Source organism: Telopea speciosissima, chromosome 5, assembly GCF_018873765.1.
Source record: "Telopea speciosissima isolate NSW1024214 ecotype Mountain lineage chromosome 5, Tspe_v1, whole genome shotgun sequence".
NCBI lineage: Eukaryota > Viridiplantae > Streptophyta > Magnoliopsida > Proteales > Proteaceae > Telopea > Telopea speciosissima.
The window spans coordinates 67,098,473-67,217,693 of NC_057920.1; the positions used below are offsets into that span (position 1 = coordinate 67,098,473).

General features: G+C 39.0%; 8 protein-coding genes and 2 non-coding genes across 22 annotated transcripts; 4 read left to right on the top strand and 6 right to left on the bottom strand.

The window, feature by feature from the left end:
- Positions 1–137: 137 nt before the first annotated feature.
- On the bottom strand, positions 138–1,457 carry LOC122663347 (aspartic proteinase CDR1-like). The gene has a single exon (XM_043859025.1). It carries the CDS (start codon positions 1,455–1,457, stop codon positions 138–140), a length of 1,320 nt encoding a protein of 439 aa, XP_043714960.1.
- Positions 1,458–4,837: 3,380 nt separating this feature from the next.
- Positions 4,838–5,325, top strand: LOC122662242 (membrane steroid-binding protein 1-like). Its single transcript, XM_043857826.1, has one exon. The coding sequence runs from the start codon at positions 4,869–4,871 to the stop codon at positions 5,313–5,315; it is 447 nt and encodes a 148-aa protein (XP_043713761.1). The 5' UTR covers positions 4,838–4,868; the 3' UTR covers positions 5,316–5,325.
- Positions 5,326–17,329: 12,004 nt separating this feature from the next.
- On the top strand, positions 17,330–18,209 carry LOC122661026 (gibberellin-regulated protein 9-like). Of its 3 annotated transcripts, none has more exons than XM_043856326.1 (4): positions 17,330–17,471; positions 17,566–17,625; positions 17,736–17,793; positions 17,979–18,209. In XM_043856326.1, the coding sequence occupies exons 1-4, from the start codon at positions 17,412–17,414 to the stop codon at positions 18,158–18,160; spliced, it is 360 nt and encodes a 119-aa protein (XP_043712261.1). In that variant the 5' UTR covers positions 17,330–17,411; the 3' UTR covers positions 18,161–18,209. The 3 variants fall into 3 exon arrangements, with proteins under 3 accessions (XP_043712261.1, XP_043712262.1, XP_043712263.1); XM_043856327.1 differs by having other exon boundaries at positions 17,364–17,477; positions 17,572–17,625; XM_043856328.1 differs by having other exon boundaries at positions 17,364–17,477; positions 17,572–17,621; positions 17,735–17,793.
- Positions 18,210–20,712: 2,503 nt separating this feature from the next.
- On the bottom strand, positions 20,713–20,784 carry TRNAD-GUC. The gene has a single exon. It is a non-coding gene; the product is annotated as a tRNA-Asp (tRNA).
- Positions 20,785–20,922: 138 nt separating this feature from the next.
- On the bottom strand, positions 20,923–20,994 carry TRNAD-GUC. Its single transcript has one exon. It is a non-coding gene; the product is annotated as a tRNA-Asp (tRNA).
- A 488-nt stretch (positions 20,995–21,482) lies between these two features.
- On the top strand, positions 21,483–22,094 carry LOC122661025 (F-box protein FBW2-like). The gene is made up of 2 exons (XM_043856325.1): positions 21,483–21,838; positions 21,943–22,094. Exons 1-2 carry the CDS (start codon positions 21,498–21,500, stop codon positions 22,001–22,003), a joined length of 402 nt encoding a protein of 133 aa, XP_043712260.1. The 5' UTR covers positions 21,483–21,497; the 3' UTR covers positions 22,004–22,094.
- Positions 22,095–28,612: 6,518 nt separating this feature from the next.
- Positions 28,613–85,517, top strand: LOC122661367 (protein furry homolog-like). 4 transcript variants are annotated; one of them, XM_043856740.1, is made up of 19 exons: positions 28,613–28,836; positions 29,119–29,193; positions 30,009–30,143; positions 31,889–32,007; positions 35,120–35,165; positions 38,425–38,497; positions 38,582–38,639; positions 58,143–58,238; positions 58,441–58,558; positions 58,628–58,894; positions 72,837–72,938; positions 73,126–73,483; positions 73,568–73,681; positions 75,854–76,488; positions 76,641–76,831; positions 77,814–78,036; positions 80,513–80,632; positions 81,272–82,045; positions 82,389–85,517. In XM_043856740.1, exons 3-19 carry the CDS (start codon positions 30,048–30,050, stop codon positions 85,443–85,445), a joined length of 6,447 nt encoding a protein of 2,148 aa, XP_043712675.1. In that variant the 5' UTR covers positions 28,613–28,836; positions 29,119–29,193; positions 30,009–30,047; the 3' UTR covers positions 85,446–85,517. The 4 variants fall into 4 exon arrangements, with proteins under 4 accessions (XP_043712675.1, XP_043712676.1, XP_043712673.1 ...); XM_043856741.1 differs by having other exon boundaries at positions 28,613–28,826; positions 29,116–29,193; XM_043856738.1 differs by having other exon boundaries at positions 28,613–28,826.
- A 4,172-nt stretch (positions 85,518–89,689) lies between these two features.
- LOC122661579 (histidinol-phosphate aminotransferase, chloroplastic-like) lies at positions 89,690–96,968 on the bottom strand. Of its 2 annotated transcripts, none has more exons than XM_043857016.1 (10): positions 96,862–96,968; positions 96,286–96,539; positions 96,031–96,114; positions 95,627–95,781; positions 95,383–95,480; positions 94,696–94,804; positions 94,024–94,181; positions 92,751–92,893; positions 92,481–92,621; positions 89,690–89,839 (listed from the first exon to the last, which is right to left on the bottom strand). In XM_043857016.1, the coding sequence occupies exons 2-10, from the start codon at positions 96,532–96,534 to the stop codon at positions 89,708–89,710; spliced, it is 1,269 nt and encodes a 422-aa protein (XP_043712951.1). In that variant the 5' UTR covers positions 96,535–96,539; positions 96,862–96,968; the 3' UTR covers positions 89,690–89,707. The 2 variants fall into 2 exon arrangements, with proteins under 2 accessions (XP_043712951.1, XP_043712952.1); XM_043857017.1 differs by having other exon boundaries at positions 96,286–96,511; positions 96,862–96,952.
- An 8,335-nt stretch (positions 96,969–105,303) lies between these two features.
- LOC122661582 lies at positions 105,304–105,909 on the bottom strand. The gene has a single exon (XM_043857027.1). The coding sequence runs from the start codon at positions 105,844–105,846 to the stop codon at positions 105,361–105,363; it is 486 nt and encodes a 161-aa protein (XP_043712962.1). The 5' UTR covers positions 105,847–105,909; the 3' UTR covers positions 105,304–105,360.
- A 2,755-nt stretch (positions 105,910–108,664) lies between these two features.
- On the bottom strand, positions 108,665–115,006 carry LOC122661581 (mediator of RNA polymerase II transcription subunit 28). 7 transcript variants are annotated; one of them, XM_043857025.1, is made up of 3 exons: positions 115,001–115,006; positions 109,414–109,428; positions 108,665–109,316 (listed from the first exon to the last, which is right to left on the bottom strand). In XM_043857025.1, the coding sequence occupies exon 3, from the start codon at positions 109,282–109,284 to the stop codon at positions 108,862–108,864; it is 423 nt and encodes a 140-aa protein (XP_043712960.1). In that variant the 5' UTR covers positions 109,285–109,316; positions 109,414–109,428; positions 115,001–115,006; the 3' UTR covers positions 108,665–108,861. The 7 variants fall into 7 exon arrangements, with proteins under 7 accessions (XP_043712960.1, XP_043712961.1, XP_043712958.1 ...); XM_043857026.1 differs by lacking the exons at positions 109,414–109,428; positions 115,001–115,006 and adding exons at positions 110,969–111,035; positions 111,972–112,003 and having other exon boundaries at positions 108,665–109,295; XM_043857023.1 differs by lacking the exons at positions 109,414–109,428; positions 115,001–115,006 and adding exons at positions 110,969–111,036; positions 111,426–111,598 and having other exon boundaries at positions 108,665–109,277.
- Positions 115,007–119,221: the final 4,215 nt, after the last annotated feature.

The window sequence follows — 119,221 nt, forward strand, 5'->3', positions numbered from 1 at the left end:
AAAAAAAAAAAAAAAGATATATCAAAAACATAAAAGAATCATGGAAGAGATCGAAAAACCAAAGGCAAATATTTCTTTATGTAATTGGATTGGGTTAATTAGTTGAGCTTGATCAAGCCCAGCTAGCCCAATATTTGTTAGTAAATACAAACAGAACGGATAATAGACAATTCTTTTGCAACAAGATCAAACCCAAAATTGTAAAACTGTTGAGCATTGCTACCAATAACACATGGCTTATTGGGACCACTAGTATGAGCAAAAGCTAAGCAAAATGTTGAATTTCCTTCTTGAATGAAAATACTCCATCTCTCCAAAACCAGCTTTGCATGTCCTTTAAAACTTATTGTCATAGTTGGAAATCCATTTAAATCTCTCCCAATTCTTCCTCTGTAGCAAATCCACCCTAAAATTTTAGGTGGAATTGGTCTGACATTGAATCTTTTGAGTTCCTGAGATATAACATCTGCTAGCTTATCATGTACTTTTGGTGGTAGAAATGTGTAAACTGCACCACTATCTAAGATCACATTCCCAGGTGGGCCCAGTGCCCCTGGAGGAAGATTAAGACTTTGTGACCCCACTTTAATGTCTTCAACATAAACTTGGTATAAGCTATAGAATGTGAAAGGAGTTGTGAAGCCACTTATATGTGCATCTTCACCAATAATCAAATTACCTTTAGAAGATGGATCACTTGCATTGCCCAAGCAATAAGAGAATTTTGGTTTTGTAATGGAACGTAGCTGAGAAACCAGTGACAATTCATCTGCAACAAGGCCTAGTACTCCACCCACTTGACCCTTAGCTGAAAGATTGTTGTTAACACCACAACCAAAGGCTACATTCCTGAGAGTGGTTTTGATACCATTGTTAGAATTTGCGAATGATATGAACTCGGTAGCAAGAAAGCCATTGCTATAACTCCCATCAACATATTTGAGTTGGTAACTACACACATTATTATGGCTATCGCAACACCCAGAGCTGTATGTTAAGTTTTTATAGGTTGTTGATTTGGTACGATCATAGATTGGTACAGTCTGTGGTTGGCAATGTTCGCAGGGGTCGCATTGGATCCATAAGACTTCGCTACCGGTATCAACAAGTGCGAAGACATCAACCGGTGGTGCGCCAATATTGAGTTTTGCAAGGTATGTAAATCCACTAGGGATAACATCAGTTCGGTATTGATCACTACTTCTTTTGGAAGTTAAATAGGCATAGCGTGCAATTGAGGTTTCATATAACTTCTCAGCTTTGTCCCAAAAAGTGGTTTCGGGATTATAGAGTGGAGAAAGGGGAGAGTCACGGTGGATGAGATCTACGGCAAATCCAAATTTGGCGTGTTTGGGATTTGTAATAGTGGTGTCGATGGTTAAGCAGGGTAAGGAGATGAAAATGGTGAAAGACATGAAGATGAAGAGTTCATAGACTAAGAAAAAAGCAGTGGCCATTGTCAAAGGAAATGTAAACAAGAAAGCTGAATGAAAGTGGAAGATGACTGCAAAGAGTAATAAATAGAGGGCTTATGTTCTATGTGCCGTGCAGTGCAGGCTACGATCAGACACATGGGCCTGCCATTCAGGGGGCAGGGTGATCATTGCACCCACCCCATGTGTCTGGGTGCAGCTTACGCCTTGGCACAGAGAATATTCTCCCTAAATTTATAACAATAAACTACTACAAAGTGGCACTAGGAACAGCTAGCAATATCCTGTAAATTCATTTCTCATTAATATTGTCCTTATCTTGAAATATTCCATAAATAAGAAGCATTAATTATCTGTCACAATGGTAAAGAAGCATTAAATAGAAGTATCAATTATTATTTCTCATCCCTCTTTTCACATCTCTTCATTCCAGACCTCAGCTTTTCTCAATTTGGATCCTCTGCTGCTGGCTGCTCCTGCGCCAGTCTCACACAGCCAAGGTGTGGACCCCATCAAGCAGGATGCTTCGGCAATGGGTAGGGCGGTTATTTTGTTCATGCCAATGTGAAGCTGCATGTCAACCGCACGAGTAGGCACAGCAGAGGATCCGATCCCAGTTTTCCTTTCTCTATTTGGCTTAGATTTATGTAACCGATCCTATAAAGTTGTGATAAGGTTAAGTTTATTGTTGTTATTGTTGGGATACTTCCTACCATGTTTTTTAATAAGGTGGAAGTTTTATATGGAATTGAAGGACAATTGTTCTAATATGCTAAGGCAGTTATGAAAGTCTGAGGTTGTGTCAGTTGGTCAAGACACTCCAATGAACTAATACCGAAAGAGTGGAAAAATTCTTATTTATGGGAAAGGTTTTTAGTGAGAGAACCGTACGATGATCAGTGGCCATAAATGTCCAACCCCTACTTATGAAAGGTCAAAATTACCCTCACTTGTGCACCCTACCCTAGCAACACCTTTCTTGGCAGATGAGATCTGACACTCATTGAAATATTGCAATTTGAAGGGTATGGATGTTGATTTTGAAATTAGGCAAAGTAGGGACCCATCTATCGTTCCACATATGAATTTGATTATAAGTCGATCCAGGGCTTGTCCTAGTGGTTTGCTATTCCCTTGGGACATTTGCGTCAAGAGTTTGATTGGTGGTTCAAGTCTCCTTAGCGACACCTAGTTCACATTTATTTGCTTTTCAAGAAGTGGATCCTATGGGTACCTATTTGACCCCTTGTGGGTCCTCTCCTTGTCTCCTTGTCTCCTTGTGGGGCTCTGATGGAGTTCAATGTTGATGATCGATCGGCCCTTGAATTGCACCAAAAACAAAAACAAAAAATTGGTTATCAAAACCAATCTCCCAAATAAGGCCAATTAGTAGACGAGTGGAAATCAAATTGAGCATCACCCCCATTCACATTCATACTCTAAATGTTAAGCATATTGATATGCAGTCAATCTTGTTGGTAAGCATTACCTATTGGCACACTACAAACACATAATGCGTAAATGTAACAATAAGTGTCTCTTAGATAATTAAGGGGAAAAACAACTACAAGAGATTCCTATTACCAAACACAACTGAACGGTAAACTATTCAAGAATCTCTACAAATCAATGTCCAACAAATATAAGTGCCTACATTTAAATTCCCATGTCAATTCCTATGGAGAAATATACACTGTGATAACCCTAAAACAAACTGTCCATGTCTCTCCATAATTGTAAATTAGTAAACGGTACATGTGGGCAGTTGTACATAATTTAAGATGATCATAAACTGTAAGTAATTAATTTAATCAAATTAAATTGAGTTTGATAGACATACATGAAATATCAAAATTTTCAATAATTAACAACTAATCTCCTACATTATGGAATAATCCTTTACCTAATATAGAGTTTCTATTTCACCAGATCAATCGCACTTGATCATTCTATCACAATCTAGGCCTACAATTAATGAAATGAGATGTTCATGTAATTAAACAGCTATAAACTAATGGGCTATATATGTCTCAATATGTATCTACCAGGTAGAGCATCAAGGCCTACTATATATATCAAGAGTGTTCCACCTAAAAGGTTGATGAACTATTTATCATTTCATTATTTTGGAGCTTTCTTGTAAACTTTTTCACCATCCAAAAGAATATATTAATTTACTTGCAAAAAAAATTCTTTTGATGATGCTGGTTATTGGTAAAGTAAATGTATTACGTGGGATCCCTTTAATAGTGAGTTATGATGCTCTAGAAAACAAGATCCATAGGAAATTGCATCAAAATTGTGACAGCTATTGATTATTTAAAATAAAATAAAAAAAGAATTGGAGCTATTTCTATTTTCAAGGGATGTTGAGCTTTTTAATTGTAATATCAGCCATGAAATTATGTACCATTATAGAAATTTCCTTACTTTGAACTTTGAAGTCCACAGCAGCGTTGGGCTCCTCTGTAGCGCGATATGGTGTGTAGCGCACATCTAACGGCCCACAGTGCCTAGGCATGCAGCTCAACACCCCGCTTGTATGTTGGGCTGAATGCCCGAGCACTGCGGGTCATCTGATATGCGCTACACACCATGTCACGCTACAGGGGACCCAAATTCTCCATAGCACCTCTCCCCCCAAAAAACATTAAAAAGGAAAGAGAAAAATAACATCCATGGTTAGGTATGGGTGGTTGAGCATTACCACGTAAGCTACCTTTGGTTGCAAGGGAAATCAAAGGGAAGAGAAGTGAAAGGTTTTCAAACCTAGAAAGAAACTTTTGTAATCATCACCTCATGTAATGATATAAACTCCTTAAATTTAATACTATATTTAGTAATGATGTATTTTTCATGTAATTTTTATTTTATTTTTTAAACCAATCAAGGGGATTTGGATACAAAATAAAATAAAATTTAATAACCAAATATGGAATGATTTTGAATTAGTGATATATAGGGTTTCTGCTAAGAAGAATCCTACAATTTGTTTGGGTAAGAGATCGTTGTCTGGTCATGTAGCCATGCACTAGCGTTGGGGCCAATGAAATTACTCACAAGGGCATCAACATGGATGGGGTATTAGATTTCATTGGGGGTGGAGCAGTAATTTTGCATATTCTTGTATCTAGGGCAGAAACCACACGACTAGTTAGCGTTCTTTTTTCCCATATTTTATTCCTTAGTGCGTAATTATAATATTCAATCAGGGTAGTCTGGTTTCCTCAGCAAAATTGGAAACTGACCTGAAACCTCTCTATATGCCATCCCTGATTGATGCCTCCCCCATATCTTTTATCCTTTTCCTATTCTCTTCTTTTTTATTGTCTCTCATTTCATAAATTATTTAGTCCTTAAGTAGCTTTCTATACATATTGAAGCTTCTATACAGTCAGAGAGAGTTCTTTGGCCTTAAGTGAAACCCAAGAACAGATGGAGCCATTATCACCTTCTACTGAGCTTGGAGAGATTACAGTAGAGGAGCTGAAGGCCTACGATGGATCGAACCCGAACAAGCCATTATCGATTGCAATCAAAGGACAGATCTATGATGTATCACAAAGCAAGATGTTTTATGGACCAGGTGGGCCTTATGCTTTGTTTGGTGGTAAAGAAGCCAGTCGAGCCTTGGCAACACTGTCTTTTGAGGAGAAAAATTTCAGTGGTGATATCTCTGGTCTTAGCTCATTAGAACTTGAGAACTTACAGTACTGGGAAAACAAGTTTATGAACAAATATGTCAAGGTTGGAATAATTAAGAAAACTGAAACAGTAACAGATCATGTGTTTGTTTCTAGTCCTGTAAAGATTGTTCCATCTATAGTTCAACAGGAGGAGGAGGAGCACCAAATCAAAGGATGTCTCTGTTGCTGGAGATGATGAGAGAGAGAAAAAGGTCAGGATATTTGTATCTCTTGGTCTCATGGATCTTTTTTTTTTTTTTTTTTTTTGAGGATTAAGAGCTTGTATAATAGGGGGGGGTTTAGGGGATGGAGATAGGTCCCAAGGTGGTTTGAACTTATGACCTCTTATTTGAGGAGTTGATCTTTTGCCAACTTAGCTGACTCGCTCGGGTAGTCTCATGGATCTTATCATGTATGGAAGAAGGTATTGTTGTCTTGTGAGAGCAGATATTGCTATATATCACTTCTCTAGACTTATTAGTGATTCTGTGATGTTTCTGATTCTATGGATTTTATATTTTTCCATTTTTCTGAGCAATTTTTCAAAGCCAAAGGTTCTTGCATCTCAATCCAAAGAATTTCTATTTCTTTCTCTCATTTTTTTCTTTAATGGGAATATTTAGATAAATTTTCATTTATTTTAAGAAAGGCAAATGTTGTCTAGCAAATAGGGGCATGGACTAAGGTATCAGTATCGGATCTTTCAGATTGTATCGATATCGGTTGAGATCGATGTCGATACCTGGCCGATCATGGATTGGGTATTGGTATTCATATCAAATCAAGGGCAAAATTGTCAAAAAAAAACTCAAATAAAATTGACTGATGCAGGCCAATACCTGTCGAACCAGATCGCTATCGATATTAAATCAGTATCAGCTATACCAATATCTCTATCCTCTAATAGGGGTGACAATTTTAAACAGGATCCACAACCTAACACGAACACAACATGGAAATACAGAGTTTGGATTGAGGGAAATTCGTTTAACAATTTTTTTTTAATATTAGTATATGTTTTGTATGTATAATTGTTAACATTGATGAAATATATAGCTTGAATGTTTAATTTATGTAGGTTTATGAGTCAAGCTCGAAATTTCAAATTTTATTTTGTCCTTTTTTTTATGATAATAAAGATAAAACAACTCATATGGCATAGATTCAATCAGAACCAACATGAATTATTTGATACATTAACACGAACACAACATGGAAATACAGAGTTTGGATTGAGGGAAATTCGTTTAACAAAATTTTTTTTAATATTAATATATGTTTTGTATGTATAATTGTTAACATTGATGAAATATATAGCTTGGTTGTTTAATTTATGTAGGTTTATGCATCAGGCTCGAAATTTCAGGTTTTATTTTGTCCTTTTTTTTATGATAATATAGATAAAACAACTCATATGGCATAGATTCAATCTGAACCAACATGATTTATTTGATATATTAACTAACGCAAGAGGGTTTCCTACAAGGGTAGTGTAAGAAAGAATCAACACATACTACAACCAACAAGAGGTTGGAAATTGATACCATCCATATGAGGCTTACATGGGGTCCACATAGTCAGAATAGAAGAGAGAAATGTTAAGGTGGGTCTCATTTAGGGATGTAAATAGATCGGATTCGGATCGGATACAGATCGGATGTGATCGGAGCCGGATATTCTCTGGCCGAATACGGATACCTCTAAACGGATTCGGATGCAGAACGGATTCGGATTTTCGACCATCCGTTTACATCTCTGCCTTGTGTAACCCGGGCCTTCCTCCCCCTAGCGGATACAATTCACTCTCAATCCATATCTCTTAGATCATGATTCTCTTTTCATCATATTCTAGAACTTGTTTAATCTTAAAAAACCCTCAAAATCATTATTTACTTAATTTTTTATTATTAAGTATTCGGATTTTTTTTCGGACAGATTTTAATCAGAATATTCGGATTATTTTCTGGATATCTCTAAACGAATACGGATGTCCCTAAACGAATACGGCTGCGGATTCGGATTCGGATTTCGGTTATCCATTTACATCCCTAGTGTCATTGCTTATTATGTGAGTTATGAAGATGCAAAGGAATCTGTACTAGACTACAAAGAGTAGTGTAGCAATCTTTTACCCTTGACTATAATACTTACATGATATGTTAGGGATCAATCGGGTAACACGAACATGCCCTATCAATAAGGGAAAAAGACCGCTAATCGGTTGCATGATTCCTGTGCCCAGACATAAGACCGTACAAAATTACCACTCGGTCACCATTAAATTAAAATATCCCATTTGGTCAAATGCTTTCGCAGGCACTCTTATTGGCCATTGTGCTGGTGTAGGTGCTACACGATCAGATAGCCATCTCTTGCCTAATAATAAATAAGTTAGGTTAGGGTTTCAATACTCTAATACAATTAAGAAATGGATCATCAACTTAGGATTGGACACGAAACATCACCTAACACAACCTATTAAGTAGTAGGTAGTTGGACCACCAACCAAAGCTTATTTTGGTGGTCTTAGCATATTTGCCATTTCATGTCAGCCAGGATATTGGAAAGGTAGGTTTTAAGGTCCCCCTCTAGGGTGAGCAAGCCTCCTCCTCCGAGATGGGACCCTGGAGCTCCTGAAATTAAATCTTTAGTGATCTCTGCTTCTTCAATTGTCGATGATAGGGATGTTGTCAATCCGACTCAAAAGTCTTTTTTTGACAATGAAGGCATCACAGGTTCTGAGGGTGTTGTTTTGGGCTTTCACTCTTCTGTGGGTGACCTACAGTTTGGCCTAGTCAACAATACTCAGGAAGATATTAAAGCGGATGACAGTGTTTTTGGCATTATTGATGAAGCGAATCTTTCCATCGCTCCAATCAATCATAGTGAAAGATGGGTGGTTCCTCCTATTCCACCCTATAATCCTAATGGAAAGAAGGTCACCTCTTAATCTCATGTTTGATTGTTTGGGGTTGTTTGGTCCATTAGCTTCTCTTTGGGTGTTTCCCCTTGAGGTTGTTTTGGCTATGGGCTTGTCTGTTAGCTCTTTTGTGGATTTCTCTCCTTTTTTTTGGGAAAGAGAGATAGTTTCTTAGTGTTTTCTTTAATATAATTTTTTATTCATCCAAAAAAAAGTTTTAGCAATTGGCATCGGTATTCGTCTCTCGATACCAATCTGGATTGGTCTATATCTATTTGGATCGATAAGGTTTTGATATAGTAAATGCGTTCATTTTAAGGAATGGAAGAGGAGTTTAGTCACATATCGGTCGATTAGTATACAACGGTTTAACTTATGACCTTAGAAGGGCCTCTCCATCATGTAGCTACCGCTTTTGGATTGGATGTCATTAGTTTTATTCTTGTTTTCTTTAAAATTTTGGTTTACTATGTCATGGTAAACATGTTTTTATCCTTCTGTATATATTTTCTTTGACTGAGAAGTTAAAAAGTGTAATCTGAGGTTTTTCTATTACAGGTTCACATTGCCAAATTCATCAATACATATAGCTCTATAATTTGTATTGATAATGGACATGTGAGGTTAGCAATTTTGTTGCCCAGGTTTGTACTTTCTCTGTCAGTTCCAAGCCTAATACGATGAAGTCTGAAATTATGATATTAGCACATTCTATTGTCAAGAAGATTTTCTAACTGACATGCCTTGGAGGTCCTTTGTCAACAACCAGAGACACTTTATGGAGATGGCAATCGCACATGAAGTTTCTAACATTCTGATCTGGTAATCCTCAAATTTATCTTATTAAATATTTATTTTATGAATGCTATTTTCTCTTTTTTTTTTTTTCTTCCTCTTATGGACGGAGATGTGCATCAACCAGTTGCCCTTTTTTTATACAAAATAGCAGGCTAAGGTTTCTCGTTGTAGGTTGATGGACTAGAAGGCGAACACGTTGGACCATTCAGTATGGGTAATATAGATGAATTCCTCTTGTTAGAGGTTGTTGAGGTAGGTAGTTTTTTTATTTGATAGAATTGTACATATTAGTTAACTATAACTTTCATTTGCGTTAAATAAAATTTTAACTCTCGATGGAGGCTGCCAATGAGATAATGGACCATTGTGCAAATTATCCAAATGAAAAGAGAGCAGTTATCTTTGAAGATAAGGAGGTGCTGTCCCCACTGAGACAGGATATTTTTCTAATGGTTACTGATTTTCAACATCGTATAGTGAAGGAACCTGGAGGTGAGAAGTCGATATAACTGACAGATACAAGCTCCGAGCAGCTTCTGCCCTTGAAGAAACTAAATGAAACGATAAATAGTATCCTGAAAAAATCGAGATGAAATTAAATATACTTGAAGAACGTACAAATGTAGGAAGGTACAGTCTTCGTCATCTTGAAAATTACTTATATGTCTTTGTACTGGTGAACCTTGTTGTATACGTGGTTTGATTTTATACCTACATTAGGAACCACTGTTCCCAGAGACAGGGTTTGCCAGTTGTGAAAAACTCCTGTCCGGATGTCCAATTTCTTAATGTCAACCTCAATTGGAACATATGATATGTTGGCCCTAAAAGGACAACGTCTCGTCTCCTCGTGACTCTGAGACTAACCGTCCACCCTGCATAAGAAAATAAAGTTGCACTTTCACTACCACCAATTGGTTTTAGTGTAGTGATAGGCGTTTGATCCTAAAGACCAAAAATTGGTATCAGAGTCAAGGTCGCAGGTTCGAGTCATTTGACAAACGTTGAGGTGAAAATTGTTGGCCCTAAAAGGGCAACGTCTCCTCATGACTCTGGGACTAACCGCCCACCCAGCATAAGAAAATAAAGTTGCATCCCCACTAACACCAATTGAATTTAGTGTAGTGGTAAGTGTTTGATCCTAAAGACCAACAGGATAAGAGAGAGACAGAGATACTGAAATTTTTCTACTATTACACCATGTGATAAGTAAAAGATAGAGACTGAAATTTCTCAACAATTATTCCTCTTCCATGTGAATTGTGGGTGAATCATGTTTCAGCCGATTTAGAGTCGGCTAAGTGACAAAACACAGCATTGAAATTTTTTACTATGTCAACAAAATGCATGTGACTATGCATTGGGTGCAACAAACACATGGTATTGTCTATATCGTCCACAATCATGCCAACCTCTTCAATACTACCGAGACTTCCCATACCATTGGCATATCCGTCCTCATCTCTCCTTATCCCATACCATTGACATCTCCGCCCCCTCTCTCTCTCTCTGTGTGTGTGTGTGTGTGTGTGTGTGTGTGCATGCATTGTGTCATTTTTTTCTACTTGTTTGATGGTTATATGTTTGACCTTTCAGAAATAGGATAGGAAGGTGAGGTCTAGTTTATTCCAAAATTTTCTTTCAGATCATACATGAGAAATTGTAGAGTAGAAGGCTAGCTTAGCAATATCCCTAATGTTGTCTTTACTAAACTTCTTTATCATCCATTTAGTCTGCCAAGTGACATTGAGCAAAACGGTTCTAATTTAGACAGCAGGATTCCAAAATGTCTCCGGAAACCTGTTTAGTGTAAAAAACATTGAAAGAAAAGATGATTATTGTTCTTTATACTTGCCCAACAAAGGCTACAGAGGCACCACAATTGCCCTCTTGTGAATTGAAAAATTATCTGCTCCATTTTAAGCATGGTCCATTTCACCAAATCCCTCTAATAAGTGGTGGACCCCACCCGAGCAGTGTGTTTGGGTAGGGGGTAGGATGGTCATTTTCCCATAATCCCCCCTATTAGAGGAATTTGGGGAAATGGACCAACAGGGAAATGGAGCAAATAATGATCCCTTGTGAAGTTGATCATTTATAGGGATAGTATCAAAAAAGGTAGCGCCAAGCAGTGAAAGAGTGTTAAGGAATGTTATATCTAAACTAGACAACATAGGTCCAACCAAAACTTCACATCTTAAAGGGATATAGCACTCCAAGTTGACTTGAAAGATAAGGATTCATAAGGGCTTGCAGTCCAAACAATTTTATCTGTCTCATTAGAATCCAATCTCCGAATGGAAAGGAGTTTCCCCAATACCTCCCTTAGATTCATAGAAACTATTGGACCTAGGTCCAAGTTACCATCTATAAGAATATACTAGACTAGGACTTGCCTATCTGATCCTGCATCATAGCGTATGTGATCTCTATACCTAGAGATGAGAATTCCATCGATGTGCAAATAGTCTAACCATAGTATTGATGAATTTGGCAATGATAACCTACCTTCCTGGGCAGATGACAGCACTGCACCTTTTTATTATACAGGGGTGGGTTTGCTACTTAAATTCTACTTCCAAGTCCACATACCCTCTTTTTCATGGTTTACTATGTCATGATGAACATGTTTTTATCCTTTTGTACATATTTTCTTTGAATGATAAGTTAAAAAGTGTAATCTGAGGTTTTCTATTGCAAGTTTGCGTTGCCAAATTCATCAATATATATAGCTCTATAATTTGTATTGATAATGGACGTGTGGTCAGCAATTTTGTTGCCCAGGCTTGTTCTTTTTCTGACAGTTCCAAACCTAATACGATGAAGTCTGAAATTATGATATTAACACATTCTAGTGTCAAGAAGATTTTCTAACTGTCATGCCTTGTAGGTCCTTTGTCAACAACCAGAGACACTTTATGGAGATGGCAATCGCACACGAAGTTTCCAACATTCTGATCTGGTAATCCTCAAATTTATCTTATTAAATATTTATTTTATGCATGCTATTTTCTCTTTTTTTTTTCCTTCCTTTTATGGACGGGCCTATGCATCAACCAGTTGCCATTTTTTTGTACAAAATAGTAGGCTAAGGTTTCTCGTTGTAGGTTGATGGACTAGAAGGCGAACATGTTGGACCATTCAGTATGGGTAATATAGATGAATTCCCCTTGTCAGAGGTTGTTGAGGTAGGTAGTTTTTTTATTTGGTAGAATTGTGCATATTGGTTAACTACAACTTTCATTTGTGTAGACACTGAATTTTGCTGGCGATGATGACAATAGGACACGGACAGACATCGGTATCTCTCTCAAGAAGGACTCTTATCCCTACATCTAAACTAAATCACCCTAACATCCCTAAAATTACTAATAAGACCCTTTTACCAAGCGCTGAAGAAGGCACTGCTCACCTTCCCCAACCACACTGTCCACGGCGCCGTGAACAGTGTCGCACGGTACCATGGAGGTCCCCCACGGCAAGGTGTATGGAGCCATGGCATCGCGGGGGTTTTCGACGTCAGCCTGCTGACGTCACCCACAACACCGTGGAGGACTTCTCTGGCCCAAGCTGTGGGGCACTCTGCCCTATAAATAGGAGGGTCCCCCTCCCCTCATTTAACAGTTTTTCGGGCAGAGAGACCCTCCCAGCTCATTTTTTACCCCTTTTTCCCCCAATTCTCTCCCTCTTGAGAGTCTGTTGGAGCGAGACTCCAAAGGTATGGGTAGATCCTTCGATTACCCACTCAAGTAAAGAGCGGTTCTTATCCCATAATTTTGTTACCCCGTCAGTGTACGGATAGCAAAAAATCCCCTTCACAGCCATTATTCTGTCTGCATACAGATAACGAGAATCCCTTATACAGCCGTTACTCTGCCCAAAGTCTGAGTAACAAAACCCATCTCGTATAGTCCTTACTCTGTCCGACAAGAGAGAGGCAAGCTGATCGTCCGTCTCCACCTGAGCCGTGGGACATCACATATTTCGTATTTGGTGCATTTTCATTATTTTCTTGTATTTCTTTACAGGTATCTGTCTCTTTCCTTCTTATTATATTTGGCATAATATAGACAATTAAAGTAATTCGTTTTCGTGCACATAGTAAATGATTTTTCTTTCTTTATCATGATTAGTACATCATAACTTTGCCTTGCATGTTAGTATAGGATATATTATTAAGGGAGAATATTCGAAAACATGCATCTAGTAGAAAGATCAATTTGTCCGAGCGAGATGGGTGTCTAACACCTTCCCACTCTTGTGACCTGACTACTTACCTTGAATCTCTCACCAGACCATATGGAATCAAGTAGCCCTTTTTGCTAATCCCGGATGGGGCTACACCCATTGGGTCCTAGGCCCTAATCCTAGGTGGCGACTCTATTTCTTTATGAAGTATGATCACAATCCCTATGATGATATATCGGAACAATACGCCGTTATTCATCGAAGCTAATCCTTATCGCCAAGAGGCTGAGGAACCCTCGTCCCGAGGACCACAGTACTTACAATTTGTGTTAAATAAAATTTGAACTATCGTTGCAGGCTAACAAGGAGACAATGGACCATTGTGCAAATTATCCAAATGAAAAGAGATCAGTTATCTCTGAAGATAAGGAGTTGTTGTCCCCACTGAGACAGAATATTTTTCTAATGGTTACTGATTTTCAGCATCGTATATTGAAGGAAGCTGGAGATGAGAAGTCGATGTAGCTAACAGATACAAGCTCCGAGCAGCTTCTGTCTTTGAAGAAACTAAATGAAACGATAAATAGTATCCAGAAAAAAATCGAGATGGAATTAAATATACTTGAAGAACGTACAAATGTATGTAGGTATAGTCTTCGTCCTCTTGAAAATTACTTGTATGTCTTCGTACTGGTGAACCTTGTTACATACATGGTTTGGTTTTATACCTGCATAAGGAACCACTGTTCCCAGAGACGGGGTTTGCCAGTTGTGACAAACCCCTGTCCGGAGGTCCAATTTCCTAATGTCAACCTCAATTGAAACATGTGATATGTTGGCTCTAAAAGGGCAACGTCTCCTCGTGACTCTAGGACTAATCGCCCACCCTATATAAGGAAATAAAGTTGCACCCTCACTACCACCAATTGGTTTTAGTGTAATGGTTAGCGTTTGATCCTAAAGACCAACAATTGGTATCAGAGTTAAAGTCATAGGTTCAAGTCACTTGGTAAACGTTGAGATGGAGATTGTTGGCTCTAAAAGGGCAACATCTCCTTGTGACTCTAGGACTAACCACACACTCTGCATAAGAAAATAAAGTTGCACCCTCACTACTACCAATTGGTTTTAGTGTAGTGGTAAGCGTTTGATCCTAAAGACCAACATGATAAGAGAGAGACAGAAATACTGAAATTTTTCTACAATTACACCATGTGATAAGTGAAAGATAGAGACTGAAATTTCTCAACAATTATTCCTCTTCCATGTGAATTGTGGGTGAATCACGTTTCAGCTGATTTAGAGTCGGCCAAGTGACAAAACACAGCAATGAAATTTTTTACTGTGTCAACAAAATGCATGTGACTATGCATTGGGTATAAGAAACACATGGTATTGGCTATATCATCCACAACTATGCCAACCTCTTCAATACTACCGAGGCCTCCCATACCATTGGCATATCCGTCCTCATTTCTCCCTCTCCCATGCCATTGGCATCTCTGCCCTCTCTCTCTCTGTGCATGCATTATGTTATTTTTCCCTGCTTGTTTAATGTTTATTTGTTTGACCTTTTAGAAATAGGATAGGAGGGTGAGGCCTAGTTCAATCCGAAAAAAAATTTTAGACCATACGTGAGAAATTGTAGAGTAGAAGGCTAACTTAGCAATATCCACAATGTTGTCTTTACTAAACTTCTTTGTCATCCATTTAGCCTCTAAAGTGACATTCAGCAAAACAGTTTCTATTTAGACAACAGGATTCCAAAATGTCTCCCGAAACCTGTCTAGTATAAAAAACATTGAAAGAAAATATGATCGTTGTTCTCTGTACCTACCCAACAAAAGCAGCAGAGGCACCACATTTGCCCTCTTGTGAATTGGAAAATTATCGGCTCCATTTTCTGCACGGTCCATTTCACCAAGTCCCTCTAATCAGGGGTGGAACCCACCCGGGCAGTGTGTTCGGGCAGGGAGTAAGGTCATTTCTGCCCCCCTCTTTAGAGGAACTTGGGAAAATGGACCAGACAGAAAAATTGAGCAGATAATGATCCCTTGTGAAGTTGATCATCTATACGGATAATATAAAAAAAACATATCGTCAAGCCGTGAAAGAGTGCTAAGGAATGTTATATCTAAATCAGATAACATTGGTCCAACCAAATTTCACATCTTGATGGCGTATAGCACTCCAAACCGACTTGAAAGAGAAGGATTCATAAGGGCTTGTAGTCCAAACAATTTTATCCATCTCATTGGAATCCAATATCCGAATGGAAAGGAGTTTCGCCAATACCTCCCTTAGATTCATAGAAACTATTGGGCTTGGGTCCCAGTTACCATTTACAAGAGTATACTAGACTAGGGCATGCCTATCTGATCCTGCATCATAGTGTATGTGATATCTATATCTAGAGATGAGAATTCCATCGGTGTGCAAATATTCTAGCCATTTACTAGTAGAGAACCCATTCATTCCCAATGCGGTGATGAATAAATGGTTTAGCTTTGACTGTATTTAAGAATTTTGTGCTACACCACAAGTAATTTTGAGTACCTTCAACGAAAATAAATAAAAGAAAGAGCACAACACGTCAACACCCGCTAAACTAGCGAGATCGAATCATGTCTTTGTACAAGTACCATCCAAGACCCTCCAGGACCACCCACATGCAATGCATTAGAGACCAGATCATGTCCTTGTACAAGTACCGTCCAAGGCCACTCACATAGAATCCACTTCACGATTCCAAACTTCAAGTCTCTAAGAGTAACCCATTTGACCCAAAGACTATCTTTCTCGGATACTATCCACCAATTTTGTTTCAGAATACCAACAATATTGTTCATGTCCTTGATTCTTTTAATTCCTAGGCCTCCTTCTCCCTTAGGATACCAGCAATTCTTTCACACTCAAATTTTAATTTGTGGATCTGTTCTCCATTATGTATGAAAATTTCAGCCTAATCAAATATGTCCATGTGATAAAGCTTCGAAAATTGGTCCAAAATGATCAAAAGGTAGTGAATAATCTTTGAACAAATCTGAACCATTGATGCTGAAACAAGTGGTAAACTTTCATAATTAATGGGTATATGGTTCAAATGGCTCAACGTGTCATCAATTTAAAGGGCAGCTACTAATCTATTAAATGTTAACTTCCAAATTAAATCATCCTTCCTTGTGTCGTATTATTGGTGGCTCCCTTTTCCTTGAAAATTATACTTTTCTTTTTACAAACCCATCTAAAAAAAATTTAGTAATCCATGCTTACCCGATCAACCAAAATAAATATAAGAAAGAGCACAACAACCGCTAAACCAGCGAGACCAGATCATGTCCTTATACAAGTACTGTTCAAAACCATCCAGAGCCACTCACATGGAATCCACTTGAGACCAGATCATGTCCTTGTACAAGTACCCTCCAAGGCCACTCATATGGAATCCACTCCTCATGTAAATCCCACAGTGGATTCCATGTGACTAGTCCTGAAGGGCGTTGGACAGTACTTGTACAAAGTACATGATCCGACTTAAAACCAGCTAGCCAGTGCAAGTTTTCTATATCTGTTAAGAAGATTTCTTAAGGAGGTATAGTCGTGAATGTGAGGGACACACCAACAATGGTGACTTAGTTCCTGTCCAGCACTCAGTCCGGGCTGCACATGCAGCGCCGGACAGAGTGAGGCATGAAAAGACCGCCTCACCCCTGCCCGAGCACCTTGCCCGAACAGGGGTGAGACAGTCTTTTCACGCCTCACTTTGTCCGCCGGTGCACATGCAGCCCAGGCAGGGTCCTGGACAGGATCTTTTTGGCAACAAATGGATACTTTTCTATACTTGTGAATGTGAGGGCACGGGACGCTTGCTAGTACTTCTAACCACCCCCCCCCCCCTCCCCAACTCCCCCACACACACGCTGAGAGAGGGCAGAGAAAGAGTCCAAAACTAATAAATCAATGCCAACTCCGCAAGAGCTAAGGACATATGCTTTATAGCCTTGGAACCATCTTTCCTCACGGTTTCTTACCATCACAAATTAGGCAGAAACCCATATCTCTCTCTCTCTCTCTCTCCATGTCCAAACAACCATATACCCTACCCAAGAATCAACAGCTGTGAAACCATCAGAAAGAGTAAAGGCAATAAAAATAAAGCTAAGAAACATCCAAAAAGCCTACTAGTCTTCTGCTCAAGTCATGTTCGTTGCACTCAACTCAAAATCTGTAAAGTTACCACACCACATGTGACTCTCCAACAATAAATAGGAGGAGAAATCAAAGCCTGTGGAATATAGTGTCTGTGCTCTTCACAGTTACTCCAATTTGTGTCTCAAATTCCTCCATTAATCCCTCCCAACCAACCTCATACCCTATTTGTTGGTCATGGTGAGCCCAACAATGAGTCTTCTCTTCTTGTCTTTGGTTGTTGTCTTCCTCCTATTCCTCCAGGTATGTTTCACCTCAAACTTCACTAAATCTTCAAGAAACTAATAGTTCTTCTTTAACAGTCTTTGCTTTGTACTTGCAATGTACTTTGTTACAGGCTTTTGCTGAAGCTTCAGTCAATAATGGAGTCATGAATTCTCTCACTAGTAATGTACTCTCTCTCTCTCTCTCTCTCTCTCTCTCTCTCTCTCTCTCTCTCTCTTTCTCTCTCATGGGTTTTCATTAAAAGGGTCTATCTCTCATGTTACTATTGAATCTCAGATGAATGAGGGAGGAGATGGAACTGCTCTCTACAAAAAATATCACCATCACAAGATCAGTAAGTTTAGGACAGCATTTGGTATGCATTCTAAGTCGATTTCATATTCTCAGATGATAAAAAATAGTTATTTTTATCGTTCGAAAATGCAAAATCGACGTAGAATGCATTTTACAGTTTTTTCCTGTCTTTTTTGGGCTTGGGCTTTGATGATATGTGGTTTGGTCATGTTGGTGAAATTGCAGATTGCCATTTTGCATGTTCAAGGAGATGCAGGAAAGCATCGAGGAAGAATGTGTGTACACGAGCATGCGGCACGTGTTGCATGAGATGCAAATGTGTCCCACCGGGTACCTATGGAAACACAAGTGTTTGCCCATGTTATGCCAGCCTCACAACCCATGGACATAAGCTCAAATGCCCTTAATTGAAATATTTTCTCATTAATTAGCTTAATTATCCTAGTTAAGTACTAAGGTTTTTTTTATAAGAACTTAAGTACTAAGTGAATTGCGGGTCCCTTTTATGTATGGGTGGCTTTCCAATACTATTTTGGGCTAGAGTTATTAAGGTCTTCCCGCCCCATATAATAAGGAACATTTGTGATGTCCAAATCATGTAATCCTATGCCAATGCATTAGTTAGTATGAATATTAATTAATTAAGCTCCGGTAAGAATTACATTTCCCCTCCATCCCCCTTCTATTTCTTAGCTTATTAAATTTCTGTAGCCTTGAAAATTGCATAATTGGCTGATTTCTCCTATTTAGGTTTTGGGAAAGAGAATGCCACCCGGCCTTGCAGCGTACACTACCCTTGCACTCTGACATAAGGGCGTGCAAAATGACTGTTGTACCCCCTGGAAATGATCAGAGGTTTGCACATTCCTGTGTCAGGTCGTAGGGGTGGCATGTCTAGCTCGACCGGGTGGCATTCTTTCTCCCTTAGGTCATAATTTAAAAATCAGGTTCTCTGACTCTACTCGTTTTTCAATTGCCTGATGACTCAACCTGGTCAAACCTAGTCAAGGTGAGCCACTTTTTTTTTTAAATAAATTCAATGAAAATATGCAGGTGGACCACAAGAAGCTGAGGAATGAACTAAAAAAAATGAATCGGATTTCAAACATGTAGCAAGCATGTAGTGATATCAGTAAATTCAACAAAGTGAGTTCAAAGGCTGGTCTTGGAAACCTCTGGCACTCTTTTGGATATTTTGCCGCACCACTCATATTCTAGGGCTTCCTATAATAGAGACAAGTCTATGGTAGTTGTTGCTCATAATTTAGCTTAAATTGCATGCAAAAAAGGTAAATCAGGCTCATGCATGTGATGCCCATACAATACAACGACCATTTATGAACCCTCATACTTTGTTACATATTAGGCTCCGTTTCAGTATAAAGTTTTCGGCAGTAAATTTTACATGATGAAAAGTTTTCCAATGGTTGTCTTTCATAAAAAATCAAGCATTGGAAAATTTTTTGAAGTGAATTTTCAAGTAAATGTTTTCAGGTAAAATTATACACTGAAACAAACAGAATAGAGTAAATAGTGTTCTTGGCAACCAACGAAAATTGAAAAAAGGTTCAGAGATATCAATCCAAGAAGGAAAAATGTAAACCCTCAGTACATTGTTACATAAAATACAATGAGCATTTATGAACCCTCAGTACTTTGTTACATAGTAGGCTCCATTTGTTTCAGTATAAAATTTTACTTGGAAAATTTTCCGCGGTAAATTTTACATATTGAAAAGTTTTCCAATGTTTGTTTCCATAAAAAAAAGTCAAGCATTGGAAAATTTTTATACATGTAAGATTTTTTAATTCAAATTTTTTTAAGTGAATTTTCAAATAAAATTTTACACTGAAACAAACAGAATAGAGTAAATATTGTTCTTGGCAACCAAAGAAAATTGAAAAAGGTTCAAAGATATCAATAATTCAATACAAGAAGGGAAAATGTAAACCTCAAGAATTGGCTCCATAAATTCGTAAGAGTGAGAGCCACTTGGAAATTAAATTAAAGTGCTATCTATTGCCAAGGTGAATCGAGGATGACAACTACTGAAGGGTGATGGTATGTTTTTTAGGGCTGTAAACGGATCGGATTTGGCTCGGATAGTGCTATATCCGCATCCGCATCCGATTAGCTATCGGACGGATTCAGATAGTGCTAAACGGATACGGACACGGATATGGATCGGATATTTTATCCATTTACATGTAAATATAGCTTTTCGGATAGCTATAGCCTATCCGTATCCGCATCTATTTAGCTTTCGGACGGATTCGGATAGTGCTAAACGGATACGGATATGGATACAGAAATGGATTTTGGCTATTCATTTACACCCCTAATGTTTTTATCATCAGAGAATGCGAAATCAACCTAGAATGCATTCCAATAATGCATACTAAACATAATACGTATCTGTGCCTAATGGGGCTTAACATGGCATATGATCACTAGATTGGATTAGCCTAGTATGAAATAGAAGACTTGTCTTTCCACATTCCATTATCTCTGAGGTTTAGATGCATTAGTCAAATACCTCACATTTCGAGCAATTAAATTCCCTCTAAACCACTAGGACCACTTTGGCCAAGGTCCACCCTCATATCAAGAGTGTTTCAAGTACCTCAAGGATCCATGAAAGACTCCATAGTTGTGCATTCTTTAACTCATTTACTAACTACTTATATATTTAAGAATTTTTAATAACCAATATTAGTCAATATTAAATAGTTTAGTTTTTTGTTTACTAATATGAAAGAAAATAAACAATTAACATAAATTTATTCCTATAAGTTATATAATAACAATTGGGAGAAGTTTCCTATTCTAGTGGGCCTATAGGGCATCTCTAAATGAGCAAAAATATGCCAACATGGCAGATTAGATAAAGCTAAAATTTTATGATCATGAGGGAGATTATCATGACCCTTAAGCTTATGTTTCGCTTCAAAAAATGAAGCGCCGTTGCCGGGGATCGAACCCGGGTCACCCGCGTGACAGGCGGGAATACTTACCACTATACTACAACGACATATTGATGGCAGGATAATCAAAAGAAATATGGTAACATAGAAAATTAGATAAAGCTAAAATTGTATGATCATACAGGGGATTATCTTATCATGACCCTTAAGAAAGATAGCTTTTGTTTCCCTTCAAAAACATGAAACGCCGTTGCCGGGGATCGAACCCGGGTCACCCGCGTGACAGGCGGGAATACTTACCACTATACTACAACGACTGATTGATGATAAGTTAATAAAAAGAAATTAATTTCATTGTATACTACATTTTCATATCCAGTCCCTTCTAGTTCATCGAATCCATACGAATCAAGACAGAAATCTTATAACCCAAAAAAAATAAAAAAAAATTTAACTCAGGATTCTCCAAGGAAGTTTTCTCACAAAATAAATTGATTGCTTCTTACTCAAAATGCGCTTCTTTAGGTTGTTGGTAATAACGTCTTGAAGCTTACACTGACCAAAATTTTCTTAGCTTGCAATGACTCGGACTTTATATCCTTTTTTCCCCTTTTTCTAATGAAAAAAAGTAGTTGAGTCCCAAAAAATCTTATTAAAAAACAATACTTTTCTTTTTTTAATAATAATACCAAACATAACCAAGACAAAGAAGACTCCTACCGGCTAAATTTGTTTTAACTGATTAACACATTAAGAATCTAAATCCAAGTTATTATATCTACCCACATGAACACACACCCAGAGAGACAGAGAGAGAGAGATGGTGGAATCCAACCCAAGATGGGAAGATCTAAACACAGATTGCTTAGTAATGGTGTTTCAGAAAATTGGGTTGGAATCACTGATCTTGGGTGTTCCCTTTGTATGCAACTCATGGTACAATGCTTCTCTTAATCCTCAATGTTGGAGATATCTCTGTTTCCCAACTCCCTTTGATCTCTTCATGGCCAGATTCATGAATGAATATCGTATAGACAAGCATAAATTATCTGTTTTTGGTTTCGTTAAGCTCTTTGTCCATCGAAGCCAAGGATCTATTGCCTGGATTGAAATTCCATACTGGTGCTCTGAGTTACAGTCATTGGAGTCTCTCTCAGATGAGTAAGTAGTTCTTATTTAGATTTTGTTTTTTTTTTTTCATGGAAATCCTCACAAAGAGTGGTTGTCTTTCAAACCCAAGAACTTAAATTTTAACTGTACATCAGGTTACATCGGCAACAAAAAGATCAAGACCTGAGTTCCGCTGAATTAAAATATGGGCTATGAAGAGTTCATCTTTTTCTGTGATTGATGAGAGCTTATTGAAGATGAATTTAGAGCTTCAAATAAATATTGGATCAATGTAATTTAGTTGAATTAGAACTGGAGTTTGTTATTAATGTTAAGTGGGAATTTTGTAAGTTTATGAAAATATCAAATGTTAAGAAAAGGCTAGCTGGGCATGTGGCATGCCACCCGCATGCCGCACGTTAGCCCCCATTGTGTCTATCTCTCTCTTTTTTTCTTATGAAATGACCCGTTGTCCTTTCTGACTCTTTTTTTTTTTTCTATCTTTTCTTTTTAGGTAAATAGAACTCTAATTATAGGGAGTAGGGTTGTATAATAATTACATATTTCTAGAAGTCATGGAGTGGAAATTGGCTAAACAGTCTTACACATCGGGGATGCGCCCTCTCGGCAAGGGAGTCAACCAAACTGTTTTCCTCCCTTGGAATGAAAATAAAAATATATGATTCTAAATTTGAGGCCAAATGAGTAATATCCTAGATAATAGGAATCATTGAGATCAGTACTTTGTTGTCAGATTCAATAATTAGATGGTCCCAACTATCTTCAATATATATCTTAGAGAATGCCTAAATGAATCGCTATTGCTTTGCATATCAAAGTAGTTGAGAACATAATGTAGCGGTCTAGCATTACAATCACAAAAAATAAAACCAAATCCTCCATTAGTATTATCAAATACTAGGGATGCATCATACTTACGCTTTAAATATCCTCTCGTCGGAGGCACGTGAGCAACAAGTATGTGAATTGGTTGGGTGGGCCATGGGCTTCTTGAAATTCATTGTAAGCCCATTGAGCTTGTTGAATGATATCAACCTGAGACCATGTATGCCTTTTGAATACAAATTCATTAATGTTCATGAACTTTGACGCTCTCATGCTCTTTAGATTTTCAGTATGTGAATTGGTGTTTTTGGTATAATGGGAGAATATTCTTTGTGCTGCAATGCAGGCTGCGCCCAGACACATGGGTCTGCCACTCAGGGGGGCAGGGTGGTCATTACACCCACCCCCTATGCCTGGGCGCAGCTTGCGTTGCGGCACAGAGAAAAGTGCCCCATCTTGGTCATTTAAGAACCAAAAATGCAATTTGGGCCAAAACCTTTTTCTCTTTGGACTATTTTGAAGGTTATTATTGTGGTTGGATTTGTTTGTGTGTTTGGTAATAAACCTAGCACCAAACACAAATTGATATATGAAAATTTTGTTGTACTCCCCAACTTGAAATAGCCACCAAAATGGAATTTGCACTTTAATAGTAACACCCTTAACAAAACAATAGGTGCAAGCTAAAATGATCGCTCTGCCCTTACAAAATGAAAAATCCCCTAATCAATGGATCAGGCTCCTCTCCAGCGCACCCTGGAGTTGGACGATGTTTGGCGCACCCCAAAGGTCAACACATAGCCGAGGTGTCATTCGAACAACGAGGATGAATTCACACATCCAAGCGTGAAATTTTTCTCTCCATCGCATGTGCACCACGCTTAGATGTTTGCATCCATCTTCGCCATTCGAACGGCACCTCGGCCACGTGTTAACCTCTATGGGTGCGTCAGACATCCTCTTACTCGGAGGATGCGCTGGAGAGGAGCCGGATCCCTAGTCGATGCCCCTGTGCATGCTTCCATTGCTCCGCATTGGTGCAAGGCCCACACGACTAGCAACGTTTTCTTCCCATGGCTTATTAAAAAAAACTGAATTGTCACATCATTCGTCCACATGGCACAATCGATATGCAAACAAGTTGCATACCTACTTTGAGGTAGGTATGCTAAATGGAAAAATAACCTGTTGGTGAATGTTTTTTCTTTGAGGTAGACACTTGGGTGGGTTACTCGAGCTTGTCCAAGCCCAACCCCGAATACCAACGAATGGGCTGGATCCTTTGGATCTCAATCTGGGCTTGGGCTAAACAACAAAGCCCAAGATTAAGTTGAGTTGGGCTCAAGTGGATGCCTTGGTAACCCTCAACTTGCCTAAGCCTGAGAAAATTGAAAGAAAAAACAAAAATCCATAGGTTAATGGAAAGTTTGTCTAAATGCATGCAACCATAATACCATATGGAAGAAAAAGCCTTGAGAAAAGGTTAAAGCAAAAGGATTAAAGGTTCCAACTCAAACTAGTTGATTAACTTTTGTCAATTCTGATTTCTAAAACTATGGTTGGATTATTGAAGAAATGAGGTCTTGTTTGTATCGATACAAACATTTTACTTTCGTTACATTATTTTACAGATTTTGTATAAAATATGGGAGAAAGAATGCTAAACGGTGCTGCAGTGTGGCGTGTACCTGCACCCATGCACAGCTGCGCATGAAATGATCGGTGCACCCCTTAAAAAGACGAAAATGACCAAGGGCATGTTGATCATTTTGCGTGTGGCTGTGCTTGGTTGCAGGTACATGCTGCACTGCAGCCCAGTTAACGATCCTTTTCCCATAAAAAATAATCATTTTAATGGTAAAAGGAACACTTCATGTTTCTTCTTTGCGGAAAGCTAGACTTACTACTAACCAAACCCTTCTATTAAACTTACAAAACAACATCAATATGCTAGCGATCTTCTTCTTTTCTCCAATGAGACAAACTCATTAATTAGATGTTTTATGGGAAAAGGTTCTCTGAGCAAGCGGCATAGAAGAGCACACCAATGAGGTGCAATAGAACGATTTCTTACATAGGAGGGCAGCGAGGCCATTTCATGTGAAGAGAGAGAGAGCATACCCGCTCCTAGCAGCTCCAAAAACTTTTCTCATGTTTTATGTACTCTTTATTTTCTACCCATTTAACATCAAAATAAATGGAGCTTAAGGGAAATTCAATACGTTGTGGCCATTTTTTTAAGGCGATGATGATATATGGAAAAAGAAAGCATGCGAAAGTAGAATCATTATCCTCTCCTGTAATTACCAGCATCGCGATCGTGGCGGCCATGTTATACCCGACCGGATCATAATTAATTTTATTTTTCCCGTGACATGTGGTTATCACGCCCGTATCTGTGAGTGTTCTCACTAGTGGTCAAACCCACTACAAATTATTGACGTGGACTACCCCCCCCCCCCCCCCCCCCCCCCCCCCCCCCCCCCCCCCCCCCCCCCCCCCCCCCCACAACGGGGTCATGGGGACTATGGTCATGACAAACATGACAAGGAAATAGTAAGTTCTAGCCCGTAAGTTTATTTATTTACCCTTTTCTCGATGCCCTCAAGTGCGGGTCAAGATTTAGACCGCCTGGCTATTTTAGTTGAGTTGGGAATATTCTATTTGTGGGTCCCCCTTATTTAAGGGAGCGTGTGATGGGCTTATAATCCCATGGTGGATGGACCCATCCCCAAGTGGGTTCTTTTCTATTTGAAACCTATGGACAGGCCCATTTAGTTAAGAGGCCCATTCAACTTGAGGGCCCATTTGACTCTATTTGACCCAAAGATGGGTTAACCCATTCCTGTATCCTAAATAAGACCATGGGTCAACCCATTAAGCCCTCTTGACCCATTTAACTTAAACTACCCATTTGGCCTAATAACCCATTTATCTTGGATCCACCCATTTAACTACTTGACCCATTTAACTTAAAGGACCCAAGCCCATTTTCTATAAATAAGACAAAGGGGGAGGAGAAGCATTCATTTTCATTTCTTCTCCCATCTAACCTAAATCGTGGAGGAGAGAAAGAGGAGAGAAAGGAGAAAGAAGAAAGAAGAAAGAAGGAAAGAAGAAAGAAGGAAGGAGAAAAGGAGAAGGAGGAATGGAAAAGCTTGGTTGAAGGCTTGGAATCTCACCTTGTGGAGCCTCTACGTGGAGCTTTTCTACATTGGGGAAGGTAAGCCATTGAAACCCACATCCCTTCATCTATTTTGCCTTTAAACGCATCTGAACCCCTGGTTTCTAGGATTTACACTCGGTTTCAGTTTTACGAAACCACATCTCCAACCGACCTTGATCGAAACTGCTCACGAGCCCCTGGTTTCCTAGGATTTACATGTGGTTGGGAGAATTTGGGCATGAAACCACTCCAACCACTCTACTTAAACCTTATACTTAAATGATTTATGGGAGACCTTTTGGGGATCCGTCCCTTTACTTAATTAACCCTATTTTCACTCTTTATTTAGGTTTAAAGTTTTCATCTTGTGACGTGTTACTTGATTTCGCGACAACTCATAACATCGGGGCATAACACATATTGTGAGTGGGTTTGGTTGTTTGGGCTTGATATTATTATTGCATTGTATATTATGTCATCATTATAAATTATTAAGCATGCTTGCGCATATTGCATACTTTTATATATGAATGTTATGATGTTAATTGGAGATGCTTTACTTTGATGGGTCTCGGTGCGGTGCGAAACCCCGGATAATATATATATTTATGAAGAAATTATGTTGAATGTCATGTTGAATCTGTATGCGCCCGTGCCGTCTTGTGTAGCGGCACTAAACCAGATGAAAAGTTGATGCGCCCGGATTACCTCTCGGGACGATAGGACTTGCAGTAGTGCATGACCCCCCCCCCCCCCCCCCCCCCCCCCCCCCCCCCCCCCCCCCCCCCCCCCCCCCCCCCCCCCCCCCCCCCCCCCCCCCCCCCCCCCCCCCCCCCCCCCCCCCCCCCCCCCCCCCCCCCCCCCCTAGGATTTTACACCCTTATGCTACGACCCTTACCAACGGGGTTTAGGTGTTGGGTAATCGCACACGGATTCTGTGGAGGTGGGAGAGGCCGATCATGGTAGTATTGGTTATCGAGGGTCCGCCACCGAGTGGTCTTGGAGGCTTCGATCGGCGTAGGTCCGAGGTGACAATTGAGGTTTCATTGTGGCGATAAGTTAAGTGACCCACACAGTGTCTCCCGAGTTGTCACGATGAGCATATGCCATTGACTTAGTTGTGATGTTAGGTGGAAAATTTACTTAACATATGCATGCATCATTGGACTATGTGAATTGTGTGTTTGTGCATCCCCATCCCTCATGGCTCGGTGGAGAGCTAACCCCTCGTGTACACAATTTTTGATTATGATGCAGTGCGGAGGAGCGGAAGCTGTGTTAGAGGAACATGGCACGGGTGTCCTTGTGACAATTGTGCCTACTCACAGTCGTGAGAATTCTAGGGACTTGTTCCCCTTTTGTTTATTTTAGGGCGTAGGCCCATGTATAAACATTTCTTATTATACCCTTGTTGATCATTATTAGATGGTAATGAAAAATGGATTAACTACAATGTATTTATCATCTAGGCTTTGATCATCTTGTAACTATTAATTTTATACGCTTCCGCAAAACTAGTGATCATTTGGAATGTAATATTTCCCTTCCGCATCGATATTATATTGTTTTAATATTAGTTATGGATCTATGCGTTGGGACCTTCGTGTCGGTGATCTGGACACCCCCCCCCCCCCCCCCCCCCCCCCCCCCCCCCCCCCCCCCCCCCCCTTAGTAGGATGACAAGCGTCGTCCTAGTCACCCCTTACAATGTATTTTATCCCTTGTTGGGATGGGGGCGTGACAGGCCATGTGGCACAGTGGGCCCCACATGGTGCACATGGCCTCTGCAGCCATCGCACGATGCAGTACTGCACCGTACAGTAACTGCATAGGATAAAAATTCTACAAAAGTATTGTCCTGTCCCTATGAAAACAAAAAATGGCATATGTGTTCAATTGTTCATGCCTCTACAGTGCTCTCATTGGCCGATGTGCTGGTGCAGGTGCTAGAGGCCCAAACATCCATCTCTCTCGCTCTCTCCAACAAAATAACTTCATGGGACATGCCTGGGGATGTAAACGGCTTGAATTCGGCTTGGATTTACTATCTAAATCCGAATCCATTTGACATATCCGTAACCGATCTGATATCCGATAGAATTTCAAAAACTAATGTCATATTCGGATTCGGGTATTAATCGGATATTCAGATATTATCCGATCCGATAAACTATTTGGTTAGTAAATGAATCTGACCTATATCCATTATGGATTTTCGACTCTGATTATCGATTATCGACTCCGATTACCAAAATATCATTATAAAAGTATTTATAATAAGGAACATATAGTAATATATTTATAAAAATATTAAACTAATTAGATATTAAATTATCCGGATATTGTCCGATCCAAAATAGAACTATCCAAATCTAAATCCGATTATCTTTCGAACAATTTCGGATATTTTTCAAAAACAAATTTTAGATTCATAAATCCTTAAATGAATTCGAACACGAATCAAATACGAATTTTCGGCTATCTATTTATATTGCTAAACATACATTTTAATTCCCAAAGTCAATTTTTGGATTAACCAAAAAAAAAAGAAAAAAAGAAAAAAGAAAAAAAAAAAAAAAAAGAAGAAGAAGAAGAAGAAGAAAAAAGGTCAAACACAGCTTGCTCCACCATGGACAGAACTCTTTTTTCTCGCAGCGTATCTTGCACTTGATATGGACGGACCTATGCCGTGACATGCGGATGGTATGTGGACCGGCCCAGCAACTTGCTGCCCGAAACAGGAGGGAAACGCCCAGCTGTTCAGCAGTAGAAGGTCGATGGTACCTCCTACCTACGGTTCTTTCGAGTCTCCCTGGTTTCAGACTTCCAGGTCTTGCATACAAAGGAAACAGTTGCTGTAACTCTAAAGAGTCAAAACTCAGAAGCGGTGTCTATATCTAATGAGACGACAAAGCCACCTTCTCTCTGTTCGTCACTGCACTTCTGCAAGGAGTTCTAGGGTTTCTTTTCCTCTCTCTTTTTCAGTTCTTTAACAGAGACACTTGCCATGGCTTTTCCAAATTACAGGTAGCTTATGTTGTTGACTTTTTGTCCTCATTTTCCCCTTTTTTATTCATTCAAATTGGATTTGATTTATCTCCGAATCAGTTTATTCAACGTTTGAAGACATGTATATCCAAAACTATAATGTCAGGAAGTATTACCTTACTTCACATCCAAAACTATAATTTCCGTGGTTTTGTCTTACAAGATTAGTTTTTTGTTTGTGTCTATGAGAGATTATAATTGGCATTTCAATTCTGAAACTTCAAGTGGGATCAGACCTCGGCTGTCTTACATGTACTCCTTATTTTAGCAGGTTGATTCTCATCTCCAACTCTCCCCTGGTTGGTGAGCTTGCAGAGCTGTTGCAAACTTTGCCGTTTCTGGAAAGGTAGTTTCCGTCTGGCCCCAGTTCCCTTTCTTCAATTTTTAAAGTAAGCCTTTTATTTTATTCTTCCTGATTTCTCTGCTTTTGTTTTCAAATTTAGAATTCAGACTGTGTATGAGTGTCTACAACTCCCAGTTTATATGTATTTTTTAAATTCTGTGGGTTCTTGTTGAGTGATACTCCTCGATTGCATTGTGAATGTTTAAGTATTGGTACTAGTAGTAGATGGACCGGAATTGATCTTTTCGCTCCCTGTAACATTTCATTGAAATTCCTTCCTTCAAATTAATTTTTGTAGCATTTCTATTATTAATCTGTGAACATTATTGATTGGTATCGCTGTTGTGTCTATATTCTATGTTGTATTTTCCACTTCTTGGTAGATTTGCCACATTTACGATGCTTCCCTGCCCTCTTACCATTTCTTCCCATATAATGTGCAAGTGCAGTTCTCCATGAAAGGAACTCAACCTGTAACCAGTCAGAAAAAGCCAGAGAGCCTTTGGATCATTAGCTTGGCACATGGTAAAATGTAGGGCTTCACCACGTTAGATTACTGTCCACTCTTTATGATCCTCCAGATTTTTTCCTCCACACTTGCAACAAATTGAAATTCAGAAGGTTAGGGCATTTGAAGGGGAGAGCTGTGGATACAGAAATAGTAACTCTTGTAGCATAATTTCAACTGGAAACTGTATTTTTCAGGAAGACATGGAGATTTTCTATTGCTAGGTTTCTGCATCCGCTATTCCGATAGGATGTGGTGAATGGGTTTCATTTTTTATTATGTAACTTGGATATTGGTTATGCCTTCGTAGGCACAGTTGAGGTGAAGATAGCATATTTTACTTGAAAAGATGAGGGCAGGAAGTGCAGCAAAGTTGATCGTTGATGCACTTCTCCAGCGATTTCTTCCTCTTGCTAGGCGTCGCATTGAAACTGCCCAAGCACAGGTACGACATGAATTTTTGACTCACCACTGTGATTTGTATTGCTCTTCTGTATTCATAGTCTTTGGGCCTCTTGTAATGGATTACTTTGCCAATAAGACCCAAATATTCACATATTATATGTTCGGAATAATTCCACGTCGACCAGCTCTTGGACCTTGGATGACTTCATATACCAGTTGGTCTCTCCACCTAATAGCTTAAGCTGTTAGGTTGGACACTTCAACAATAGAGATCTCCATGTAATTCGGGGAGATAAAAACATTTTATACCCTGGGGCCTGAGCAATTGGAAAAGTATGGAAAAGCATGAACTTTTCAGAGAAATGCATCCATTTTTAAACCACTAAATTTAAGCTTATGCCTTAAAAATTCAAAGAAATGTAGCCTATGAATCATTTTGCCCCATATATAAAATATTTTTTATATTACTATAAATATCTTTATATTCATAGTAATATAATTTTAGTATTCTATACAGAATTGTATGTTAAACATACCATTCGGTACTGATAGCTTTATTGAGAAGCATAAATTTCTGAAGGAAAAGGTAAGAGAAATTGTATTGATGAAACCAAAAAAAAAAAACCTGAATGATTAAACATGAATGCAACCCTGGATGAACTTTTTATACTAAATTTTTGACTGAATGTTTACTTGTCAAAATGGAAGTATACCTGAACTATTTCCTTGTCAAATATTTCAATATTATGAATCACTAAACATGGGCAAATTTTTGACTGGATGCTTACTTCCCCTGTACTTTTCTTTTAGAGGTAAGGCTTCCCTTATACTCTTTTGTAAGTCATTTTGTTTTTCATGTTCCATATTTGATATGAATATTGAAGGAAAGGTGAATATTACAAAGGAGTATGAGGGTTTTTCTTTTCCAAAAATATGGTGTATTTAGAAATATATTATTACTATGATGGTACTTTGGTGGTACTACTTAAAGTTGTTAATGTGCCAAGGCACTGGCCAAGATCCTTGGAACCGAAGCGGTGGCCTAGGTGAGGCCTTATTGGTTAAGACATGCATACAACATGGTTTAATTTAGGATCTTTAATCTTTCAAATTATGTAGGTACTTAATATTTACTAATATCCTAACCAAGTTATGTTAATATTATTAGTCTACTTAATCGTAGTTTAAAGTATAAATTGAAGACGAGGCTTGAAACATTTGCCAATTAGTCAATGATCATATAAACATCAAAGAAAGCAACAAATGATCAAATTAGTATTTGTTTTTTCAATTACCATGATTTTAAGGCTTAGTTATATCTGTTTTAAAGATATAATAAGCTGCAATAAGGTGACACCATAAATCAAAGCCTGGCCAAGGCGACCAAGGTGACACCATAAATCAAAACCTGGCCAAGGCGACCTAGGTGATACCCAGGTGAGGCCTTGGTGACCAGCGCAAGGGCCAAGTTGTAAATAAAAAGGAAAAAAAATATGAATACAGGCCCTGCCCATGTGGGACTTGGGGCCTAGGGATCACCTATATGGGAGGCCTCGTGGAATTATGAATCTACCATTCAATGTCTCCTAGCTAGGGATCCATTAGGCGGAGTCCTTGAATGGTAAATCCCTCGGTATGTATCTGTTTCCTTATGTTGTGGAGATAGATATTAAAACTTATTTTTAATACACACTTTTGATATTTATTTATTACTTATTTTAAATTGGGATTTTACTCCAATTGTGCGAGTTATTTGTTTACTTCTCTTACGTGGCTCCTTAACAGGATGGACAGTATCTTCGACCATCTGACCCTGCTTATGAGCAAGTGTTAGATTCATTGGCCATGGTGGCTCGACATACACCTGTACCCCTTCTGGAAGCTCTTCTTAGGTGGAGAGAAAGGTGCTGCTCATTCTTGTTTTCCCAATAATTGTTTTCACCTGTGTTTGTTTATGATGCTTTATAAATTCATTATGGAGATATAGGATAGGTCACCCCAGGTGTGACCCCAATTCTAGAGGTACAAAAAGTTTTCTTGAATTGAGAAGTAGGGTCCTAATTAGTTTTTTTCTTAGAGAAATTCTGAAGACTAGTGTTAACAAGTCAAGAGTTTAATGTTTATGAAACTGACAAATTGTTGATAAGAATTAGGCTGTACCAAGGAGAAAACAAATTTCTGTTCTCTTGTTTATCAGCAACAAGAAAGATGAGCTTTGATTTATCATTTGTCAAAATGTTTGAAATTACAATTGAGTTAATATTTGTAAACCCCTTGAAAGCCTATACAACCTATTAGCTGTCAACAAAAAACATTAAAACACCAATTATATGGAAAGGAGTTTCAGCTGGAAGAAAAGGTACTCCTATCTACCCTAATAAATTCTTCACAAACCAAAGCCTATCCAGTTAGATACCGGGCAGTATCAACACATTATGGGAAAGCTCTAGATTCTAGAATTGTATCCAGACACTGCTTTATTCGTCTCCTTCCTGAAAGCCCAAACAACTGTATATTGTAATATATTCCACAACACAACCTTTTAAACAGAAGGGACTCTTGGGCCACTAAATAGCTTATTAATGTTTCAAATCGTGTTATGTGCATACGGAAAAAAAAGTTCCTGCTGGTGTTTTAATGGTATGGTGGGAGGTGGTGATGAGACTTTTAACAATCAAGCTTTTGAAAGAGAAAATACCAATCTGCTAGTTTCTGGGGTTGGTATAGATTGTGGAATTGAAGGATTTGATGAATGGTTGAATGTTTATGTGATAGATGATGATTTGGGATGAGTTTTTCTGGGCTGTGAGCCTGTGATGAAGGTAATGTAATGTAGTTGTAGGCTATAAAAGGATGATGAAGAAGCAGCCAAACAGGGTTGAATGCATCTGCCTTCACTACAAGCTCATGCAGCAAGGAGAACAGTTGAGATGAAGTTATTTTGATTAATCTGTGAAAATGAAAGGATGGATGGACCCATTTATATCTGAGACTCAAGAAATACTACTCCTGCTTGAGTTTGTACGCAAATCTATGCACATTATGATTTGGAATATATGAAATCCCATCAACAGTCAAGAAAAAAAAGCATAGTGCTGTCTGTTGAGCTATGACAACCCAATGAAAAGCCTTAAAATAACTGCATGTCTGGAATGTACTCCTCTGTCAATCCCTCATATGATTTACTGCCAAAAAACATCCTGTAGTATAAGAGGAGTTAGATATTAGTAACTTTCTCAACTGTCCCCATCAGTATTAACTGAATCGCCATAACAAAAACCTGCTCCTTAAGTCCTAAGTCTAGCTAGAAGCTGTAGAAAGAAGCAGCTTCTTTACTTCTTATCTTCATAACATTTTTGCCTCGCAAATGCCATCACTTTTCCTTCGTGGAGGTAATTTTCTCCAGTGAATATATGACATTTACTACTGACAGTGATCCTTTTTTTTTGCCCAGGGGGGGAGGGAATCTCAGGCATTAATCCATATTGAATCAGACAATGAGAAATTTAACCTCACCAATCACTTAGAACATCTTCAGTCTTGTCCTTGACCTTTGCAATAGAAGGAAGTCATATAACTTACTTTGTTGATCTACGCCATCTTCATCTATATGTTGTCCAAGGTTCAAATCTTTGTATTGAGCATATTGCTGATGTTCAAGGTTCAAAAACTCCTCTCGAATAGGTCGAGATCTCGGTGAGACAATGTGATATTTTTTTTTGGTTTCGGTGGGCAAATGGCTAAAGTTGGCTCTGAAACTTTAAGAGAAGCTTGTTTTAGGCTTAATAAACATATTTAAATCTTCAAATTGTAAAAAAAAAAAGAGCACCCAATTTGGTGTTTTGGATTTGCACACTTGATTGGCAGTAAACATCGAACCCTTAATGTATTATTGCTTATTGTGCAGTGTACACATTGTTTGAGTCTCATGGGACAAAATGGCAAGTAAAACAAGTAAATTATGCAATAATGGATGAAGACACATAATATTAAATAACTATTTAAGAAATAGTTAAAGACTTAAAGTTTCTTTTATAAAGTACAGCGAACAATGCATATTACATAGAAACCCAACCCAAGTACAGTGAACAATACGTAAGTCATAGACACTCTAGTTTTCCACTTCTTGACAATACAATGCTATGAGTAAGCAGCAATCGATCTCTTCGTAGTGATGTGGCAACCCCCAGTAGTGTATCCCAATAGTATTGAGTGATGATGTGGCAAAAAAAACAACATCCAAGCTTTTTCCCCCTTCTTAGGTCCAAACCCACGAGATTGGTGAGTTTTGTTCGAAATTTCGAACTAAGGGTCGAGACCCTGCCTATTTATAATAGGTTTTGTTCCATGTCGACGAGACGGTACAAAGTGTATCGAAATCTCGCGGAAATTTCGGTCAAGGTTACCGAAACCATGCAGAATTGAGATCTCTGACGAGATCTTGTTTCGACCAGGTCGAGATTCTTGAGTTTTCTGAGATCTTGGCGAGTTTTAGAACTATGCTGATGTTGATGTCTTCCACTAAAATCCTCAATCAAGTAACAGCATTACTGATCCTCTCGAGGATCTTTTATGGATGACCACATTAGTGCTGCACTGCTACATGATCAAAACTTTTCAGATAGAATTTTTTCTTTGTGTAATGGAACTAATGAACATACCTCCTATTTCAGTTAAAGAGCCTCTGTTTACCTTAAAGTTTTCTATACCCTGTTGAAATAGTACTGAATTCAACTATGATCCATGATTCCCTAGTTGATCTTGTGGAGTCACCCGTCCTGTGTCAAAAGAGTTGTAGAGAGGCCAAATCCTTCATATTGAATTGAATTGTCTACAGTATTAAACAAAATTCACGAAGTGCAGATTCTCCTTGCAGCTTCATATGCTCTATAATTTTTATTATAATAATGATAACTGCATATGGAGAATGTGTCACATTATTATAATTAGTGCAATTTTGTGATTTTTTTTATTATTTATTTCTGATCTGAAGTAAGATATCTTGAATATATGCAGTGAGTCCCCAAAGGGTGCTAATGATGCCTTTACTTTTCAGCGAAAGGTTCGTACCATGACACTACTTGTGTGTGTGTGTGTGTTGGGGGGGGGGGGGAGGGAGGGCAGGGGATTATGGCTATGTCTGCCCCTGTTTTCTCGTTGTTGTTATTTTTGAAGTCATTGTCATTGTTGTTGTCAATGATCATTATGTCTTTGTAGGCTCTTGTATTGTCTTTCTATGCAATTTTCGCTTCAATTGCATATGTTCTTGGAGTTTTGAAGTCATGTACAAGACGAATTTGTTAAGACCTTCAGAGGGATATCTTCTATTAGTTTTTCAACTTATTATTGATTTACTATAGTCCATAAGTGTCATTTTTTCTTTTGATTCATTCTCAATTATGGAACCTTTGTGAGCTGTTATTTTTCAATGTCAAACCCGATACTGATAAGACAAAAGTTATTGCAATCTGAAATCCAAATTATAGATCTTAGATGTAAGCAAGCCAAATGATCACATCTGTGATCCGATATGAGATAGAGAAAGCAACTGCATTATTAAGGGAAGAAGTCAGATTGATGGAAGGGGAGGGAAAAGAGATGAGATTGGTCTTCTTGGGAGGAAGAAGAGAGAAAACGTATCGAAGAAGGGAGGAGTAGAGAAGAGAAGAGAAGAAATCAGGTTTGGGATACCAATCCCGTATGCCCTACTAACAACACCAAAACTCTTAATAAAACTCATATTCTTTACCCAAATAATCCTTAATTGATGGGGGTGTATTACATATATAAAGACCTATAATTCCTAAATTGACCCATAATAGGACTCTTAATCACACTAATACAGTCAATAAGTAAATAAACTCAAAATAGAACTCTATCTAGTTATTAAGTATTTAAATCTAGCTTAAACACTTAACTACTAATCCCATCTACCAACTTTATCCCCACTTCATGGGCTTATAATTTAGGCCCATTACAATGAAACACCCTCCCAAAAAAAATAAAAATAAAATAAAAGGCCCAACCTGTAATATAATTACCCAAAGTTCAATTTCAGCCCATTGGACTGCCACTAGCACCTTATTAGCCTCCCAAGCTTGTGCAAAGGCCTCCATACGGGATTAATGTCTAATGCTGCTGCATCAATTCCCCCGGGGTTGAGAAAACTCACCATCGAGTTCTATAGAGGGGCAAAAATAGAAGAGCTTGGAAGAATGTCTCATACTCCATTCCAGTATCACATATCAATTTTGGAAGATGAAACGTTGCTGGTGTATCCTCGTCTTGAAATATATGGGGAATAACAAACTCATTATGTAGAACATCCATCGCTGCAGTAGAGTCTATTGTTGCTTCACCCTATTAATCATCTCGCTCCCCTTTACCTTTATTTGTTGTCCCACATCAGGGTCTTCCTCTTATACTGATCCTTTTGGTTTTTCTTGTGGCTGCACTGTTGGTGCTGCCTTTTTGGCTCTGCGTATACTTCGTCAATCAGACCTTGAAGAACAAATGTCTGGCGCATGTGAGAAGGCTGTAAGGTGCATAATTTCAGTCACACTCAACGACACCCCTTCGAGCTTCCAACTACTCTCAACCCACTTTAATGATGTGCTTGGAAGGATCAAATATCTCACATAAGCACCATCACAATATTGAGAAATTAAAAATTCAACCAAGGCATCATCCTTGGACTCAGTGATGATCTTGTTGGTCTTTGGTAACATCTCCATCTCAGACCATGAGACGAAATTATCACTTTGCCTTTCATCTATGAATAAAATAACAGTTTTTCTATTGGACAACCAAACTTTGGTCTTGAAAACGTAGGTATCCATGGCCAGGTTTGGCTCTGAATCTCTGATACTAATTAGTGCAATCTGATAATTCAGATTATGGATCTTAGATGCAAGCAGGCCCAATGATCAAATCTGTGATCATATCTGAGATAAAGGAAGAAACTGTATTGTTAAGGGAAGAAATCAGATTGATGGAAGGGGGTGAATTAGATGAAATTGATATTCTTGGGAGGAAGAAGAGAGTAGAAGAGAACAGAAGAGAAGAAATTAGGTTTGGGTACTAATCTCGTATGCAACTGCTCAATAGCACTAGAACTCTTAAAAAATACTAATATTCTTTATTCAAATCATCCTTAATTGATGGGGGTGTATTACATATATAAAGACCTAAAATTCCTAGATTGACTCATAAAAGTGCTCCTAATCACACCGACACACTCAATAAAGTAAATAAATTCAAAACAAAACTTTATCTAGGCTATCTAGCTTTTAAGTATTCTAATCTAACTCAAACACTTACTTAACTACTAATTCCATATACTAACTATCCCCATGTTATTGGCTTATTAATTGTGCCCATTACAATGAAATTCATAAAAAGGAGTACCCGAAGGTCAATTTCAGCCCATTGGTTTGCCACCAGCACCTTATGAGCCCCCAAGCTTGTGCTAAGGCCTCCATACGGGATTAATGTCTAATGCAATTGCATCAAAAGTGCCTTGTTAATTAAATTAAATAGGCATGTTCTCAATACAACTTTTGAATGTTCTCAACAGTGATCTTTGTAATATGATTTATTAATATTTAAAGTATAGGAAAAGCATGATTGTCTTATGCACACATCTATGTTGGGCTCAGTTGTGGGATATATGGTTAGGGCATGTACTTTTTAGTGTGAGGATGCTGTTTTCTTGTTGTATTTGGATGCATTTTTTTTACCATCTTGGATGTTTCGCTCAGCTGGAGAGAAGGGAATTTGGTAAAACCTGACAGGAAAGAGGTACAATTGGTGAATAAAGGCAACGGGATCCATAAGAACATAACCAGACATAGAGGCCTCCCTCTGCAGTTGGGATGGGGCCACTGTATAACTTCACCCTTAGCTTACCTAATTGCAGGGAACTCTCCTGCATGAAGCCGTAATTGCTAGGTGATGGCCTTGCTGAGGAATCCATATTTATAGAGGAAGTGGTGGCCTAACTCCCTTATAAGCCCCTTATAGGACTAGAGGACCTCCATGACTTGTACATACTGATAATGGGAGGGGCTTTCTATCTCCAACTACTGGAACTCCAAATTAGATTAGAAGTTAAGCCCAAACGAGATCTTTAAGCTCTATCTAAGTTAGAATTGGTCATTCCAATTTGATTGGGGTTGGTTTGTTGCCATTTTGGACCCATCTGAATCATGAATTCTTTGTCTTCTTTGGCATATGAGTATATCATCCTTTGTTTTTCTTGTCTAGAAATTCTGTAAATTTATTTTTCTTCAATATTAATAAGGATCCTGTGTTGAGCTCAGCTTGCAGTGGAGTGCATATTTTGCTCAGCATGCATTCGCTTTGTGGAGTGCTGCCCACAGGAGGGGCTTACAGGTATCTATTAGTTTATATAGTTTGTTTCTTCATTCAGTTTTGATTTTTTTCTTGTTGAATGATTTGGTCTTGTCACAATTTCAGAGAAGCTATGGTCAGGGCTTGAAAATTTTGTGTTTGATTGGCTAATCAATGCTGACAGGTGAGGCTGTTTTGGGTTGATATTTAGTGTGTCTAACTTGAATTCTCTATTAATGTCATCAACTATATGCTCCTTGTTATACAAAATTTTGGCTTCCTTCTTTCTCCACCCCCCCTCCCTTTGGTCATGATGGGCAATGCAGAAGAATTTTCAGTGAGTAAATGAAAATTGTTCACTAATGCATATACAACAGAAGCAAAAAGACAGTTGTTTTCTCCTTAAGTGACAGCCGAACTTGTTATCATGTATATGTGCATACATGGCTGTTTGCCACTCAAATGTGAAGCATAGACTACCACTGATTACCCCCCTTTAATAATTGTCTGCATCAGCAAAACCCAAAGATGGACAGAATTCCATCCTGCATTGTATTAAATGATTTTGGGTCAAACAGGTGTTGGAGTCAGAAGGTCGAAAATTTCTGTAGAGTTGTTTGGTTCCCATTTCCCGTCTGACATGAGTTGCTTTTAGGCTCAGGAGCATGTGCGATAACATCACAATTCAAACCTTTTTGTCCATGGAAATCGATCAAATTTCGTCATCAAAATCTTTGTGCATAGAGCTCTGTCATCATTCATGACCCTTTTATATGCTTGTCTGGTGGTTGCTGTTGTGGTGGTGGCTTCCGATATTATTGAATGTGACTTAAAGAATTTTTCTGTATTGCCCGGAAATTTTGTTGCATTTTATCACTTGAATATTTCTAAGACCTATGGTTTCCTGGACAACCCACTAAGGAAGGGCTTCCTGTACGGCCCATATATCTTCCATGTGGCAGCTCGGATGGGACCCAAATTTTGCAGATAGTTAGACTCCAAGCTCCCTTCCTCACATGCCAAATTTCTGCCCAAATGGAGTTGGTCATGTTGCAACATATAGCTTTGAAAATCCAGGAATACCAAGAGGGTGCATACTAATGAATGGACTACGAACAAGATGGATGCCAATATATGGGGAGAGTATGTGATTTAATGATGCAGGCCAAGCTGTTAGAATGTATGTAATAGGGGTACTTTAGTCACTGGTTTATTTGTAATGTCACCTTAAGTTGTATTTTCTCTATTTTTTTAACCTTTTTTACCTTTTACCTTCCTTGGGAGGTATGTCATTCATAGGGAATATATTAGTGAAAATATAGGCAAGAGATTTCAATTCTCTTGCCCACGGTTTTCTCTCTCGACTCTTCTTCTTCTTCTCTTCTCCTCTTCTCCTCTTTCTTCTCTCTTCCTAGCTCTTACTCCCTGTTCCTTGTTAGAATCGATCCATACCTAGTTTCCAACTTGGTATTAGAGCTGGTTTGAGAGTCGACCATTCTCACCTTTCTTCAATGCCTTTCGTTGGAACCCTAAAAAAAAGTAGAGGGTTCAGTTAGAGGCTATACTATGTAAGATACTATACATAGAAGATTCAATGGAGTTCTTTTATCCAACACAAGACCTAATGGAGGAGGTTTGGGGGCTGTAGAAGTCGATTGAAGCCCTAGAAGCCCAAGACAGCTTTACCGCCAGCCTCTACTTCTTGCTGTCGATTCTCCCTCATCAAGTTACTATTTGAGTTGGGGCTGGGTTTGTTAGAATTACCCAGGAGTCCTCTTTCAAGTCCCTAGGGCCTTGGTTGGTGAAATGGAATGGTATGGGAGCACAATCCAATCTCTTCCAGCCTCACAGGTACCACCAGATTCTGTTTTGTTTCTCTGTTTCATCTAAACTGCCATGTGGTGAGTTGAATAGTTTTTGTTGGTTGAAGAGTTACATTCTGAGTGACTTATTGGTTGTTATGGAATGAGGCTAAGATGCAAAAGGTGCATTTGATTTGATTATGTAGAAACTGTTGTTTGTTTTCTTGCTGGATTTTTTTTTGGGTAGAGTGTACTCCCCATTTGCTCAAGGTATCACATTGGTTTGTTAAGTGTGTGCAGACCATGTCTGGGTCTGAGGTTAGTGGACCTGTGGAAGCTTCAACTAGTGGTTCGGGTGGTACCAACCCTAGTATGACTCTCCTTGAAAACCCCAATACCCAGATATCTCGTGTGAAGTTGGACAATACCAACTATTTGGACTGGGCTCACTCTGTGAAGTTGTCTCTGCAAAGTAAAGGGAAACTGGGGTACATTACTAGTTCTATAAAGGCCCCTGAGTTGGCTGATCCCATGTATTTGCAATGGGAGACCAAGTACTCAACCGTTATGACTTGGTTGATTTTCTCCATGAAACCTAGGGTTGGTAGAAGGTTTATGAGAAAGGAGACTGCAAAGGAGATTTGGGACTTCTTCTACGACTTTTGACCGAGTGGGTGACTCGGCAAAAATCTATCAACTCCTTCAATAGGTCATCACAATGAAGCAAGGTGATCGGAGTATTTCTGAATACTACAACATTGTCATTGGTCTTTGGGAGGAGTATGATCATTATAGGGGTCTCCAGTTGTCCAACCCAGAGGATGAGGCAAAGGTGTATAGAACACTTGAGAAGGAACGTGTTCTGATTTTACTTGGTGGGCTTAATCTAGAATTTGAGCCAATTTGACTGTAGATTTTGGGGCGGTCACCTCTTCCATCTTTAGATGAAGTGTGTAGCTATTTATAGAGTGGGGAGACTAGAAGAGTCTCCATGGACAATGCACCATCCCTAGAGAGATCTCCCCTTGCCTCTAGTTCTCATAGAGATTGGCGAGGTGGGGGGGGGGGGAGAAGCCTAGGGCCACCCTGTGGAAATAATAGAGAAAGATTTAAATGTGATCATTGTGGGACATTGGGGCACACTAAAGAGAGATGTTGGGTGCTTTATGGTCATCCCCCTGGTATGCGAGGTGGTTCCACTAGTATGCGTGGACATTGCACCATCCCTGGAGAGATCTGCCCTTGCCTCTGTCCTACATGTGCCTAACTTTGCCACGAATCTATTATCTAAGTCATTTAACCAAATCCTTGAATTGTTATGTCCCTTTCTTCCCTTCTTATTGTCTTTTTTAGGATTTGATGACGAATAGGATTATTGGCAATGAACGTGAAGAGAAAGGACTCTACCTTCTTGAGCCCCGCACACCTGTTTGCCTACTGCTCAATCCTATGTGTGTGGCCAGAGTGACAGCAGTACTATGGATTCTGTGATGCTTTGGCATCAATGTTTGGGCCACCCTTCTTTTGTTGTTGTGAAAAAACAATTACCACATTTGTTTACTTCTTTTTCTTCTTCTAATGTATTTCAGTGTGAACCATGTATTTTTGCTAAGCATTGTCGCTCATCTTACCCGTATCATGGTAATTTCAATATCGTGCATTCTGATGTTTCGGGATCCACACCTACCACCTCTTTGTCTGGTTGTCGTTATTTTGTTTCCTTTGTTGGTGACTATTTCCGGTCCACGTGGACTTTTTTGATGAAACAAAAAAATGATGTCTATGATGCCTTCAACTATTTTTATCAGCTGATTTGTACTCAATTTGGTACTCGCATTCAAACTGTTCGTTCTGATAAAGGGGGGCGAGTATATGCATGGGGGGCTACAATAGTTTTTTACTGACAATGGCATTATCCATCAGGTTGCTTGTGTTGACACCCCCTAACAGAATGAGATGGCTGAGAGAAAAAATGGGCATTTGTTGGAAGTCACTAGGAGTCTTTTGTTTGGCATGCATGTCCCCAAGACTTTTTGATCTAATGCCCCTCTTACTGCTGCCTTCTTAATCAACCGCATGCCCACTTAACTTCTTGGTTCCAAATCTCCTTTGGAAACCTTATCATCTCAAGCTCATGCTTTCTCCCTTCTTCTTAAGGTGTTTGGGTGTGTTTGCTATGTCCACGTTAATAAATCAGCTCGGACTAAGCTTGACCCCAAGGCACTCAAATGTCTTTTCCTTGGATATTCGTCTTCTACCAAGGGATATAAGTGCTACCATCCTTCCTCCCGAAGGCGACTTCTCTCCAAAGATGTTACCTTCTTTCAATCCATACCTTTCTTTGTTCCTCATTAGCATCCTCTTTAAGGGGAGAGTAATGGGAATGAACAGGCTGCTGATGTCATTCCTTTTCTTCCTCCTTTTCCTATCTCCCCATTCCTTCTTCATATTGGGAAACGCAAAGAAGTGGATGTTGTTGACATGTATGAACATTCAGGTGTTGGTTCTGACAATACAAAAGAGTTAAATGTGTACAAAAGAGGTTGCTAGAGTAAGAAGGCCTGCCAAGAGTCCTCTTTGGATCCACATCCTGATGTCCACCTTCCTCAGTCAGGTAATATCCCTTCTCCTACTTTTGAGTTAGATCTTCCCATTGCTATTTGAAAGGGAAAGAGAGCTTGTACTAACCCTATAGACAAGTTTGTTTCGTATGATGCTATATCTCCAACAGGTATTGCCTTTTCTACTGCTCTTTCATCTTCTTCCATTCCCAAGAATGTTACTGAGACCTTGTCTGACCTAAAGTGGAAGGAAGTCATGTCTAAGGAAATGAGGGCCCTTGAGAAGAATGGTACTTGGACACTAGTTGATCTTCCTAGGGGGAGAGTCCTAGTTGGATGTAGGTGGCTCTACACAATCAAGTACGGATTCGATGGTGTTGTGGAGAGATATAAGGCCCGACTAGTAGCCATAGGATACAATCAAGTGTATGGGATTGACTATCAGGAGACATTTGCACCTGTGGCCAAATACAACTCCATAAGAGTCCTCTTATCAGTGGCCGCCAATAGAAATTAGCCATTGTATCAATTGTATGTGAAGAATGCCTTTCACCATGGTGACCTAGAAGCAAGGTTTAAAGTATCGGTATCGGGTATCGTATCAGATGATTGATTTTAAGAAACGTATCGTATCGGAGAGACGCAAGATGCGCTAGATATGTATGGAAATGGTCAAGAAACATATGGAAATTCTTAGGATATATGCAAAATAGACTTTTGGAGCATAAAACACTATAAATAAGTAATATGTAAAATCTATAATGTATAAAAGGAGAACAAAGTACAATGAGACAAGTGCATTCAATTGATTATATATAAAGGATGTGGTTTCTTACATGTATTAATACCAATTTTTTTAGGTATCGTCATAGTTCGAGAACTCGTGAGATCTTGGCGAGTTTCTCGGTTTTTTGAGAAGCCAAGACGAGTTGGCATACGAGTTAAAAAGTGCAACAACTCGATCGAGATCTCGAGAATCTCGACCCAAACTCCTTTATATGAGTGCCAGATTTCAAGATCTTGGTGGAAAATCTTGGTATACAGACACCTATCTATGCAAACCTTGGTATACAGACACTTATTTAGGCTAGGAACTAAGACAGACACTTATCTATGCCTAATATCATTTAAGTAAATGGTATTTGTATTTCATTTACTTAAGATATTATTCATAAATAAGCAAATACCCCCCTATTTGAATCCAATAAAAATAGTTAAAAAATCAAATTCCAAAAGGAAAAAAAGTCAACCCCCCAGTTCAAGAACAAAAACTGGATTTTCGGCGGTAGGTGCAATTTTCAACTTTTTAATGCTGGGGTTTTTCTCAAATCTAAAAATTCTATAAATCTTAATATGGTAAAACATTGCTAAAAACCAAAAGTACAATAAAATATTCATTTGTTTTGATGTCCAAGAAAATATTTTCATTCAGAGCGATTTTGACAGCATTTGTGCACACCAAATTAACTTTGACCGGTACATAACTCCTATTTAGACTTTGTTTTTGCAAAATCTGATAGTGCCATTGTGTTTAAATGGCCTAAAATAGGTTGAATGATGTAGTCCTAGGTAGGAGTAATCCCACTAGGAACTAGGGTAATAGGATCAATGGCAAAAGGAACTAAGGGGGCTGCTGATTCAGCAGTTACAATGAGACAGCAGTGTAGTTTTAGGTCAAAATTCTAAGGTTAGGGTAAGGTAATGGGAAAGTAGTTTATAGGATTAAACTAGGCAGGTCTTAAAGGTCTTAATGAACTAGGTTTGGTTAGATTTGAATAAGTTTTCAAATTTCAAAAATTTTAGGTTTAGGGTTTCGGGTTTTAGGTTTTAGGAAAAGAGATCAATTTAGGGTTGGGAGGGGGAATTCTGGACAGGGGTTCTGGCCGAGTGATAAGGGCAGTATGGGGAAGGTTCGAGTGTAATAGGGTTAGATTCTGTAGGCTGGTTAGGTCTGGGCAGGTTTTAGGGTTTTGGGTTTCAATGATGGTGAGGGAAGTTAAGGGTTTTATGGATAGCTGGGGCTGGGAGTTAGGTCGAGTGTAGGGTGTGGTGTAAGGGAGCTGTGATTCAGTTTTGGGTGGATTCTAATGAAGGAATGGTACTGGACAAACTTTAGATGATCTAGGGTTTAAAGGGGATCGATGGGTTTTAATGGAAGCTTAGGTTGGAAGGTTAGAAGAAGAAGGGGAATGCTAAAACAATAAAATAACTTACTGAATTGTAGGTTCTTCAATGGCAGCTTGAAGATGAGCTTGAGCAAGACCTCCCGATCTACAAGATGCAAGGAGTCGCCGGAATCCACCAGCCCTTCCACCTTGATATGACTCACAAGGCCTTCTTGATATTACCCACAAGGAACACTCTCAAAGAGCAAGCAGCAGCATTCATGGCAGCAGCATAAAGAAACGATTTTTTAAAACATAATTGGTGGGGGAGCCTCTCCCACGATCTCTTATTAAATAAGAGGCCAAAGGCCTAATTCCTAGAACTATTACAACTTAATCTCCATCCAAAATCGTGGAGAGGTACAATTAAGTGTTTTAAAACAATTCAAAAAGCATAAAAAGACTCAATTGGCCCTAATGACTTAAAACAACTTAAACTACTTGAAATAAAATAAGATTCCCCACTAGCCAATAGGATATAAGAACCTCTTAGCCAATAGGATCACTTCACTTAAATTAGACCAATTGAACCAATTGGGTGCAACCAATTTAGACCGGTTCAATTAAAAACACAAAATAAAAACTAAGTATAGAGCTGAAATAAACTAAACTAAGGTTCCTACTAAAACCCTAGGCTTAGGGTAGCTTCTTCAATTCGAGGAGGCTAGGGTCTGCATCACTGAATACCAAGTTTTAGACCCAAACTAGGTCTAAAACCCACCGAGTTGAGGCTTCGAGTCGAAAAAAAATAAAATGCACCAACTTGGCGAGATCTTGCCGAGATCTCGACTCGACTCGGTTTTTCAAGGGATCGAGTTGGTACCGAGTTCCGAGTTTTAGTACCTTGGGTATCGTATCTGTTAAATCCGTGCCCAAAATCCAGTTTAAAACTCGGTCTGACCACCGGTCTGGTTTGAACCTTTTATGTAGAACCGGGAGCGAGTGCGCTTGTGGTGACCATGATACTCAGCCATCCCACAAGATTGTTGGCCGTGACTCGGAGAAGTCATCGAGGATAGGTACATCGCAGAGGTAGGGAAAGTTTGTCTTCGAGGTGCATTCCTAGCATTTCCTTATTTCGAGATCCGCCGGCCCTCGCCCGGTGTACCCGTTCCCTTACTGGATGATTGGGAGTAAGTTAATATCCTAATAACTCATGAGTATAAATACTAGAATGGGCTTAGGACACGATGTTCATTCTAATCATATTATGGGCCTAGTAGTATAATGGGCCCGATAACTTAAAATTGACCTAAAGACCTAAGACAACCAAACATGACTTAAGACTAAAGTGAGGTAAATAGGGTCAATCCACTATTCACCTCACAATATAAAACCTAAATCGTGGAGAGGAAAGGAGAGAAGGAAAGAAAGAAGAAGAAGAAAAAGAAGAAGAAAAAGAAGAAGAAGAAGAAGGAAGAAGGAACGAAAAGAAGAAGAAGAAGAAGGAAGAGAGGTGGAACCCGAGCTTGCTCTCCTACATTGGTGAGCATTCTCTCTCTCTCTCTCTCTCTCTCTCTCTCTCACCTCCTAATTTATAGACCTAGGGTTTGGACTTATGAGCCATGAGTGCTTCATCTACCCTAATGGAAAGGCCATTAATGGCTAATCTTTGAAGCTTAGTTATAAAGACACCTAATCCTACCTTGAACCCCCTTTCACCCTTTCTCCATTTATGAACCCTAAGTTGGGGATTCACCTCCATTTATGGGTTTCACCAACCCTCATGGAAGACCAGAGGTGTGGTTTGTGGGTTGTTAAATAACATTGATTAAAGACCCTTTCAAAACCCCAATACCCAAACCCACGAAGTTTCCTTTCCATATGTATTTAATGGAGGAAAACCTAATCGATCATGGGGTTTACAAACCCATGTTGGGTGTGTGCTATGGCACCTTGGTGGGGTTGTTCTCATGCCAAAGAGACCCTAAAAACCCCTAAGAATACCCCATTTTAGCCCAAGACTTTGGGGCTGCAAAACCATTCTCGGAATGGCATGAACAAGTAAGATGCACATGGACGGCACAGTGCAGTGCGGTCCCCGAGAAACTAGATCGCTGCGGTGGGAAGTCCGAGAGGGACAGCACGTGGACAGGCACATGCAAGTGCCAGTCCACGAGAAAGATCTACCGGTGTGAGGTCCGAGAGGGACAGGCACGTGGACAGCACACACAGTGCCGCCCCCGAGAACCTAGATCGCCGGTGGTGGGAAAGTCCGAGAGGGACAGCGTAGACAGCATATGATATAGCCTTCTTGTATGTGCGGTCCCCTATTTTAGCCTTGTTTGATAACTTATGGGGCCCAACTCTCTTAGCCACGAGGCCTAATCTCTCCCACGTTATACGCTCTCTTTAGGTTGGTGACCCGGCTCGGGCGTATTAGTACGTGGGACGGTGTACTGGCATCGACGCCGATTTGAAGAGCTCGCATCGACGATTGGTGAGAATCGAGGTGAGTGAGTTAAGCAAACGTCTTAATTTATGGAATGTTTGTGTGTCGTGTCTTCGAATGTCATTAATGCATGTGTGCTATAATATATAATTATTAGTAAGATATAGGACGATATAAATGTTTAGATGTTGATAGGACTTTACATTCTTGTCTTGCGATATTATTTATTTTTTGCACTATGGTGCGAATGGTGTTGGATTTAGTTATGGGACTCGGGTGCCGGTTGGTCTTGGACACGAGGATTCCATAATATGGACTCGCTCATGGCATGTAGATCTAGGGCTTCGAGCGGGATCAGTGCCGGTGGGTCTTGGGCTTGAGATTGCCGTACTTGAAATTGCATTAGAGTTGTCCATTGCATTAGGTGGAAACGGGATGGTGACCGATCGGCTGCCTTCGGTATTACATCTCGTACTTGTATACGTGCGTATGGGCTAGAGGGCGAGAGGATAGCCGGCCGGCCGTATTCGGTATCTATGGACTCGGCCTCGCTTTATGCACATGCGCGTCGTACCTCGCTCATCTGATAGGTGAATCTTGGCTAGGATAAATGTTTACCGATCTTATGACCACTTACCGAAGCGGGGTTAGGTGTCGGTCAAATCCGTGGGTTCCGACCGTTATTGGGTATACCCACCCGGGAAGTTCGGGCGCCAACCGTATTTTGGGCGACGCCGGGCGGGATTTGACTTCGGGGTTTGCGTATATCTCTTGGTGGAGACCAGATGCAATGAGCTTCGGTAGCGACTCGGGTTTGTCATCGCCGGTATACCATCCGTTTATGGTACCGATGTCGGGGATGCTACCTAAGGTGTTGCTATAGTACTATACCGACTTAGTTGTGTGTTAGGTGGATAACAATAAAACTATACATCATTCATTCATTCATGTAGCATGATTGTAAATTGTATGTGATGTACGGTCTACCTTGGTGGTATGGGACACCTTGGTATCCGTCCATCATGTGTATGGTTTGCGATAACCCATTCATTATTATTATTGTGTATGCTTGTGTGGCTTAGCCGCTCATTGGGCTCGATTGGAGCTCGCTCCTCGAGAAAACATATTTTTAGTTGATGCGGTACATTCGAGCATGACGGCACGGAGTTCAAGACTCACGATGAAGGTCGTGAAGAGTGGTGGACTTCGGAGTATGAGGATCGTGGACCGGAGTGCTCATGTGAGATGTGTTCCACGAGGGAACAGTGATTCTTGGTGGTGGCCATCTTTTGTTACACTTTGATAAACTATTTTACGATTAAAGGTGTATTCTTTTATTCCTTTCTTGATAAGTGTATTTATTATACGGTGATAATACATAGATCTGATTAGAACCCGTTGATATGAAGGGGTAAATTTGAATAGACAATATTTTATATGCTATCACCTAGCTTCTGCTTAACTCGATGTTATTAATATTAATCCTTTCCTTTTACCTATTATTTGTCGTTGTGAATGAGTTAGTCTTGGAGTCTGCATCGGTGATTATGGTGGTTAGAGAGCGTATTAGTGACGCTCTAGTTGCATTCCCGTGGTTCGGGGATGGGGTGTGAGACAGTATCGGACGCGATGCTCTACCTCCTGGACTAACTCGGTGTTCACACGACCCGATTTACTCTAAATTAGGGTTAAATATTAAAAACCTTATCCACAAACAAGAATTGATAGAACAAGGGAGAATATATAAATTTTTACGATAGAACATAAACCAGTTTAGAAATGAAGAAATGATGAGAAACTACATACTAAACCCTAGGAGTAAAAAATAAAAATAAAAATAAAAAATAAAAAAAGGATATACACTTAAGTTTATGAGGGTAAAGTCATGAACAATGATGTAAAATATAATGATAATTGGGATTAGCCTAACCATAAAGAGCTATTGTATATATTAGGAAAATTTATACATCATAGGATTGTTGTTGCATAAGCCCAACGACTTCAAGATACACCAATACCAATCAAGCTGGGCTCTTGGTCGCAAAAAAAAATGTTGTGGTTAGGCACATTACGAATAACATTTTGAATAGAGAATCATACCATAAGCAAGTGTAGGAACGGGAAGAAGCTTACACATTGAGATGGATTAGCAAATAGCTAATTTATACAAAAGAAAAGCTCACCGAGCCTTTTCACAAACACCTCAAACCCATCACTAGGCATTCGTTGCTACAACTCGCACTTAGCGGGGCATATGTCCAAGACTTGCTCGACGAGTAAGCCGTGTATGTGTCAAACTGCGAGGCCATCGGTCCCATGCAATCCCAGGGAGTGTATTTAACATGCCTGCAGATGAGGCGAGTCATCATCGGCGCGATGGCAAGTACCTTACCTAACTCACTAACGCTTAGCATTCATTATTTTTCTTACATTGTTAGCATGACAATAAGGTAAATTTCATTGCATCGGTACCTTATGTCTATACCTATCACCTGTGCATGTATTATTGATTTTAGAGTTGACGACTCAATTTAGTCACCCACGTTGTTAGTTGTAATTCCAACTTGCGTAAGCTAGTCATCGGTGAGAGACTCTTCGCAGGACTTGTTACGTAGGCTAATGATTAGGTGGAAATTATCTTTCATTTTTCTCGTGGCCTCGGTGGTGGCCCGGGCTTTCTTTGGGAACCACCTAGAAATTTTGAGTATTGGTCCTAAGTACCCTTGGGTAAGCTATGGCCCTACATGTCTCTCGGAGAGCCATTTTTAGGACTTGTTGGTAAATCTACCGGGAATGCTTGGGATTGGCTTGGTGTATGGGCACGTACGTTCAGGGACCTTGTCGAGGGAAACCCGAATTGTGTCTAGATTCGAAGGGACGGTGAAAAAATATATATATAGGCACGTAGTTAAATCTCGATATGTCTATACACCCACGAACCGATGGATATCTAGAAAGGATAATTTAGGACGGATGCTAGGAGGTATGGATTATATCATGTAGTTGGAAGAGAATGATAGATCTAGCAATTTAAGTTGATGAACAAGACTATATCGGGTGTTAGTGTAGCCAAGTGCGTCAAGAACAAAAAGGAATGGAACTGAATGATTCGATAAAACTTTGCTCAACAATAGATATGAGTGGAGTAATGGGTCCCTGAATGTCCCCTCCGTTATTGGGAGTGAACAGAGTGGGATTCCATCAATATTCCAATTCATTCTAAAGTGAGTTAGGTATTGGAGGATCGAAAGTGAAAGTCCTCATAGAAAAAGCCAGGTAAGCAAAGTGAGTAGTCTTGTGTCATTCAACCCAAAATTTTAGGAGTACGAGATATTGGACGAAGTATATGGAAATAGTTGCATCTCTCTATTTCTAGAAGTATAAGCTCAAAGTTTGATTTTCACTGGGTCCTTATATACACTAGACTTTATATTAACTAAACCGGAATTGATTTATACCATTATGTAAGGTGGATACTATTAGAGGACAAATCAATACAACTTAGTTTAAGCTAAATAACTAAGCGATCCCGGAGCGGAAGTTGAGCATAGTTTTAACCCCTCTATCCGGCACTATCCAATACCATTTAAGCAAAGCCGGTGTGGTGGCGGATGCACTTAGTAGGAAATCACAAACCCTTCCTTGCCCACTCTAACGATCAATGAGAGGCTTATAGAGGAAGCCGAAGAATGGTGGAAGTGTTGATTGATGATGCTACTATGTTATTTGCCGCTCGACAAGACAACCCTCATTGGCGGAGAAGATTAAGGAAGTCCAACATACCGATGCGAGTTACGAAATTGATAGATGACATTCGGGAAGAGATGCGGGAGGAATCGATTTTACCTTATACGGAAATAACATCCTTCGGTTCGAGGATAGGTTATGTGTACCCAATGGTGAGCGAGTTAAGGTGGCATGGAGAGGCAATGACCATATGAACTATTGTAATCACTTCCTATTCCCAACGAGAGTGGAAATACATCATTATGGATTTTGTCACTAAATTGCCCGGTATAGCTAAATGTATTGAGGCTGTTTGGGTCATTGTTGATCGGCTTAGCAAGTTAGCACATTTATCCTAATAAAGGAGATCTATCAATGGACAAGTTGAATAAGCTATACATGGATAATGTGACTCACTTACATGGAGATCCGGTGGATATCATTTCTAATCGTGATCCCGAGTTTGCATTGAAGTCTGTGGCGGTTTTGAAGGCTATGGGTACTCGCTGAATTTTAGCACGGTTCTCCATCCACAAACTAATGGTAAGTCGAGAGAGGACTATTCGGACCCTAGAGGCGTGCTCGGGCTTGTGTCATTGATATGAAGGGTAGTCGGGATGAGCACATCTCACTCGTAGTGTTTGTTTACAACAACGGCTACCAAACTACTATAGGTATGACACCGTTAAAGCAACGATAGAAATTTCCGAACACCACTATATTGGGAGGAAGCTGATTAGCAAAGAATATTAGGGTCTGAATTGATACAAGCCACTGTGGAAAAGTAGATTTGATAAGGGACCGAATCATGGCGGCTTAATCTAAATGGAAGAGCTATGCCGATTATGTTTTCTTGCAAGTATCGCCAACTAAGGAGTAATTTGCTTCGACAAAGAGGGCAAAGGTGTTAATGTATTTTACGTAATGACGTGAGAAAGTACACCCCTACATTGATATTGTCAAGACTAAAAGCCACATCGCGCACTGTATGGTGACACATAAAGAGCTACGAAGAGAACTTTGATTATAAGGACAGCAATCCTCACAATCGAATAACTTTTGATAAAGTTCGGTGGGGCAATCTCATTGATTAAAGGGGCATCTCGTTAATGAGAAGGTGAAGTGCGATCAAAGTATCCTCACCTACGCAGATACCTAGGTACGTCTCAATTTCGAGGACGAAATTCTTATAAGGTGGGGAGGATGTTAAATCCGTGCCCAAAATCCGATTTAAAACTCGGTCTGACCACCGGTCTGGTTTGAACCTTTATGTAGAAGGGGGAGCGGAGTGCGCTTGTGAAGCGTGACCACTGATACTCAAGCCATCCCACAAGATTGTTGACGTGACTCGGAGAAGTCATCGAGGATAGGTACATCGGCGAGGTAGGGAAAGTTTGTCTTCGAGGGTGCATTCCTAGCATTTCCTTATTTCGAGGATCCGCCCTGCTCGCCCGGTGCCGTTCCCACTACAGATGATTGGGAGTAAGTTAATATCCTAATAACTCATGAGTATAAATACTAGAATGGGCTTAGGACCCGATGTTCATTCTAATCATATTATGGGCCTAGTAGTATAATGGGCCCAATAACTTAAAATTGACCTAAAGACCTAAGACAACCAAACATGACTTAAGACTAAAGTGAGGTAAATAGGGGTCAATCCACTATTCACCTCACAATATAAAACCTAAATCGTGGAGAGGAAAGGAGAGAAGGAAAGAAAGAAGAAGAAGAAAAAGAAGAAGAAAAAGAAGAAGAAGAAGAAGGAAGAAGGAACGAAAGAAGAAGAAGAAGAAGGAAGAGAGGTGGAACCCAAGCTTGCTCTCCTACATTGGTGAGCATTCTCTCTCTCTCTCTCTCTCTCTCTCTCTCACCTCCTAATTTATAGACCTAGGGTTTGGACTTATGAGCCATGAGTGCTTCATCTACCCTAATGGAAAGGCCATTAATGGCTAATCTTTGAAGCTTAGTTATAAAGACACCTAATCCTACCTTGAACCCCCTTTCACCCTTTCTCCATTTATGAACCCTAAGTTGGGGATTCACCTCCATTTACGGGTTTCACCAACCCTCATGGAAGACCATGAGGTGTGGTTTGTGGGTTGTTAAATAACATTGATTAAAGACCCTTTCAAAACCCCAATACCCAAACCCATGAGTTTCCTTTCCATATGTATTTAATGGAGGAAAACCTAATCGATCATGGGGTTTACAAACCCTATTGGGTGTGTGCTATGGCACCTTGGTTGGGGTTGTTCTCATGGCCAAAGAGACCCCTAAAAACCCCTAAGAATACCCCATTTTAGCCCAAGACTTTGGGGCTGCAAAACCATTCTCGAATGGCATGAACAAGAAGATCGGCACATGGACAGCACGCAAGTGCCGTCCCCCGAGAAACTAGATCTCACGGTGGGAAGTCCGAGAGGGACAGCACATGGACAGCACACGCAGTGCCAGTCCCCGAGAAAGATCTACGGTGTGAGGTCCGAGAGGGACAGGCACTGGACAGCACACGCAGTGCCCCCGAGAACCTAGATCCGCCGGTGGTGGGAAAGTCCGAGAGGGACAGCACTGGACAGCACATGGACAGCACATGATATAGCCTATTGTATGTGCCGGTCCCCTATTTTAGCCTTGTTTGATAACTTATGGGCCCAACTCTTCTAGCCCGAGGCACTAATCTCTCCCCACGTTGTACACTCTCTTTAGGTTGACTGACCCGGCTCGGGGCGTATTAGTACGTGGGACGGTGTACTTGCATCGAACGCCGATTTGAAGAGCTCCGCATCGACGATTGGCCGAGAATCAGGTGAGTGAGTTAAGCAAACGTCTTAATTTATGGAATGTTTTGTGTGTCGTGTCTATGAATGTCATTCATGCATGTGTGCTATAATATATAATTATTAGTAAGATATAGGACGATATAAATGTTTAGATGTTGATAGGACTTTACATTCTTGTCTTGCGATATTATTTATTTTTCGCACTATAGTGCGAATGGTGTTGGATTTAGTTATGGGACTCGGGTGCCGGTTGGTCTTGGACCGAGGATTCCATAATATGGACTCCTCATGGCATGTAGATCCAGGGCTTCGGAGCGGGATCAGTGTCGGTGGGTCTTGGGCTTGAGATTGCCGTACTTGAAATTGCATTAGAGTTGTCCATTGCATTAGGTGGAAACGGGATGGTGACCGATCGACGCCTTCGGTATTCACATCTCGTACTTGTATACGTACGTATGGGCTGAGGGGCGAGAGGATAGCCGGCCGACCGTATTTCAGTATCTATGGACTCGGCCTCGGCCTATGCACATGCGTACCTCGCTCATCAATAGGTGAATCTGGCTAGGATAAATGTTTACCCACTATACCTTACCGACAGGGGTTAGGTGTCGGTCAAATCCGTGGGTTCCGACCGTTATTCGGGTATACCCACCGGGAAGTTCGGCGCGCCAACCGTATTTTGGGCCGAACGCCGGGACGGGATTTGACTCGGGGTTTGCGTATATCTCTTGGTGGAGACAGTGCAAGAGCTTCGGTGCGACTCGGGTTTGTCATCGCCGGTATACCATCCGTTTATGGTACCGATGTCGGGGATGCTACCTAAGGTGTTGCTATAGTACTATACCGACTTAGTTGTGTGTTAGGTGGATAACAATAAAACTATACATCATCATTCATTCATGTAGCATGATTGTAAATTGTATGTGATGTACGGTCTACCTTGGTGGTATGGGACACCTTGGTATCCGTCCATCATGTATGGTTTGCATCAACCCCATTCATTATTATTATTGTGTATGCTTGTGTGGCTTAGCCACTCATTGGGCTCGATTGGAGCTCACTCCTCGAGAAAACATATTTTTAGTTGATGCGGTACATTCGAGCATGACGGCACGGAGTTCAAGACTCTGATGAAGGTCGTGAAGAGTGGTGGACTTCGAGTATGAGGATCATGGACCGGAGTGCATCTGTGAGATGTGTTCCACGAGGGAACAAGTGATTCTTCGGTGTGTGGCCATCTTTTGTTACACTTTGATAAACTATTTTCTCGATTCAAAGGTGTATTCTTTTATTCCTTTCTTGATAAGTGTATTTATTATACGGTGATAATACATAGATCCCGATTAGAACCCATTGATATGAAGGGGTAAATTTGAATAGACAATATTTTATATGCTATCACCAGCTTCTCGCTAACTCGATGTTATTAATATTAATCCTTTCCTTTTACCTATTATTTGTCGTTGTGAATGAGTTAGTCTTGGAGTCTGCATCGGTGATTATGGTGGTTAGAGAGCGTATTGGTACGCTCTAGTTGCATTCCCCGTGGTTCAGGGATGGGGGTGTGACAGTATCGATAGTGTATCATATCGGTACCTTAAAAATAAGATACGTATCGGTTAGTATTGGTGGATACGGATTACGGAAGGATACTTTAAACCTGTCTAGAAGAGGAAGTGTACATGCAACCTCCACCTGGTTTCAAGTTTCAATCTGCTGAAGGGAAAATGTCTTTCCTAAAAAAGGCACTTTATGGTCTCAATCAGTCTCCTAAGGCTTGGTTTGAGCGATTTATACAGGCCATCCTAAGGAATGGATATTCCCAAAGTCAGTCCGACCACACCTTTTTTATCCAGCGAGGTAATGGTACTATAAAAGCTCTTATTGTCTATGTTGATGACATTGTGGTGACTGGGAATGACAGGGCTGAGATAAGTAAGTTGAAATCATAGTTGACCCAATAGTTCAAGATTAAAGACCTTCAGACTCTTGAAATACTTCTTGGGGATTGAAGTGTCAAGATCAAAGGAGGGAATAAATATCTGTCAAAGAAAGTTTGTGCTGGACTTGTTGAAAGAAACAAGGATGTTGGGTTGTAAACCAACAAACTCTCCAATTGGTCAAAATCACAAGCTTAGTGAAGATTGTGGTCCTCTTATAGATGCAGGAAAGTACCAGAGAATAGTGGGGAAGCTGATATACCTCTCCTTGACTCGCCCAGACATTACTTATGCAGTTGGAGTGGTGAGCCAGTTTATGCATGCCCTCGGGTGTGGGCACTTAAACGTTGTTTATCGCATCATCAGGTACTTGAAGTTTTCTCCAGGAAAGGGATTTTTATATGCCAAGCACAACCATTTGAGGATAGAGTGCTACATTGATGTTGATTGGGCTGGTGGTTCAGTTTTTGACAAACGATCTACATCAGGTTATGGTACAAGTGTAGGTGGTAACCTTGTTACATGGAGGAGCAATAAACAACCTGTTGCAGCTAGGTCGAATGTCGAAGCATAGTTTAGAGCCATGGATCATGGGGTATGTGAACTCATATGGTTGAGACGGTTGATCCAAGAGTTGGGCTTTGACACTGAGGGGTCTATGCGGCTCTACTGTGATAACAGGACTGTTATAAGTATTGCTCATAACTCCGTGCAACATGACCGAACAAAACACATTGAAGTAGACAGACATTTCATCAAAGAGAAGATTGATTCTGGGTGTGTTTGTACTCCTTTTGTGAAGACAAGTGATCAATTGATAGATATCTTCACCAAAGGCCTTGTTCCTCACCAGTTCAGTACCCTTCTATGCAAGCTAGGAATGTATGACATTTATTCTCCAGCTTGAGGAGGAGTGTTAGAATTTATGTAATAGGGGTACTTTAGTCACTGGTTTATTGTAATGTCACCTTAAGTTGTAGTTTCTCCCTTCTCTTTTTTTTTTTAACCTTTTACCTCTTATATGTAATTCATATGGAATATATTAGTGAATAATATAGGCAAGAGATTTCAATTCCCTTGCCCACGGTTTTCTCTCTTAAGTCTCCTTCCTCTTCTCTTCTTCTCTTTCTTCTCTCTTCCTAGCTCTTACTCCTTGGTCCTTGTTAGAATTAATCCATACCTAGTTTCTAACTCAAGCTCCAGAGGCAAAGACAATAGAAATCGAAGAAGGAAATTGGAAGTATTTCACTAACAAGCAATAAGAATACAAGATAGAGATAGCTTGGGGACTCACTCAACCCAAGGGTGAGGACTTACTCAACTCGCTAAGAGGACACACTCAACTCTCAAAGGGGCTCAATAGCTCTCCAATGTTACAATAATCATTCAAAAACTACTCTTCAAAGTAACAATACACCATAGTTGTCAAGGTGGCTAGGCGACCTAAGGTGGTGGAGGGAGAAAAAACCAAGCCCGACTGGGTGCCGCCTAGGCGACCAAGGGTGCCCTTTGAGCAAAGGGAGCCTGGACATAGGGAATGGAGGGTATGAAAGAGCCGTAGGAGCTCTTGGAAAAAGTGAAAGAAAGAGACGGGCATGGGTGGAGAAAAAGACGTTGAGGTGGGTGTTAGTGGAATATGACGTCATAATTTAATGAGGCTTGAAATTTGACTCATGGTTAATCTGGACCATGCCATATCTCTGATAATCAGAGACTCAGAATTGTGACTTCATCCTTCCACATGCACAACTAGGTTGGACAAATAGGGACCCCATCCTATTTAGCTGGAACCTTTACCTATTTTTAAAACAAGGTCAAGAACAGTTACCAGGTAACAAAATATTCAATTTCATCTGATTCATACCCCTATATAATTGCTGTAAGTGCATTCATCAAGCAGATAAAATGTGGCGACTGTGATCGAAACAGCGAAATAGTAAAGCAATAGAGTTGTTATGCAGTTTTTATTGGTACTAGTTAAGAAGATTTTTTTTGGGGGGTATTAAGCACTTTGAAGTTTGAACTGCATGTTATATCTTGTACCTCTTGGAGAAATTAGTGCTTTGAAGTTACCAGCTTTTGTATCACATTAATTGAGTGCCTATTGATTTTTGTTGTGTTTTATTATTTGAAACATTCATTTACATAAGCATGGCATGGCCAATGGTCTGGACTATGTGTGAAGATCCAGTATGATTTTTTTTAGTTTTATTTATTTTTTGGCTAGAAGAGATGTGTAAGATTGATACTCAAAAGCTTAGGATTTTCATTTTCTCATAATAACTCCTAGGCATTGATCAAATGCTTACTAAATGCAGGGTTGTTAGCCCGATTGAGTATCCTTCATTGGTTGATTTGCGGGGACTACTTCTAGACCTAGTTGCACAACTCCTGGGTGCTTTGTCAAGAATTAGGTAGCAACCTTCAATATGCTAATTTTCATTGGGAATGATTGGTTTTCATTTGCTGATTTTGACAATAATAATTCAGTGTGGCATGCGATGTTTCTGTCAGTCAGTCACAAGTATTATCAAGCTTTGCACCCAGGGTCATTTATCCCCGTCTTTTTTTCCACCCTTCTTAGATCTGACTATTCTTTCCATATCTTCCCATCAGGTTTAGTTCTGTCACTGAGCGCTTTTTCATGGAACTGAATACTCGTCGCATTGACACCAATGCTGCCAGAAGTGAAACACTTAGTATCATAAATGGGATGCGCTACCTTAAGCTGGGGGTATGTGTACCAGAAGTTATATTTTTAATATGCATAAAACTGAGTATGTAATCATCATTTAATTTCCAGGTTAAGACACAGGGTGGACTGAATGCATCGGCTTCCTTTGTGGCAAAGGCAAACCCACTAAACCGTCCTCCGCATAAAAGGAAAAGTGAACTCCACCATGCACTATGTAATATGCTTTCAAGCATTCTAGCACCGCTTGCAGATGATGTTAAAGGCCAGTGGCCCCCATCTGGTGTGGATCGTGCCCTTAATCTATGGTATGAAGCTGTAGCTCGGATAAGAGTGCAGCTTATGCATGGGATGGAAAAACAGAGCAAACATGTAGCTGTAAGTGGGTCTTGACTTTCTATCTTGTTTTCTGAGATTGGAAGATCTTGGCTATTTTGTGATCTAGAAAAAGCTAACCGATCTACACTTGTTTCTTTACGTTGAAATAAATGGATATAAGTTTAAAGTTCTTGGGTTGTGGAATTGAGAAATTTATAGCCAGTTTGCGTGTGTTCCTGTAGTATTTTGGATGGCCTTACCCAGTTATCCCATGTATACTAATGTGTATACAAACACAAGGACATTTTGATTAGTAGCATTATGTTTATCATATTGAATTTATAAAAGTTAAAATGTGTAAGGTATTTTCATTATAAAACAAAAAGAGACCTGCTTTATATTACCCTCACCCTTATGTTTTTGCTAATTGTATATTTGCATCCTTCACAAACTTTCCGTATTGAATACTGTGCAAAATCGTGCAAAACACAGGCCATGTCAGTGACCAATTAAAAAGAGAAAAAAAATAAGACACTATAAATTTCTATGCAAGGTGTGAAGTACTAGTATCGGTTAGCATATCGATAGTGTGATTGTAAGAGACTTTTCAGAGAGAAGCTAAAAGATGCAAGATACGCTAAAGATACGCATGGAAACGTTTGAGAAACATATGGATATGCTTAGGATACATGCAAAATATACCTTAAATAAGCAATAATTAGATCCGACCATACGGCATTAGGTGGTAAGACACAATATTCGCCGCATAACAGATCATTGAGTGCCTAAATTTTGTGTACCAGTATGCCCCATGGTACCATGATTACCTGTTACTTTTGAACTCAATTAGGTTGGTCATGTGGTAGTCTAACATTTTGAAGATTTATTACATTTAGAAAAACAAATGGATGGTTAAAAACACAAGGGAAAGATGCCAATACATGGGTAAAAAACGTTTGAGTTGTGCTGTGAAAATTGATGAGTAACCCATGGAGATCATGCCCTTACTATTCTATAGTTGGATTTGTCAAATTCCTTCCATGTGGCACATTAGGTGGCAGAGCATGGAAGCTTCCATGGGTGGTAGTGATGGGAATCTAGGTACCTAAGGGATTAGGGTTTAGAATCCCAATGAAAATTCCAGGATCGCAGAGGGTAGGAATCTGAAATCAGAACTGTTCTTTGGCAGTAACAGAAGATTAGAAATAACAACTCTCAGGTTTAGGAACTCAGAAAATAAGAAAACATATTTGAGACCAGATTTAGAAACTTTCCGAAAATAAAAAGAGACTCGGTAATCGAAACTGAACTGAAAACAGTTAATAGAAAGTGGTTCCGAAATTAGACACCAACAGAAAAATTAGAAACTTAGCTTAAGAGCTAGGTTCTGAAATAGAAACTTGTAGAAGATGGACAGAATTAGTACTCAATAAAAATGGAAACCAACGAAAAATAGAAGCATGAATTGTTCAGCAACCAGAACCAGAAATCAGTGTAGCAAAACAATTTCTGGAAAGTGATGTTTTAAACTCAAGTATTTCCTTGGTATTGAGGTTTTTACGAAGCAAGAAAGGTATTAGCTTATCACAAAGGAAATATGTCCTTGACCTCCTGTCTGAAACTGGAATGCTTGCTTCCAAACCAGCAAATACCCCCATGGATCCCCATCAATAAATTGGTTCCAGTGAGTGAGGAACTGAGGATTTTACAGATGTACATAGGTATAGACGATTAGTTGAGAAACTCATTTATCTTACTGTTACTCGACTAGATAGATCCTTTGTCGTTGGAGTTATTAGTCAGTTTATGCAAATACGAAAGAAGATTCACTGGGATGTTGCTTGTCGTGTGCTACGATACCTACAAGGTGCTCCTAGTAAGGGTCTCATTTATTGACCTAATCGAAATGTTAACCTGATTGGGTTTTTTGATGCTGATTGAGCTGGTGCTAATGGTGATAGGCGCTCTACGACTGGTTATTGTGAATTTGTGGGTGGTAACTTAGTCACCTGGAAAAACAAGAAACAAACTATTGTTGCTAGATCTAGTGCTGAGGCCGAGTATCAGGCAATGTCACATACTACAGTTGAGTTGATGTGGATAAAGTCGTTGCTTCAGGAGTTGGGGTTTCCTATCACTCAACCTATGAAGATGTTTTGTGACGATCAAGCCGCTATTTATATTGCAAGTAATCTGGTGTAACATGAGAGGACAAAGCACATTGTGATGAATCTGCATCAACTCATCACAACTCCAACCATTACTTCTGCACTTTGTGAGTCTATATCCTTGTGGATCTCAAGGTGGAAGGGATTGGTGGATCTCCAATCGACTCCTTGCATCGTGAGGATCGGGAGGGCTGCTACTTATCTCCTTGCATCGTGAAGATCGGGAGACCCCATTGTTCATCTGCAAAGCTGCTGCCATTGAAGACCTGCAACAAGTAAGAAATTCTGCAACTATTCTTCTTCTTTCTAGAAGGTCACATACAAGGTGATTTTTGAGATCTACCAAACCAGCCGTCTGATTGAACTCAGATTTTCACCATACCTCTATTAACCCTAATTTGGGAAGTGATTCAAATTTGACCTAATTCGTGTGGCCTGATTTGAATATATTCTCATATTTCCCATTCTGCCCCTGCCTCCATTAAAGCATAGTTTCAGACCTTCAACCATACTCGATTTTGATTTCATGCTCAGAATAGGTAGTTGATTTCATGACATGTTAATTCTGAAATTAGTAACCTAATCATATCTCTAAACCCTAGAATCCCCTTCTCCTACTTCTACTAGGAAACCTCCATAACTTCGAATCTGTCCATTAGTTTCAAACCAAACTTTCAGCATAAATTCCTTACATCATTGTTGACACTTGATCCAAGTTTCAGCCTATAGTATCCACTCTAACCCCTCCATCCCCTCACTCCATTAAACCCTAAAACCTGCAACCTGATTCTGCCCAACTGCAGAATTTTAAAACCCCTCCAAACCCTAACATCTTTATATCATTAAGACCTCCTAAACCCAAGGTTCGAAAACTCAGGTCTCGGTGGCATCTCGGCCAGGCCAGAAACCGAGTCAAGCCGAGATCTCGGCATTGCTGCATTTTTATTTTTTGGACTCAGACCCCCAACTCGGTGGGTTGTACACATATTTTGGGTCTGAAACTTGGTATCCAGCCTATTTCAGGCCATTTAAACACAATGGCAAGCCCAGATTTGCCAAAAAACAAGTCCAAATATGAGTTTCACTTTGGACCATAGGTTGGTAGGCGACGAATCGTACTAAAACAACCTAATCTACATATAATTTAGTAAAACATAGCAAATTAGCAATCAAAACATTCTAATTAGTACACATCAATTAAAACATTCAAATAAAATGTACATTACATCAATGTTCACTTAATTTGTTACATAAAATGAGATTGAACAAGAAATTCATCCCCATATCGATCCACATAGAATTCCCATGTCATGGAATTGCTATAGTGTTGCAGATAGTGTGACACAACTTCCATATAAGTCTTCTGATCAACATATACCAATTTCCTTTTCTTAGGGTACATGGGAGGCTGTTGGTATGAGGTGTAAGATCCACTGCTACTGTCATACTGAGTTTGAGGCATGTATGGCTGGTTTGGGACTGGGAATGTGTACCCAACACCTGACTCAGAGCTTTGACTGTCATACTTAGCTGCTAATTGCCCATACTAACCATAGGCACTATAATCAGAACCAGTGCTCTGCTGGCCATAGTCATAGCCATGATGATGCTGAGATGATTTCCATGATTGATGCTCACTAGTAGTATCTATACTCATGCTTCCGAAACTTGTAAGCATGGTGTTCATACTGCTGCTGTCCTCCTCCTGAGCATATGATTGATGTGAGTGTTTGCGACCCTTCTTTCTGTTGTATGTTTTAGGGTGGCCACCATGGTCTTGATCTTGAGTGGCATGCGTAAACTGAGACTCACCGGTGAAACGCATAGTGCCCCCCTGCGTTCCCACATCATGCTCGTATTGCTCGCGCATCCCCTCATAACGATCATTATAATAATTGCCACTCCGCATGCCACTAGCAACAGCAGCCTCACTACCACCACCACCACCACCAGCATCACCATCACCATCACCATTACTAGCATCACCAGTGTCATCACCACCACCATCATCATCATCAGCAGGACTTCCTACAGCAGGCTCAAAAGGTTTCGGTGACTATGCATGTGCACGCCCCTCTTGCGTCGACATATATTCATCAACATCAGTGCCGGTTACAAACGCAATGGTGGGGTCGGGCCTACCCTCAGGCTGATCCATATCAGGTGTACCACGATCCCTCACCCACTGGAATAGGGGATCCTCATCGTCATCAGAGTCCTCTTGAAAAATGTTGGACAGTTCAATGGGTTCTTTATCATTAGCCTCAATTCCTTCACGTATGTTGCCTCATCCTTAATCTCATATTGTAGTGCACATACACAAGCTGCTCTAGTCGTTCGCTACCCAACCTGTTCCGCCTCTTTGAATGTATCAATGAGAATGTACTCCAGTTGCGCTCGCATCCGGAGGATGAACAAGTTTGTGAGAGCACTCTCACTGCTACCTTCCTCAGGTTGGGTGAACTTGTATCATAAAGCACCCACCAGTCGGCTGCATTACAAATATAGAATAGTAAGAATATGTACATTCTAAAGAGATAAAATTATAATTCATAAATGTAATATCATGCCACCTACCAGGGTCGACTTTTGTCTACCCTCCACTGTGACTTGTTGGCCAAACTTTTGAGGCCTCTCTGAAGTATTTGATCTATTTTCAATTTGAGGCATTAGTATTTCCTATTTAGTAATTACATTCATAAACTAACTACCAAAGTACCAAAGTCCCATACTCTCACCTCATCATTCTGAAGCGCTTGTGTCTTTGGATGGGGCTCGACTTACGAGTGGCTTGAGCGCCTCTAACAATTACGTGTCTAGCCCAAGATCATGGGAGTAGTGATACTTTGAATTCAAAGAGTATGCTGGTAAAGTAAACACCACAAATATGATTTGTTAGTGACTTAATGCCTTTAGGGTTTTGAATATGTAGATGTAAAAAAGTTATAACATTTAAAGTATAAAGTATGTTGAACTCACCAGCCTTATGCAATGGATGACTCAAGTGCTTCTCCCACCGCTCATCAATGATGTTAGTGTAGGACTTTTGCACTTCGAGGTATAGCAGCTCTAACCATTTCCTTCATTTTTGGATGGCGCATAAATGTGGCCCAAAGTAGGCTTCTTCTCGTATCAACCATCCTCGATCTGCCACCCGGCTCTAATATGCCAACCACTTTCCCCAAGTCCTTCCAAAATCCATCATTTGCAATGATCATTGTGCTGCCTTTGCTTCTTCTGACTTAGAACCTTGCCAAACAAACCATTCATGACTTGCAAACATACACCTTAGACCTATCGCCTTACTCTGAAAGCTCTTCAATGCAATGTAATTGGTGGTAAATCGAGTGACACCAGGCCTCACTAAATCTGCATTTTTCCCTCATCAAGGCTAAAGCATAAGAATGGTTATACACAAAAGTTGTCACTTGTCTTGCCCTATTTATCACACCCGCCACCAAAGTCTTTTTCCCCATGTCCTTCAGCATTAAATCAATAGAATGGGCTGCACATGGGGTCCAAAAGAGCCGGATCCTCTTACTCTTCTTATTCATCAACTTCTCTCCAGCCTTTTTATAGTTGGAACCGTTATCCGTCACAATTTGGATAACGTTCCTTGGTCCTACCTCCTCCACCACTTGCTTCAACTCCTTATACAAGTATAATGCATCCTTTATATGCTTTGATGCATCGATAGACTTCAAGAATATAGTCTTTCCATTGCAACTCACCATGAAATTTATGATGGACAGCCTAGTAGGTCCAGTCCAACCATCAGCCATAAGAGTAACCCCATATGTCTCCCACATTGGCTTCAAACCATCAATGTATTCTTTTAGCTCCTCTACCTCCTGAGGCAAATATACATTGTATAATTCAAATGGTGAAGGTCCCTTCCATCCTGCACCAACCCTCCCTGCAACAGCAAGGAATGCATTATAGTATGTTCCTTGTGCTACATCGGCTGGAATGCCATGGTAAAGCATGAACTTGCTGAAGGCTTTTCGTGCTTTCTCTTGTTTACCACCAAATATTTGTGGGATGGTTGGCTAGTAGGCATCTTGTTGCCTAAAAGTTGTGGGATCTTGCTCAAAAATGGGTTCTGGACCTTGTACTCGTGGTCGGGTTTAGGGTCGTGGTATATTTCTTGTCCCAGTGCTTCTCCTCCTCTCATCTTCTTGCACTGGTGCAGCTGAGCCAGATCCACCAGCTCCTCTTGCTTACTCATATGCTCTTATATTATCAAAATGAAAACTTTGTCTACTCTCAGCCAAAGTCTGCTGGTAAATTCTCCATTCAGCCTCTGATTGAAACTCACCAGGTGGAGGCCCAATGTCAGTATCATCTCCGCCACAAACCTCTACACCAGCCCTCTCTAGTACTGCCTCATTAAACTCTTGTTGCATTCTTTCCCTCTCAGATTTTTTTAATCTTCCTCCTTTCAAATGTTGTGCCATTGCCACTTTCACTTGGATAGGAACATTTGGGCATGAGGAAACATCCTTGCCTGTACCAGACAAGTGTTGCTTTAACCTGGTGGCTCCTCCAGATAGCAACTTCCCACAATAATTGCATTTGGACTTCTTTTTGTTTGCGGACATGCGGACTCCATGTTGCCATGCTATATCAGACATTGTATACAAAATGTCTTATGTTTTACACTGTTACATAAAAAAGCATGTATTAATAACCATGGATCACTTAAAGTAAGGTATTCAAGACTTAAAGTATGCTATTCATAACTCTTAAACGTAATGTTAAGCTACTAGTACTATGAAATAATTATCTCTTATTTATCTCCTAATCCTAGTATTTATTTGTTAATTAAGAATAATATTGAATTTTTTTTAAAACTATTTATACCTTAAAATATAAGAAAAATATAATGTAATGATGAATTCGACACCATTTGAAGTTGAATATTATGTACATATGTTGTACATAATTTTTCATAAGCAATAAGTATTTTTCCTTAATATTATATATATATTTTTTATTTTTATAATATATTTATTAAATCTGAAAAATAAAATAATTTTTTTAATAGGTAAAAATAAAAAATTAATCCATGGGGCTATAGAGCATCCCAAGTAGTTTAACATATATCAAAATCATTTTCAAACAATCACTATTCATCCTATTTTTTTCATTTTCTTTTTTCAAATAAATCATTTATTTTTTCAGAAATTATAATAAATAATTTATTAACTGAAAAAAAAATCCGACTCCATCAAGTGATAGATCGGGCAAAAATGTTCAACATATATTAAAACCACATGAATCTAACAAGGATTACAAAATTTTTTTTTGGAAAAAATAGATTTGGGGAAAAAATAGAAAATACCTTTGAAATCTTGCAAATAGGTGATGATGCTTCAAATTGGCACTTGAATCTTGACTTTGGCACTTCAATCTTACTCCAAACAGTGCATTCCAGCCAAGAATCGAAAGCAAGAAGAAGAAATTTGAAGGAGAGGTGTTTTTCCCCTTGGTTTAGAGCCTATCGAGTTCTGTCCCTGCTCTCTCTTACGTTGGAAATGGGTTTTTGGGTGAAAAATGGGCTGAATACAAGTAAATAGCACTTTTGGGCCCAACCGAGATCTCGGTGAGATATTGTTTTTTTTGTATTGAAAAGAACCTATTTTTGAGCCTCGAGATATCGAGATCTCGGCCGAGAAATTGCACTCCTAGGAACCAACTGTTAACTTGACTCGGTATGGCACAAAACCGAGAAACTCGGCGAGATCTCTCGCCGAGATCTCGAGTTCTCGATCCTTGCCTAAACCTGCATTTTAAAACCCTATAAACCCCATTATCATTACTCAACCCTAACCCTAAATTTTTCCCTAATTAGCCAAATCTGTCCCATTCGGCCAACCCTATTACCCTGGTTCCTAGTGGGACTTTTCCTACCTAGGACTACATTAAATTGGTATCAAAGCCATGGATGTACAAGGCAATCCAGTTCCGCCCCCTCCACCTGATCCTATGGCTGCTATAATGGAGATGCTACAGAAGTTGAATGAAAAGGTGACACGATTGGAAGAAAAGAGGACTACCCCCTCATAAGGACAACAACATTCTCCTAGAAAAGGACAGATATCAAGTCAATTCGGTAGTACAAAGAGCCCCAAGGAGAGATCAATACAGAGAAGACAGAGAAAGGTACAGAGATCATAGTGAAGATAGGAACAGAGGATACATAAACTACAGGAGACGCCGTAGACCTCCAGAGGCATATGAGTTGAGAGACTATGATGGCAGACCAGATCCACAGGTATTTTGTGATTGGTTAGCTGCTTTAGATGATTATTTTAATTGGTATAATTTGCCTGAGCATAGGAAAATGAGACTAGCACATACCAAGCTAGTGGGACCAGCACATAATTGGTGGAGAACCCAGATGGATTATCCTGACTACCGTGGTAGAGAACCTGTTACATGGGCACAGATGAAAGAAGATCTGAGTAAGAAATATTTCCCACGGACATTCAGAGCTCTACAATAAGGTAACTTAAATTCCCATCGACAACATCACCATCAAAAGGCCTTCAAATCTGAAGACAACTTGAAGCCTCCATCAATGAGATTCCGTTTGCAAGTTGAAGAGTGTTGGAAATCTGACATCACCAGTGTTAAACCAGTGGCTGAATACAAATGTACATTGCCAACGGAAATTGAGAGAGCACAAGTTGAAGATAAAACTGAAGTAATCACAGTGAATTGTGATGAAAAGAAAGAGACAATGCCTGAAGCTTCAAAGATGGAAAGTCAACATGTGGAAGATTCTACTGAAGAGGTCTACGTTGAAGAAGTCAAAGTAGACAAAGCTGAAACAGCAGAAGATGAAGAGGTGGTTGAGAATATTCAACAGGAGATCAATAATATTCAAGATGCTGTTCTTGAAGAGGTGGAGCTTGTATCTCAAGTATTAGATGAGAAGGTTGCTAACATTGAAGACTCTATGAAAAGGGCATTCACAATTGGTGCTGATTCAGAGGTAGAGCACGTAGAGTTTGTTATGCTACCATGGTTCTTCGAAGAGAAAGCTCCACGCCTTGAAGACTATATTCCTAATGCTCCTGCTTCACCAGAATTCTTTTTGGAGATGGTCAAAGTTGCTGATCACATGTTGATTCCCCCTCATCACTACAAAATTCGAGGACGAATTTTTTCAAGTTGGAGAGAGTTGATACAGATTTATCACCAAACTGGGCTTCTTTTATTAGGAATAAGTCTAGGGTTGTGATATATATATGTTGGGCCTTTGATCCCAAGGGTTTTCTATGTAATAGGCCACTTTAATGAGCCTAAACTAGGGGTATATAGGTTGCATACGGGATTAGCCCAATACTTAGTTTATTTTTATGTTTTTAATTGAACTAGTTCAAATTGGTTGCATCCAATTGGTTCAATTTAAGTGATCATGTGACTTGGTTAAGTGGTCATGTGACAACTTAAGGGGTTATGTGATGTAAGTTGGGCTGGATTAGGACTCTATAAGTCCAGCCATGTTTTGAGTCTATTTCCTTTAGTATTTCAGTTTCCTAGTCAGTTTAAGTTACCTAATAGGTTAGGGATAGGGTTAGGCCTTTCCTTTTTAGAGTAGAAGTCTATTTTTGAGTCTTTTATATGAGGTTGTAAGGGGGCAAAGCCTTGAATACGAATTTGATTAATAAAAATTAGCTTTATGCTTGCTGCCATTGCTGCTCTGCTCTGTTGAGTGAACCTTGTGAGTAATATCAAGGCTACCTTGTGAGTAATATCAAGGTGAGGGCTGGTGGACTCCGGCGACTCCTTGCATCTTGTAGATCGGGAGGTTCTTTTTCTTCAATCAAGCTTCTTCAAGCTACTGTTGTTGTAGATCTGCAAATCCAGTAAGTGTTTACAGTTTTTGCAAGTTATCCTTCCCTTCTTCTTCATCCTCTAACCTAATCCACACCCCCTTCCATCCATCAAACCCTAACCTCTATTAAACCTGCAATTCAATTCTGTCCAGAATTGCAGAATTTTAAAACCTTCCCAAATCCAATTATTTTTATCCCATAATAACCCCTTAGACCTGCATATTAAAGTCATATAAGACCCATTCCCAAATTCCCATCCTAAACCCTAGAATTAACCTAAAACCTAGTACTGTCCATTCGAACCAGCAATCCCTTTTGCTATTGATCCTGTTATCTGGCTCCTAGTAGGTCTCCTATCTACCTAGGACTACATTAAATTAGTAACCTAATCATATCTCTAAATCCTAGAATCCCCTTCTCCTACTCCTACCTGATCGAGTAGAACCAACAGTAGAATTTCCAACTCGATTGTGACCAGTGGTAGTAGACTTGAATGCTGACAAAGTTATGTTGGTACCTTCAATGGAGGAATCAAATCTTTTATTTCTAGCCAATAATTCTTCAGCCTTCAATGCCTTCTCGAAACAATCCTTGATGTCCAGAACATCAACAACTCCAATAGCCCTAACAATATCAGATCTCAATCCCAGCCAAAATCGAGACAACATCTGAGTAGCACTCTCTCTGGTATCAGTACGAGAAGAAAGAGAATCGAACTGCTGCATATACTCGGATACAGTCATAGTCCCTTGCCGTAGGGAGTTAAGTTGATCTTGCATCTGGGCTCTGTAATGCCTGGGCAAGTATTTCTCTTTCAAATCATACTTCATATCCTCCCAATTAGTAGATGCATTACCTTCACGTTCCATATCTCTCTCTGTCTTTCGCCACCATTCTCGAGCAGGGCCAATCAGTTTGGTACGTGCCAATCTCATCTTTCGATCTTTAGGCAAGTCATACCAATAAAAAAAATCGTCCTGGGCAGCAAGCCAGTCATAGAATACCTGTGGATCACCATGCCCATTATATTCCTTCAGCTCTAGTTTGACCTTCTGTGTATCGTACCTCCTATTAGTATCTTCATCTCCAGTGAAGTAGGATCTCATGTATTCCTCAAAGTTAGGTCTTCGAGGTGCTTCTGTAGTTCTGTCCCTATCTTCTCTATAGTCATCTCTGTCAGGTCTACGTCGGTCCTTGTAACCTCTGTCATGTCTGGAATGATCTCTGTGGTCCCTGTGACATCTGGGATGATCTCTATGATATTCATCCCTTCCCAGAGTTCCACGTACTTCAGAATGAATTTGGAATCTGTCCTCCTCCACATATAGAGGGTTGCTTACAAGAGACACAGCTTGCCTTTGTTCTACAATCTGTAACCGATCACTGATCTTATGGAGCATGCCCATGATTGCAGCCACGGGATCAGGTGGGGGTGGTAGTGTTGGATCAACAACAAGGTTGCCATGTTCGTCCATGCCTCTGATACCAATTTAATGTAGTCTTAGGTAGGAGTAGTCCCACTAGGAACCAGGGTAATAGGATCACCAAACAAGGTTGGCCGATTGGGACAGCTTAGGCTAATTAGGGCAGAATTAGGGTTAGGTTTAGGGTTTCGAGCTAGGGTTTTATTTGGTAATGATGTGCAGGTTTTTAGGAGTCTATTGGTGTAGGTTTGGATTGATTTGGATGAAGTTGGAAATCAAGGGTTTCGGGTTAGAGGCCTTGTAAAAATGGAGTGTTTTCAGGATCTAGGGTTTAGGGGTGGATTTTGGGAAAGGGGTTTATAGGGTATTAATGGGCAAGTCTAGGGGGTTATTTTGGTATAAAGAAGTGAGGGTTTGAATGAGTTACGAAATTCTACAATTTAGGGCAGAATAGAGTTGCAGGTTTAATGAAGATTAGGGTTTGATGGATGAAGGGGGGTGTGGATTAGGTTAGAGGATGAAGAGGGGAAGGATATATGTAGGAAACTAAATACTTAACTGGTTTGATCTCCTTCAAAGGCAGCAACAGCAGCTTGAAGAAGCTCGATTGAAGAAGAAGAAGAAGGTTTGATCTCCTTCAAAGGCAGCAACAGCAGCTTGAAGAAGCTCGATTGAAGAAGAAGAAGAACCTCCCGGTACTAGACAGGCGCAAGGAGTCGTGAGAGTCCACTCACCCTTCACCTTGATATTACTCCCAAGGCAACCTTGATATTACTCACAAGGCACACTCACGATGGAGCAAAGGCAGCAAGCATAAAGCTGAGTTTTTATTAATCAAAATTCGTATATAATGCTGGCCTCCCTTACAAACTTATATAGAAGACTCAAAAATAGACTTAGACACTAAAAAGGAATGGGGTAATTTAAACTGACTAGGAAACTAGAATACTAAAGGAAATAGACTCAAAACATGGCTGGACTTATAGAGTCCTAATCCAGCCCAACCTACATCACATGACCACTTACGTTGTCACATGACCACTTAACCAAGTCTCATGATCACTTAAATTGAACTAATTGGATGCAACAAATTTGAACCGGTTCAATTAAAAAACATAAAAATAAACTAAGTATTGGGCTAATCCCGTATGCAACCTATATGCCCATATTTTAGGCCCATAAAAGTGACCTATTACATTAGAAACCCATGGGATCAAAGGCCCAACATGTATGTAACCCAACCCTAGACTTATTCCTAATGAAACAAGCCCTATTTGGTGATGAATCTGCATCACATTGAAGTTGATTGTCACTTTGTTCAGGATGTTGTTATGAAGAAGTTGGTTTTTACTCCATTTGTTTCAACTACTAACCAACTCGGTGATCTGTTTACCGAACCGTTGTTTGGACCTGCTTTTCGAAGAGGCTGTTCCAAGCTGGGCCTAGGTGATTTGTATGCTCCAGCTTGAGGGGGAGTGATAGAGTATATCGGGCTCTACGGTTAGGGCTATCTCGATTAGAGTATTCTAATCGAGATGCTCAACTCCTAGGTGACCCTTTTCTATGTTTTTAATTAGAGTCAGTATTAGTTTTTGACCTCTGGTCTTAGCATGGTTTCCTATTGTGTCTATGTTTCTAATTTAGTGATTCCTGGTAGGATTAGGAATCTTTACTTGTACTCTGATTTTATATAAATAAAGGCTCTTTGGGAGGGGACTGCTAGTTCGATCCATTGTCTAGATAGTCCACCTTCCTCTTCTTCATCTCCTCTCTTCCCATCACTCTCGGTTCTGGTGTTTTGGGATGCTAACAAGTGACAATTACACCTTCCTTTGATAGCCTTGACAGATCGTATCCACTCCAATAATCCTTCTAAAATCTGATTTTGTCTCACTTCATCTCACCTTTGACACAATTTTTTGAAGTGTCCAGAAGCTTTTAAAAATGAAAATAAGTTAAGCTTTGTAGCTTCCCTGAATTGAATGTTTCCCAACCCAGTGGGTTTGAAACTATTTTTACATTCTTTCTCTATATGTGCTTCTCTGCACGTAGATATTTTTTACTTCTACAAAATTATTTAGGATATTGGCCTTTTCTTAAACCACAGAATATATATATATTTTTTTTCTGAAACTGATATTTGTGTAGTTGGAAAAGCATAATTTACTATCCTAGGTATCTGTACATAGCCTCAGATTTGGTCTTACATCATGATATTCTCTTTGCAAGATCATGCTGTTTATTTTTTCATGTGGCCTTCATATCCTATCCTCCATCCTGAACTTATCCTGTGTTAAACCTAAAGTGAGTTAGGTTTCTTATTCATCGGTCTTACCTGGGATGGTGAAATCTGCCCTCGCCTATTTTTATTTTAAGTGGATGGACTGCTGAAGCTTGGTTTATCTTGTGCTCTCTTAAGCCATACTATGTTGATTCAGTCCAATGTACATAAATTAAATATATGGCACTTTTTGCTATATTTCCTTGTACCTAGTTATTTCTTGTTGCCAATTATTTCTGTAAATTTGTCTGCCTGAGCAAATATATTTATATTTTTTTCTAGGTTGGCTACCCTTTGGTGACCATTCTTCTCTGTCTTGGTGATCCTCAAACATTCAACAGTAACTTTGGTCCTCACATGGAACATCTTTACAAGCATCTTAGGGTAAGCTCATGATGTATTATGTGACAGCACAGAGGGACGAACAGCGGTGGCTGATATGATTCTTTAAATTTGTTAATTAGCTCTTATTTCTCTATGCTGCGATGTCAGTTTACAAGGGCTGAAGAACTAGTTTATCTTCATACTTTCCCTTATTTACCCATCTGATGTAATGCTATTATTTATGCAGGACAAGAACCATCGTTTCATGGCCTTGGATTGCCTTCATCGAGTTGTAAGATTTTATTTGAATGTTTATGCAGATTACCAACCCAGAAATCGTGTATGGGACTACCTAGATAGTGTGACCTCACAACTTTTGACGCTTCTGAGGAAAGGAATGCTTACTCAGGATGTCCAGCATGATAAACTTGTTGATTTCTGTGTGACAATAGCAGAAAGTAACCTAGACTTTTCCATGAACCATATGATACTGGAATTATTGAAGCCGGATAGTCTAAGTGAAGCTAAAGTCATTGGCCTACGTGCTTTGCTTGCCATCGTCATGTCTCCTTCAAATCAGCATATTGGTCTAAAAGTTTTCCAAGGTAATGAAGGACTGCTGTGTTTGTAAGCTCTTATCTCCTTTTTGTAAAGGTACTTAACTTGTCTCTTTGATTCTTACATTGAAGGTCATGAGATTGAACACTACATTCCAAAGGTGAAGTCTGCAATTGAGTCAATTTTAAGGTCTTGCCACAGAACCTATAGTCAGGCTCTTCTTACATCTTCAAAGACTACCATAGGTAATGTTGTTTTCCAAAGTTGATAATATGATTCTTAAGATCTTTGCAAATTATTAAATGCCTAACATAGTAACAAGATCTGGTTTTGTCCAATGGATATTGGATGATATTAATTTTTCATACCAAGATTTTTTTTGAAGCAACGCATTACTTAAGACTCTATAGAGAGGCTATATCTTAAAAAAGTCATTAATCTCCAGTGCCGAAATAGTGGTGTCAAAACTTGATTTTGAGAAGGCATTATGTCATGGTTTGTTGGGAATTCCTTGATTGTGCCTTGGAAGGAAAGGGTTTGGCAATGGATGGAACACTTTGGTCAAAAGATGTCAAAAAATGATAATGTTTATCTGATCTGGGTCTATTAATGTATTGTAAGAACCCTATGATACCCCATGAAGACCCAATACCCACTTGACCAATAGGGAAGTGTTCCTTTAACTAACCATCTCCAATCCAAGGTCATCTTTCTCCCTTGGGAGTCACAAAGTTTCCCAATTGATTGGATGGTATTTTATAGAATCTTTGGTTGCCAAGAAAGCATAATTGTTGACTAGGCAACCAAGACGTTGGAGGGGCACCTAGACGTGTATTCTATGGCAATATGTAATATAGCAACGAGAATTTTATATAATTATGTATATATGCAATATAGAACCCATAGCAATGCAATATGATATAATTATTTGCTTATAATGGCCTAATATGAGAAAACCAACATATAATAAACAAAGCATATGATATAATATAAGCATATTCATCAAAAAATAAAGCAATAAACATAAATAAATTTGAACTTGTGAAGTGTCAATAAGGTGTGCTGTCGCCTTGGACCCAAGAAAGAGCATGGACGCCTAGGCAACACCTTGACAACTATGCAAGAAAGTTCTGTTGTATCTTCTTTTGTTTAATTAACAATGCTTGTACGAGCTTCAGTAATAGACATCTAATATGTTGGGAGGTTTGCAAATGTGGATTTAATCAAGGTTATTCAATCCCTAGATGCATGCAAGTCCTATTCCTAGTGGCTAGTCTCTTAGGAAACTTCTCGACCATTGGGTCACCGAACTAGGATTGCCTCCCTATGTGAGGCCCTGAATATTGAAGAGGCCATGTTTCCATTGGATAGCCCCAAAATACAATCAAAGTGGACTCTCAATTTAGAATTGAGGTTGTTACCAGACACATGGCTCTTTACAAGGTTGATTTTCCACTAAGTCTACCAATCCCATATGCATTGCTCAACAACACCAAAACTCTTTAAAAAAAAAAAAAACTCATTCTTTTCTCAAATTATTTCCAATTAATGAGGGATGTATTACATATATAAAGACTTTCTAAAATTCCTAAATTGATTGATAAAAGGACTCCTAATCATTCTTACTTATATCTAGCTATTAAGTATTCTAATCTAACTCAAACACTTAACTACTAATCCCTTGTACTAACTATATCCCCATTTTATGGGTTTATAAATTAGGCCCATTACAATGAAACCCAGAAAAATATAAGGCCAATCCTATACTATAACTACCCGAAGGTCAATTTCAACTCATTGGACTGCCACTAGCACCTTATGATCCTCCCAAGCATATGGAAAGGCCTCCACGTGGGATTAATGTCAAATGTAACTACATCACCATTAGAATTTTTTCTGTTTCCCTTCAAGTAGCCAAGGTGTTTCCTATTTGCTCCTCGATAAGGTGCATTGACGTTGCGGCTCGATAAGGTGCATTGACACTTAGAGGTTTTTGTTGCCCAAACTTACTCCTTCCATTCTTCATTAATGTACTTCCTCATTCTCCTGGTTGCTTCATGGCCACCTAACCCTCCACCTATCATAAGGAAATCAAGGATGGTTAATTCTTGTAGTATTTGTTGCAAAAACTGATTGACTAGGTCTTCAGTCACTGATGGGAGATGTTTTGGATTTTGGATAATTATTACCTTCATTTATGTTTCAATTGTTGTATATCCCTCAACGTACTTGTACTTCAGTGGGTTTTCAATTGTTGGTATTACTCTCTCCCATTTTTTCTCTTAATATATTAATCAAGGATATTTTAGCAAAAGAATATTTTTCTATCACTGTTCTCAAAATGTGTTGGAGTTTTTGTAATTCATGACATGCCTCTTGGATGATGATCTATTACTAACAAGGTATGCACTTCCCAGATGCCGTCACAAAGGAAAAATCTCAAGGATATCTGTTCCGGTCGGTGCTGAAGTGCATACCCTATCTGATTGAAGAAGTAGGTCGAAATGACAAAATCACGGAAATTATCCCTCAATATGGCATAAGTATAGACCCTGGCGTCCGAGAAGAAGCAGTACAGGTGCTGAATCGGATTGTAAGAGACCTTCCCCATCGTCGCTTTGCAGTGATGAGAGGGATGGCCAACTTCATCCTACGGCTTCCTGATGAATTTCCTCTTCTCATTCAGACATCGTTGGGACGCCTTGTGGAACTAATGCGGTTTTGGAGGGCTTGTTTGTCTGATGAGAAGCTACAAAGTCATGCTCAGGATTCCGGGAGAGGGGGGAACAGAAATGATAGAGTTCAGAAGATATTGACTTCCCATCATTCAATGGAAGCGATTGAGTTTCGTGCTTCAGAGATAGATGCAGTTGGTCTGATTTTTCTTAGTTCTGTGGATGTTCAGATCAGACATACGGCTTTGGAGTTACTGCGCTGTGTTCGGGCCCTAATAAATGATCTAAGAGACTTCTATCTGAACAATTCATCTGATTATAAATTGAAAAATGAAGCAGAACCAATATTTATAATTGATGTTCTTGAAGAAAATGGGGTGTGTTTTCATCCTTATGGTTATCTTCTCCTCTTCCCCCCCCCCCTCCAAAAAAAAAGAAACAGTATCCTTTTTTTCTTTGTAGAGGAATGTTATGAGCAGTGTGGATTTCCCAGGTGTGAACCTCAAAAATTTTCCTCTGAATTTTACAGGATGACATTGTCCAGAACTGCTATTGGGATTCTGGCCGCCCTTATGATTTGAGACGAGAATCAGATGCAGTTCCCCCTGATGTGACTCTTCAATCCCTTATTGACACTGACAAGAACAGATGGACTCGCTGTCTTAGTGAGCTCATCAAATATGCTGGTGAACTTTGCCCTAGTTCAGTTCAGGAAGCTAAGTAAGGAAACTTTCACATAAATATGCATTTGTGGGACCTACATCTATATTTGTTTCTTGAATGTTCATTGCCGTCTTGACAGAAATTTTCTAGTTTTCCACTACTTTTTTTTTATCAGGAACAACAACAATTATATTTATTACTCATAAAGTATGCATAATTACAATTGATATAAGGATCAGAAGTCTCCAAAAAACTATACCAGCTATACATTAAAAAAATAAAAAGATGTGAAAAGCATTGTAACCCACCTGGAAGAAAATTAAATTCTATCTACCTCAACAAAATCTTTATAAACCAAAGTCCACTTAAATAGATAGCAGCCGACATCAGCAGAAATTCTAGGGAAGTTTCTCAAATTGTCTCGAAAACACTTCTATTCCTCTCCTGATGAAGTCCCAACCCACAACATATGATAGTTGTGACAAAACCAAATAGAAAGCAAACCAAAATTTATGAAGAGAAGAAAGAGAGAACAATGGGAGAATATGTGCTGAACCACGATAGATTCAGTCTATGGAGTTCTATCGTGGGTTGTGCGTTTATTTATAACTTGTAAATGCAACTGTAATCTGAATAGGAAAATAAACCTAGTCTAAACAGGAAACAATAGTAAATTCCACAATACACTTCTTTTTCAGCTAAGGGACCCACCAAGAATAATTAGCAAATCTACAGGCCATAAACAAGTCAAAGAAATATGTCCATATTTTAAATGTGTAATAGGAAACTATGAGCTACTGATTTTCCATACATAAACAGGAGTTAGCCAACTGTCTTACTCCTTTTGGCATTTGCCTTGTCGGCTAAAAAATAATTTGTTATAATTTCATTGAATCTATTTATATGAGAATTTTATAAAAATAATTTATAATGAAAATCATGAAGAAATGGGTGTTTTTGGTATTTATTATGCTTCAACTATGTCCTGCTGTTTGTCTCAAATTGAAATTAGGAATCTAAATTGTTTTCAAATTCTCAGGTTGGAAGTTATGCATCGTCTTGCTCATATTACACCGATAGAGTTAGGTGGGAAGGCTTATCAATCACAGGATGCTGAAAATAAGTTGGATCAGTGGCTTATGTATGCGATGTTTGCATGCTCTTGTCCACCTGATAGTAGACAAATTGGCAGTTTAGCAGGAGCTAAAGATCTCTATCATCTTATTTTCCCATCGCTAAAATCCGGATCTGAAGCACATGTGGTAAGTTGTTCTAAAATGGCTGTTTTGTTTCGTCGGTCTAAATCTATCGCTCATTTTGAGTAGAATAGTGATGATTCTGCATTTTTGAACAAGTGAGGCTCTGATATGTCTTGGCTTGGCCAAAACTATAGAATGCTGACTGGATTAGGCACATGTGTACCCACAACTGGGGGAATGGGGATTTCCTTCTCCTACTCAAAAAGTGAGTTTGCTCAGTTCTTTTCTACTAGATCTCTCTCTCTCTCTCTGAGCAGTCAGAACACCTTTGCTGGTTGCTCCAAGAGGAAGTTGTGCCACGAAGGATACAGACATCTGGATTGGTTTTTGGTGTGGGCTATTTTATAGCAGAATCATCAAATGGCTGGCAATTAAGTTATTGGTGCTGCATATAGGATCAAGGATTTAGGTATTGGGTCGTGGGATCAGATCAGCCACCACCAATACCAATCCAATCCCGAGTTTACTGGGCTGATATCAGCAGTATAATCCATGTATCAACCAATTTGGGGCAAAAGTGGGATTGGCTTTAGAAAATTTTCCACAAATTTCTGAAAAAAAATTCTCAAAAGCCAGAAAATATGAAAAAAAATTTGCATTCCTAGAAAAGATATTAAAAATAATTTTTTGGATTAAAAAAAAACTGTGTTTTCTCTTTTTGTTTTTTGCAAAACCATTTCATGGAGCTTCACTGGATGAGAGAAAGCACCATTCAATCTTCATGAATCCAACTTGTCCGCTATGGATCTGGAAATTTGAAGCAAAAATGACAATCTCCATGCGAAACACAACACTAGAAAAAGCTAGATCTAGAGTTCAGTTTCCCGTTTTTCAGTTGGGGAAGAAACAAGCTCAAAAAACCCAAAGCTCCAATTCTTTGGATCTCCTCAAATCCAATTTTCAAGTGATTTACGGCTTGGAGTAGCTTCACCCTTTCTTCGGATTGCTTTTGATAACTTCTTGCAACTGCGAACAAGTTTGTACACCACCAATGCTACATATATTTTGGACTCTATCTGCAAGCTGAACTTCATGGGAGTATTTATGAAGCATTGGCCATCTATTGGTTTGTGGATAATGGGTGCATGTAGAGTTGTACAAGCTATGATTATTGATCATCATTGTAATCATTTATTCTATGTTATGTATTTTGTGCTGAATTAGATGAGGATGTAATTCAGATACCAAAAAACTCTTGTGCCCTGTTTAAATGTTTCCTTTATTGATGAGAAATTGAGGGTTCCCATGGCATGTAGTTAAAGCATTGCCTTAACAACAATTGTTAGCTGGTCATCGAGACTTTGCAAGAGCTTATCTGTCGCACTAAACCAAAGATATATACCAGGAGAGGAACTTCTTGCATGTTGATAAGTTGATTACCCTTGTGCTTTCGTGGATTTTGCATAGAGTATTAGGTATCTTTCATGCTTCTAATCCAGTAGAAGTTGTACATTTCTCTTCACTTATGGCTTTTGAAAAGCCTGAAAGTATAGTCTAGGTCTTGTACCAGGTATGACCTCGGATAGAGCCTATTTGAGGGCAAGGATCCATGTAACAGACCCTATTTAGCTGAGATTCTCCTGACTTGCTGGGCTTTGCCTCTTTCCTTTTACTTGTATCTTTCACTTTTCTTTTGTTTTACATCATTCAGTTGTCATTTCCCAATTTTCACTTCTCATCTCATTTCCCTTCCCTCTTTATATGTCTCTTCATTCCCTTATTTTGTCTAATCCTCAGTTTTACCTATTTTGTTTGTTTGGATTCATGTTGCCAACCCCATTAAGTTCAGTAAGATTTTCACATTCAGCTACCGCGATGGGTGGAATAATAGGCGGCAGACCCAGATGGGATAGGAAAAAATTGAGAATAAAAACCACACCAATCTGGGTAAGAAGGGAAAGTGAAAGTACGATAATTTGTGATTGGATGTAACTGCTAAGATTTTCTCTCGGATAAATCTTTCTCTTAATAGATCTCTTATTGTTCCAGTAAGGCTGAGCTTATTGTTGTTGTTGTTGAAAAGCCTGAAAGTACTGGTTGCTATTACTTTACTTCTACCTAAATTATTCAATTGTAAAATGCGCAGCATTACAACTTGATTTCAGCATATAGTCACTTATATGCTCTAAAAATACACAAGCACACATAGTCAAATATACACACACACACATGCACACTGCCTAATAAATAACCTTAGGAGGAAAACGCACATGATTTATCAATTGCATAATGATGCACATGTACATTTACTCAGATTCATTATCTGTTGGCATTCTCTGTATGGATTTTATAAATTAAATCTCTTGCCAATTGGTTGACCCAGTTCTAAGGTTGCAGCTGGAAATAAAATCATGAGTGGTAGGAGGCTATGTTTCTGAAAAACATTGGAAATACTTTAAACAAAACGAGTAATTTTACTAATTTATTTTCTCTTAGAATGTGGTTGATGATTTTTTCCTTTTCCTGTTCCTATATCTAGCATGCAGCAACCATGGCTCTTGGACACTCTCATCTGGAAGTTTGTGAGATTATGTTTGGTGAGCTTGCATCTTTTGTTGAAGAGGTTTCATTGGAGACGGAAGGAAAACCAAAGTGGAAGGTATAATAAGAGTTGAATGCTCAAAATGGCTTTGTATTTTGCCTGAAAGAGAGATGTAATTTTGGGTTGTCTGCTGCCTCTAAAAAAATAGTAACTTTAGTCCAAGTTCTGTTTGTATTTTCTTTCTTCAACTTATGGCTTCAGTGGCCTTGTCTATTTTCTTTTATTCACGGAATACAACACCAGAACTTTTTCATAATGTGATGTCTTGTCTAAACCAGGGACATTTTCTTTGATTTTCTTTTATTCTTTGTACTGCTGGAATATGTGCTCAATTTTTAGTTAATTCCATCAATATCTGTAATAATTTATTAAACATATTGTTTTCATTGTATCCCAAATAAAAGCATACTTATGATTTAAATATATTATACCCAAAAAACTTGCTAAATTTTTCTGTCAACCTACATGCTAATTTTTCATGTATGGTCGGCGAATCTTTAGCTTGTTTTTTGCTTCCTAACATTGAGAGTCTGCACAAAATTTTCCTTTATTGTCCTTTTTCGACTGTATGTTGGATTTTTTAGCTATGGTGTGCACACAGGTGGAGGGGTGGGTGTGTGTGCATTCTATGCCATTTTAATGATTTTTATATTTAGACCCACAAGTTAATGAAATTTTCTACCTATATTAATGCAGAGTCAGAAAGCCCGTCGAGAGGAACTCCGTGTTCCCATTGCAAATATATACCGTACTGTTGCTGAGAATATTTGGCCTGGAGTGCTGAGTCGAAAACCAGTTTTCCGTCTTCACTATTTGAAGTTAATTGAAGAAACAACTAAGCAGATTGTTACAGCACCTACTGAGAGCTTTCAAGAAATGCAACCTCTCCGCTTTGCATTAGCATCTGTTTTAAGATCACTGGCCCCCGAGTTTGTGGACTCAAAATCAGAGAGATTTGATATCAAAAGTCGAAAGCAACTATTCGATCTTCTTCTCTCTTGGTGTGATGACACTGGAAGTATGTTGGGTCAAGATGGTGTCAGTGAGTACCGTCGTGAAATTGAGCGTTATAAGTCGGCTCAGCACATCCGCCCAAAGGATTCTGTTGATAAAATTTCATTTGATAAGGAAATGAATGAGCAAGTTGAGGCAATTCAGTGGGCCTCCATGAATGCCATGGCTTCACTGTTATATGGGCCTTGTTTTGATGATAATGTGCGAAAGATGAGTGGTCGCATAATCTCTTGGGTTAACAGTCTGTTCATTGAGCCAGCACCCAGGGCACCTTTTGGCTATTCACCCGCTGATCCAAGGACTCCATCCTATGCAAAATATACGGGAGAAGGAGGGCGTACTGCTGGTGGACGTGATCGGCATAGGAGTGCCCACCAACGTGTTTCTCTAGCTAAAACAGCCTTGAAGAATCTTCTACAGACAAATTTGGACCTTTTTCCTGCTTGTATTGATCAGGTATTCCTTCTCCTCTGTTGCAATGGTGCTTCACATCTCAACAGTGGCGTGCTAGTTTGCAGTTTGCACTCTAGGCTGTTCAGTTGATCAACAATTTCTTGGATGGAAAAAATCCCAAAAATAGTAGTGAAAATATGATTCGTCTAATTGATAGCATTGAGATGTGAAGCACCAGCATCATCCTTTATATTCTACTTGGTATTTGGCTTGCATTACTTCCCCAACTCTCTTCTTAATAGTGTAATGTCTCTTTTTTCTGTTACCAAAAAAATAATCTCTTTTTTCTTCCCTGATAATGGAAATGCAATATCTAGGAAGGGCTAATTAGTTGCAATTTCATCAGTGCTACTACTCCGATGCTGCAATTGCTGATGGTTACTTCAGTGTGCTTGCTGAAGTCTACATGCGCCAAGAGATCCCAAGATGTGAAATCCAGAGACTTTTGAGCCTGATACTCTACAAGGTGGTTGACCCATCAAAACACATACGTGACGATGCTCTTCAGATGCTTGAGACACTTTCTGTCCGTGAGTGGGCTGAGGAGGGCACTGAGGGTGCAGGACGCTATCGAGCTGCTGCTGTTGGTAACCTCCCTGACTCCTACCAACAGTTTCAATACAAACTCTCATGCAAACTTGCCAAAGATCATCCTGAACTGAGCCAGCTTTTGTGTGAGGAGATCATGCAGCGGCAACTTGATGCGGTGGACATAATTGCTCAGCATCAGGTATTGACATGCATGGCTCCATGGATTGAGAACCTGAACTTCTGGAAGCTCAAGGACTCTGGGTGGAGTGAAAGATTACTAAAAAGTCTTTATTATGTAACATGGAGGCATGGGGACCAGTTCCCTGATGAAATTGAGAAGCTTTGGAGCACAATTGCAAGCAAACCCAGGAACATTAGTCCAGTCCTTGATTTCTTGATCACCAAAGGAATTGAAGATTGTGATTCGAATGCTTCTGCTGAAATTAGTGGAGCGTTTGCAACTTACTTCTCAGTTGCCAAACGTGTGAGTTTATACCTTGCACGAATATGTCCACAGTGCACAATTGACCACTTGGTTTACCAATTGGCTCAGCGGATGCTGGAGGACAGTGTGGAACCAGTTAGACCGAAGGCTGATGCAGGTGGAAATTTTATATTGGAGTTCTCCCAAGGGCCCACAGCAACTCAAATTGCATCTGTTGTGGACATCCAACCACACATGTCTCCACTGCTTGTGCGGGGTTCTCTTGATGGACCTCTTAGGAACACGAGTGGGAGCCTGAGCTGGCGCACTGTAGGTTTAACAGGCCGAAGCATTTCAGGGCCATTGAGTCCAATGCCTCCAGAAATGAACATAGTTCCTGTTTCTTCTGGACGGTCTGGGCAGCTCCTTCCAGCAATGGTAAACATGTCAGGGCCATTGATGGGGGTTCGGAGCTCAACAGGGAGCTTGCGCAGCCGCCATGTATCTCGAGACAGTGGTGACTATGTCATTGACACACCAAACTCTGGTGACGATGCATTGCATTCTGGTAATATGGTGCATGGGGTCAACGCTGGAGAGCTTCAATCGGCGTTACAGGGGCACCAGCAGCATTCGCTAACCCATGCTGATATTGCATTGATTCTACTTGCAGAGATTGCTTATGAGAATGATGAGGATTTCCGTGAGCACCTTCCTTTGCTCTTTCATGTCACATTTGTGTCAATGGATAGCTCAGAAGACATTGTGCTAGAGCACTGCCAGCAGTTGCTTGTTAATCTGCTATACTCTCTTGCTGGCCGGCACTTGGAATTGTATGAGGTTGAGAACAATGATGGTGAGAACAAACAGCAGGTTGTAAGCCTGATCAAGTATGTGCAGTCAAAGCGTGGGAGTATGATGTGGGAAAACGAGGACCCCACAGTTATTCGAACTGAACTCCCAAGTGCAGCCCTCCTGTCGGCCCTTGTGCAAAGCATGGTTTATGCTATTTTCTTCCAAGGAGACCTCCAGGAGACGTGGGGAGCAGAGGCACTCAAGTGGGCCATGGAGTGCACATCTAAGCACATTGCATGCCGTTCACACCAAATCTATCGTGCATTGCGACCCAGCGTCACGAGTGACAATTGTGTGTCCCTACTTCGGTGCCTTCATAGGTGCCTCGGGAACCCCGTGCCATCAGTTCTGGGCTTCATTATGGAGATTCTGTTAACTTTGCAAGTGATGGTGGAGAATATGGAACCAGAGAAAGCAATTCTTTATCCCCAACTTTTCTGGGGGTGTGTAGCTATGATGCACACTGATTTTGTGCATGTGTACTGCCAAGTGCTACAGCTCTTTGCCTGTGTGATTGATCGGTTATCATTCCGGGATAGCACAACAGAGAATGTGCTTCTCTCAAGCATGCCCAGGGATGAGCTTGATACAATTGGCTGTGAGTCATCGGATCTCCAACGGATGGAATCAAGGATCGGCAGCGAGCCACCACCAGCAAATGGAAAAGTTCCAGCCTTTGAAGGGGTGCAACCTCTTGTCCTCAAGGGGCTTATGTCAACTGTGAGCCATGGGTCCTCGATTGAGGTGCTCTCTCGAATAACAGTGCATTCGTGTGACTCTATATTTGGGGATGCTGAAACACGACTCCTAATGCACATCACAGGTTTGCTTCCCTGGATATGTTTGCAGCTCACCAAGGACTCACCTACTTCACCACTACAACAGCAGTACCAGAAGGCTTGTTCTGTTGCTGCCAACTTAGCAGTTTGGTGTCGAGCAAAATCACTAGATGAGCTTGCGACTGTATTTATAGCTTATGCTGAAGGCATGATCATGACCACTGATAACCTGCTTTCTTGTGTTTCGCCACTATTGTGCGCTGAGTGGTTCCCAAAGCACTCAGCTCTGGCATTTGGGCACTTGTTGAGGGTACTGGAGAAAGGTCCAATAGAATATCAGCGTGTGATATTGCTCATACTCAAGGCGTTGCTCCAGCACACACCCATGGATGCTGCCCAGAGCCCTCATGTATATGCTATCGTATCACAACTAGTGGAGAGCACTCTCTGTTGGGAAGCGCTGAGTGTGTTGGAAGCACTCTTGCAGAGCTGTAGCTCCTTGACAGGGTCATATCCTCAGGAGGCTGGTTCTTTTGAGAGTGGGTTTGGCAGTACTGAGGAGAAGGTGCTTGCTCCTCAAAGCTCTTTTAAGGCTAGGAGTGGACCACTCCAGTTCTCCATGGGATCAGGGTTTGGAGCAGGCCCAGTGCCAGCAATGCAGGGAGGTGCAATCGATTCAGGTCCATCACCTCGAGAGGTAGCTTTGCAGAATACACGTTTGATTCTTGGGCGGGTGCTTGACTCATGTGCTCTTGGGCGGAGGAAGGACTATAGAAGGCTTGTACCTTTTGCGACCACCATTGGGAACCCATAGTCTGATTTGATTGCCCTGATCTCAGACACCATGCCTGTATGTATCATACCTTCCACCTCCCCCCACCCCCCATTTGTTTAGTTATTTTCTTGGGAAGGTGTTTCTTCTCACTAAACCTCTCCAGTGAGTGGAAAGGATCCTCACCCTGGTGGTGGAGGTGTTAGCAGTTGGTTCTGTAGATATGGGAGGTTCCCTTGTATTTTATATTTTTACAAGAGAACAATCCTATGTATCACCAATATTTGAGGAACCACAATAATATGAGATGGTTTCTAGCCAACATTTTTCGTAATTGGATAAAAACAGTCCTGTAACACCCCCCCCCCCCCCCTTTTCACTGTCTTGTAATTGTTGTTGAACATAGAGACATGCTTGTATGCTTAAAAAAAAACCCCAAATATTAATAGTGTTTCACTTATATGAGCAGAAGTTTGCACAATGGTTTTATGAAAAACATTTGAAAAAATTAATAATAACAATGGCAGCATCCATGGTTTAAAAATTGGTCCAAAGGGTAAACTGTAAAGCTGCTTGGTTTTGATTTTTGGTTTTGGTTTTTGTTTGGCCGCTTTCAGAATGGTTTTGGACAGTAAGCAAAAAACCAGACGTTTTTCGAAAACATAAAATGGCACGAAAGTTAAACATAGTTTTAGGATCCAAAACACCTTTGCTTGGATAGGTGGAATGAGACAAGACCTAGCTTGAAAAAAATATGATCATATTAAACCAAGACCATGGTAACCAGCTTATTCTGGGAACAAAAGAAATAAGGAAGAAAAAGAAAACTAATAGAGGAGAAGAAGAAAATATGTATTTTTGTTTTTTAATCCTTTCGCTAAAAACTACATTAAAAATAAAGTTAGAAACTGTTTTTTTGCTTGGTCAGATTATATTAAAAGAAATCCATTACAAAGAACAAAGGATATCCCGTGGAGTCTTTCCCGTTCTCTGGTTTTTAGGGAGGTGGATACCTCTGAGTCTGTCGCAAGCTCTCTAAAAGTTGTTATTGACCAGTATCCAGCTTCGATCAGTGAACTTTCTTTTCACATAGCCACTAGATGGTTCGATAAGGCAAAGAAAGATAGGAATGCTTTCTCCAAGTCTCGTCTTTGGCAATGCCATCAGTAGGAAACCTTAATTCCAAAAACTAAAAAAAATCTATATCTAGGTCTATTAGTTGCATCCAAGAATAAATCTTCCTTAACATAAAAAGGAAGATCTAAATTTGCAGATGAATTTAGCCGCTTCCCTGAAACAGTGGGTGACCTTCCACGTAATGTTATTGAGAAATGGCTTGAGGAAGTTCTAATCATGATGAACATACCATGCCACTAAACCTTTTTTGCAAAATTATTATCCCTAAAAATGAATGGCATTCAACCCATAAAAATAATGCAAATATCATAATAATACTAAATTGCCTTCTTCCCTCTAAATTGTTGTTAGAGTTAGGCACATTTCAAAGTAGTTGGTTATTGAAAATTTTCCAGTAGCCTTTCAACCGGAAAAGATTGGATTTCAGGACGAAGTGAAATTCTTAAATGTTTTAGAGATTTGAGGTTTATGACCTCTGGAAGAGTGAACAGCTTTGTTCACGAAGTCTAGGCTTGTCATTTTTTTTAAATTTTTTTTGTTGTCCATTCTTCCAAACAAGGCATTCCTTTAATTTCAAGAAAGCAACATATTGGCATTTGTTTGTATGCTAAAGCCTGTAAGGGGTGCAGTTCGGGGTGGAGAGGTCGACACCAGCAAGCAACATCCAAAGGTGCTGAACTGGTGAAACAAAAAAGAAAAAAGAAAAACTGGGTCAATGAACTCAGACCCTTGAATATCACACCTGTCAGGTGTTGACCTCTCCACCCCGAATTGCACCGCACTACACCATTGGGGAATTGGAGAAGATTTAAATCCATGTGAAGGACACATTGATAGCTCTATGAATGTATTTAGAATTTGACACATTCTTTTAATTGTCCCATTATCTCATTATCAAAGGTGTCATTGTCATACACATATTTCAAGTACAAATGTGAAATGTCAAAATTTATTCTCATTGAAAAAATTTGTATACAATATTAAATGGGCAAAAAATACTAAGGTTACAAATTATTAATAAGAAAATCCCTCCTTAAAAAGTTGTCAACGCCCAAACTCATAAAATAAATTTTCATTAGTTTTCCCTACTTCACGTTTGGCTATTTTCGCTGAATTCATGTTTAACAAAGATCGTATAGCTCATCTGTTTCAGTAGGGAAATATTTCCTAAAAATCATTTTGCAATTGTAATTTTTAATTTTTATTACCCAAGAAGCATGTTTATTCTGTACTTCTTTATTTATTTTATTTTTATTACACATGACGACAAAACATATTTGGGCAACTTGGTAGAGGGAAACAACCAACTTGGCAGGTGCGATATTCAAGGGTGGGTCTGAGCTTGGTGCAGTTCTGGGTGAAGTGGTCGACACCTGGCAGGTTGATATTATGGTAATTAGTGGGTGTGTTTTAAAATATAAGCAAACGTCAAGAGGTGGCGCTCATATTTTGATCTAAGGAATTTAAGAAATTAACACCGTTCAAAAATGGGTAACGATTGATATTATGGTAGTTAGTGGATGTGCTTTAAAATATAATTTAACGTCAGGGAGTGACATTTATAATTTCCCTTTATAATATTAAGGTGAAAGCTTCATACACGGACATATATGAACACAATCACCACATCAATCATTGGATAAGAATACTCGTTTCTCATGTGCCTATCCAATGGCTGAAGTGTTGATCATGTTTCATACACCCATGCATGAAAACTGGTCCCTAAAATTAAATTGGGAGTTTTTTCAAATTATTACATTGCATTTCAATTTAATGTCCTATTTGGAAAATGTTCTCCCTTGAAATTAATGGCTTAAATAGACTATAAATGATATATTAGCCTTTAGAACAAAAAAAACATGATTAACTGAGCCTTTTGGGGCTACTGCAGCATAGTCTCCCGCCGCCGGAGAGAAGATAGACATCAACCATCTGTTAAAGTGTATGATTACCCCATCCTAGGGCATCCAAGAACCCTTACTCTTATCTACTCCTATTAGCATTCTTAGCGAGTATCAACAATTGTTATATTCAATTCTTCCACTAGAACCCAATAATCTTGTATGTGAAAATTTGTTCTTTATATGCTGGCACCATTGAGGTGCTTTCACAGTATTGATGAACAAATGCTCCCACCATTACTACTTCCATCTGGTGAACTCTGGCTTCAACCATCTTATTACTTGCAATCTCGTGAGAAGCCTTAATTTTATTTTTTTTTAATCCTGAATATTCTCTAGGACCCGGACTGGCCCTTAGAATTTTTTTAAAATCAGACTCGAAAATAGAGCAGAATACAAGGGGGGCAAATAACTCATTTCAGCACTAGATGTAAAACTAATTTCTTCTCATAATTGTGAATCCTGTGTTTTACAGGTTCTCTTCAAGGAGGGTGAAGGGAAATTCAGTCCAAAAACGAGAAGTTACAGGATTTAATACAGCAATTGAACTACCTTCTCTTGTAATGTTCTACATCATATTAATACAGGGCAAAGGGATCTACACGCTGCTTGCATGTATTGGCATCTCCCACAAGAAGTCAACGTTCGCACGGTGTGTATTTCCTTTGCCCATCAATTTTTTTGAAATGTTTTTAACTAAAAAGAAAAAGAAAATATACTAAATGGACAATGGGCTGTGACCACTTGCTAGTTGCTACCTACTCTTTACTTAGTCAGCCACATCATTGGGTAACCTTAGCCTTAAAAGGCAAGAGTTGATCAGGAGCTCTAACAAAAGTCTCCACTAATTTGAGGAGATATCAACATACGAGAGAGAGAGAGAGAGAGAGACCAGGTTATGGTATTCAGCAGCTAGGCCATGGTAGTGCTCTCCCCTCCAGGGATGATAAAAGCAGTGATACTCTGTAGCTGTTCAGGCTTCTTTATCTCCAACCTCTTCTAGTTACAGAAGTCTCAGAATTATTTTGAGACAAGTTCTATAAAGTAGTAACTAAAACATCATTAATTTTAGCTAGAGAACAAGTCACAGTACAAAAATCAACATTTCTTCATTATCCAGAATAAGTGGATACAAACCTCACACAAAGTATAATTTAAGAAACATTACCCTGATGCAGAAAGGACCAACCGAGACCCTAACGTCTTCAGATGATTTGAAGTAGGTTGAAGGAGACTGCAGCAAATTGATTACATGGGGGAAATGAATTACCTCAAAAGTTTGAGACACTCCATTAAGGCATCAGTGTGTTCAGGCTTCCCAACAGAGACCCTGACGTAGCTCTTCAGTTCTTTGTTGTTGTAGTGTCGAATCATCACACCCCTTTGTGCAAGATCATCCTAAAACAATTTTATAATTTCATATCATCAATGAGGATACTGACTAGCTGAAATTTTCAGCATGAAAAAATCAATCAACTAGACAGTTCAAGCAGAGGGCTTTAGCCTTGGACTTGACCATAAAATCAAGTGCTATAAGCTTGGAATTGTAGAAATAAACAGGTCCAACAGCTGAAATAGTTTTTGGGTCACAAAACCAGTATACTTTTCACATGATGGCTCACTTTGAGACCACTATCTTAATATCTTTCAAATGGTTCCAGCAACTACATAGCTAGTGTTATTTGTGATAAGAGTATTTTGAACCCTAGATATTGAAAACTTATTCCAAACTTTTTTTATCTAAAAAGCAGTAAACATACAAAACTAAGAGTTCAAAATCATCAAGCTTATGCTAGTTTTGCAGAAGCTTCTTAGGCTTCTCATTGTTTCTTTGACTGCAACCATGAGAAAACATTTGAAGAGTTCTATTGCACTACCAAAAGTAGCTTAAGAAGATTTACAGCCCCGAGAACAACTAGATTGGGGCATAGAAGCAGTAACTGTAATGACCTACAGCATCATAGATCTGCTGGTGACTTAATATAAAAATTACTACCTCAACATGTTTATACTACATTTCATGACTCAAGAAGAAAAAATAACATATTAGAAGACCCATTTGTAATAAACATATTATTACCTTGATGTGAGCAATATTGGATGTATTTTTCCCCTCCCCCCAATTAGAAACAGTGACAATATGGATGGGTAATAATGGACACACAAAAAAAGTTGTATGGCATCCTGATGCCTTGTATTTAAGTCGCAATGCACTACGAATAGAGCCCATATAAGGAAAGAGATAGAAGGTCGATCGAACTTGAACTTCCCAATGGCAGTGGATTAGGATCGAAAGAAGATACGGACGCTCGAGATAATTGCATATAATAATATAATAATTGTTAAGTGTTGAAGTCATGAAATAGATCACAAATGTGTCAATGAGCTTGGAGCCTTGGACTTCAACTCTCAACCATAAACTGGTAAAAGAATATCAATGGCAGAGGCCCAGATTGGAATGTGGATCCAATTATTTTAATGTGTAGGGCCCTATTACAGGAGCTTCGTTCAGGTGTTTATAATGTCAGTCCAGATATGAGAAGGCGATATCAACCCAAGTCCATTTCCTGCCATGTTGACTTCCATTTCATCATTATGACAATTGGATAGATGGGGAATCCCTAGGACAAGCTACATGTGAAATCTGGTGTGCTATAATGCTATATCCATCTCATGTTCCTCGTTTTTTCCCTTGTTTTGAGGTTCATCTTATTCAAACAGAGTTGAATGTGAGATGTCTATGTAGAAGGAGGTCAGATCAAAGTTTCAGATTTAAAATTACTTTAGTAGATCACAGAAACTCAGAATTGCAGATTAGAAGTAATAACCAGTAAAAAATAGATGAACAACTAGATGGAGAAATGAAATATTAGAGAGCAAAATTCAACAGGTTGACGGAAGAGATAAGAAGAACTAGAGATACAATAACTAAATTAAATGGTAACAAGAACAGAGAAGAAGAATGAAGAAATATCACACCTGATAAGAGCAGAAGAGGAGGAAGGAGATCAGATCTGGACTACCAATCCCGTATGCACAGTTGCACATCAGCAAAAAAATTTAAAATCTCAAAATTCTATTATTCAAGTCATGCTTAATTGATGGGGGCATATATAAGTATATAAGCTTTCAAAATTCCTAAATCAACTAAGAAAAGGACTCCTATTTACACTCTCACACTTACTTGACTTAATAAACTCAAAACAGAATTTTATGCGTGCTACTAAATACCTTATTCTAACTCAAAACTCTGCTAACTACTACTAGTCCTGTACTCAAACTTAAACCCCCAATAATATGAGCTTATAAATTAGGCCTGTTACAATGAAACCTATAAAATAAAAACGCCCAACCTATAATATAACTACCCATGACTTGTTTTCTCCCCATTGGACTACCGCCAGCACCTTGTGGGCCTCTCCCTATCTTGTGCCTAGGCCTACATACGAGATCATATTGATCAAACTACTCAAATGCAACTGCATCACAGCCTGTCCATAAAATTAGGACACCAGATGTTGCCAATTGGCAGAAAAAGTCATGCAGCTAGAATCTTTTGAGGATGCTGCATCCAGATCCCTTCCCAATGCCCCCTATACATATTTATCCTCAATCAATAATTCATAAAAATATTGTATCATTATAATCACACAATTTTCATCTGCTAGTTTATTTATTGTTTACTCATCCAGCCAATTTTCATTTGCTAGTTATTTATCTTTTACTCATCCAGGCAATATTTTAAAGTAATATTCCAAAGTTCAGAGTTTTCCCCCCCTTTTGGTACTAAAGTTCAGGTTCAACATGTCAAATGGCAGAATTTGCAAAAAAAAAAAAAATACTACTGAAAAAAATAAAATGTCATGTTGCAAGCTAAAGCGAGAATCAGATAGGGAATTTTTATGCTAGATAAGGCATCATATCATGCATTGACATACAAATCACAAGACCATGCCTGTAAAATATGAAGCACAGCAGTAAAACGCTAACCAAATACAAGAAAATTGAAAAAGAAATGAACCTAATTAAAAGCAACTACCTTCAACTTCTTAGCATCTTTTCCTGATGTAACCTCACAAAGAATGAAATTGGAACAGCTTGGATATGGCTTCAGATATGGAACTTCACACAGAAGCTTATACAGCCTCTCCCTTTCTTGTACCAAAGCCTCCTTCACCTTCTGTAAAAATTCTTACTAGTGAATAAAATGCTCAAGTACAAAGCTCCTTATTTAATATTGGTATTTATAATTGGATGATAAAAATATAAAAGAATGATAGACAGCCCTGAAGCCACAGATTCAAAGTACCTCTAAATAGATGGGGTTCTGCAATGCTACACAAGCAGAAACTTCAGCAGCAACAGACACATTATATGGTTGCTTTGCCCTCCAAAGGTATTCAATAATGCTGAGAGGAAATGCTCCATATCCCACTCGGAGTCCAGCTAACCCTGTTTCAAGATTAACTTGCCTGTAAAATCCCATAATTACACTCAAAAATAAAATTAGACCTGAAGAATAAGATCTTGAAATTGACAGTTCTATACAACTAATATGAGGAATATATGATGAACCTGCAATTGAATGATAAGCATGTCAAACTGAAGTGCTTGAATAGTTGGCTAACTCTAGTATTGAACATAAAATCAGACACAATAGATACTCCAAGACTTACATACTGTGATCCACAAGATTACTAATTATCTTCTTATCCATCGAAGTTAAGGTTGTCAAAACTCAAAAAGATAAATACTTAGTTCCCACTGATTGAATATTCCAGATAAATGAATTGGTAGGGCATTTGTATACATGGAAAGTTTTCATCATGTACACAACTAGCGGTAAAACTTGGGCCTGAAGAACCTGCCAGAGGCCAGCGCAACCTTTTCAGGAGCTTGGGCTGGGAACTCTAGCCCGTAGGCCAGGCTAGGGTTGAAAAAGCCAAATCAAGAAAGCCTCTTTCCAAGTGCTTGGGATCAGCACTATGATTCCCATTAAACCATTCCATTATTTATTGAGACTCAAAACCTAGCATATGCCAAAAACTAGAAAAACCTAGCATCTGCCAAACAAGTCTCTTACTTTTCACTAGAAAGCCTTATCCCAAGTACTTGAGGTCAGCTCAATGATTCTTATCACGCAATTCCACTGTCTATCACCAGTCAGACCTAACAAACATAAGCTGCAAATGACAAACTAGATGTCCACAGTTCCTGATTCACAAATATCTCGCTCTACACCTCCTCCAGTAACCCCAACCCCGTGGCAAGGGGTTTGCAGTCATTGTGGAAATTCCATTCTTGCTGCGATTAGTATCTTCCCTAGAAGAAAAGAACTAATAAAATCTTGTGTTTTAGAGGAAAAATTGTCACATTTAAATTATGTGTCAGATATACTAATACCCCACCCCATACATACAGAAATCTTAGTGCAAGCCCTTTGCATCTGGGTACAAGATGTCCCTCCTTTGCGTTTATTACGATTCTTTCTCTACAAGTATCGTAATTGGAATAGTCTTATTACTCCAAAAAAAAAACCCATTTACATTTTTTTCAAAAGTGAATCCAAGATATAAACTTACCAGCTCGTTTGCTAAATGTCCGAAGGACAATTAAGTTCTCATGCTTCTTCACCCATGTCATTCTAGATTCCAATCCAGAGAACTCAATGTATGCTTCATCCAGCACAACCAATATTGGCAGATCAAGAATTCTCATCAGATCAATGTCATTTATTATGCTGCAAGATAGTAAGTTCAAAAAACATTGTGTCATAGTAGAAACTAAAAAGAATACCACATACTCCAATCATGCTATCCTGCTATCTGATGTTCAAGTTTGATGGAGTTAGCAGAATCACTCAGAATCATAAACTAATATGCCATGCTGAAGCCCCAATAGGAAACATGTAAACACACCAAAGAAATCTTGAACGCCCAAATTGATTGCACAATTCTTTTGATGAGACATTACCACATATACATCAACTAGACAGCAGACACTTCTAAGCATAGATTCGAGAATCATTAAGAGTCCAAATAAATTCATCATTTTCATCTATTTTTCTAGATCTTCAGGATAAAGTCACAAGTCTGCCATGGTTCCTTGGGCCATGCTGCATTTTGTAAGTCCATACACTAATAAAATATTCCCCCTTTGAAGGCGAGCCACATTATGAATGCAAGAGTTTATCACATGAACAAAGCAAAAAAGACAAAAATAATGCATGAAGAAAGGTTTGACTCAAACTGTACCTTCCATCTGGATTGTTTGGAGAAGTTAGGAATATGATTTTCGGTTTCTCACTCTCAACAGCCTCGATAATGTGATCTACATTCAAGCTGAAATCTGCTTTCCTAGGAACTGCAAGCAGAACTTAGAATTAAATAGTGAATTTGACATCAAGGAATATACTAAATATCAGGATTAAGCACAATAGATGGCAGAAGCACAAAGATAGGACAGGTGATGATGAATTTCAATCCTACATTCAAGAAAAATGTGTAAGGAACGATAACTGACGGAAATACAGAAATTAATAGCTAGCCAATACATTATGGGTTGTGTAATCTGTGATGAACAGAGATGAGGCTATACAAAAGGTAAGAAATTATGGGAACCAATACCAGAGTCTATATTAGCAATAGCAGTACCCATGGAAGGAGAAGAAAACATAGAGTTTCTGACTGATCTGTGGAACAAGCTATTCAAGTAGTTTCGAGAGATAAGGAAAAGGTGGTCTAGGAGGCTTCTACTTGTGATGAATTCAAAAGAGTAGGTGCTTTCCATATCCAAGGGAGATGGGGGTCAATTTTTTGTCTAAATGCTTTCTTCTGCTGTATACCTTCTCTTGTAACTGCTTATAGTACCAAAAAGAGGGGGAAAAAAAAAAGGAAAAAGGAAACCAAATAATCAAGGAGAAAAAATAATTTCCTTTTAACCTTTGGTTACAAGTGCCCCATTAACAGCTGCATCAAATTGGTACATTGTAAATGTTGGAGGGCAGTCAACAATCTTGTCACCAGGATCAAGCACACATCTGCAGTAGTAGACCAGATAAAAAAGGGAAAAAATGTTAGGACTTTACTGAAGTTAGTAAGATGATGCACACTGAAAGTTTGTAAGATTATACAAACTGAAAGGACACTAGTATTTGAAGCAATTAGAGAATCTTTAATTTCTAACCGCATGATTAAATCGATAAGCTCATCTGCACCACATCCTGCAAGAATGTAATCCGATTCAAGGCCTGAATCTTCAGCAAGGGCAGCACGTAAACGACGGCTTTGAGGGTCAGGATAAATATATGGGAATTTCAATGCTCCCAAAGCTTCAACCACCTACAAAAATCTGATATCTGTACTCAGAACTGAAGTTTGCCTCAAACAATCATGTTAGCAGCTGCAAGTACAAAACACAGGTAACATTCTGAAAACAAATTACACAACATCTATAGCACTGGAAAGTACAAAACAACATTTCATACCCCACATGTTCAAACAGAAATATTTATGGACTATCAGCAATAACATGACTTCTTTTTATGGGAACCACTCATAAAAGTAAAAAGAAGGAATTAAGAACCTTGCCTCTGGAGGTGGACCATAAGGGTTTTCATTCGCATCCAATTTGATGATATCCTCAGGCTTTCTCCCAAGACGACTAGATAAAACCTGTAGTTAGGAACTCATGTCATTAAAATGGTTCACTTGGCCAGTAGACGAGTGTTCAGAAATGACAATATTACTAGCCAATTATTACTTTTAGGTACAGAAGCAAACACCCAATCAAAGAAAACAGGAATGAAGACAAGCACAATTTCCAGATATACTGAACTTGATTACCTCAAAAGGAAAAATAGGCTGATAAGGAGACAATTTCTTGAGATGGGCACGGATGAAAGAATCCCCTGTCAAACGTTCCCGGTTCTGACTAACATGGTCTGCCGGAATTGTTGAGGCCATACTACGGATCACCAATTTGATATTCCCTCCAAATGAACAGATGGGTCTAGACAATACCAGTGGGCGAAGCTTATGATGGGTTTCAATCATGCAACGAGAGGAAGCACCAGAGAAATCAACCACACCCATCAAATCTGCACTGTATAACGCAAAATAATTCATATTTTAAATGCTCCTCGATTCTGGATGTTTTTTTGTGGTTTTACATCGATTCAATACGTGGGAACAAGGAATTGAATCGAACATGCCAAACAAAATTCCTCTTTCAAATTGATTTCAGAGAGCAAGAATCAATAAGATCAAAATTTGAGAGCGTGCAACCAAATGTAGCCTTATTGAACCTCCTTAGATCGCAAAAGAGAATAAAGGCAAAAAAAAATATAAACAACAGCACCTATGATAAAAGAATATACATTCTATGGAATTTTAAAAACAAGACAAAGCATTTAAGCATACCTGGAATTTGGAGACAGAACGCCAAAGCGAAGGAATGGTAACGAAGGGCTGGAACGGCAGAGGTAGAAGGCTATGCCTTAAGCCTTAATGTTTTACACCCTAACAGAATAACAGTCAACCTGCAGTATGCGAAGTAGCATTTGGGCGGCGGGTGATGTCAAGAGAAGGGGAAGAACAAAGGGCATCAAATGATGTTTATGCATGATAACCCTCTGCAGTGCACATCCGACGGCACAGCAGAGGCCAGGTGGCACAGCAGAGGCCATGTGTGCCATGTGTGCCACCTGGCCTCTGCTGTGCCGTTGGATGTGCACTGTCGCCCCGCTGGTACTATAGAGGATCCTGGTCCGATGCTAATATGGGAAATGGATTTCCTCCGACCGTGGCGGGGGTGGGACCGCGAGAGGGTCCAGCCCCCACTAAATGACAACAAAAACACTAAAGCTCACCACGTGGTTTCCGAGCGCTAGACCCTCCAGCTCCCTCCACGGCTGGAGGAGAGCCAGATCCCCTCATATGAGAATCCAGCTCCTCTGTAGCGCGAGGGTGCGTTAGAGATCTAGTGGCGCAACACTAAAGTTCACCACGTGGACGAGCTTCCATTTGGATGGCGTGGATCGAAGAAGCACAACTGAGCATGGTGCACATACGATGGGCAAGAGGATTTCTTAATTTTGAAAATTGGATATCTAGATCACCTCACACCGTCCAAATGGGAGCTCATCCACGTGGCGAACTCTAATACCACGCCACGATCTTTGGCGCACCCCCACACTACAGAGGAGCTGGATCCCTATTATGTATGGTTTTTAATATCAGTATCAGTACATAAGTATCAATACCAGTACTAATATGTATCAATTGTATCAGGTTATATTGGACGATTTTACCTTTATTTGTAGGGAAGGATTGGCTAGTTGACGTCATACTTAGTAAGTTCAAGAACTGCAATAAAATGGGTATAGATACATACGTCAATTAAACGGATTAGATGGAAATAATACATTTCAAAATTTTAGTACTATAAAATGCATACGACAATGAATACAATAGGTGTTTAATATGATTGCTCATTGATGAACCAAATTGCTATCGACTAGTGAGATGATGACATGTGGCAACATCTAGGATGATACTAACTAGGCCTTCAAGTAACTGAGCAGACCCCTTAGATCATCCATCCAACTCATCATACCACCTGTGAGATGTCAGGCCGACCCCTTAGGTCATCCATCCAGCTCATCATACCACCTGTCAGATGCTAGGCCGACCCGAGAAAAAAGTCGACCCCTCAGATAATCCATCCACCTCATCATACCACCTGTTAGATGTCAGACCGACCCCACTGTCACCTCACACGCAACTTCCACGTTCAGACCATTCAGCTAGTCAAATCCTAATGGAAAAAGGAACCTCCTCTAATAGCGAAGGATCTGCCTCCATGTGGACCAAGCTATCAGGTGTCAAACATCAGTCAGATCTCCAAGGGACTCTTCACAACGGTCTACTAGCTTAGCTCTACTTCAGTCTATCATCTTAACCCTATAAAAAGCGAAGCCTAGCCCAGGTAATGAGGAGGATTTTATTTCATTCTTAGTTTAGAGAATTATCTATTGCAAGAGATCTAATTTAAGCATCAGAGAGTTCTCGATGGTTCAAACTGATGACGCCTCTATTGCTTAGCTAGTTTTGTTCTTCTGTGCAGGTCACCTCAGCATCAAGAGATCACCAAGACGAATCTTGTTGCAACACTCATCAATACCAAGTTTCCTATTCGATGCCAACACAGGGAAGCTTTAACATCTACCTCATATCAAATAATACATGTGTTTATGTTTCTGTACAATATAACTTTACAAAAATCACAGTACAACCGAAGTGAAACATGATACCTAAATAATATATGAAATCATAATTAACATATAATTAATTAAATTTGACATTGCAATTGAGTCTCTAATAATCTCAATTAAGAACTCCAATTAGATCTTATTACTTAACCTCACAACTCTAAATGATATGACAGCCTGTGGTACATCGCCTAACTTTCAGATGTTTGTTTCGCCAAATCAATTTGCACATTATCATCCTGGCAGAAATTATACAAGAGGGCAACCCATGGAGCTCTCTACATGGTTGAACTATTTTGTATTATCTGATCTTATCCGAGTTTTTTGGTTTATCATTCTCCTTCCCACTTTTCCACTTTTCGTACAATACATGCCCATACACATGTAGAAAATAAAACATACATACATACAAGCTCATTCATGCACATTATAGTAGCTAAAACATGGTTGTAATTGCCTGGAACGGAGTAGAGTGGTGAACAAAGGCATCTAAAATATTGCTAACTCAAAGAAAAAGAAAGGAGCAGGGGGCTCAATACCCTTGGGGAGAGAAACCGCTGCTGCAATTGGGAATGGAGACGGGGAAGAGGAAGGAGGTACGGGGCTCAGTACCAGGGTTTTAAAAATTGTAATCAACAATCAAATCGGTCAGAGTCGATTCCGATGTGCATCGGATATGAATCCGTCCGATTTAGTCAAGACTAAACTGTTTTTGTGGTGTAAATTGAATTGGCTCAGGAATCAGGCCAATTCAAGTTGGAATACGAAAAATTGGCCAATCTAATTCCGATTCAATCAATAACGATTGGTATCAGTGGAAATCGAGATTGATGTCAGTCGATTTCACTACAAATCAGTCAATTCACCGATCTGATTCCCAATTTTTAAAACCTTGCTCAATACCCTTAGATGGAGACTTGTTGGTCACCGCTATTATCAATTGGGAACGGAGACAGAAAAGAAGCGGTAGGTGGCTTGGGTTCCAAAACCAGAGAGAATATTGCTTTTGATTTTTTATATAGGAAGGGCAAAGGACTTGGGGATTTTGGGTCTTTTGAGTTTTGATATTTTTTATTATTTATTTTTTAGGAAAAGATTGGGCATGCTGCTAGGGTGTCGACATGTGTCATCCTCTTTCATCCCCTTTGAAAAAAAAGACCCCTTACCCTCCTATGTCCAATCCTATGATTGGTGTATATCGCTAGCTTACTGAAAGCTGGCGGCATGCGCAACCTCTCCCTTATTTATTTTAAGGGCAAGAGTTCTCTGTGGAAGAATGTGGCCTTTGAGGGCATGGACACACATAAGCATTATGGGGGCTGGATTTCCGCCTTTTATTGGGAGTGGGGCAGTCATCCCCCCCACCCTAACTATGTTTGGCTTTGGTGGTACAATCCTCCACAGGAAACTTTTCTCCTTATTTTATTTAAACAAATGTTGTTTAAAACGTACAATATGTATTATAGATGTCTAGTATGCGTTTCAGTTAAAAAACACGTGTTTTCTGAACATATTTTTGAATCATGCGTATACATTTGCATATAATATATATATGGGAGAGAGAACGCTATTTGGTCGCATGACCCCTACGCTAGCACGGGGGACCAATGGAACACACACCAAGAATCCAATAGAGGGGCAGGGTGGTCATTTTGACACTCACGTGTCTGGGTGTAGGGGGCACGATGACCAAGCAACCTTCTATTTCCCTATATTTATTATTATTAATTATGGGAGAGAATGCTACTTGGTCACGTGACCCCTATGCCAGCACTGGGACCAATGGAGCACGCACCCAAGAATCCAATATGAGGGGTAGGGTGGTCATTTCAACACTCATGTGTCTAGGCGTACGGGCATGATCAAGCAGCTTTCTTTTTCCCTATATTTGTTAACTACTTGGCCCTCCATTCACTTTTAGGGCATTTTAGGGAGAGAAACACAAAAATTATGGTTAGTTTCAACGTTTGTCAAATAGGGGCGCAGGTTTTATTCTGTTTTCATGGTCTGGCGCTCTAGACCATGGATTCCCTTGCGTGTTTGGTGGACTAAAAAACTTTTCTCTTTTACCCCGAACCATTTCACCGATATGGCTGATTTGAAACCATGATGTGGAATGCAGTTGCAATGTCCGGATATTTGCCATGTCATTCGCTAACTAGGTAATTTTTTTTTCTTGAATGCATTCAAAATTTTTATGACTCCAAATAATATTGTCCTAATTCAATTCTATTGCATATTTTTTCTTATATTTTCAATGGGAGAGGGTTTGAGATGGTGTCCCTTTATATTGGTATTGTACACTTCTTAGTACAAGAAAAGTTTTAGTGGATTTGGATTCCATGTTGGTTTACATAATTAAACGAGGAGAGAGAAGAGAGAGTCTATGATGGGGTATGTATATCGTGGTTCCGTGCCCACCTTTTTCTCATTTTCAATTGTCTAAAATTGTTTCATTTCACTTGCAACCAAACATAGCCTACGTAAAAAGTAGTGGTTTATTTTGACTAAAAGCTCAACATTTATATAATCTAATATAAGAATTTCATTTGGTCCATTAAAAAGGTGAAGAGTATAATAAAATCAAGGGTTAAGTTTTACTAGATGAGCACATCCAAATGGTATCTATAGACGGGCATTTATTTGTGCACATCAAAGACTAATGTGACAATTACCACTATTTTTAATAGGACAAATGCCAAATTTCAGCATTGAATTCAATCATTTATCTTTCCATTTATGTCCATGCAATCCTTAGCACTCTCATACACCTTGAAGTTTTTTGTTTGTTTTGCCATGAGTCCAACTATGTTAGGTTGAACCTTGACATGCGATCCAAGGACCTTGTGGTGCATTAGCCAAAAACAGTTTTAGTTCTATCTAACATTACCACATGACAAAAACAAGTACAATTTTTTGGTGAATAAAAAATATATTCAAAAAAAAGAAAAAGAAATACAATTCAAGAGCCAAGAAGGCTAACCAAGGGCAAGGACCCTATCCAAACAATATAGTCCCAAGAAGAGATGGATAGTAAAGGGCCAGGAGCGGGGGGAAACATCCGAAAAAATAAGGGGATACACCAAAATAGGGGAGGGATAGAAACAACCATCAAAATAACTAATGATACAACATTACTAGGGGGAATTGGAGGAAGGTCCCACAAAGAGCTAAGATGCCTATTTCTACGAGTATCAGGACAAAGCAACACATTTGTGGAGAATTTTGTTTCTGGCCCCAAAGGAAATAGTATCCTAGATCTGCTCAATAGTGCACAAAGAGGAAGTCTACCTTATCTTGTTTCTTTTCCACCAAATATGATAAATCATTGCACTAAAAGCCAAGTAATGGAGACCAAAAAAATGAAACACAAGTCCAAGTGCAACCCTTAAGGAAGTTAGACCGTATTTGGGTCTAAGCCCATTTAATCCACTTGAACCAAGGCCAAAAAGGAACCAAACACCAAGTGGCTAGGCCACTTTTCACCCAACAGCCTAACCCCACTTGAAATTTCGATTTCACTATTGGAGAGATTTTAGCCAATGGTTTTTGGTCTTCCCTATATTACAATTCATTCTATGAGCACTATCTTGATCTTCTACAAACATTGTCTTGATTCTCCACAAAGAAAGTCTTGGAAAGTTCAACTACAATATGAAAATTGCTTCAACATATGGATGTTTGCATCAAGACATGGGAGACCTCAACAAGTATCTATTCCAAGTTTTCTTATTTAGTTTATTTTCTATATTATTTGAAATTGGTCCATATCACAACTTGAGAACCAAAATTTGGGAATCACTATGCTAGTGGAATCTCTTGTAGAAAGGTGATTGTAGTCTCTTAGGTCAAAGATTAGAGTCCTATATACAGGGGACGAATTTTGTGTTGTAGAATGCATGTTAAAATTAAAAAAAAAAATCCCAAAGTTGCTCCATTACTTCTTATTTATAAACCTTGAAGAATTCTTCCATAAAAACCAAATTGAGCTTCTCCTTCCTTAAAGAGTTGGGTTTTCATTCAACCTTGAAAAGTTGTACCCTTCTCAACCTCGAAGAGTTGAATTCATCTTCTCAAATATTCAACTTTGAAGTGTTGAAACTTTGAAGTCAATTTCATTCCTATCTCTCTCACTTTCTTTACCATTTATTATTATTAAAATTTCCATCGAGAATCTTTTAAACTCTAAACACAAATCCATTTTACCCCATCTTCATTTCCCACAAGTTGCTTCATTGAAATCACAACAACCAAGCCCATCCCAAGTGGCCTAGCCACTTGATGCTTGATTCCCTTTTGGCATTGGTTTAAGTGGTTCAAATGGGCTTGGGCCTAGATACAAGTTAACCTCCTTAATGTACGGACTTGGGTTTCATTATTCTGGGCTGCAACACCAAGCTACCAAGAGTGTCACATGTAGTTTTACCATTAACAGTATTCAAGATCCACCTCCATTCTCTATCAAAGTGAAGGATTATTGATGTAAGGTTTCACAAGATCAAAAAGCTTGTGTCAGAAGGCAATATTTTTTTTTGATGAAGGTAAATACACAAACCACACGCCAGCACCTAAAAGGTTAACCGACTTTTAGGACCGCGTCAGAAGGCAATATTCACTAAAGGAAAATTCACATAGACAACAATCTTGTAGATATTCTCACCAATCCAATCGCTACAAAGAAGTTCAAGTCATGTTTGAACTTGATCGATATTACTTGTTGTTGAAAGTGAGGGACATACTGATGGGTACGGGTTTGTTCCTTTATGGAGATACGGGGATGAAGGCATTTATTGGTTATCTTCACAGGAGATTCGATAGAATTCAATCCAAGGTGGAGATTGTTAGGGTTCGATGTCTTGTATTCCGTTGCTCACATAAGTGGGGTGATTTTGAAAAGCCGATAAGAGAAATATTTTTAGGGCTATATGGGTATTTTGGTAAATTATTTGTATGAGTTTTAACTATAAATTTATAGCTAGCAAGGTTCTTTCTCTGTAATTGATCCAAAAGAGATGTGAGGAGGAAGCAAATCTCATTTCACCATGAACATATGCAAATCTTGCTGAACCATATAAATCCCTGCATGCATTGTATAATTGTTTATTTGTGATTCATTCTTTCTTTTCTGCAACATTTTAGATCACGTGTTTCTACAAATAGTCTCTTTAGGACTACTCAAACTTTTGTCGTATAAACAAGAGGAATGCTACTGGATCACCCCTTATTGTGCATAGGATTATACCAAACCTTTAGTAACTCTAAGGCTTTAAATGGGTTTCCTTCATACCATGGTTTCAAATTGGGGATCAGCTCACCAGTTTGGCCATTTCAATTTGGGACAAGTTGGGATTACTTACTCATCCCAAAAAAAAACAGTTTGTATTGGTGGATATCAAACTGTTATATACTAACCAGTTCTAGCCAAGGTCCTTCAAAACTTAGTCAAAATGGGGCTGAATCAGTGAGTCAACTCAGGATTTGAGGGGATCTTGAGTTCAATTCTGAGTTTTAAACTCTGAAATATTTCCTCATTTGAATGAAGGGTAGTTAAGGGTCTCCAAATACGAAGTAGTAAAAGAGTTTAGATAGATCACCTACCCGTATGTGTATGATTTGTATTGATTAGGTGACGATTAGGCGAGACATGTGTCTTTTTTGCTTCCATAAATATCCCTCCATACACTCTTAATGGCAACAAATGAGACACATGTCATCAGCTAAATGTACGTAAAACGTACATGCACGTGTAGGTGATCCGGGCTCATAGTAAAGAGTATCACCTTTTTTTCTCTTTACTTTTGTTTAAATAAATTTAAACCTTTTCATTTAAAAAAAAAATTGTAAGATTTTTGTAGGGTTCATGTTCTCTGTGCCGTAGCGCAGGCTGCGCCCAGACACATGGGCCTACCTCTCAAGGGGTAGGGTGATCATTGGGCACACCCCGATATGTTTGGGTGCAACCTGAGCCCGTGGCACTGAGAACATTCTCTCATTATCAAAACTTCCAAAACTAAGGAATTTTCTTGGGTACTCAAAAGGTCTCATTGGGAATAACATTACCCACAAAATATACCCTACCATAAAACCCGCAGACATTAATGTTCCTTAACCCCCTTTTCCAATAAAATCCCACTTTCAAATAGAAAAATTAAAATAAAAAAAAAAATCTAATGCTCCACACCACTAGTGTTAGAATACTTTAAGGGAACTAACTATTTTAAATTTTAGTTAAAAGATATCCTACTTCATCATTTCACTTCATATAGGGGCCAAAAACACTTAATTAATTTAATCCCCCTTCCCTCCTAAACGTTTCAAATTGCATTCTTAAATAATTTTTCTTCATCATCATAAATTCAAATCTAATTAACATAAGGAGATGAAATAGATGTAAATGAAATGCAAACAACAAAAAACAAACAGAATTTAATCCTTGTGTGGTGGTTCTTCTATAAGTTATAATCAATCCTTCCTTTTCTTGATACAGTATAAACAGTACTATAATCATCATCAATAACAATTAATCAATCTAGCTAGCTTTTCATATTTTCTCTATCATACCATATACCTTATATGTTCATAGTCATGCCATCAAATTGAATAAATAGAAGCTCAGAAAGAATCTAACATGAAACCCAGATGGAAATAGTCAAGAAATGCTCTTCTTTTGATGACAGTGAGAGTTGTGAAGCAAGAACAACTTCTTCATGACCTTCATCAATGTCAACAAACTTGGTTTCTTAGGAGATAACATAGCAGTAGTACTGTTGCTTGGTTTAGACATCTTCCAGGTCTTCACACAATACAATTCTGCTTTATCTCCAGCCAAACCCGAATCCAATTTACCGCCTTTTTGAAACCTCCTCTCCTCTTTGTTCTTATCCAAAGAAGGTAACAATTCATCATTGAAGTTCTCCCATAACATGTCCATCCTCTCTTCATCTTCTAATTTCATGTCTCTTTCCGCCATTGGAAAGCTCTTTCTTCTTTGGAGCTCTTCATCTGATCTATCTCCTCTGTTCCCATAAGAAGAACCAGAGAACACTTCATAAGAAACATTCCATAAAGGCGGCGAACCCACGAAGCAAGGGATGGGATCAGTGATCGTTGGGAAGCTGAAATCATCAGAAACCATGGCTTACTGGATCATCTCTTTACCTGAAGAGAAGGGGAAAGAAAAGGGTAGGAAAGTTTAGTTCAACTACTGGACTTTAGGTAAGGGTAAGCTAAGCAACTTGATTAATGGGTCCCATTAATCAAATTTTAATTTTGTTATATAGTTGAAGACATCTCATCTACCGCCGGATTGATCGGATGATTAGAGTCTAGAGAGGGAGACTTGTTCTTTGTTTAAGTCTTGAAGCCATATTCTTGTGGTGATATCTGAAAAGGACACACAACCCCCATAAGTTCAGAAAAAGTAGGAACCATATTTAAATGGTTGGTGAATGGTGATAGCTAGCTATGCACCTCTTAATGGAGATTTTAATTTCCTCCACTCCTTCCTTCATTACATGCAAGAAATTTTGGCCATGTATTCCCCTTTCTTCACGGCTCATCTACAGTCAACCATGTATACATCAATCAATTCTGACCATTCGATAGATATGTTGTGATGGTTGATCAAATGGGTCCCATCCATGGTTTGAGGATCGGTACCAGATCGGTCGTATTGGTCGATTCAAATCGGTATCAGTGGAGACTGATATCGATTCCTGATTGATATGTTATCGATTCAGATGTACTAATCAAGGGTAAAAATATAAATAAAATTAAATTTTATTGAAATTTAAGGATAAAATCATCAGATTCAGACTGATACAGGCTTATTCGGTCTACCGATTCAATAATTGGATAGTCAATACCAATTCTGGTCGACCACACCCCAAAACTAGGGTTAGGGTAAAATCTAGCCGATTCCAAGAATTAGTTGGAACCGACCCATACACAAATTCTGAGTATTACATTCTTGATTTAAATTCTTATTTGGGAGAAGATTCTTTGAGCAAATAAGGGGTATAAAAGAAAACACTAATAAGATGCGATAAAACAATATCATACATAAGACAGTAACGAGTGCACCTTGACCTGACGGCTGAGAGAGAACTTTCTCCCCGTTTATTTTTCTTACAAAATAGAGGGAGACCAGGATGGTGCATCCAAACTTTAATCAAGAATGTGGAATTGAAGTCAAATGAGTCAAGCGTCATTAGAGATTTGGGACCCAATGGAAACCCATCTTCTGAAACAGAAAAGGAAAGCTTTGATAGAAGACTTTTCCGTTTAAGGGGACCATGGGAGGACACTTGTACTCACTCAGGTTCACTTAATTTTTGCAAGTGGGTTCATCTTTATAGGGACATTTGGGAATATAAACAAACAGTTGGTGTTCATGGTGGAGAATTATTCTATCTCTACATTTGGCATACATGTTACAGAAGTGGAGCTTACTTTATTTTTTTGTTTTTGCCTTAGATTAGTTGATATGTCCTTGATTTAATAATCTTCAACTACTTCAAGGAGTACAGATCGTTAAAACACAACTCTTGTACTTTTGTCTTTACAGGATAAGCTGCACAGGTTACAGTCATAATTAAAAAATCCGATAGGCTGGCCGGTCGAACCGGATCAGAATCTGTTAAAATCAATCTTTACATCTATATTGTGGTTATAAGAATGGACAAGGACTAGGCAGTTTGAAACCTTTCAGTGTCTTTCTTTGAATGGTGCATTTAAATTAAAGTCACTTTGGGATGTTCTTTCCATTATTGGCCGGTGCAATTGGGTCCTATAACTAATTTGTGTTGCCAAAATTTCTCTGTAAATTCGATTTTCAATTATTTTTTAATGAAATTGTTGTAAGGAGTTCTAAAATTTGAAATTAAAAAAAGAAGAAGAGATTAACTCATCATTAATGTCAGGATGATTTTTGTTCTATTTTAATTTTCTTTTATTTTTTCACCTTCCAAACATAACTTAAATAGATTATAATGGGTCAAGCACTCAAGCTCAATATGGGTCATCCCTCACCATTTTTAGATTCTGAAAATGCCCCTTTTGTACTTCAACTGGTAGTGGGTGAGAATGTGAGATATGTGTCATACGTGTGGTGGAACGTATGACAATTGAAACCCCCTATTCAAACACACTATCCGAAGGAGGTTAAAACGTCATTTCCGTTTCCTTATGAGTGGAATGGTAGAGAACAAGACAGGAAAAAAATTCGTGGTGGAACTAGACTTATCACATCTGGATTTTTGGCATACCAAATCCACCCCAACCTAATCCATTAATATTAAAGACCCAAACCACTAGGAGTGGGGCAAGGTCGGTTTTGGATTGACCTGCCCCATTGCCATCCCGGTGCATATTAGCAATTTTTTTATCAAAAAAAATGCATATTAGCAAATCAAATAGAAGAGTCCAATCTAATCGTATATAACTTCTCGGAGAAAGAAAAATGTGTTGCATAGCAAATGCTAGCGCTCTCTCTGTCTCTCTCTCCTCCCTCTTATGAAATGACATTTTGTTTTGGGCTAATGTTCTCTGTGCCGCAACGGAAACTGCACCCAGACACAAATCGTTGTACTCTCCTGTAACTGCACGGTGTAGTACTGCATCGTGCAGCGCAATAGAGGTCATGTGACATAACAGGCCCCACATAGTGCACATGGCCTCTGCAGCCGCTGGACAATGCAGTACTGCACCGTGCAGTAACTGCTTAGGATAAAAATTCACCCAACCCCTTCAACTCCTGTGAACCAACTAGTCCTAATGCTTCAACTTTCAGTTCATTTCAAACCTTCTTCCTTTCTTTTTTCTTTTTTATTAAGAAGTTAACCTGAGTCGAACAAGATCTCCTTTCTTGACAAGAAAAGGACAAGGGAACTAATCTGTATTAGGACCTAGAAAGCCATATTTTCGTATAATTGAATCGGATACAGAAAAATTGGATGAGAAAACAGAATGGATAAGAAAATTATCTTAATCATCCCTAGTAATTAAGTATGCACTTAACCAAGCAGACAGAATCTGACTTACTACCTGATCCCTCGCATAATGGTTACAGAATAAATTCTGTCTATGAGGTTGGCAAGGAAATAAACATCTTAAAAGCAAAACAAGAACACATCCAAAATGCAGTTGGCAATTACACCCTCTCCAACTCAGTTATATGTTTGTCCAACTGGTCTTTCAACTCCTTCCTCCAACCTTGGATTAATCTTTCATGCTTCTTGATCAGTTCAGTCTTGGTCTTCAACTCTTCTTCCATCAGAGTGATCTCCTTACGGAGCATTTCTTCCTTGGTTGGTTGATCTTCATGTTGTAGACCAATAAAATATAATTGAAGCTTTTTGGCAGCTTCCATAAAATCTCTAGCATGCTTCTCTACATCGATCTGATGAGAAGGGTGGGGGGAACGGTCTATTGCTTGCAGTTCTCTTGCAGGCAAACATGGAAGGAGTGCAGCTTCCAATGCCGTTATACAGGCAAGAATGTCTTCCTTCGGCGTGTGTGACTGTATCTGCTGCTCCAATTGATGCTGTTGGTCGAGTGGCTGTCTCTCTGCCATTTTCTTGTTTACTACCCAGTCAATTGTATTCAAACAACAGTAGTGTGATTCTGTGAATCAGCCTGAACTATAGTAGACCCTAATTTATTTAGCTGCTGGTATTCTCTTCTTGTAGTCGTTCATTATACAGACTAGCATCCAAGTCTATCAATATGAAGCTGGTGCCACTTTTTCATTTTTCTAACCCTTGATTTGCCACTAAAAAAAGAAAAATATATATATAAATAGGGATGTAAAATACACAAAAGAGCCAAAGGTAACTGCAGAAGCTTAGGCACATACATTGTGGAAGAGAATTTAGGGGCAAACTTGAAATCTTACATTTACAATACAACATCCAAACTCCCACTTTTCTTTTGGTGGTATAGATATGTATATACACTAAAACTAAAGAGAAACACAGACACATATATATAGGAAAATCTTGTTGAAACCAAAGAAGGTGAAAGAGAAATTGTTACCTTACTTTTTTGCTGTCTTATTATAACATAATTCTTCTTTCAATGAGGGTAAAATAGTGCCATTTCACTTCTTTGCTGTTTTATTATAAAAGACACTTTCAAATTATTTTTAAAACCCTTTTTTACCTGACAAAGAAGCTGTAACCTTATTTTTTTGGCCCTTTTTTTTAGCAACTCTTTTTTTGCCGTTTTAGAACAACACATTTCTTCTTTCAATGAGGGTAAAAAACTGTTATTTAACATGGGTAATCAAAAAGCGTGCAAGCCAATGATAACTATTGAATGAATGAAATATGCAAAGTAATAGCAACAACACTAAACCAGCAAAACAACTATTGTCCATGTACAAGATCATGAGACATACAACATCCCCGTGCCCCTCCCCACAAGAAAAACTGTACAGTAGGGATGAGGGATGAGAGAGGAGAGCTGATCTTTCCAAATCATGATCCTTTTTTTATATTGAAGCATCACAGCTTCAGGGTTACTAAGATTAGATAGAGATATGTAATTCACGGATGCACATGTAATCATGAACAAGGGGAATAGTACATAATCAACAATTACCATCCTCAATGAGCCCACACTATTTGACTCTTTTTATTACCAAATGCAATACCATCAAGAGCCATGTTGGAAAAATCCTAATTACACATCAACAGGCTTACTATTGAGGAGCTTTCTACAATACAGGGGTATTCTCCAATACAAAGGTGGTTTTGACTTAAATGCTCATAACTACGTACGTATATTATTTTCAGTCTGTAACTTGGAATTCCTTCCACAAAGTCGAACTATTTCTTATTAAACTCAAGGCAAACAGGATCAATCCTCTTTGATTTCAAATATCTAGAGGTCACATATATGCGCAGCTGCAGGTATCCTTTTGTTTGTAAACCAGTTTTCCATATGAAGGCCACTCTTTCATTCCTTTTAACTCTGTTTTTAGCTACATCAAGAGGAGTCTTGCCAAGCGTAGGAGTCTGGATTATCTTTAGTTTGGGACTTTCTACTTAAGTCTAATAGTATAAAGTACTAGAGCAATAGCATTAGAGCAATACTGTGGTAGAAATTTAAGGTTCTGTATGAAAAAATCTGGAACTAGGATATTGGTTGAAATGACATCCATATTTTTAGTATAGTGATAACAGTGTAGTTTAAGAAAGCCTAACAGCAACCAAATAGAAAAATCTGTACTAGAAATTGTGGTAAATTGAGGTAACCTGCTAAACGGAGGAGAAAAAATAGAAAAATCTGTCCTAGAAATTGTTGATTCCTCACAGCAAGATCTGCAATGGAATCCAAAAAACCAAGGTCAGATTAACTTGAAAGAGGAAAAAGTGAAAAAGTGAAGAAACTCTTTGAACCTCAGGAATTCAAAGTTAACAAAAGCAAAAACTGTAATTTTCACCATATTTTACCATATGTAAAAGAAAACATCAACCAAGTTGGAACCTTAAACTCGCATAGAGGAAGAAAGGGACTCCATTCAATAAACAAATAGATACTATCATATCAGTCCGAATGGAGGTAAACTCAAATCTAATCCATAAATGGCACATCAAAGAATCTGAAAAGGCAGGGATTTCATATTTTATTCCCACAATAAAAATTAAAGAGAAGAAAATCTGAAGAAGAGGAATAACTGGAATGTAAGAGAGATCCAGACTGCAGGCCACTTGCATTTGGTAGCAAGCAAACCCATCCCCAAATCAGTAACACCTTAACACCACTTCAAGCTGATCAGTTTCCAAGAGTTGTACACAACCGCAAATCAAAGATTTACAAATCTATGGTGCAGAAATGCTTCAAATAGACCATGAAAACTCTCTCCTAAGCAAAGCACAGAGCCTCCACCAAAAATATTCCAGAAAACATCATCATCTCCCCAACAGTGCTCACTACCTTTAAATTTAGCCCAATGCACCCAAAACCCATAAAGTGATCAACACTACTACTCCCCACCCTATATAAACTTAGTCTTAGGGTTAAAGGTTAGTCTTAGCATGGTTTAAAGTATCCTTCCGTATCAGCCGATACTAACCGATACATATCTTATTTTTAAGGTACCGATACAATACCTAAAAAAATTGCTATTAGTACATGTAAGAAACCGCATCTATTATATATAATAAAAAACATATCATGCATCTCTCAGATACAGTACAATAAGTCTCTTAAAATCACCCTTCCTATAAACTTTAAACCTTTCTTAGGGGACTAATTGTTACAGACTGGCTGGAGATGAATGTTGAGCGTCTTGACCTTAGTGTACTGAGGCAGCTGGGGAAGATGGATGTGTTCTTTCTTAAAGTTCCTCTCACCCATTTTTGTTTGACCAAAAGGTCCTTGTATCCGATTCAATTCTGAAATGCCCAAATGGGTATACAGATTGGACTTGGGTGTCAAAGTTCAGTCCGAACAATAGTTAGTAAGTTTGGGAACGGCAGGTATGGATACGTACGGTAATTAAACGGGCTAAGCGGCAATAATACTTTTAAAAAATTCGGCGCAATAAAACATATACGTTAATGATACGGTACGTGTTTAATACGGTTGCTCCGGGAGCAAAAATACAGGCATATATTCACAATGCAACAGACATGTACATCACCTAATAACCAAAATAATAGCATATAGACAATGATTTTATTGGAAGGAAACCTCACAACAGAAATAAACAGGATATAATAGTCTAATACAAATTAGAAACACAATAAGATAAACATGCAAGAACCCAAACACGCAATAACACAGCCTAATCAATCAGGACACCTCCCTATCATCAATCATTCTCGTGTGCTATTCATATGTAACAATGAACATGCAAGAACACAACTATAGGAGTTCAACATGGCAACAAGGATTTCAGCTTTTGGCTTCAAACGAAAATGGAAGCAAAAGCAGCCAAACAAAATCTGAACAATAGGAGTTCAGCAGTGAAAAAACAAGAAACACGTATCTATTTGAAATCATATGAAGTTCTAATGTCAGATTAAGCTCAAAGTGATCTGGACCACATAAGCTTCCATGCTCCATTTATAAGCTGCTTTTATAATAACAGAGGAATTTTTGAATAACAGTCTGTCCCATAAACCAACTACCACACAAGTAAATGACAACAATTAGCAGCTCCAAAACCCATGCTCAACACCTACAAGGCAGAGGTACCGCTGTACTCACAGGCTTAACAACCCAACTCAAATTTCACCCCCTGGGTTGTTCCTCTATCAAGAAATAAACACCCTCAATCATATTTGTTCTTCCCTCTATCAGACCATTAATAGCTTCAAACGGTTAATTCTTTTATTATTTTTCTAGTAAAGGAGAACAATAAACACGCAATAACGCGTAAGTACCTGGGTCTGAAGGGGAAGGAACGTAAGTCTAATGAGAAGTACAAGAAGCCCAAGGGAAACGATAAATCGGAAGTTTTATCTCTGGGTTTATCCCCATCCCCAATTGGCATTTACTCATCCATGTCCCAACTCCCATGAGGCCATAGAAACATAGTCAATGAGGCAAGTGAGTGAGAGAGATACTTACAGAGAGGAAGGGGGCTGGTGCAATCCACAGGAAATGGAGACGAAGAAGAGGAAGGGAGCTCAATAACATTAGATGGAGAGTGGAGACTCGCCGGAATAGTCGCTGCAAGCCTGCAACCATTGATGGAAGGGATTTCGGGTTCCGAAGTCCATACGTTTCTTTGGTTGCAACCTTTGACGGAAGAGATTTAGGGTTCAAAAGTTTGGAAGAAGAAGAGGAGTCGACATTTAGAGGTTTTTTTGGCATTTTGATTTTTTTAAAGCAACGTTTTTTAATACGTATTATGTCCAAAAACGTATAATGGACGTATAATACGTATTCTAATAAAATTGTGTTTTTTACTGTATAAATATTAATATTAATACATAAAAATACATCTTATTGATTAATATGTACACATACGCATATTATACACAAACTTACTAACTATAGTATGAACCTTAATTAGTAAGTTCGGGAACAGCAATCAAACGGGTACGGATACGTACAGCAATTAAACGGATCAGACGACAATAATACTTTTCAATAATCCAACATAATAAAACGTGTACGGCAATGATATGGTATGTGTTTAATACGGCCGCTCTATAAGCAAAAATACGGGCATATATTCACTATGTAATAGATATTCACCACCTAATAGACAAAATAATAACATATCGACAATGATTTTATCTAAAAGAAACTACACAACTAAAATAAACACAATATAATATCCCCTATTGGTGATCGATGTAACATGTTCAATTGCAAATCTATTTCTGGTTTTCAAGTAATGACAGTAAATGGATGCATCTATGGATGTATTCAACAAAGTGCATGTGTTCAGATTTGTCAGGATGGACAACTATGGATGTATTCATTTAAAAGTGAGAACATGTCTTCTCTTGCTAAGCTTTGCTTTATCCCTCTCTTATTTTACAGAATAGCAGTCATCTTCATGGTTATAGTGCTGAGGAGGTCGAGGTACATCATCAAGTTGGGTGCAAGAATGGAAGCTTGAAAAATGATCTTGCTTACTTTACTTGATTTCGGAATATATTGGAAGATGTATTCCAGAATCACAAGATGAAGCTTTTTCATAAATTATTACAATAAATAATTCAAATTTCATATTAAGAAACTAAACAACAAAAGGCCGGGCTGAAGAATGAATAGCCACAGTTCGTGCTGGATGATATAAAACATCCACTGAATATGAGAAGAGTTAAAAGAACTACAGCAGACAGAGAAAAAAGAAAAACTGAATAGGAAGGGGCAGGGGGTAACTCACCGTCGGGCGTCGGCTACCGGAGACGAAGAAGAAGAAGAGGAATAAAGGAATACAGATCCCACCACTGCAAAAGATAGAGTCGATTACTTGAATAATGAAAGTAATCAAAGAGTGAAATAAACCACTTGGAAATATGTCACCAAACCATCACCCACCTTATCCTTCGTCGCACACGGATCACTGAGAAGTGAGGAATACGGTTTGCATCCACTACGAAGGCTGCAGTGTACAGAACAGGAAGGGGGAGGGGGTATCTCGCCGGCCACCGTGAACGGAGACGGAGACTAGGAAGGGGCAGGGGAATCTGGACTCACTGTCTGGTGTCCCTAGGGTTCGATTGTTCGAATAGGAAGGGGCGAAGTTTTTCTCTTTTTGGGTTATTTTCAAATGCCCCCTGAAAATGACCAAACTTACAGTTTTCCCCTTGAATTTTCACTAATTTTATATGCATCCCTGCTTTCCAAATTAAGTATCACTATAATCCCTCCCGTTAGACAGATCCCAGTTTTTAAACATTGACGAACCATTCTGCCCTTTGATAGGGTAGAATGACAAAAATACCCTTATTTGAAAGAAAGAAAAAAAAAAAAACCTGCAACTCATCTTCCCCAAATCGTTTAGGGTTTGGGGAAGATGAGTTCTTGAATCAGAGGCATCGGATGCAGAGGAAGGAATTGGCGTGGCTGTTCGACACGCTTACCGTGTTGCAGGGAGTTAGGTTGCTTGGCACTAGGGGTCACTACACTATTGATTTGGCCGTCGGTGTCGGTGCCGGCTTACTCTTGGACTCTTTCGCCAGGAAATACTTGAAGGAGAGCAAGCATAGGCTTCAGGTCAATTTACTCAAGTAATTATTATAATTTGGCTCAGATCCAGGGGACGAGAGAGTTAATGTCGGAGAATTGAAAAAAGAGGAAACTTCGAGAGAGGGTGGAAATTGATTGTGGGAATTTGCTTCTTTCAACTTCTCTTCGATGTTTCTGCAATTTTTTCTCTGGTTTCCATTACATCTGATTAATTGGTGGATGAATCTGAAATCTGGAATGGGTAAATCCAAAAAGATCCCAATTACATCCTGAAAGGTTTAAAGGTACCAATGACATTCTTAGTACCAATTACAGGTGGGGGCTTTCGTTTTAATTCTTTCCGTACTTTTATATGCTCCATTAATGGGATTTTCGTTTTTATTCCTTCTTCGTTTTATGTGTTGTATTAATGGGCATGAACGCCTCCATTCATGGCCATCTGAATTGTCTCCCTCAAGGCTAACCGATCAACAATGGCTTCCATGTGCCTTGGTTGCAATCCTTGGACCTTCGACTTGGGCTATACTGCACTCAGATCTAAACGATTTGAGATTTTTTTTCTTAAAGGGGGTGGGATAGGCAGTAGTTAGGGTTAGGCACATAGCAGACTAGTTTAAATGAAAATATTCAAGTCTCTTTTTAAACCAATTCAATTCTTGATTTTAAAATCAAGAATTCATCTTCCCCAAACCCTGAACGATTTGGGGAACATGAGTTGCAGGGGTTTTTTTTTTCAAATAAGAGTATTTTTGTCATTCTACCCTATCAAGGGGGCAGAATGGTCCATCAATGTTAAAAAATTGGGATCCGATATAACATAATGCATCTGTCTAACAGGAGGGACTATAGTGGAACTTAGTTTAGAAAGCAGGGGTGCACGTGAAATTAATGAAAGTTCAAGAAGGCAACTGTCAGTTTGACCATTTTTAAGGGGGCATTTGAAAATAACCCTTTCTTTTTTGAGTTCTGAATTTTTTTTTCATTATGGGGGTTGGGGGATGCAATGACCACCCTGTCCCTGAGTGGAAGGCCAATGTGCCTCGTAACCTATGCTACGGCACAGAGAACATTCTACCATAGGGGCGCTGTACTCTGTGCCGCAGCACAGGCTGCGGCCAGGCACATGGATGTGGGTGCAATGACCACCCTACCCCCTAAGTGGCAGGCCCATGTGTCTGGGGGCAGCCTATGCTGCGGCACAGAGAACATTCTCCCTTGCATTAATTAATTGTAAAATAAAAAAGTATTTTATCCATATAATTCATTATTATATGTGTATAATACGGATCCAAGTAAAAAAAATACATTTTTTTACCGGATTTATGATTGAATACGATAAAATACATTTTTTTTAATAAACCGTTTGAATACGCAAACTTACTAACTAAGATCTGAACCAGTTGAATGAAACGGAAACCTTTTTTTTTTGGTGAAGAGAAACGGAAACCTTTCGATCAGTTCAATTCAATTCAAATCAAACCAAACTTTAATCGATCTAGTTTCAGGTTTTTTTTTTTTTTGGGGGGTAAACATTTAGTTTCAGGTTGGGGTTTTATGAAACTGGTAGAAATTGAAATCAAATCAAACCAATCAATCGAAACTCTGAAGAAAAAAAGAGGATCAAATCCGATAAAAAACTGAGAATGAACTGATAGTAACCCGATATGAAACAAAAACCAGAATTTTCTCCTTGATTTTGAGCACGGATCGTGTCCTTGTACAAGTACTATCCAAGGCCCTCCAAGGCCACTCACATGGAATCCACTGTGGTACCCACAGAAGGAGTGGATTCCATGTGAGTGGCTCTGAAGGGCCTTGGATGGTACTTGTACAAGGACACGATCAGGTCTCATTGATTTCCTTATGTATAGTTGTACAAATATAAAATTGAAACTGGATTGGATCAAAATATATATATATATATATATATATATATTTAATGAAAGTGTAATCACACAAACCACATTTCAATCCCAAAAGGTTAACTGACTTTTAGAATCGGATTGGACAAAACTTGATAGTAGCCCGATTATAAAACCGATAATCAAAAAACATAAGAAACCAGACTATACTAAAACCAAAACTGATTGACATCGTTAAGGAGGATATAGATTTCTTTAGATCTTAAATTTGCCGACCTTTTTTACTAGAAAATCTTCTAGATTAGAATCCCAAAATATCAATTTCAAAAACCTTCAAAATGGGGTTTCATAATACTTCACTCTTTATTTTTTTTAGGGTAGAAATGCTTCAGACTTTTTTTTTTTGGGGTAATTAATGCTTTAGACTATTGAAATTAAAAAAACTTTAGTTTCAATTAGTTGATAGGTTACTTTTAGTTAGTTGATAATCATATCAAAGTGAGTTTCGGTTCATTTGAACCCTATTATGTTAGGGATGTAAATGTATAGTTGAAAATTTGTATTCGATTTGGATCGTATTCATTCAAGAGAATACATATCCAAAAAATCGGTTTCTGGAAATTATTTGAATATGTTCGAAAGCTAACTGGATGCGGATACAGATATTTCAATTTCAGATAGGATAGTATTCGGTCTGTGTAGATTCAATTATACAACTATGCTTAAATAATACTTTTATAAATACAATTTATAATTCTAAAATACTCCTATCAATTCACGGTATATTACACATATTTAAACTAGAAATTAAATGATAAAAAAAAAAATGATTCATTAGGATATAAGTGTAATTTCATATATGATATTTTAACATCAACCCTAGTGGGGTAGTGGATTTAGCCTTTCACCTTCTTGTCTTCTCAAATTTTCGTCTTCTCCAATTCTCCACCGCTCAACACTTACAATGGCTTCTACCCCAAAAAAAAACACTTACAATGACACTGCAACAAACTCTCTCCAGAATCATGACTCCATTCTCCAATCGCCACTAAGGATGTAAATAGATAATCGAAAATGCGTATTCGATTCATGTCCGTGTTTGTTTAGAGGAATTTGTAGTTGAAAAAATGGTTTTCAAAAACTATCATGATCCATTTGAAAGTCAATGAGTTTTAAATACAACTAGTGTTATATTTGATTCGAATTTGATTCGTTTACACCCATTGTAATGGTTCAAAATGGAATCATAGATTTACGTGAAATCACCACTATTTTCACTCCAACAAGATCAATAATTCCATGAGCTTGGACTTTTATTGGTGACATAAAAATACTCATTCTCCATGTCTTAATGCAATCCATTGAGGCCTTTCCCATTCTTTGTACATAAACTCTTGTGAAGGTTTCATGGATTGAGTTTAAGTATTTCTTCTGTTTCTAGAACAAATTCTTCTGTTTATGTCTCATAAAAAGTAGTAGGTTTGTGTATCATTACCCTAATGATCTAATATAATAAAAAGTTTTTCTATCTCACATCATGGGATGAAGGGAAGAGACAAAGAATAACAAGAAAAAAAAGAAGACTATAAAATATGCAAATGCATTTTTTTGTGCATTGCATACGACTTTACATTGGAAGTGACTTTCTCTTATGGCGATTACTCGTGATTCCGGCTTAATGCAAACAAGTTGCAACCTCCAATCCAAACTGATGACTGGTTTTTGGAGTTAAACCACCCTCGTGGGATCAACAACCTTGTCAGGTCCATTGTAACACTTGCATCGGGGGCATGATTACTTGACATCATCCTCACCTTCCTCTGGCTTGTCACTGGTAGTTTGTTTAAGATCCAAATTCAACTATGGCAACTAAACACAAGGGTTGTGCTTGCTATGGGACTTAAGCTAATAATCTGCGGCACAAGTTGATGAATACCATGCATCACCTTTGTCCAAGTTCTCGAAGGCACAATCCTTTCTTTCAAGAGG

Bases quoted from the DNA above. Each gene is read 5' to 3' on its own strand.
- LOC122663347 (XM_043859025.1), bottom strand. From the start codon at position 1,457: ATGGCCACTGCTTTTTTCTTAGTCTATGAACTCTTCATCTTCATGTCT.
- LOC122662242 (XM_043857826.1), top strand. From the start codon at position 4,869: ATGGAGCCATTATCACCTTCTACTGAGCTTGGAGAGATTACAGTAGAG.
- LOC122661026 (XM_043856326.1), top strand. From the start codon at position 17,412: ATGGTGAGCCCAACAATGAGTCTTCTCTTCTTGTCTTTGGTTGTTGTC. The intron at 17,472-17,565 runs CTCCAGGTATGT...CAATGTACTTTG, and splicing joins TTGTTGTCTTCCTCCTATTC to TTACAGGCTTTTGCTGAAGC. The intron at 17,626-17,735 runs GTACTCTCTCTC...ATTGAATCTCAG, and splicing joins TGAATTCTCTCACTAGTAAT to ATGAATGAGGGAGGAGATGG.
- LOC122661025 (XM_043856325.1), top strand. From the start codon at position 21,498: ATGGTGGAATCCAACCCAAGATGGGAAGATCTAAACACAGATTGCTTA. The intron at 21,839-21,942 runs GTAAGTAGTTCT...ACTGTACATCAG, and splicing joins TTGGAGTCTCTCTCAGATGA to GTTACATCGGCAACAAAAAG.
- LOC122661367 (XM_043856740.1), top strand. From the start codon at position 30,048: ATGAGGGCAGGAAGTGCAGCAAAGTTGATCGTTGATGCACTTCTCCAG. The intron at 38,640-58,142 runs GTGAGGCTGTTT...TACTAAATGCAG, and splicing joins TGGCTAATCAATGCTGACAG to GGTTGTTAGCCCGATTGAGT. The intron at 82,046-82,388 runs GTATTCCTTCTC...CAATTTCATCAG, and splicing joins TTCCTGCTTGTATTGATCAG to TGCTACTACTCCGATGCTGC.
- LOC122661579 (XM_043857016.1), bottom strand. From the start codon at position 96,534: ATGGGTGTGGTTGATTTCTCTGGTGCTTCCTCTCGTTGCATGATTGAA. The intron at 95,782-96,030 runs GCAAGGTTCTTA...AGATTTTTGTAG, and splicing joins CTTATGGTCCACCTCCAGAG to GTGGTTGAAGCTTTGGGAGC. The intron at 95,481-95,626 runs GTTAGAAATTAA...CTACTACTGCAG, and splicing joins CTTATCGATTTAATCATGCG to ATGTGTGCTTGATCCTGGTG.
- LOC122661582 (XM_043857027.1), bottom strand. From the start codon at position 105,846: ATGGTTTCTGATGATTTCAGCTTCCCAACGATCACTGATCCCATCCCT.
- LOC122661581 (XM_043857020.1), bottom strand. The intron at 109,296-110,968 runs GTTACCTCAATT...TTGACTGGGTAG, and splicing joins TTTTCTCCTCCGTTTAGCAG to TAAACAAGAAAATGGCAGAG.